Source organism: Cajanus cajan, chromosome 7, assembly GCF_000230855.2.
Source record: "Cajanus cajan strain Asha chromosome 7, NIPB_CcT2T_4, whole genome shotgun sequence".
NCBI lineage: Eukaryota > Viridiplantae > Streptophyta > Magnoliopsida > Fabales > Fabaceae > Cajanus > Cajanus cajan.
The window spans coordinates 5,109,514-5,253,692 of NC_138523.1; the positions used below are offsets into that span (position 1 = coordinate 5,109,514).

The 144,179-nt window shown below is 36.2% G+C and overlaps 5 protein-coding genes, 1 long non-coding RNA gene and 2 other non-coding genes across 8 annotated transcripts; 4 read left to right on the forward strand and 4 right to left on the reverse strand.

Moving 5' to 3' along the window:
- The first annotated feature begins 7,874 nt into the window (after nt 1-7,874).
- On the forward strand, nt 7,875-31,242 carry FU (kinase family with ARM repeat domain-containing protein). The gene is made up of 22 exons (XM_083060453.1): nt 7,875-8,197; nt 8,279-8,353; nt 9,023-9,115; nt 9,298-9,372; nt 9,498-9,590; nt 9,958-10,021; nt 10,137-10,221; nt 10,938-11,010; nt 11,105-11,173; nt 11,271-11,351; nt 11,469-11,550; nt 11,648-11,797; nt 14,945-15,083; nt 16,275-16,446; nt 17,486-17,584; nt 17,770-18,294; nt 18,665-19,822; nt 20,165-20,404; nt 28,483-28,626; nt 29,032-29,112; nt 29,773-29,961; nt 30,762-31,242. Exons 1-22 carry the CDS (start codon nt 8,108-8,110, stop codon nt 31,005-31,007), a joined length of 4,023 nt encoding a protein of 1,340 aa, XP_082916579.1. The 5' UTR covers nt 7,875-8,107; the 3' UTR covers nt 31,008-31,242.
- An 11,771-nt stretch (nt 31,243-43,013) lies between these two features.
- LOC145949706 (putative transcription factor At5g61620) lies at nt 43,014-47,098 on the reverse strand. The gene is made up of 5 exons (XM_083060495.1): nt 46,667-47,098; nt 45,704-45,906; nt 45,563-45,610; nt 45,397-45,478; nt 43,014-43,310 (listed from the first exon to the last, which is right to left on the reverse strand). Exons 1-3 carry the CDS (start codon nt 46,911-46,913, stop codon nt 45,569-45,571), a joined length of 492 nt encoding a protein of 163 aa, XP_082916621.1. The 5' UTR covers nt 46,914-47,098; the 3' UTR covers nt 43,014-43,310; nt 45,397-45,478; nt 45,563-45,568.
- A 5,534-nt stretch (nt 47,099-52,632) lies between these two features.
- Nucleotides 52,633-59,000, forward strand: LOC145950134 (uncharacterized). The gene is made up of 4 exons (XR_014428226.1): nt 52,633-53,441; nt 53,533-53,592; nt 57,239-57,316; nt 58,891-59,000. It is a non-coding gene; the product is annotated as an uncharacterized LOC145950134 (long non-coding RNA).
- On the reverse strand, nt 58,413-62,427 carry KUOX1 (KAR-UP oxidoreductase 1). Its single transcript, XM_020377271.3, has 3 exons — nt 62,171-62,427; nt 61,342-61,589; nt 58,413-59,360 (listed from the first exon to the last, which is right to left on the reverse strand). Exons 1-3 carry the CDS (start codon nt 62,408-62,410, stop codon nt 58,781-58,783), a joined length of 1,068 nt encoding a protein of 355 aa, XP_020232860.1. The 5' UTR covers nt 62,411-62,427; the 3' UTR covers nt 58,413-58,780.
- A 4,299-nt stretch (nt 62,428-66,726) lies between these two features.
- Nucleotides 66,727-69,335, forward strand: LOC109813153 (uncharacterized). Its single transcript, XM_020377287.2, has 4 exons — nt 66,727-67,084; nt 67,255-67,316; nt 67,583-68,168; nt 68,805-69,335. Exons 3-4 carry the CDS (start codon nt 67,592-67,594, stop codon nt 69,206-69,208), a joined length of 981 nt encoding a protein of 326 aa, XP_020232876.1. The 5' UTR covers nt 66,727-67,084; nt 67,255-67,316; nt 67,583-67,591; the 3' UTR covers nt 69,209-69,335.
- A 19,894-nt stretch (nt 69,336-89,229) lies between these two features.
- LOC114916838 (small nucleolar RNA R71) lies at nt 89,230-89,335 on the reverse strand. Its single transcript, XR_003805447.2, has one exon. It is a non-coding gene; the product is annotated as a small nucleolar RNA R71 (small nucleolar RNA).
- A 48,281-nt stretch (nt 89,336-137,616) lies between these two features.
- On the reverse strand, nt 137,617-139,107 carry LOC145949773 (uncharacterized). The gene is made up of 2 exons (XM_083060651.1): nt 138,396-139,107; nt 137,617-137,639 (listed from the first exon to the last, which is right to left on the reverse strand). Exons 1-2 carry the CDS (start codon nt 139,105-139,107, stop codon nt 137,617-137,619), a joined length of 735 nt encoding a protein of 244 aa, XP_082916777.1.
- A 1,144-nt stretch (nt 139,108-140,251) lies between these two features.
- LOC114916658 (small nucleolar RNA R71) lies at nt 140,252-140,357 on the forward strand. The gene has a single exon (XR_003805235.2). It is a non-coding gene; the product is annotated as a small nucleolar RNA R71 (small nucleolar RNA).
- Nucleotides 140,358-144,179: the final 3,822 nt, after the last annotated feature.

Consider the following 144,179-nt stretch of genomic DNA (forward strand, 5'->3'; position numbering starts at 1 on the left):
ATTTGAGTGGAAATAGGAAATCAATTCAGTACTTTAATTATATGTAAGAGATATTTATGATAATATTTAAAAATAAAAATAAATTTTAAATTATTCACCCTAATTTTATTTTCATTCCTTAATTTAACTATATGAAATATGAATAGTTAAATATATAATAAAATCAAAAATTTCATATTTCTTTATTGTTAATATTTTAGTTTGTGTAACGCATAGATTAAATATTTATTATATATATATATATATAATTTTTAATAAAATATATATATAAATAATATTATGTTTTGATATATAAATTATATTTAAAATTTTTATAATAAATATTTTCGGTATATAAATTTTATTTTAGATTTATGATAAATAATTTATAATTAATTTTTTATTAATAATTTATTTTAAAAATATTTAATTTAATTTATAAATAATTATAATAAATAAAGATTAAATTAAATTAGAAGTTAAAATAATGATTAAAAACTGTCTCTTATAAAGACACTATCACATAATATAATTATCCGTATTTAATATATACGTGTTGATATAGTAACAGGAACTGCTATACTAGTACAACTGTGAAAGCGATTGTCTCATTAACTTTTTAGTTTTACTAAATATAATGTATAAGTATAATTACAAATTATTTAATAATTTTATATATAGCAAAAATTATTTACAATTTAAATATTGCTTCATAAATTTATATAATTTTATTCTTTTCAATTTTTTAATTAAATATTTTAAATAATTTTTATTATTGTTATTGTTAGTTATACTTCGTGCATTATTTTAACAATAGTAAAAAAAATACCTCTTAATTATTCATTTCAAAATATTTTTTAACTTTTTTATGTAATTCTTTTTTATCAAATATCTCTTTTATTATATCATCTTTTATTTTTATCAATAAATTTCAATATTTTTTAATTATGAATAGTTAAAGTTAATTTTATGTTATAATTTAAATTGTTCATCATAAAATTAAAATTTATTTACTTAATTAAATATATCTATTTATTATGAATTAGTAATAGTACAAGTTGATTTAGAAAAGTTATAGTATAAGTTGTATATTAATTAATTAATTTATTATTTAAATTTTAATTATATATATAAAAAAAAATTAAGATATAAATTGTGCAACTCCATGCACACGCGTGAGCATATGTGCTAGTGCCTTTAGTGGTGAATGAAACATAAGTTGCACAATTTCTCATAGGAAGATTTTGGGAAGCATGGTCGGACATGCTAGAACTAGAAATATGGTTATGCATATTTTTTCCTTGAAACCAGGCATGTGTTATATTTATATATTTATTTATATAATTATATTATATTTTATTATTATTATTATTATGATTAATATTAATTAATAAATTATATTTATATGTTAATATCAATTATACTACACATTATTATTAATTTATGGGTAATGTATATTGGATTTCTGATGAATGGTCTACGATGGATTGAATTGTTTAGTAGTCTATTGAGAGATCTCTCGTCTCTACTAGTAAGGATATAAAATTGATATCTCATTAGTCAATTCTTACGAAAAATATTTTTGTCATACTGTGTACAATAACATAATCCATTTTTTTTCTCTATTCAAACATGAAAACTCAAAATTTTCCATGTAATTGAACAAATTGTTTAAGGGATTCTTATTATGCATGTATTTCGAATCTGTTGTCAAATTTTGGTGTGATTTTGTTGAGTATTTTGTGAGAATTATACTATTTTCTTCATGAGTTTGAACATTTAAACCCCAAATTTTTTATCTATAAATTCTCATAACTGAGTTAATCATTCTCGCAATTACTTTGGGGTTATCGACCACCGCGGAGAGGCGGTCCCCCAATCACAAAATCATTCTCTAATTGTTGGAAAAGATTTAATCACTCTAGAGGAAGTGAAATCAAGTCCACACTTGAGGACCTACGACACAAAACTTATGCAAATACTGAGGAACCAAATGGCATAGGACTTGTTACTAATCTTTCAAAGAATAGCAAGAAGAAGAAAGACAAGGGCAAGAAAAAGTCAAAAGGTAATCACATAAACCCGAAAGATATATGCAATTACTGTAAAGAACCCGATCACCAACAATCAGATAATGAGCTTGTACTTTTGATTGTTGACAATCACCAACAATCAGCTGGCCAATGGGTACTTGATTCAGGCTGCTCTTATCATATGTGCCTTAATAGGAGCTGATTTCTCACATATGAAGAGAGATTAGGAGGAAGAGTTTTCATGGGAAATGTTATGCCTTGCAAAATAGTTGGTATAGGTACAGTCCAACTCAGGATGCATGATGGAGTGATCAAAACTCTTACAAAAGTAAGACATATACCAGATCTGAAAAAGAATCTTATCTCTGTTGGAGTTCTAGATTCTAAAGGCTTTAAGTGCAATGTTAAAAATGGGGTAATGGAGATCAAGAGGGGGTTTATAGTTGTGATGGGAGGTTTTAAGAAGGGAAATCTCTATATGCTTCAAGGATCAACTAGTTCTATATCAGAATCTGTTTCTGTTACTGAAAAGAACATACCTGATCTCACCTACCTATGGCACATGAGACTTGGTCGGTCACATGAGTGAAAGGGGAATGATGATTTTAAGCAAGCAACAATTGCTTGGAAATCATACTGTCAAAGAACTCAGATTCTGTGAGCATTGTGTTTTTGGTAAACAACACAGAATCAAGTTTCCAAAAGCTCAACATTCAACCAAATCTACTTTGGATTACATTCACTCAGACTGCTGGGGACCTTCTCAAGTACCTTCGCTTGGAGGAGGCAGGTACTTTCTCTCAATCATAGACGACTAGTCAAGGATGACTTGGATATTCATTATGAAGCACAAAAATCAAGCTTTTAAATGCTTTAAGGAATGGAAGATTTTGATGGAGAAACAAAAAAGTAAAAGCGTCAAAAGATTGAGGACTGCTAATGGTCTAGAATTATGCTCAAAAGAATTCAATGACTTCTACAAGGCTGAAGGTATTGAATACACTATGAGAAACACTCCACAACAAAATAGAGTTGCTGATAGAGAATGAACAGAACTTTGTTGGAGAGAGCTAGATGTCTTCTATCAAATGCTGAATTGAGTAGAAGTTTTTGGGTTGAAGCAGTAAGCACAACTTGTTATTTGATAAACAGATCACCATCCACTGTTATAGATTGTAAAACACCTATTGAGGTATGGTCAAATAAACCTGCAAACTATTCCATACTTAGAGTTTTTGGTTGCAATGCATACTATCATGTTAATGAGGGTAAGTTAGAGCCTATATCTAAAAAGGTTCTGTTCATGGGATATGGTGATGGAGTTAAAGGATATAGAATCTGGTCACCTTCTAAAAGAAAGGTTATTCTAAGTAGAGATGTTATATTTGATGAATCTCACATGTTTCACCCGAGTTTGGAGTTTACTGTTTCAGGTAAAAATCGAAAGTTCTCAAACAGGTGGAGGATGGTAACGCTTCAGGAACCACACAAGATAGGGACAAATCAAAAGATCTTAATGAAGAGTCACAACAGCAACAATCTGAAGTTGATGATAGTGATCCCTCAAGTCCTCAAGGATCAAGCCTTCAAACTCAATCTGATACAAAAGCCTATCAAAAGCCTAAAAGAATATCTAAGCCTCCTGCCAGGTATGGTTTTGAAGACATGCTGACGTATGCACTGCATGTAGCAGAAGAAGTTGATACATCTGAACCAACCACATATAAGGAAGCCATGGATCATACTGAAGCAAATAAATGGATCCTTGTTATGAGGGAAGAAATGTAATCACTTCAAAAAAAACCAAACCTGGAAGTTAGTAAAATTTTCAAAAGGAAGACATGTAGTAGGATGCAAATGGATCTTCAAAAGGAAACATGGAATCCTTGGAGTTGAACCCTTAAGATACAAAGCACATTTAGTCGTAAAGGGGTTTAGTCAGAAGGAAGGTGTGGATTTTAATGAAATCTTTTCACCTGTTATGAGGCACACTTCTATAAGGGTTCTTCTAGCCCTTGTAGCCTGTCAAGACTGAGAACTTGAGTAATTGGATGTAAAGACAACCTTCTTACATGGAAGACTAAAAGAGGATATCTTAATGAAGCAACTGGAAGACTTTGTGAAATTAGGAAAAGAAGACTATGTGTGTCAACTACAAAAGTCACTTTATGGACTGAAACAATCACCTAGGCAATGGTACAAGAGATTTGACACTTTCATGATCAATACAGGGTTCAACAAAAGTCCCTATGACCGTTGTTTTTACCACAATAAGGTGGAGGGTGGCTCTATGATTTATCTTCTACTATATGTAGATGATATACTCATAGTTGCCAAGAACAAATCTGAAATTCAAAATCTGAAGGCACTTTTGAGTGGAGAATTTGACATGAAGAATTTAGGTGCTGCCAAGAGGATCTTAGGAATGGAAATCTACAGAGACAAATCTCAGAAGAAACTTTTTCTCTGTTAGAAAGATTATATTCAAAAGATTCTGCATAAGGTTCGGTATGCATAATGCAAAGCCATTGAGTAGACCGGTGTCGGTTAGAAAAATTGAAGAATGTTGCTCAGTCTATATGCCAAACTGAACAGAACAACGCTTTACAGGTTCCCTATGCAAGTGTTGTTGGAAGCCTAATGTATACTATGGTATGTACTAGGCCTGATCTTGCAAATGCAGTTAGTGTTGTAAGTAGATACTTGAATCAACCACAGAAGGAGCACTGACAAGCAGTTAAAAGAATATTCAAATATCTGAGAGGAACATCTGATATAGGCCTAATCTATGGAGCAAACACAAATTATTACCTAACTGGATACTCTGATGCAGATTATGCAGCTGATTTAGATGGAAGAAAGTCTATCACTGGATATGCTTTCACACTTGGAAGCTGTCTAGTAAGCTGAAAAGCATCTCTTCAATCTTCAGTTGCGCTATCTACAACTGAAGCTGAATACATGGCCTTAACTGAAGCTGCAAAACAAGGGATATGGCTAAAAGGTTTGATATCTGATTTAGGTGTTAAACAGGAGCATGCATTGATTTTTTGTTATAGCTTAAGTGTTATCTGTCTTACTAAAGATCAAGTACATCATGAAAGGACCAAGAACATAGATGTAAGGTACCACTTCATCAAATCAGAGAGAAGAATCAAGGTTTAGAAAATTGACACTCTTCATAACCCAGATGACATGTTCACAAAAACTATCCCTAAGAGCAAGTTCTTTCACTGCCTAGACTTGCTCAATGTTGATTGTTGGAAATAGCTCTCTAAGATAGGTGGCAACAGAAATTTTCTTGGTAATAAAATTTGATGTTTTCTCTACTAAGGAGGTTCAAATGCAAGCTGGAGGATTGTTAGTTATGCTTTTGAACCTACCCTAGCTGTAACCATGTTTGGCCCGTTGCGTACTCTTTGGATTATATATATATATATATATATATATATATATATATATATATATATATATATATATATATAATCCTTATAATGTAAAACAGAGATTACACACACAATTCTTAATACTGAATGAAGCAAGAGAGGATTAGTTGCCATCCGTGGAAGTAGCCCATTGGTTTTGGGTGAACCACGTAAAATGCTTCGTGTGTTTTTCTTTTCTTCCTTTTCACTGTTTTTCTTTACTCAGTTTCTACTTTTCTTTGCCTTAGCTGTGTTTTATTTTGATCAACAGATTCATCATATTCACAACAATATTAATATATACTAAGTCATATTTATCAAATTATTAGCTTATCTATAAATATACTAAAAATATTATTGATATTAATTTATCAATAATATTAAAATACTAATAATATATAAATTTTATTTATTTAGTAATAATAAATATATATCATTTGATATATTAACAAAATTTATAATATATGTTAACTTAAATAAGTAAACAATTGTATAATTTTGAAAAATAATATATATATATATATATATATATATATATAAATTCTAAAATTACTAAATTTTTAATGGAAAAGACTAAAATCGTACAATTATAATAGTTGCGGGACTAAAATTATTCAATTAAAAATTAAGGGACTAAAATCACACAATTATAATCTTTTAAGGACTAAAATTACTCAACTAAAACCTTGAGGATCAAAATTGCACAATTACAATACTTGAGGAATCAAAAACACAATTAAGCCTTTAATTATTTATTATTTATGTTATATGTTTTCTTTCATGTTAATATTAACTAAAAATAATAACAAAATGATATTTTTTTTATTCATAAATTGTAGGAAAGCTAAAGTGAAATCATTATTCATCTTCCTATTAAGAAAATTTTATAATTACAAACTACTTTGTTATATATAAAATAAATACACATTTTTTTAAACTTTAATCCATGCTTACAATTATAATTATGTAAAATGTAAAATTTTTAATATTGTTTAACCATTATTATTATAAATGCAAAGATAAACTAGATTGTATATATGATTAAGAAAATAATAGAAACATAAATAACAAAAATAACATATATTTATAATTTTATAATATTGCAATACAATTAATATGTACTTCATCAATATATAATTATAAAAATAATTATATAAACAACATAAAACTATTTATGGCAATAAATATTAATTAATAAATTAATTTAATAAATGAATTATTTTTTATTTTGAGATAAAATATATATAGATTTAAATATGTTTTTAGTTTCTCAAATTTAAAATACATTTATTTTTAGTCCTGCAAATTTAAAATAATTATTTTTAGTTCATGTAATTTTTAAAAATATTGTTTTAATCATTATATTCAAATTTTGTTAAAAAAATTATCAAATGTTATTGCATAAAATCTACCTATTAATATCCCTATTAGTGAAAATATCACATTAAATATATTTTTAGTTTCTTAAATTTAAGATAAATTTATTTTTGAAACATCAATATGTAGATATTATGCAATAATATTTGATAATTTTCTTAACAAAATTTGAATATAAGAATTAAAAAGATATTTTAAAATTACAAGGATTAAAAACAACAATTTTAAATTTGAAGACCAAAAATAAATTAATCATAAATTTGAGAGATTAAAAACATATTTAAGTCAAACATATAATAACACAAAAAACTCACTAATCAATAACTATTAATAAAGAGAATATATTTTTAAATAACCATTTTTATTTTTTTATTTTTTGAATTTTTTGTCTATTCAATTATGTAATAACTAAAAACTATATATATATATATATATATATATATATATATATATATATATATATATATATATATATATATATATATATATATATATATATATATATATATAAAGGAGGGTTCAAACGACACCGGTGTAACTTTTACTAAGTGTTACACCGCTCAATAATTTTATATTAAATGTGAATTTTGAAAATCCAACCGTTAGATTGAAAATTCATACTTAGATCATATATGTCATATTTTAGTATATTTTGAAATGTATATATTACGTCAATTTTGTTTTATGAGAATGAAGTATCAAATCATCTTAGATTAATATAAAATTTGACATATATGATCTAAGAGATATGAACTTTCAATCTAACGGTTGGATTTTCAAAATTCACATTTAATATAAAATTATTAAGCGGTGTAACACTTAGTAAAAGTTATACCGGTGTCGTTTGAACCCTCCTCATATATATATATATATATATATAAATAAATGTAATCGTCCTTATAATTAAAAGAGGCATGAACTGTCTTCGTCCTTATATTGATTGATGATTAGAAATTTTGAACCCTAAAATTAAAAGAAAAGGTTTATAAAATTACAATTATTTAAAAAATAAACTTCCTTTACTTTTAAAAGATTAATGTTCTTACCGAGAGGAGCGGGAAAAGAAATTCGAATTTCTCAGCTCTACTCTCTCTCTCCTTCTCCATTCAGTAACATTTTCAAATCAATCTTCCTCTCTCTCTCTCCCCCGTTCAGCAACATTTTCAAATTAGTATTCCTCTCTCTCTCTCTCTCTTTCCTTCTCTGTTCTGTTCAGTGACATTTTCAAATCAATCTTCGTCACGCTTTATCTCTCTCCCTCTCTCTCTGTGTGCTGCACACTTCGATTCGACAATGGGCGTTGAGAACTACCACGTGATCGAACTCGTCGGCGAGGGTTCCTTCGGGAAAGTGTACAAGGGAAGGCGCAAGCACACGGGACAGGTTCGGTACACTTCGGATTAGGGTTTTCTCTGACTCCATCTTTTGCGATTATTATCTCACTTCTGATTTTCAATCCTTTAGACCGTTGCAATGAAGTTCATAATGAAGCATGGGAAAACTGAGAAGGATATTCACAATTTAAGACAGGAAATAGAGGTAATTCATTCATTCATTTATTTTACTGTTTTTACGACCCGTGTTCACTCATTGTTATGAATTTCTAGTTAGAAAATATGAGTAGCGGTGGTCACTGGTATGATGTAGCTTGTTATTGGTGGCCTGAATTTATATTTTTGTCGCTAATGTCAAAAGTATGAGTTTGGAACATGCATGTTGCCTGAGAGGTATGATAACCAGGAGTATGGAGTTAAGAAGCTTCTTGTTAATTGCTATTGTTATTATTTTTCAATTTCAATTAGTATGTTTGAAATTATCATCATCATTATTATTATTAGTAGTAGTAATACATATTAGGTTATGTTTAGTTCGTAGATTATGCTCTGGCGTTGATAATGCCAAATATGTTTCCATGGTTAATTTGTGATTTTCCTCTTCTATACTGTTCAACATACCTTGGTTAAGTCATAGGACTCGATGTAACATTGAAACCATAAATCATTAGAAAAGTCTTTTTCTTTTACAAATAAATGATTTGATTGATGTAGAGCCCATTGGTTTAATTGATCTATGTACAATGTACGTGATTTAACCGTAGGACAAGGTGTTTTTATCATTTATGTTACTAATTATAGTAATTAGTAATTAGTATTAGTAATTATAAATGCTTCTTCTGACTGGTGACTTTGATATTCATACATTTTGCAGATCTTAAGAAAGTTGAAGCACGGAAATATTATTCAAATGCTTGATTCCTTTGAAAGCCCGCAAGAATTTTGTGTTGTTACAGAATTTGCCCAAGTAATCATCTGTATTTTCAGTTGACTGTTTGACTGATACTGGGTCTGCAGTACTCTTCAAAATCTGAAAGTTACCATACCCATTAATTGGTGATCTAAGTATACTCAGCTAGCTAATAGTGGAACAGGGCATTTTTAATTATTAGAGATGCTTCCACGCTGATTATACCTTTTATTTTGTAGGGTGAACTATTTGAGATTCTTGAGGATGATAAGTGCCTTCCAGAAGAGCAAGTTCAAGCAATTGCAAAGCAATTGGTATTTCCTCCTAAACAATCTTTTCTCCGTCTTAAATAACTTTTAGATGAAGAGATATAAATATAAATATTATATTTATATATTTTTATGTTGGCAGAAATTCATTTTTAGTTTGGATTATGCAGGTAAAAGCCTTACATTATTTGCATTCCAATCGGATCATTCATCGTGATATGAAGCCCCAAAATATTCTAATTGGTGCCGGATCTGTTGTTAAGGTGGATTTAACTTCTGGTTTGTTCACTCTGTGAAACATGCACTTAAACAGTTGGAGTTATTGCTAGTTGCAGTAGAATTTTGTGACTATGAGTCTATGAGTTGTTATGGTTTACGTTATACACCTAGTTAAAGCTGTGTTTCATTCAATAATCCAATACAATTTTCCTACAAGACACCTCTCTCCAAGGAGTCACTTTGCATGTATGATCCATAAACTTTCTTAGGTGGCTATAAAGAAAAGCTTTTTGACCCCATAACAAGCTAATTCAAACACGCATGGCATCATTTTTTTTCCTACTCACTGATGATATGGCTCTCTTGTGTGACTTTTTATTTCTAATTCTTTTATTTGTCAATATTTGATAGCTTTGCGATTTTGGGTTTGCACGAGCAATGTCCACAAATACAGTTGTTTTGCGATCTATAAAAGGTTTGGCTTTATTGTTTTTTGAATCTTAACTGTAGCTATGTAGCTTGTGTAGCTGCTTGTACTCTGATGATTTGTTCTACAGTAGACACATATTTAGACATAGTATGTTTTACAGGCACTCCGTTATACATGGCTCCAGAGCTTGTACGGGAACAACCTTACAACCACACTGTAGATTTATGGTCTCTTGGTGTCATACTGTATGTTGAATCTCTCTCTTTCCTCAGTTATACATTGTAGTTGTAGTTGGTTATTGTTCATTTAAATCTGGCCTAATGCCTTGTCTTTATAATAGATTCCTTGGCAAGATTTAAAATGGCCATTTATATTCTGCAGAATATATTCATGGATGGTAAATAAAATTTCCATATTGATGATTTCATTGAGTGCCAAGTTAGGTTCTTTGTATGAGGATCCCCACATGAGCCTAAGTGTAAAAGGATAATTTGGGAGAAACGAAGCGAGGATTAAGATAATACCTGCCTTTTGTTTTTCACGGAGTTAAAAGCGAGAGATGGCTGCTATGAAACCAGAAACCAAGTTTTGGCAAAAGATTTTGGTTTCTGAGCAGCAATTTTATTTTTCTTTTTCAATTTGTGGATGAGGGAAATTTCTCATTTTTCTTTCTTCTCCTTGTATTGTCATATCCTTATTCCATTTTTTGGACAGAACTTCTGGTTTTATTCTAAATTTCTATGTAGCAGATACTTTCCCCAGCTGTGCAACCATTCCATCCTCTTATCTCCTGTGTATAGTGTGAATATGCCAGACCTGTTGCACTTACCAAGAGTGATCTGAATGATGACATTGTATTACTAATAGTTATGCCAGTGTGTGCTGTTGAACAGGCTTTTTGACCCTCATTTTTCTTGGCTAGTCACCTTAAGCTGAAGCCTGGTTTTCATGCTTATAACAGGTATGAATTATTTGTTGGCCAACCACCATTTTACACAAATTCTGTTTATGCTCTCATCAGACACATTGTTAAGGTACATTTCTCAAACAAATTACATTTGTTACGCAATCACTTATATAATGTACTAGTACTGAAGGGTGGGCCTGATCATTAGTTCAATAATCCAGGATCCTGTTAAATATCCAGATCGCATGAGTGCAAATTTCAAAAGCTTTTTAAAGGGTTTGCTTAACAAGGTAGCTCACTTGTGAATATTTCCCTTTTTTTATTGCTACATTTTACTTTAATCAACAATGAGATTTAAAATGCTTTGGTTTCTGAAATTATTTGCAGGCACCAGAAAGTCGATTAACATGGCCTGCTCTTCTTGAACACCCATTTGTTAAAGAAACCTCTGATGAACTTGAGGCCAGGGTAGCTATATTAAACTGTGTCAGACTGTTATTTGTTCTGCAATGTGCAAGTTGCTCATTTGATATATAACCTGGTTGATTTCTTAGCTAGTTTAATAAAATATGGATTGAACTTTAGGAATTGCGAGAGATAAATGGTTCACCTGTGCACAGTGATGCAGCACGGATGGTTGAAGGAAAAACCATTCAAACTCCAACAGGTTCAGCTACTTCTAGTACTGCAAGATGATAGTACCTATCTTATGAGCCTATATTTTTTTTTTCTTTCCCTTCATTATAATAATTTATTTGTCACAGGCAAAAACAATCACATGGCAGGTATGGAGGAGCATATTGCTTCACCGCTCAAGAATGAAGTTCAGTTGAATGGCCCTAACATAGACAGAGCCAATTCTAAAGTGCTTGATGAGTCTCCAGGATTTTCTAATCAAAATGTTGGAGAGTCAGGTAATTCTCTTAGCTTTATTCATTGCTCATTCACTTGCAAATATTTATTTTGTTGGGAGAAAAACAATCTTTTTTCCGCATTTCCAACTATTGCTATTCCTGTTATATGTTGTTATATTTGTTCCAAACGCATTCTGTTATGAAAAATTGGGTTATTGTATTTTTTTCATTTTAAATAACAGGTAAAATGTTTTGTAATTATAAGCGGCTCTTCATTCTACTGTTGAAATTCCTATTTTGATATGTTTATGATGTGTTTAACGTTTACCCTTTAAATTAAATAATTTGTTCACATGATTGATATAAATTTAAATTGGCATTATTGGTTTTTGGTTATGACTGTAATTATGGTTGTTTTATTTCTTGCCAAAGCTTGGTTGTCATCAAGTCCAACTTCTTGCAAACATCGGGGTGTTTGGAAGAGCATTTATGGAACTTATTGTACTTATGAAAATAATTGGCTCCTATATGCTATTTTTAGTTATTTTAATGAACTTCTTAGTGAATCTTATTAAAGTGAGTTATTTTTAGCTTATTTCAATACGTTTCATAGTAAAAATTAAGAAATGAGCTTTATGTGATGAGAATTTATAAAACAAGCTTAATTAAGCTATTTACCCAAATTCACCTATAGTCAACATGATTACGAGTGGCTCTGAATAAATTAAAAATATCAGCTAGCTGCTCTCAAATCTTCACGAAGTAGTAGATTGAGTCCTTGCTGTAACTTTTTTCTCCAATTATATGTATGACTATTAAGCTAAACTGCTGAACCAAAACTCTATCAAGTGCAAGCTAATTAGCCATTTACACAAGCCCAGTCCACTTATTAATCTACACGAGGCATATATACTTAATACTGCATGGGTATACTGTGAATTCAAATCGAAGATATAGCCTGGATAAATTTGTCATGACCCAAAATCAGACTTGTGACCGGTATTATTAGAAAGCCGCCTTGATTGCGGTCACCACTATGCTGCCTTAGTTGTAGTGCCTTTGGAGCTGTCTTAATTGCAGTCTCAAGAGTGGAGATTTAGTCCCATATCATTACAGATATGGCTAAATCAGAGCTTATAAAGCTTTGACAATCTTTACTTTATAAGTTGATTTTATAGGATTAAGTTAGACCATAAGATCAAATTCTAAGATGGTACCCTAATCTAGATCTATTGTTGGGCCGATTGCATTTGTCCTGTTCTACGCTAATAGCCTTGGGCATGGGGGAGTAGGAAGAAGCAATGTTCAAATTTCTATCCTACAATTTGCGGACGATGCTCTTTTCTTTGGGAACTCATCCTTGAAAAATATAATAGTATTGAAGAGTATTTTAAGATGTTTTGAGTTGACATTTGGGGTGAAGGTTAATTTTTTTAGAAGTAGTATTGGTGGGATTGCTTTTGGAGGATAGGACATTGCTTAATCTTGCTTTGGTGTTAAATTGCAAAGTCATGGATATTCCTTTCAAGTAGTACCTTGGTATTCCAGTGGGTGCCAACCCAAGGAGAGTGGAGATGTGGAAGCCTATGGCCATCAAAATCAAATGAAAACTCAATTCTTGGAATAATAAATTCTTGATGTTTGGAGGGAGAATTTGTCTCATTAAGTTGGTGCTGTCTTCGTTTCCCATTTACTATCTCTTTGTTTAGATCCCTAAGATTGATGCAAAACATTGATAGTTTGTTTAGATCATTTTTATGACGTGGTTTAGGGGAAAATAAAAAAACCCGCTTGGATTTGTTGAAATGATGTGTGTAAACCAAAACATGAGGGTGGTTTGGGCATAAAAGATAAAGATCTCTTTAATGTGTCTCTGTTGGGGAAGTGGGGTTGGTGAGTGTTGATAGAACCCAATAGCCTTTGGGTTAAGGTCATAAAAGCAAAATATGACATAAAAATTGAGGTGGTGCATGAGTTAGGGTGGGGCAGAGGTTCTATATGGTGGAGGGACTTGGGTAGGGCGTGTAACTTGTCATGTCATGATGGTTGGTTTGATAAAAAATATGATGAGAATTCTAGGGGATGGGGAACATGTTCTCTTTTGGGAGGAGCCTCGGATGGGAGAAAAAGCTTTAAAACTGGAGTTCCTTAGGTTGTATGTTTTGTTGTATTCAAAACTTGCAACTATCCAAGAGATGGGTGAATGGTTTGACAATTGCTGGTGTTGGAGTGTCTTATGGAGAACAAATTTGTTTGTTTGGGAAAAGGAACTATCTGCTTTTTCTGATGCATCTTATAAAAGAAAAATCTCCAAGGGAGGGAGTTATTAATTTGTGGGCTTGGAAAAATATTTGTTACAAGGTTGTGTGGTGAAAGGCATATACAATGAATTACAAAATGCTACTCTTGTTGGGAAGCTAATGTAGACTGTGACCTACTTAAGTGCATGTAGTCTCTACCTATCCCGTCCAAAATGGTAGGATTTTGTTGGAGAATGATGCCTGATAGAATCCAAACCAAAGATAATTTGTTGAGAAGAAATATAGCATTATAGCTACCAGATCTAGCTTAGCTTGCCCACTGTGTGCAATGAGTTCGACTAGAATTTGGTGCACCTTCTACTTGCAAGGCATCTTATTCTATTTGGATGTATATATATCGATGGGAAGGTGTTTTGATAGTTTTACTATCGTGTCCCTCTACCCATTTTTGGCAACATTGTGTTATGAGGAAAGGCAAAGTTATGATGCGTGCTTGGTAGGCAATATGGGTAGCTATAGTGTGGTCCATTTGGAAGCATAGGAATGAAGTTATTTTCAAAAATAAAACCCGTGACATGACCTTTGTTGGATAATATCAAATTTGGCTCTTGGAGTTGGCTTAAAGCTAAGGAAAAGGAGTTTATATTAGTCCTTGTACTAGTAAAAAGAACGCTGGAGATATCTTTATAAGATTGGCTTAGATAATTCCAAATAAATATCAAACCTATAGCCTCCTGGAATTCTTACCACATTTTTGCAGACATTAATGAGGAATGAATACGTGCATTATTTTTGTATGCATCTATTTAGGGGTTTCAATGACTTGTTATTAGTTATGAACTTGGATTATGATTTTGTTCAGTTAGCTTTCTGAAATGTATCCATTTTTATTCTTTATATACATGAGCACTTTTAATATGGGATTGACGTTAATACTTCTTGATAGGCTGTCAAAGATTGGACAGACTTGAAAATAACTCTCGCACAGTCAAAGGTGCAAAAATAATTGGTCAAGATAATGAAGTGTTGGGACATGTTCTGCTACCGCTGAAAAAATGGTCAAAAGGATCACAAAACATTTGCAGGTAAATATGAATTTTGAACTTTCCATTATTTAAAAAGTGTCACTTGAAAAATATTACTTAAAACTTCTATTTTGCATATTGAATCTTCATCAATCTCATTAAATATTGATTTTGTGTTGATATCTGGAGTGTATAAAATTTAACCTTTTTTTATTTTTTATTTTTTATTTTTTGAGATTCTGCAAAACATTCTTTCAACTTGGAATGTTGAAATGTGTTGGATTTGTTATCCTTCTAGAACTTGATTTTCTTGGATTTCTGCTGAATGTATAATGTTTTCTTCTTAGTCTTAACTTCTAAATATAATCTCAAATCTGCAATTTGCGAAAACCATGTGTTGTTTGTTTCACTTCCTTGTTGGCAATCATTGTATAAACTGCTTCATGTTGTGTTTTTCTTAAAACTATTTACTTGAAATGGCCTCTTAGTTTATATATGTGTTGGGTAATTATGAAACATTTTTTTATTCTGAGACCACTAGTATGTAATAAGCTTGGCTCCTATCTTGTGCTGGCAGCACCTTGTTGTGTCTTATGACTCTTATCCGTCTTCCTAGGGTCTCTCTTGTGTTCTTTCCTTAGGTATTTTCTGCAGGTATCCTTACCTTATTTAGCACGATGAGTTTTGAAACGTTTTATGTATTTTACTTTTTCTATATTTGATAGTTGTATTCGCTGTGGTAGTTTGTGGCGAAGGATATTATATGCTCCACTTTGCAGTGTCTTTCTCTCTGGGGGAAATGTTATTTAATTTTCTTCAAACTAGAATAAACTAGTAAATGATGCAGAAGTGCTAATATTAGTATGATTCACTTGCGGAGTACTACTACATCACATAAACATTTTTAAGTTTGAGTTGTTTCTGACGAAATCATTGTCCTTTTATTTTCCGACTTGTAATGCCAAATCAAGAGTCTAATGTTTTATGCTGTTTTCTCATGTAATTTTCCCCAAAAAAGATACGAGTTACCTTTAGTGTTGTTTTTTCTATTTTTTCTTTTTCTCTACATAAAAATAAAAATAAAAATAATCAATTGGATTAACGAGTGAGCATTTAAATAATTATTTAAAATTTAAAACTTTTAGTATTTCATTACAAATTAAATTAAAAGGTTATTGTTTTTGAAGATCCTAGTAAATAATTTTTTAATTAATTATCTATGAAGTATAATTGCCTGATATCAATGTACAGTGATCAAGATGTTCCGAATTCAAGCCAGTCATTGAGGATTCTCTCAAACCTAGTGGCAGCTGGTGCCTTCAGTTCTAGTGGACGAATTGATGAATTAATAAGAGAACTCCTTGTGTTTACTGGATCTATTATAGCCATGAAATCCTCTGAAGTTGTTGACATGATAGCAAAGGTAATTGCTTAAGGCATTTAATGTATTTGTTTATTTCTTTCAGAATTATATGCTGCTGTATTTTTTCCCTCTATGACTGGTTAAACATGCTTGGCTTTTAGTTTTATGTTTGAATATCTAATAGTCTGCAAGGATATCTTAGAAGATTTTTGGAATATAAAATATTATGGAATCAATTTGCTTAATAGTAATCTAATTTAGTAAGCAATCATAATAATTGTTGAAGAAGCAATCTTAAGAGTCATTTCTAATTTCTTATATTTCTTGACTTGTTAGTTGTTTCCTTATTTAGTTAGAGCTAGCAGTCTTATTTATTGTATTAGTGGGCTTGGACTTATATAGAAATACAAATCCGATTAATCAGTAGTTATTAGTATAAATTTGGTGTTATTGCTTTGTACTTTATACACATTGTATCTATTCAATCGCATATTATTCATAACGCTATTATTCCCTTATACTCCTTCCTTACTTGAGCCCCTTAATTTATCATGGCAAGACAGTGGGTTTGTTCACCTTTAGAGGGTTTGTTCTTTTAGCTAGTTGAGTTCTCAAAGTATGAACTCTGTGAATTACCTCCCAAAAATCAACCTTGAGAGTCCACATTATTTTTAGGATTGTTTTCTTTTGTATATTTAGGGAAAATTGGGGTAGTACGTATTTGGAAAAAATGGTAGAACCTTGCATTAGGTGATTAAGGCATGTAGGAATAAGACTCGTAGAAGTCAGTGTTGGAAATCCACCTTAATTGTGGTTATCCCTAGCCTGCTTTAATTTCATCATATTAGAGTTGGTTTATATATGTGTAGGAAGGGGCTACCTACGTAGAGGGGCTGACTGGAAAGGCCGCGTGAAGCTTCTGATAATGCTCATTTATTTTTGACATGCATAAATATTAAATAATACATCCATTAAACTTGATGGTCTTTGATTAAATCACTGTTTGTTTATTTTTTGGGTGGTTGATTTTTGAAAATAACTGGTAGTCTTTTTCTCCCAAGAGTGGCTAGTGAAACTTGAGATGTTTTATTTTGTGCAGAGTTTCTCCATCATGAAAATTTTGCTAGATAGTGGTGGAAGTTGCACTTCAAGCTCTTATCTGAGTCACTGGGTTGAATTTGTTGAGATCTATTCTCAGGTGACACTCTTTCTATCATGTAAATTTTCATCTTGTAATGCTATTAAATAATGAGTCTTTTATCCATTTCTTCACATATACCTATCACATGCTAGGTACTAGTTTGTATAACTTAGATGGAAAAGCTCTTAATAATTGTGTATTTCTTACATATTTTTAGTACTCAGTATTGTATGTATTTGCAGGTTGTAACTTCAAATAATGATGCATCTGGAAGAATTCTGTATGAATCTAGTGCCTGCATTACAGTCATGTTGTCTAGAGTTGCTCAGGTGCTTAGACCACCTCCTCAAAGCCAAGAGACTCTGAATGAAACAACTAACAAAATTTTAGACCATGCAAAAACATCAGGTTTAGTGGACCATTTATGTCTGTGTTTAGCCATTTCAGGATCAAGTCTTATTTCTGGTTCTTCCAATATGCTACGGGCTGCTTCTGAAGCATGCAGAGCTGTCTGGTCTTTGATTAATGCACTGGATATTCTTTTTATGAAAAAAAGTGCCATTTTGTTTCCCATTAATGCTTTGCGGAGTCATTCTTTGCATAGGATGGAAATTGTGGATCATGAGCAAGGTCCCTTGGATAAAGCAGATTCAACAAAAATTGTTGACGCACTGACAAGAGCATTCCTGAGTTCTAAAGCTGTTCAGGTTGCTGTTTACTATTGTTTTCACCAACGAATTGAGTCAGCAATGAATTGTGGTCTTCAGGTAATTGTGGCTTTCCCCTTGCCTTGGTTTGTATATTCCTTATTTGGCAACAAGTTTTATGCCTGTTTTGTATTGGATAGATAAAGTAGATGTTGAAAAGCTACCTTAATTACGATCATCGCTAGCCTGCCTTAGTTTCACTATCTTTGGGGGGTACCTAATAGAGCTTAAGAAAGCTTGGGCATTCATCCTTTAAAGCTGATTATGTAGGGATGAGTAACACCCTAAGCCCATGTTCTAAGCGTAGATAATTCAATATTTTTGGCTGTTTCCTTAATAAGTTATAGTACGTAATTGTTATTGGACAAAGGTTGTAATTGTAGTTATGACAGAATTAAATGTGATTTAAAGTTATATTCTGTTTTTTCAGATTTTGTCAAGGTGCTGCCAACATAATGGAAATGTTCCAGCTCGTCTTTGTGGTCTTCCCAGTTCCCTTCCTGTGACTACTGTTGTTAGCGGTGGTGGTGATGGAACTATTGTTTCAGAAATTTTCACTGTTTTATCATTATGCAGTTCCTCTGTTAACAAAGACGCACAGAGTGTAGAACCAAATATTGTCAAGTGCAAATTTACAAATCCTTCTGCTCTGATTCGTCATTCATGTCTCGTTCTTGCAATAATTGCACAGTGTTTGAAGTCAACTGGGAGAAATTCAGCAATTTTTATGCTCACTACCTCAGCAAATAAGCAGCGTGCTCGACTTAAAATGCTGGCTGATCTTATTTCTTCTGATGATAAAATAAAATCTTCTATCCAACCTCAAAGTGCATCAGCAATGTTGGCTTTGGCATCTATTCTAGCACTAGAATCTGGGGCTTTGGTTGAGTCTCCAATATCTGAAATTGCTGTGCCTTTAATTCCTCGAACTTCTACACTAAGTGACCATCTTAAATTTTCATCGGGCAATGAAAATGAATTGGACCCTTGCAACATCACTGGGAAGCTCTCATACTGGCAAGGGATAAGGGATGGGTGTGTTGGTCTTTTAGATTCCAGACTCAAGTGGGGTGGACCTTTAGCTGTTCAGCAGTTGTGTGCAAGCGGTATTCCTCTACTTCTTATGGGCTTATTAGGCAATGATGTATTTAGTGCTTCTCATGGAAATGACCATCTAAGTGATAGAGTTGGATTGTCTCCTACTGGTGTTGTATGGGCAGTTTCATCATTACGTCATTGTCTTTCTGGTGGTGCTTTGACTTGTCTTCAAATTTTGATTAGGAATGAACATATTAAGGTCATTTCCAACTTGATATGTGATGTTCATATCAAGTTAGTGAAATGCTGGAATGGACCAGGTGGAGGAAGGGCAGGAGTCAGAGATCTAATAAATGCAGTCATAGATCTCTTAGCATTTCCTTTTGTTGCTCTGCAAAATGCACCTGGCTTACCATCAGCCACTGCTTCTGTCAGCAGTGGATTTATTCTTAATATTGGCTCCCCTGGTCAGAGAGTATGCATAGAAGATAAGGATATAGTTAAAGCAATTGAAGGAAACATGGGAAAATATATTAAGATCCTTGTAGAGGTAAAATCTTCTTTCGATTCCTCATTTTGGTATTTTTTATTGGATATTTGGAAGCTTCAAACAAATATCGTTGTATCATGTGATAATGTGATATCATTACATCATGTGATAATAAGATGTCACTGCATGTCAATTCATTTTCTTTATTGAGAAGTGGATGATGACAATGCTTGGCTTCTGCGCAGAGCTGCAGACAATTCTTTTGTTGGTTTTATTTTAGTAACTGTTTTAGTATTGCCTACTATTTATATTTTGTTTTTCACTTGATTACCTGTTGAATTGCTATCTTATTAACTTCAATGCTTAAAATGTTATCCTTATTAATTGGTTTGAAGTTTTCAGGTGGGTGTGCCTGCTATTATCCTTCGATGCCTAGATCATATGGAGTTGAATGATTTAGGCAGGCCTGTTGCTTTTCTGGCTAAAATGGTTGGTCATTGCCACCGACCTTTAGCATTCCAACTTGTTAGTAAAGGTCTTTTGGATCCAAATAGGATGAGAACCTTGTTTGACTGTTCTAGCCCAAAAGAGGTCACACTGGATGCTCTTATGATAATTTCTGATCTTGCTCGCATGGACGTGGTTAGTTTTCATTCTTCATCAAATGATTTTATGTGAATGCAAATATTAAAGTTGGTCAGTAATGCTTTTATTATTTCTATTCAGTTTACAATTGGTGGTGGATATACATAAAATAAGTGATAGATAGGTCTGCATGGCATGCACAATCATATTTACATTACATGTATATTTATTTGTTAATTAAAGAGAATTCTTAATTTGTTTATTTGATTTTGCACATATGGTGTCTTTTTAATCTACGAAGGATATATTTTGTTTTTATGAATTCATTGAAGTTTTAGACTTTAATTGAGCTTAATGGCTTTGTTTGATCCTTATAGCCGGAACAAACTTGTGTGATAAGGCTTTGTTATCATATATTTCTTTCAGCAATGTCAAAATGTCACTTTTATTTTAGTTGGTTGCATTTTATTTGAACGAATATTTACTTATGGTTTCTGGTCACCAATGCATAGGACAGTCAAACTCATAGAGGATCATGCAAAAACTGTGTGTTCTCTTGGACGACTTAATGGCAAGCTGTCAAGCTGATTTTCAGCCCACTAAATTAACTAAACTGCCATATGATTATGAGAATAATAATTAAAAATAAATGTACAACTACCTATAATTTGCCTTTTCCATTAATTTCGTAGACTCCCCTTACCCTTGACACCTCAAGTTGATGTTGGTAATCTACAAGCATCAATTTTGTTGATGCATCAAAGTTTTAGGGGGCGTTTGGTACGCCTTATCAAACACGCCCCCCTTAGTGAAAATGTTAGCTATTTGAACATATGTTGAGACATGTGGTAAATTGATGATTTTGCAATCATCTGCTTCTCAGATAGAGTGACAATCAATTTAAATGTGTTTTGTCTATTCATGGTAAACTGAATTTGCTGGAATTTGGATAGCACTGATGTTGTCAGCATGCAGCAGAGTGGGCTGTGCTTAAGTGAAGTTAAGGTTAAGCTTAGTAAGAAGACCACAACCATATTATTTCAGAACAAACAACAAATACTGCTTGATATTCACAACCATATTCAATGGATGACTTTCAAACTGAATCTTGTTTATTATATTTCGATAAAGTAGGAGCATTCAATAAAGGGAGACTCTGGGACATAAAGGACATTGTCAATGGAGAGAGAAGGAGAAAGATGGACAGTACCAACACCATGAGATGTGGCGCGAGAACCATTAGCCATAGTGATAGAGGGTAAATAAGCAGAGGTAGAAAGAGATGAGAAAAGAGACCGATTACCAGAAATATGATCGGTAGCACCAGAATCTAGGACCCAAGGGCCAAGAGAGGTGGAGTGAATAAGACCAACAAACGAAGGGCCTGTGTGCGCAACAGAAGCAGTGGAATTGGAAGCTTGACGTTCTTCATACCATTTAAGGAAGTCATTGAAGAGAGCTAGGGGCCCGAAGCCAGAACTATCAGAGGGGGTAGCACCAAATGCAGTAGAGACAGGAGAGGCAGTGTGGGCAACAACAGTAGTAGGGCGAGGGGGACGACCATGTAAGACATAGCAACGGTCAATTGTGTGGCCCAGTTTGTGACAGTGATTACACTTGGGACGACCTTTGCCCGGTTTGCAAGAATGCTGACGATCATCACGTTGAGAAACCAAAGCAGAGGAGTCGCCAGTGAGAGCTGAATAAGGTATGTCAGGAGAAAACTTGCAAGGCACACACAACAGAGTGGACCAAGCCGAGTTCAAGGTAGGTACGGTCGGAGATCCCAAAATCTGATCACGAATGGAAGAGTACTCATCAGGAAGCCCATACAATGCCATCAACATAAAGAATGTTTGGCGTTGCTCTAGTTCCTTGGCAGGAGTGTTAGCAGGAGGCAAAAGTTCATTGAAGTCATGTAGGAGGCCATGAACTTTGCCCAAATACTCAGCCATGGAGCCATCAAGGCGTCGTGGGGAGATGATATTCTGGAGATTTTGACACACACCATAGAGACGTTGAGTATCATTGGTGTATAACACTCGGGCTTGTTCCCATACATCAACACATGTCTCATGGGCACGAAAAATTTGCTTTAGGGAGGGATGAATGGTTGACTTAAGGACACTACAATTTTGAGCGTCAATTTTCAACCAACGAGGATGATCCTTCTCATCAACGGAAGCAGCTGTCTGGGTAAGATGAGCAACATAATCCTGTCCCTTAAGGCAAAGCTTGATATTCGAAGCCCAAGTATCATAATTGGTGCCATCTAACTTGTTAATGGAAAGAGCGACATTGACATAATTAGTGAAAATAGCAGAGTCAGGCTGATCAGCGAAAGAGGAAGCCATAGATGCTGTAACAGGAGAGAGAAACAATAACAGGAGAGAGAAAAACGGCCCGAGAAGGAAGAGATCCGTGACAAAAGATGGCCGATCACAAAACAAATAATAGATCGGGGTAGAGGAGATCTGGGCGTGTCCGGCGCCGGTGATCGTCGCCGGAAAAGTCGCCGGACGCGCCGCCACGGGCGGCGGCGGACAGAGAGGAGAGAGAAACTGCGCCCAGCACGGAATCGGCGCGTGGGGGCGCGTGCGGCCTCCGTTTTCCGCGCGACTGGTGGCGTTGGGTTCGTCGGAGGAAGGCGAGTTGGGTGGGGGGGTCGCCGGCCGGAAAGGTGGCGGCGGCGGACGGCGGCGGCAGCGAAGAAGAAACCCTAAAAAAATAGGAAAAAAATTGCCGGAAAGAGACACGACAGGGTGGGTAACCGGAAAACGGAATGAGACACGTTTTCCGGGCACCGATGAACAGTGGGTCCATCGAGAGGTCAAGGATTAGGCTCTAGATACCATGTTGAGAGTAATGGTAAATGGAGAGAACATATTCCTTGTGTATTGCAAAGCAAAAGATGTGTTTAAATACAAAGTAGTGGGCCTAGGCCCATAAGATAAAAACTATAAGATGAAAACTATAAGATAAAATTATATCTAACAAATAGAAACATATGTTAGGAGAAAATCCCAGGTTAGTGGGTTCTTTGTCTAGGGGTCCCACACTCAGGTTATAAATAAAGCCTTGTTGCCCCTTTTATTTAAATCCCAAAATTTCTTTTTTCCTTTGCATTTCTCTTTTTCCTACTACTTATAGAGATGTTCTGTTAGTGGTAGTATTCGCCTATTTTCTAGAGAGAGTGTCTATATTCTATTCTAAAGTTTAGAAAGAAGTGTTGTAATTTCTTTTACTCAATGGAGTTTCTCTTTTTTGTCTCTTATTTTAGTTGCAAGTTATTATATTTCGATAAAGTAGGAGCATTCAATAGGAACATATGTTAGGAGAAAGTCCTAGGTCAGTGGGTTCTTTGTCAAGGGGTCCCACACTTAGGCTATAAATAAAGCCTTGTTGGCCCTTTTATTTAAATCCCAAAATTTCTTTTTTACTTTGCATTTCTCTTTTGCCTACTACTTTGGGAGATATTCTCCTAGTGGTAGTATTCGCCTATTTTCTAGAGAGTGTCTATATTCTATTCTAAAGTTTAGAAATAAGTGTTGTAATTTCTTTTGCTTAGTGGAGTTTCTCTTTTTGTCCATTGTCTCTTTTTCTCTTTTTTGTCTCTTATTTAAGTTGCAAGTTATTATTTTGTTACTCTGATGCCTAATAGTGGTATCAAAATTAATAGATTATTGATATTATTTCGATGTGATGCACATTGGCAGTGTCGGGGAAAATTCTTAGTATGCTCTTGGTTGCAACATAGTTTTATTTAATGCATCAAAGAAGAGTTATTCTTGTTACATGGTATATAGTGTGGTAGTGTGAAGGTGTACATTTAGGAAATTTCTGGCAAGGTAAGACTTGGTATTTAAGTGTGTCAATTAATGACTCATCACCTCTCTTTCTCGTGAACTTACCTGGTTTACTAATTCATGGTCTACTGTCATTGTTTTGGTAGTTGGTACTATTCATGATGGAAGTTGAATAAGTTGGTTTAGTTGAAAAGATACTTGTGTAAAACCATGACAAAAATATGATATTGAGAAGTTCTAAGAGAGTAATTTCTCCACGTGGAAATTGAAGCTAAGGGAAATTTTGAGGAAAGATAGTTGTCTTGATGCAATTGAAGGAAAATCCATAGATATCACTAATGAAAGGTAGAACAAAATGGATGACAATGTTGTCAATTTGCACTTAACAATGATGGATTTGGTATACTCTAATCAACTTGTACGAGGTCAAGTCACTTCACACCAAAACATTTTTAAAGGGGAACTCTACACTTTTTGAGTGAGTTCACGTTGTTGATAGATCACACCAACAATTTGAATATGCTATTTGGTTAGCCTTCAACCTTAGATTTCAACATAGCAAAATATGAATGTGTAGAGCTTCTACATTAGTGTTTATCAGCTTCGTATTATAAGTCATCATCAACATAACAAATAACAATGCTGTGGGCATCTATCCTTTGATGAAGTTGCTGCAACAATTCTTGTAGAAGAATCTATGCGAAAGATTAAGGAAGATAGGTTGAAAAGTTCAATGCAAGCAAAGTCTTTAATGATGATCAGAAGTAGATCAACAAAATGTGACCTCAATGGAAGTCAAAATCATGGTAGATCAAAATCTTGAACGAGGAAGAATCTCAAATGCTACAATTGTGGCATGAGAGGGCATATGAAGAAATATTTTTGGCACAAGAAGAGTGGAGGAAAGAACTCTAAAGCATCAACCTCTCTAGGTTGCATTGCAAGTACCTCAAATGATGGAGATGTCCTATATAGTGAAGCAACATTTGGTAACAATTTCATGATGGTTGGATATTGAATTTAGGTGCAACATGACACATGACTCCAAATCGAGATTGGTTTTGCACTTATAAGTAACCTGGCATATGACTTATAGTCAGTTTTGTCAAATTAAAAATTTGTAGTGATATTGTTTGGACAGTTCAACGGGTGTGACATGTGAAGGGCTACAAGAAAAATTTATTGTCCTTTGAAGTATTGGATGACCTCTGGTGCAAGATTCATATTGAAGGTGAAAGCTTGAAGATATTTAAAGGCAATCTGTAGTGATGAAAGTAGAGAAGATCACACTAAATCTATACATGCTTTTGGGAGATACGTTGTAAGAAGCAGATGTATCGGTTGCAAAAGCAAGTCAAGAAGCTATGATGATGTAGAATAGTAGACTTGGGCATATGTTCTAGTGAGGCTTTAAAATCCTTGTGGAATGTAATTTCTTGTCGGGGCTTGAATGGGTAAATTTACCATTTTGTTAGCACTGTGTGATAAACAAACAAAATAGATTGAAGTTTGCCAACGTAACAACAAAGGTAAAAACATACTTCATTCATTCTGATGTTTGACAATCATCATAAGTATCCATTGGACGAGCAAAATACTTTGTATCATTCATTAATGATTGATTACTCTAGGAGATTATTGGTGTACCCGATCAAGAAGTTAGGTGTGTTTCCAATATTAAATGGATCAAGTCACAAGTAGAACTTGAAACTAGGAAAATAATTAAGTGCATGAGAATAGACAATGGAGGAGAATATGCAAATGGTAACTTTATGGCATTTTGCAAACGCAAGGCTGTTTCAATGCATTATATAATTTCGCATACACCACAAAAAAATGGTGCGGTTGAGTGGATGAACAAAAATCTCATATGTAGAACAAAAGTTATGCTAAGACCAATGGGAGTGATTAAATCATTCTGGGAAGAAGCAGTTAAAACTACTTGTTACATGGGATAAATCGACCACTGTCAATAACAATTGGTTTGATGACACCAATGTAGATGTGGAAAGGTAAACCATTCTTCCTTACAAGTGTTTGGATGTCTTGTGTAAGTGATGTACAACTCCTAAGAAAGAAGAAAGATGGATCCAAAATCTAGGAAATGTACATTCTTGGGTTATGATATGTTAAGGGATATCATTTGTGAGATCACACTGCCTGTAGGGAGGGTGTTTTATTAGCAGGATAATTGATCTGCAAAGTGAGCAAAAAGATGATAGTGCACTAACAAAGACAATGTTATAGTGGATATTAAAGAAGTCTATGGAAGAACAAGAACCAAGGGAAATGAGGTCAATGATGGAGAAGCTGAACAAATGCGACGTAAGATATGGATACCATCTTAGTAGTTAGATTATGTCGTGGCGGGCCACGATGTGTACTCTCTTCTAATTGAAGAACGAAAATCCACCAACCTTTCAAGAGGCTTTGAGGAGTTCAAATGATTCTCTATAGATGATAACAATCAAAGAAAAAATGGAGGTGTTACATTGAAACAAGACTTTGGAACTTGTTGAACTTCCAACAGGTTGGAAAGCCATTAGGAGTAAATGTGTCTATAAGATCAAACAATATGACAATGATAAAATGGAATTGTATTATGCAGATTGGTGGTCAGTGGATTTGCTCAAAAAGAAGGTATTGACTTCAACGAGATATACACTTTAGTTGTCTGATTGACCAGAATTAGAGTTGTTTTGACTATGTGTGCTACATTTGATTTACATCTTGAGCAACTTGATGTAAAGATTGTTTTTCTCCATGGTGAACTTGAAGAGGAAATATATATGCTCCAATCAAAAGGCTTTTAAGTTGGTTTGCAGGTTGACCAAATCTTTGTATAGTCTAAAGCAGGTGTTGACATGTTTGTACAAGAGATTTGATTCTTTTATTATTATCCTTGGTTACAACTAACTGAGTTCAGAGCATTGCATGTATTACAATAGGTTTGTTGACAATGATTTCATCATTTTGCTATTATATGTAGATGACATGGTGGTGGGCCCTAACAAAGATCAAATCTAAGAATTGAAAATACAATTGGTTAGGGAGTTTGATCTGAAGGATTGGGACCAACAAACAAACTTTAGGGATGCAAGTTCATCAAGACAGAAAAGATAGAAAGATTTGGCTATCTCATAAGAATTATTTATCAAAAGTTTAGTGGTGATGCAACATGCAAGATAGTAAGCCAATTTATACCCCACTTTCTGTCAATTGTAAATTATCCTCAAGCATGAGTTCAAACAATGAAGTAGAGAGGATGAACATGTCTATCATATGCATCAGTGGTGGGAAGCCTTATGTATGCCATGATTTGTATAAGGGTAGACATTGCACAAACAATTGGAGCAATTATTAGACTTCTTCCACTTAGTGGAGTTTCTGTTTTTGTCCATTGTCTCTTTCGTTCCTCTTTTTGGTCTCTTAGTTAAGCTGCAAGTTATTATTTTTTGTTTGTTTGATACCTTACTCCATCTACCATCCAATAAAAGATATCCTTGTGTCTGAACAACCAGTCTAATCAATGTCGCTATATGCTTCGAGAATGAGATGAATCAACAGGAAGAAATAAACCACACTTTTAGATGCCAAGGAGATATTTAACGATTTGCTGCACTGCTGAAAAGTGTTAAGTGTCATGGAGATTGCATGAACTTACTAACATTATCTACAACAAAAGAAATATATGGAGAGTGATAGTTACATAGATGAGGCTACTAACTAGCTTTTGTTATGCAGAAATGCTTCTTGTTTAGGACTCCTTTGGAGGAAAAGTGACAAATCATACTGACTTTGATTGAATGAAAAACCAAGTAGTGTGGCGCAAAACATTTCAAACTATACTCTCGGGGATTTTCAGTTTACAAACAGTATTAGGGGATGGGGTGGGTATACCATTAGGAAGTTTAACGTAAACTTCTTCCTTGAGGTTACCATGGAGACCCAAATCTGACAAAGGTTACGATGGAGAACCAAGTCTGACAAAGGTTATATAGACAGGCTATAGGCTCTGATAGTGTTAGACTCAGAGAAGATAGGCCAAAACTGTGTGTTCTCCTGGAGAATTTTCATCTAAATACCACTTAATTACAAGCCCTGAAGCTGACTTTCAGAGCACTAAATTAGCTAAATTGTCATACATACATTTACCCTACTGAATATTATCCTAATTATAGAATAACAATCACATAATTTTCTTTTGCCGTTGATTCTGTTGACCAGCTTGAGTTATGTTTTTATTCTGGACACAATTCCTGTGTTTTTACATTTCAGATATTCCTTAATGATGGTTCAAAAAATCAGTACTATTTGTTTTCTGTTCAGGGATTCTATGAGTATATCGAAGGTGCTTCCATTTTAGAGTTCTTGAAAGATTTTCTTTCACACGAGGATCCCAATATACGTGCCAAAGCTTGCAGTGCTCTTGGAAACATGTGTCGTCATAGCGCCTATTTTTATAGTTCACTTGTAAGTATCATAAATAATGGCATTGGTCCTGGACTGGAGTACTTTATAAACATAACGTAAGATAAAGGGAAGAAACAATGATATTTCGCTTGATGAAAGCTACTTCCTGAACATGTTTTCACGATTTTCCACTACCTCAGGCTTTTTCTCCTCCTGTTTGTATTTGATGGTTTCCTGTTAAGCAATTATGCCTTTCTCAAGTCGTATATATATACAATTTTCTAAAATAGATTTATACTGCAGCCGTTTTTGGTAAGGGGAAAATAAGTGTTGCTATTTGGATGACAGAGCACACATTACATTAAAATATTTCACTGACAATAAAAATGTGAAAACACAAATGTGATGCTCTGTTTTCTGCTGTTCTCATAATCTGAATTCTTATTTTTCGATTGGGGTTTTCAGGCAAGACATCAAATTGTTGGTATCCTTATTGAAAGATGTTCTGATCCAGACAAACGGACTCGGAAATTTGCTTGTTTTGCTGTAAGTTTTATGCATCCCGCTATGAAAGCCAAAAATTGATGATTAAAGTGTAATTCATCTTTATTTGTTAATGGGCTGATTTTACTTACTCCCTCTATTATAAGAAGAAATAATTAATTTTACACATATTAAAAATAGTTGATTATTAATATTAAATTTTATTATTTTTATAAGATTTTTATTAAATTATTTTTGTTATTAATGTCAAAAAGAAATAATACAACTGAAAGATCATGTATTAAAGGAGGAATATTTTAGAGAAAATATCATTAAATGATGTAAAAATAGTTAAATTTACTTATATTTAAGAATAAAAAATAATTTTTTTTTTTCTAGAGAATAAAGAGATTACTTATTATGGTTTTAAAAGATTGTAGCGATATATGATTTCCTAAAGATATAAATGTAATTGTGTGAACAGAAAATATAAAATGCACTCTACTAGTTGTTGAATTCTTGCTACAAATTAATTTTCTTTAACGTTTCACCTGGCAAGTATTTAACTGTTTTAGTTGTCATTTCACAGAGACGTGTCTAGTTTAAATTCATCCTTCCTGTCTTTGGAATTGATGCCATCATGCTTATGCTTTTTCTTACCGTACATTTTCTGCATTTTCTTATTTTTTTCTTCTCCCTTTGCTGTATCGTCCCTGAAATCAGATTGGAAATGCGGCCTACCACAATGATTTATTGTATGAAGAACTGAGGAGATCGATTCCTCAATTGGCAAATTTGTTACAAATGGCAGAGGACGATAAGACTAAGGCAAATGCAGCTGGTGCACTTAGCAATCTGGTTCGCAACTCTGACAAGCTTTGTGAAGACATTGTGTCTAAAGGAGCGGTTCAGGTTAGTGCATACGGCATTTTTAAAATATTGTTAAAGTTTGTCAAACTTACACCGTCGTATCTATTTTGGCCACTAACTGAAGAGTTTAAATTGATCGCATAAAATTCGTTTATATTTTTAAAATGTACTTTGAATGTGTTAATAAATTGTGTAAAACTTAAATGGTTTTTTAATTAAAAATACTTGCAATTAATAGAAATTTATAAATTAATTCAAATGATAAAAATATACGTATAATAATTTCCTTATTTCTATACTTTTGAGTTCCATTACGTACCTTTTGGGAAGATAACAGTTACCACGATTAATATATTAATTATATTTTCGTTCACCAAAAAATTAAAAGAAAGGATACATCCTTATATGAATCATGCAGTAGCAATACCTGAACAAAAATATTTAAGAAGCAGAATATAAGTGGTTGGACATAATAACCGATATCGATTAGTCCATGTAACCAGAGTTTGTAGTTAGTTGATTATATAACTATGAGCTATGATGCTAATTCTTGTATCTCCAAACATTTAAACCATCTTGTCATTATTTTAAAGATAAAGAAAATAATCCAATCATGTTTCTTTTCAATGATTCGGGGGGATTTGCTGATTTTATTTTGTTTCCATTGAGGATGACAGATTATAACGAATTAGTTTTATTTGTTAGCATTGAAGTTTTGTTGTGTTTACAACAGCCGATCATTATAAATTTTTATGGTACTTGGGATTATACTTCAATTGCTAACTATGATTGTAACTAATTTTAATTCTATGTATACCTTGGATGGTCTTTCTCCCTTGCAGTCTCTGCTGAAACTAGTTTCCGATTGTGCGGTAGCAGCATTAAATCCAAGCAGAAACGATTCAGCAGGTGAATCTGCTTTAAAGATAGCACTCTTTTCTCTGACAAAGATGTGTGCACGTCCACTCTGCAAACAGTTCGTCCGTTCATCACCTTTGTTCCCTGTGATTGGAAGGCTTCAGCAGTCTCCAGAATCATCCATTAGCAAATATGTCTCTGCGATCATTACCAAAGTAGCCGAGCCTTGACATTTGAAGTCTACTCGACAGTTGTGCCACTGTTTTTTGCCTGACTTCCACTGAAGTCATTATTCTCTTTCAACAATGCTTCTTGAATTGTAAGGACGTTGTAACTGCAAATAAGTGATTCTGTCTAATCATCTTGCCATGTAGGCCTAGCAAAACAAAAAGTCATCTTAAATATGTGAGATGAAACGTTTATATGTAAAATATGCCCATGTTAATATATTGTAGTTTATTCTAATTGCTTGGCAAGTCTCTTCTCTGTAGGACTGCAACATCAACTCGATTCTCATCTCATCATAGTTTTGATTTGGGGAGCATAGGCAAGGTACTGCTAACTTTGATCAATATATAGTAATACATGCCAAGTCAGCAACCAAAATGCATCATTTAGTAATAAGTCACCAGGTTTGTGTCAATGTTATTGTGTTACGTTAATTGATAGCTTAACAAATTGTAGTATGCATCGTAATTCGTAAATTCTTCTCAGCATGTTTAATTTATAAAGTTATCTTCAATGATTTTCATGTTTCAATGCGACAACTTATTATGTATATCCATGAGTGCACTTAGTGCGTGTTTAATCACGAATCAAAGATTTGATCTCGTCTGGATGAAGCTACTAGTTGTAGCTTGTGTCAATTAACATTTTAAATTGTAAGGTGAGCAAATCATTGGTAAGAGAAAATTGAATATGTAATTACATGATGCATTTAAACGTATTTGTACCCTGGAGTAAGGAAAAACCACTTTTAGGGAAATCCATTTAATTGCCCATGCATCTTCTTCTGGTTCGAAAAGATCTCACATAAGATTTAACAATTGTCATGCATTCAAATAAACCTATACTTCTATCGTGCTATAATTAGTGTTGTATTAGAAAGAAAAATAATTATCAAAATAACTGTCATAAATTTTTTTAATGTAGTATTAATTACTTATTTTCTATCTATAACCTACTAAAATTATCCAAAAAGTGTTTGTGTTGTATTATTATCAAAACAAAGGAGTATAACTTTGTAGAAAGCAGGTGTTATTGCATGGAAAATGTCATTGGCAAACGAGTCAACCAGCTAGCATAGACTAATAAAGATAGTTAATCAACTTTTAATTTTCTATCGACAAAATGTTCTCCTGTTTTGTTTAACAATTTAACAATTTCGTTTAAATTTTCATTTCTTCAAAACAGATAGTAGTTTTGCCTTTGACGATTGTAAAATTAGCTAACAAATTTATGTGTGTATTTGGTTTATCGTTTGAAATCCATTCAACGGATTTTTACACATTCCAATGCACCAAACAGAGAAGTAACTCTTTTGTCCCATTTGATTAAAAGTAAGTTACATTGAACATAACTTTTTCCCAAACACACCCGCTACAAAAGAGATTTGAGTTACATTTCAATGCATCATGTAATTACATAGAAAACTCAAATCTCTTTTAGAATGTAATCTCTTTTGGAACCATTATTGTTTGTCCATGCTTGAATTTGATCATTTTGCACTTTAAAACATGCATTTCAATTTAACCAATGTTTTTAAAGTTAATTGGATAATTGAATTGAAGGTCAAAATTTACTATTTATTCGCTGATAAGATTATGTGAGATTGATGGCTGACGGCTAATTTAGCCGTTTCACAATGGCTGATGGCTATAATGGCCGATGCAAAGGGAAATAGGCCATGTCCAAATTGGTTACATTAGCCTGTGGAAAGAATAAGTGGGATGCAAATATTGGAGGCGTAACAAATCAAAATGGGTGCCACGACTCTAAGGGATGTATTTCAAGTCACAAACCAAAATCAATATTATCATTTATTTCATCCATGTACAACTCTATTTACATTTTCCTTTACCTTTTTTCTTTATTTCATTTATCCCTTTCAGCTGTTTACAACATTCCTTTAATAGCATTTCCTCAAGAGCAGTGTGGTGTATGAACCTTAACATCATAATTGTTAGGAAGTTCTTTGAAGTGGATTAAGAACTTAATCCAGAGACAATATCTCATTCTCGAGTCAATTGCTTATTTGGAAATTAACTGTTTGGTGTTAGTTGGCGCAATGACTAACAAATTTCCACACAAATACAAACATATCAAACTCCTTTGTTGTTAGATCATCCATGGCGTGTGAAGTTGAGATTTGGACAAACATATCCCAACATGGATCAAACTCCTGCAAGGAAAACTACCAACACTTGAGTCTTTACATCCTCGGTGTTTGTGACTAGTGCTGCAATCACCCTTGTTGCTGCTTTTGTTCCTACTACCCCAACGAATGTGTTACCTTCCCCTCCCAACTTTTTTATAAAATTTTAAAAATTTATATATAATATAATATTTTATTAGATTGATTATTCTTATTCTTTATTTTTTTTAAAGATAATAACTTTTAAGTACAACTTTTTTCTTTTGTACACTATTTTTTTTTTTTGATAAAGATGTGTTTATATGAATATATGTGATTTTAAGTTGTTTAATGTTGTTCTATATTGTCTGTTGCGTTTTTGGTTGTTTAGTGGAATTGTTGGTGACTACTCTTACCTCTTCTTCTATGGTGACATCTAGTGTATGTTTGGATTGTCTAGTGGATGTGTATGGGCTTAGATACAAGATCAACTTGATATGCTTGTCATTGTTTGGGTTGGATGTGATGTTAAGGGTGAATTGGTTGTTTACCAATCACATTTTGATAAATTATGTTAAGAAAGAGTTTGTGTTTCCTGATGTTGAGAGCAATACGATGACATTAGCTAAGCAAGTGGATGGTCTTTTGAAGGAGGGAGCCTAATGCTTTATTGTTGTCTCTTCTTTGGGAGTTGAGAGTGATCAGTTGTTAGAAGTAATTGAGGTGGTCAAGGACTTTCCTAACGTGTTTCTATATGAAGTTGCAGGGTTGCCTTCTAAAAGAGATTTGTATTTCTATTTTCTCAATTCCAGGTGCAAGATCAATGTTAATAGCTCCCCTATAGGATGTCTCCAATTGATTTGTCAAAATTAGAGAACCAGGTTGAGGATTTGTTGGAGAAACAAATGGTCAAACTTAATGTCTATGTGGGAGCACCAATGTTGTTGGTAAAGAAGAAGGTAGTTGTTCACGATTGTGTTTGGATTACTACTAATTGATCAAGTTGACTATCAAAAATAAATATCCACTACCTAAGATAGAGGACTTGATAGATCAACTTAGGGAGCTTAAATGTTTTCCAGCATAGATCAAAGGTCAGATTATCATCATATAAGAGTAATGGATGATGACATACTGAATACGACTTTCAGGACTCTTTTATGCATTTGACAAGTATACCAATTGTTATAAGTAATAAATTGGATACAAGTCCATGTTATTGAATCCTTAGAGACTTGAGTTATAATTGTTGAATAAAATTTTGGTACTAAAAGGATAATTTAATAAAAATTTAAATATGTTTGACAAGCATTATCAATTCTAACAAAAATAAAACAAAGTAGTAAATTATGAAGAGTTAAGACTTATGATGAGAACAATTAAAGATTGATTCACCAACTATTCCCATGCAAATCCTTTTAATTTTCCATTCAATGTTGAAATTATACGGTTAATTCGACATTCCACAATTATATTTAAACCCTAATTCCTTATGTGAGAAATTAATTTTTTTTAAGAAAAATCTCAATTCCTTAATAATTTTTGTTAAACAATCATGCATTAAGATCAAATATCGAAAGTCAATTGATAATGTTTATCCCAATTCCTTGATAAAAAATGTTATCAATGTTTTTATCTAGGTTATAATTTTAAAAAGGGTTTTCCAACCTCAATTAAAAATTATAAAATCATCATAATTTGACTAGGCCACAACAAACATTAAGTATAAGAATAAAATGATTAAAAAAATAAAAACTTTTATTGAATGAATAACACATAAAGTTATATAGTTCTAGTAGTTACTTCAATCTCCAACAGTAAAGACTTAGCCATTCATGACTAAAGATTACACAACAAAAGAGAGACCTTTGAGAGATCTGTGATTACAAGAATCTCTTAACAAGAACTCTTTAATCCCTCAAGAATTATGCTAAGAAAGGTATTGATGGATTGAATGGAATATAGAGATCTCCTACAGACCCTATTTTTATAATAATTTTTGATGGACTTTTAGGTTAGGTTTTCTCGTTCAAAGTGTTTATGTGTCTCACTCCAAGCAAGCTTCTATGTGCTTATAGGGATGCTCTCTAAATTCACTTGTTTAGAGTGCACTTATGGTAACTATGAGCAAATTTTGCTCGGTTAGAATGCTCCTGTGGTGGCTTTAAGGAAATTTCACTTGCTTAAAGCAACCAAGTAGATCGTTTAAGGGAGCTAGTATAATCCTCCAAGTTTTCTCTTTGAGACTTGTAACTTCCAAAATATTTTCTCTCTGTGTTATATCTCAACAAAGAAAAATAATAAAAATACATAATATTTAAACAATCAAATCCGAAAATGAACTTAACTCTTGACTTAGTGCTTTGTGGTTAAAAGCAAGATTTAGAAGCATAGGATACATTAATAATTACTTAAATTAAATAAAAAATTGTATCCATATTTGAAAATTATTAGACTCGATATGGTTACTATAAGTACATGGTGGTTCTCATTTGATGGAAAATCTTGAAGAAATGATGGATGATTCCTTCAAAAACTTGCTCCAAGTCCCTTGGTCCTTCTTTGAGTGAATTTGAACGTGAAAATGGAGTAGAAATAGCGGTGAAGATGCAACAAACTTTGGAGTTTGGGAGCACCTAAGCCAAGGGAGCAAAGGATTGCTCACAAAAGTGCTAATTCTTAGAAGTGTTCTAGGAACTCTAGAATTTCCTAAGCTATTTTGGAATTTTAAGAGGAGAGAATTTGGCTGAAGCAAATGCTCTGAATTTCAATCTCAAAAGTGAATGCAAGTGAGTGAGGATAATTCTATTTATAGGCAAGATTAGAGTGAAATTGGTGCCACCTTCTATGTAGCCTTAAATTGGCGCTAAGAATTTGAAATTCAAATTCTTTGGCAGCCAATTTTCGTCCCACGTGAAGCACCATTTCATTTGAGTAGCATTTAGGGTTAATTTAGATGTATTTGGGGATGATCATGTGCTACCAACCTTAGGTTAGCACATGTACACCCAATGCGTCTCAAATTACTCCTAAATGTAACTTAAATTTGCTAATTTTGCCTAATTAATTTTTTACTCTCAAATCCTACTCTAATGACCTAAATACAATGACCAAACTATCCCAAATACTAAGAAATAATAAAAAAAGAAAAATGAGCTCAATATTGGGTACCAAAATACCCAAGGCCCATTAAGCTCGAAAATAGACCTAATAAACCTATGACTTAAAAATCCTAATTTATGTGGTCCAAAATAAAAGACCAAAATATATGAAACCTATACTAATAGAATATATACAATTAGAGGAAAAATGGAGATCTTAGGGTGTGGCCCATGTGAGGAGCAACTTGGGCCCACCAAGCCCGTCGGGCCTACCAGGCTCTGAACTAGCCCATTCCTTTTGGGTCCTTCAATGTGTCACCTCTTTTCCTCCTTGACTTGATTCCATCATTGGTGTGACTAATGTTGCAACTATTTTCATGAATTACATGAATAGGATTTTAAGACCCCTTTTAGATAAGTTTATGGTTATGTTCATAAACGACTTACTCATCTATTTAGGATCCTTGGAGGAGGGTAAAAAACATCTTAGGTCGGTGTTAAAATTTATGATAGATAAGTAGTTGTATGCAAAACTATCTAAGTGATAGTTTTGACCAAGTGAGTCGGTGTTTCTATGCCATGTAATTTCATCTGAGGTAATTGTAATGGATCCAACAAAAGTTGAAATGGTGTTACAATGGGAGCATCTTGAGAGAACAATAAAGATCATGAGTTTTGTGGGTTTGGTAGGGTTCTATAGGAGATCCATAGAAGTTTTCTCCAATATAGTGATGCTTTTGACCGAACTTAATAGCAAAAATAACTGTTTGTATTTATTGATGCTTGTGAGTCATGATTCCAAGAGTTGTAGAAAAGGTTGACTACATTTCTAGTGTTGGTCATACCTAATCCTTGTGAGCCTTTTTGAGATTTTTATTGATGGCTCTCATCAATGGTTGGGTTATGTGTTAATAGAAAGCAAAAAGTTAGTAGCTTATGATTCAAGGTAGTTGAAAACTCGTGATAAACTATCCTACCCATGACTTGGAGTTAGAAGTAATGGTGTTTTCTCTAAAGACATGGAGACCTTATCTTATGGAGCAAAGTTTGATGTGTTCAGTTGTCACAAGAGTATGAAATACTTGTTTGTTTAGAAAGAACTCAATATGTGATAATGTCGATGAATAAAATTTCTTAAGGACTATGACTTCTAATTAATGTATCATCTAAGAAAGGGTAAGTGCAAATGCTCTAAGCAAGAAGGTTATCCATATGTCATTTTTGATGATTAAGGAGTTGTAGTTGGTGGAGAAGTTTAGAGATTTGAACTTATATGTTAAGATGTCTCCATGTCACATTAGTTGTGGTATGAGTACTATGACTAATGAATGGGTTAATTGAACTCCTAAAGTAGGGGTAACATTTTGGGAAAGAAGGAACCGATTTTATAAAAATTGAACTGGTTACTGAATCGGTCTAGACAATTATTTTGTAATAACTCTTAGATTTGATGTCTTAGCAGCTCAATTTTGTGACATTTCACAAGGTGACACTTTACACAACCCCTCATTGGTCAAAACCCTTCATAGGATAGAACCTTTGTTGGATATCCCTTTCTAAGATGCTCGTCTACCTTTAGGATCACACTATTGATTCAAATTGGCAGATAACATGTTTTTTTTTATGATTATCTGTCAATTTAAATTAATGAAACGAAGTATCTAATAATTTTCAAATTTTTTTAAAATTTTCCAGATTTGATTTGTGTATTAAGAATTTTAAATTTAATGGTTGGATTGTTAAGACAAGCATAAATATTATTTTGAAGGGTTCTATCCTAAATAATAATAACAACAACAACAACAACAACAACAACAACAATAATAATAATAATAATAATAATAATAATAATAATAAATAAATAAATAAATAAATAATAATAATAATGATAATAATAATAAACGATTCACACATAGACATCTTAGAGATTCAAATAGAAACTTGGAAGGCTTAGGGATCACCCCATTATAAATACCCTTTATATGTGCACATGAATCTGACTATCTCATTCTCCCTTATCTTGAGTGACGATTTTGTAGTACTACGTGCTCCCTTAGCATTAACCACTACTTCACACTCTCTGATGGTCTCCTTTTGGTTTTCCTCTGTAAATGTTCTTAGGGTTATAGAAGGATGCGTAACGAAAATGTAACCTTTGTTTTTATTTTTAAAAGCCTTTAGGTTGGTCCAGAGTCCAATCCAAACTCTTCTTCCTTTCCTCACCTTTTTCTTATTTTATTTAATTAATAAAATATTATTTATATTCTAAACTTAATTAATTAATTAAGCGCATAATATGATTTTTATTAATTCTTTTTATATTTTATTCCAAAACATTTAGGATTTTATAGGGTTGATGGTGTAATGGTCAAACTGAAAAATCATTTATTAAACCGGTAAAATTGGTCTATATATATTAAATTTTTTTAAAAATAACGTAGTTAACATAATTAAAGATAAACAAATAAAAGTTGTATTTGTATAAAATATTTGTAACATGACATATAAGAACTCTTTAGCCTAGTGATAATTGGGTTTTATGTTAGAAGGGGCAGGATTCGAATCCTTATGTAAAAAAAATGTTTCTTTTCATTTATTTTATGATTTGTAACATAATTATATATGTATAATATAATTGTAAGTCATAACATGTTATGATTGTCTTAACTTAGTGGTTCATGTTCTTTATCTTAAAGTAGGAGGACAAGGTTTGAGTCCCCCTTGTAACAAAGTCCATGAATTAGTTTTTTAATTATTAAAATGACGCCCATTAGTAAATTGGATCGGATCACCAATTTTTGACGAAAATTGGTTGGTTTGATTCGAATCAATTACATGTGCAGTATGATAATCAGATTATTTAAGTTTACCCATTGGTTTCTAATCAATTTGATCCAACCATTTGGTTCAATCTGGTTTTCAAAACTATGGGTGGAACCATTCTAAGCTAATTGTTAACCAACACTTGTGGGGCATGCTACTTATTGAGAACCTTAGGATTCACAAGGTTTCTAGTTTGTAATAATGTTAATTTATACTTATAATTATTGGTCGCATTAACAATATCAACTTTCCTTTAGTTTTTAACTAATGATTTTTTTTGTAATTAATTAGAACATGGTTACCATTATACCACCAATCCTTACTTTTTGGCTAACATTTGATCAGAAAAAGGATTTGGAGCAAGCCAAGCATAATATGACTCATGGAAGTGAAGAAGGAAGAATTAATGAAGGCTATTTTGAAGGTTACACAATGCTAGACACCATCATACTTATGCCTAGCGCCATCTAGATAGAGAGCTCAAAGTTACCTGCACTAGGCGTTACTCTACTTGTACCCGACCCAGTCTTAACAAAGAGCATCTGTCTAGCTTGCACGAAACATACCCCTCTCTTTAAGGGTTTGGGATCACTTCTCATCTAGGGAAAGTTTGTGGGGTCTTCAAAGTGTTGCTATGGTTTCCTTTACCACATTAAAGCTTCTCCCTATCTCTTCATCTTCCATGAATTATTTTATTTTCTTTTTTTACTTTTTGTAATAAGGGGCTAATTTCATCTTTGGGTTAGATATAACCAACTAAACTTTCATATAATTTGTATTGATTATATGTGTGTGTGTATCTTTCCATTTTAATGTTAACATTTTGTTTGTGGAGAAAAAGGAGACACTAGAAGGGAGAGGGTTGAATAATACCAATCAAAAACTCACATTTTTCAAAAATAATGGAGGATTAAAATTATGAAGAAGTGCAAACAAAGATATAAGAAATTGAACACAAAGTATTTCTATACTGGTTCGTCTTAACCACTGAGATTAGGTCTAGTTCTTGATCCAACCAGATTAAGTTCCACTATCTTATGCAAAGATATAAGTATTCTTTTACCAAGCCATTTTTGGATCAACCTAAGAGTTCTTTGTCTTGCCTCTACAAGTAACTACCCAAGTATTCTTTCATCATAAAGCCTCTTCAGACTTTAACACCAAGTATTCTTTTACAAACAAGCCTCTCCAGGCTCAACAATCAAATATTCTTTTCTAGAAAAGCCTCTCAAAGGTCAAAACAATAATACAAAGTTAAATTTGGGTAAGCTAACATGTTGCTTCATCTTACTATCAATATGTGATGCAACCAATTAAGTACATAACTTTTATAAAAAGAATGAATATATTTTTACAATGATTGATCTATCTATATGTTTCTCTCTATATTTTCTTTCTGAATTTTAAATTCTCTTTTATGTGGCCTCAATGAAGATGATCATTATAAATCCTTGAGCATCTTTCATACACTTGGTTTGTTTGTCTTCTTCTTTGTTCCTTATGGAGAGAAGTGTCCGTTGATGCATTAAATGGTTTCACCAAATAGTCACTTCTTATATGATCAAGGAAGCTATTTATCACATTTTAGGTAACAAATGAGTGGAGCCATGCACATGTCAATTCAAAACAATTTTTTATGATGATTTCTGTGATTCATGTGATTTGCTTGACTTTTTTTTGGATGAAAAACATGTCTTCCTTTTCTTTTGTTAGTGTAGGTACCAAGGAAGTTATTTTGCTTCGATATGTTAAGGAATAATATACATAAAGATTAATTTGGTTATCAGACATCATAAATGATATTAATACAAGTTAAATGTCTTGTCTTTTGTCAAGATAATGAATCGCCTTAGTGCATTCGTCTCATAGAAAACATTCATTTTATGACTTAAAAATATTTTCTTCATAAAAATCGTCTATGTTTATTATCATTAAAACATTATGACTAAGGGATGTAAGACCGTCTTATGACTTGACATTGTTTCTAATCTTAGTGTTTGTTGTGGATTGATCAACAACCATAACTTGATATTTGATTCATTAGGTGTTGAAAAATATCTTTTGTAATATTGAACTAGAACAAAATGCCAAATGGACCTTGTATCTAAGAATAGAATTTGACCCATTAATTTTCTTAAACCTTTTTTTATTAATGCAAGTTTATTTATCAAGTATTCAAGGGATTGATGCTTAATAAGTGAACATAGGCTCTTTCTTCTAAAGAATTAGGGCTTGAGTAAACTAGTGGGTTGACATTAACACTAATTGTGAAAATAAAGAGAGTATTTAAATGCATAAGAGTGAGGTTTGGTGAATTCTAATCTCAATATTAACATACCATTTCTTTTCTTATCTAAACCGCCTTCTACATGTTTGTAAAAATACCGAAAAGAACTATACCTTTCTTTTACATGAATTTTATTTCTTTTATCAATCAATATCATTTAATGAAATATTCTTTAGTCTAAATTGGTTATTGAAAGTATTTATTTTCATGTATTGCACAAATCTTTTGGGATACAAATAAATTATTGGCCACTAGAACTAACTCTAACAAGTTGATCCTACAATAAATTATGTGGAGAAATGTGAGGGATGTAGAAATGATTCGTCCCTTTTGCCTCTTAGGAGATGTACCTTAGGCCTTCGGATAGAATGAAACATGCAATATGTGTGGCCATGCAAGAATGAGCCAATATTAGATATTGGGCATATCATGTTTGAACTTCTACTTGGGTAACGAGAAACGTATGATTGAACTTAATAAAAATGACACTCTTATGTCTTTTGTTCAATCAAAGACATATGAACAGAGGGACATGTCTCCCTATTGTGATTATGGTTGTGAAAGGTTAAATTGGATCACCGATTTATTCTCATTAATTGGGTGCCAGTGATGAATTGCTAGATGCCAATCTTTATCTATAATATTTAATATATTAATATTTAAATATTACTGCCAATTAAGTAAGAACCTATTGGATCATACACATAAAATAAATATTTAGATAAAGTCACTAAATTAAATATAATTTAATTAATTGATAATATATTTAATTAAATATATTTTAATTAAATAGACAAGATATTAGACTTACATTGTACAAATCCAACAAATAGGCAAATTGGATTTACAATAGTCTACTAATATTGTCTATGCATCTATGTAAGCGAGAAACAAAAAAACTTTTTAAAGTGTTGGTAAAAAGGAGTCATAAGAAAGAGTTGTCAAAAAAATAAAATAGTTATAGAATGACAAATTTGTAAAAGAAGTGTTGTAAAAAGGAGTTATAAGAAAGAGTTATCAAAAAATAAAATAGTTATAGAATGGGAAATTTTAAAAAGAAGATTTAAACTAATAACGAATTACTTACACTATTTTATTGGAACATGTAACCACTCATGCTAGGTGAGTGATGTTTGAATTGTAGTGTGAAATGTAATCACGGAAAAGAAATTGACGAAGGTTTCATATTTATAATTTTCTCAGTCTAACAATCAAAATCTAGGACTTTTGACATATATGTGTATAATAACTCTCTAAATATTACATGATGTTGGACATGTGTGTTTGAGATAGATACAGGTATAAGGAAGTGAAATAACTTCTTCTCATAACAGATGGTAAATGCCCCACATTTTGTCACCTTTTTTTCTTCAAAAAGTATGTCAATATTTCGAAATAACTATTAAATTGGTCGAGAAAGTATAACTACCCTTTTGAGGTACCTACCAAATTTTTTAAACAAAAATTCTCATTTCTAATACCATGTCCAATATTTATTCTAAATATTTTGTACATTTTTCAAACCATCCCATTTTTTATAGACCATAAATTCTCGAGATTACATATTTTACCTTATTTACTTTACATGAGACAAATCTTGTTACACATTTTTTTTAGACAAATCCAACTTATTAATACTTGGAAAAAAATAATTAATCAGCATACTGGGCATATGACAAAATGAACCAACCAAAAGGTTTAAACTTTCAATGAAAGTTATTGGATGGAGGGTGCTGGTCTAAATCAACACAAAGATGACACCTGAAATTAAAAGTTTTAGAAAAAAGGTGATCCTAGCTTTGATTTTAGGGTACATTCACTAAGACGGTCTAATTCGAAGATCTAGAAAATCATTCTGTTTTAGATGAACTTAATCGTTAATTGTAAGCACATTGCCCAAGTTTGTGAGAATCACCGGCTTGCTTAGGGAACTTGAATGGGTGAAAGAAATATTGTCAGGAATTCTAATCTGCAAATATTGAAAAAGTTAGAAGCGAAAGTGAAATTAATTTTGACAAAAAAGGAGATAATTAAATTAATACTTACTCCGTTCATAATCATAAGTAATAAATTAATATTTTTAAATTTAAACAACAATTATTAATTTCTAAAATTATTTAAAATTAATTTTCTTTTAGTTACATCTTTCATTTATTATTAACTTTATTTTCTATTAGTGGAATCAAGACACTTTAAGTTTTTATATTTATTTAAAAGTGTCTAAGATTAAATTAATTATTGTTACATCTAATTTTTAATATTATTAAAAAAATTTAAAGATAAAACCGTTTAAAATTTGTATACACGAAAACTTGAAATCAAAGTATAAATACATTCACTTATAATTAATATTAAATATAACATCCAATTAAAATGAAGTATATATTTAGAATAAAATATTAATTTATTATAAAATTAATTAAAAGTAACTATGGCCACAGCTACTAACACATACCATACCGTTTGCTACAGATTCAACACCATTGATGAATATGGCTACAAATACCTAAACCATATAAATTGGTATTTTCCCTTCTCGTGTATAAGATACATGTGTTTAAACCTCAACACTCCAAATTGATGATTAGTTCTTAAAGTAAAATGTCATACTAAATAAAATTTAGAAATAAAAAAAACTAACATTTTTTGAGCTGTACATATTTTGTCAAGAAAAAAAGTAGATATATAAAAAGCATATAATAAATGTGAATGGTAGTATGGTGAAGAAAAAAAAGATACAAATTAAGAACTATTTACGAAGGTGATAAATAAAATTAATAAATATAAAAAATACTAGTTTTGAAAAGCTTTAAAACTTTAATGATATAGTTAAAAAGTATGTTAGATATTTCTAAATAAGAAAATCATAATCCACATATACTTAAAATGTTAATATTTAGATGAGGAAGATGTTAGGAAATTATATATATATATATATATATATATATATATATATATATATTGAAATGTATATATTACGTTAATTTTGTTTTATAAGAATGAAGTATAAAATCATCTTAGATTAATATAAAATTTTGTATATATGATAAGAGATATGAACTTTCAATCTAACAGTTGAATTTATAAAATTCATATTTAATATAAAATTATTAAGCGATATAATAGTTAGTAAAAGTTACACGGGTGTTATATATATATATATATATAAGCAATATATAGGATTTTGTTATATTAAAGTAAAATATGAATATCATAATTGAATGTATCAAGCTTTAGTAAAATTTAAATTTTGGCTTAAAGTTGACTAGTTAGTTTATATGAAGCGTGTATTTGATAAATTTTAAATGCAAATATATAAAAAAATGTGTTTAGTAAGTTAATTATTTTAACTTAGAAGTGTTTGTTAAACAAATTTATCTCACTAATTTATACTGATATCTTATAATTTAATTGAGGTGGTATCTGAATCTATCGTTTATAATTTTTCATTATTTTTTTTATATATTTTTCTTTAGTATACTTTATTAAAATTTCTCATATATCTTTTATAATACTATATTATTTATTTTAATTGTTACACTTATATAATGTAATATAAATTATTTGACCTTAAAACAAAAATAATATAAGAGTTCAATATCTTAAAAAAATATGAAAACAATTATTACCTAAAAATATATTATTTTTATAAAAATTATATAAATATTTTGTTTTATATTATTTTACATTTTTCATCTAATTAATTGAATAAAGAATCTACCAAACACTTTTAATTTAATAATATGGTTTAATAACGTTTAGCTAAAAATTAACTTTATTACTTTCAGCTAAATTTTTAACTATTTTTACCAAATAAACTAGTATATGAAAATATAAATGTTTAAGTTTGTGAACGTAGTTAAAATAATAATAAGAGATATTCATATTTTAGGATTACATACTTGTTAATAAATTATTTTGCATGGGTCAATTCAGATAAACAAATTATATTGCTATGTATTTTTCATTTTTGTTAAAATTTTCTAGAAAAAAAAAAAAGAAAAAAAAATATAGATAGATATGGAAGAAACAGTGATGACAGTAAAGGAGGGTACCTGTAGTATTTTTTAACTATTAGCTTTAATATAATGACTTGAAAGCTGTCATTATGCTCATGTATGTCTACTAATTAAAAATCTATCAAAATGAAAACAAATATATAAGTTGATGAGTCACATTGATATTAATTTTTAAAGAACTAAGTTATGTTGTAGAATTTACATCGAATCAATTAGAAACCCTGAAAACTTTTGAAGTTTCATCCTCTTCCTGCCATATCCAGCAACATGGTAATTAATTACGTATAAATATGAAGGAAAAGAAAAGTGATACATCAAATGAAAGGAATGAGTAAAAACTAACAAGTGGCATGTCAAATAGGCTTCTTCTGCGTTTCCTTGTCTCATATGCACTCATTCTCAGAAAATACTTTTGTGCGTGACTAGCAACTTGAGTTGGAGTCTTTGTTCTTACATACTTCTTTGAAATCTCTTTCCAGTTACCTTTCCCAAGATACTTTAAACCACTCAGAAAATCTTTGTGCTCTTCTTCAGTCCATGGTTTTCCTATAGGAATATGTAATTTGTAATCTTAACTTTCACTTGACTTACAATAATTAAAATAAAAGTGAATTCGTACTATAAAATTTCGAGCAATGTAATTTAGTTTATGTTGCTTACACTAAAGCCAGAAAAAATGAAGAAAAGAAAACCATTACAAAATATTAGTACGTGGCAGTGACCGATGGATAATTTTATATTATTTAAATTTTCTTTGTAACATATTTTTGTTGTCTAAGATTATGATCCACGTAATATTTTAAAATAGGTAATTAAGATTAATTTGTACTTGCAGAGTTCAAGTGTTAAACATTGTTTTAATATTGGCAAGAATCGGACTTAAGAATAATTGGTCAACTCTCATGTCCAAATAAATAAATATTTTGATTCTTAATCATTTTAAAAAAACACACAAACACAATGTATTCATTAAACATGACTTTTACCGATCAAAATATTGTTTTAACACCAAAGAAAATAAAATTTAAGAGCATTAGATTGACATGTATCTCATATAAATAAAGAATTTTGATATTCCTTATCATTTAAAAAACACACACAAACGCAATGCGATATTTAAAAGACTACTGTGCAGAATAATTTTCTACTGTACTCGCAAATTGAAACAAAATTCTTAGTGAACAACAACCGTTATATGTACATATTCTTAAGATAGACAATTATAAACAAATTGACCATAAATATAAAGAGTTTAGTATATACATGATGTTTATAGAATGAATGAATTGAATATACATAAACATACCCTTATTCCTCTTGTCATGGACGGCATGACGTCTCTTATTTTGAACAAGAACATCAGACAAAAAACCACCCTCAGAATTTTCTTTATTTCCATTAATCTGCTTCTCTCCATGACAATAACTGAGGTTTACTACACTTAAACATTTGCGGTCACGATCTCTTTTAGGGTTCTTTGCAAGAATGTTCACACCAAACAGCATCAAACATCCTTCATTGTTCTCATTCATAGTCCTTGTTTCCTTCACCATTTTTCTTTCTCTCTATCAAAACTTCTTCAGTTACACAAGCTCTAAGGTTTTTACTTTTGTGTCTATAAATAAACCCTTTCGGATTTTATTTTTTTATGCTTCCTTTTCTAATCTCACACGTTATTACCCTTTTTGCTAGTTTTGTGGGATGAAAAGGTCCATTTTAGAAAACACTACGCGTTTCAATTTCCTTATTAACAATCTTTATCTATCCTCCAGGGGAAAATATTTGGTCAAATGTCTTTTTTTGGCATCATATGTGATAATTTATTTGAGGGAGATTCTTTTTTTTATTGATGTAACTGACATGTTTATCTTTTTTGTAATTTGATTCTTTGTTTTGACTGCAGAGGATTTGTGGGATCTAATTTTACTTTCTATTACAGTACAGTCCAATCTATTATCTATATGCAATAAACTATATATTTGGGAGCGAAAAAAAAGGTGAGGGTTTGAATTTTTTTTGTAAGGATATGGTTCTAAACGTGTTAAGCTCTTAGAGGTTTAATTTTCAAATTAGAAAGATAAACATGTAAAACGGAGAGTGAATATGATAACATTTGTTTTGGCACTACGATAAACGTGAAACTGAAAGGGAATACCTTAACGTTATTTTAGGGTTCAAAATTTCTTTTACTATATGAAGGTGTGTTACTAATCGATTTAAGTTTTTTTTTAATTTATATTTTTGTTACACAATCGTTACTATTTTTTTTAGGTTAGCTTATTAATTAATTTTCTAAGTTCGGCCAAAAGAAAATTTTGTGTTAAGAGTTAAGAATTTATGAAGATAGCTTATACGTTTATAAATATAATTTTCTATAATAAAGATTTTAATTTTTTTATATTATTAAAATTATTAAAAAAAATATAGTTTTAACTAAAAAATACAAAATTATTTTTATTTATCTATTTAATTTTCTTAAAATTATAAAAAAATATATTATAAATTTAAAATTATAATTATTATTTAAGTTATTTCTTTAAAAATATTTGTATGATAACAATTTAATTTTAATATTATAATAAAAAATATACTTTAAATTTACATGTTAAAATAATTATAAATAACATAAAATAATATATTAAATAGTATGCATAAAGTGTTAAATTTAAATCTCGTTGATCATTGTAATTTTTGTCATTCATATTTATAGAAACAGTACATGTTTATCGCTTACAAAAGGTAAGTATCTTATGTTAAGAGTTCAACTTTTTAAATATATCTTTTTTAGTATTAATATCATTGATGAATAGAAAATATCTTATATTATATCAACTTTAATTTATTTACATGACTAATTAATGTAGACATTTTTTTTTTTTTACATAATGTAGTCCATTCTTCCAAGCAACATCACTTCGCTAAAATGGGCATTGAAATATTATCTTGAAAAATAATATCATATACAAAAGTAATATAAATAATTTACAATCTTCTATATATACTCTAGTAATTCAAATGACGAGGAATTAGCGTAACATTCAATTTTTCAAAAATTAATAAAAATAGAATTGTTTAATTGCTATTTAATATTTTATTGGCTCAATTAATTTAACAATTAGGATTATAATATAAATAAATAGTATTTTTTAAAAATAAAATAAATAAGTGGGGTTGAGGTGTGTTTAGTGTTATAGAATTACTTTTGGATCTAGAATCCAAAAGCGCATCCCAATAACCTAATCAAGTAAGAATAAGTGAGTGATTTAAAGAGAGAGCTTCATTTGTGTATTTTTAGTTCAGAAGCTCAGTGAGATCTTGTAGAGGGAATCTTAAAAGAGAAGCTTGAGAAGTCAAGTTTGGAGGTTTGAGATCACACTATTTACATCAAAGATCTGCGATTGAGGTAAAAGGGGAATGAGTTTGTCTCTACATGTGGCATGTACGAGAACTGTTGGTAATGAGATGATCTCTAAGCCTCTTTAGGTTATCTTATGTATGATTGAAGGGGTCATGAACACTTTGAAACTAGTACTAGTGACACTTATTGTGTGTGAATATTGTGCATCAAATTATTTGTTGATTGATTTGTGAGATTTACGTTCTTGTCGTGGTTGAATGAGTTAGGGTTATATATGCTTGATTTGCAGTTTTCTATGATTTTTTGCAATTATGTATAATTGGTGCTTGATTTTGCATTATTATACTGTTGGAGTGTTATTGAATGATTAAGAGTAGCATTTAAGGGAATAACAAAGTGATTTTGATGTAGTTTTCATGCCAATTAGGCGAGTCTCAAACACTTTCAAGTCATTGTTTTGATAGCATAATCGTGCTTGTTCATGAGCATGCTTGTGTTATTGGGTGAATCACAAGCATGCCTATGGTTGAGCATACATAAGAAATCACCAAAGGCACTCCGAATAAGAGATAGCCTAGGAATTCATAGACTAGATCACCATTCTCTAGGTGACCTTCTCAATCCACTTTTAACTAGGAAAAGATCTATCAAAGATCAAATCAGAGTACCATAGTGGTGCATGGTCACCACTCATACTTGTTAGAGGATCCTTGGAAAAACACTCTCAATGTCAAGGTAAAAGATTATAGAGATCTTTTACATAGATTTATTACCACCTCCAAACAAAAGTTTGCATGAAAGCATGGACTCCAAACAACTTCACCAATTAAAAACAATAATAATGCATATGTTCAACACCAACGTCATTGTGTGTAAGACCTTTACTTGGATTTCACTACTATCAAGCCTCTACCTCAACTTCCTTATATCATCATCATCATATCATCATCAACATGAATATGTCAAAGGTCTCAAATGTTGCAAGTAAGATTCTCTAACAAATTAACACATACATCTTATAATGTTCTCTTATCATAACTAATCTTATGCTTAAGCATCCCATATCACACATTATTATTATCTCACATATCATCATTCACTAACATCTCAAAAGTTGCACAAACCATTATCTAGTCAAACATAAACATTTCATATCACATCACACAACCATTTCATATCACATATAGGCACAAAGTCTAATAAACATAATTTTATATCTTCATCATAACCTACTCATCACTCATTAAGGAATATCCTCTCTCATAATTTCTCTTTCTTAACTATTGGTATTAATAATTCAAATTGTTCTAAAGATTAAACACTTAAAAGATAAAACAACTCACCATTACAACTCATAAACTATCTTTATTTATATTAAGCTTCTATGACATTGTGTGGTCTATATGTTATATCTAGAGTTGTACTCATGATATCATGTTGATTTCATTTTTATTGGAAAGCTAAGACAATTAACTATAACTTCTATGATGACTTCAAGGGTTTTTTTTATTGTCTATTATTTTTAAAAATTACAAAAATGTAGTGTTTAAGCCTAAGTATGGAAATTTAACCTTTGCTCACAATTATATCATATCTTGACTCATAGACCTCTTTTTTGGGTGATTCTTATGCCATTGAAAAGATAACATCCAAGGCTACAATGTTTATGAAAACCATGAAACTTAGTTCGGTCATTAAAGTCTCTTCGTAAGGCTTACAAGGTACATATATTGTTTTTCATGCACTGGATGTATGACTCATCTTATAACTCACATAACTCAATAATTTCTTAACCTTTTTATGTGATTCCTTTGTCTAAACTTTGGCTCCATATGTTTACTTTCCATTCCAACAAACAGAACCCTATTTGTTAAATCACACATAAAGAAATCACTTAAATACCGATGTATAATCATACAAACAACTCTAACCCTCAAAAGGAAACATGGCATAATTATAAATCATAAGAATTCCTGGTAATACACATTCATGCAATAATAATTCAATTAATGCCACATCAACTTTATTAAATGCAACCTATTATAAACCCTGGGGTCCTTAGAGGTCACCTTAATTACTACTCATATCTCTCAAATGTGTCCACAAGGTGAGATAATCTCACTCTTGTCGAAACTTGAAAAATTCTAATCTTGCCCACAGATGGTTTAGACCTCTATTTTAAAAATCTCATTGGTTAGGGAATGCCCGGAAACCAGACTAATTCCTAACCAATAGTTTTTGAAAAGGTTTGAAGGAGTCCCTACCGATATTTTACTCAAAACATCGGAAAAAGGAAAAGGTTTTTACAAATCAATTATGACCTTTATAGCCAGAATTGGGTTCGGGGGTTGTTTACATGTAGGGAGGTATTAGGCACCCTACAACGTCCTAAATCGATATCCTATGATAAAATTAACATGATAAAGAATAATAATTTGAATATCTTGTTCCCCTTTTGGTTATTTACATGTTACTTTTAAATTAGAATTGCATGTGAAGATGGGGTGTTTCCCCTAAACATTTAGAACAATATATCTACATGATTGCTATTTGTTTATAATGATTATTATTAGAATAAAGTAGTAAATAAAAAGGAAGGAATTTAATAAAAGTACTTCCAAAGTAAGCTTTATAAAATCCTTTTCAAATGGGGGGTCTAGGCATTTTTTGACAGTCTTTCATTCTACAATAATCCTCACAATACTCAAGAAATACAAAAGAGAAGAAGGAGAGAGTGTTTCTAAACTAATGCTGGAAAACAAGTCAAAAATTGTCATTTTTTTGGTTCAACTCTGACCCCTTTGCATTGTGCACGAGACACCTATTTATAGGCATAAGAACCAACTGGAACGACCATTTTGGTCATCTGAACAGGCCGTTCCGAGTTGGTTTATTATGAACAAAATTTGAATTCGGAACAACTCTTTTTAAAATCGAAACGGGTTGTTCCAAACTATTATTTTTTCATAACAACCTGGGTTAAAATGACCTTTCGAATTGGGAATGTCCTGTTTTGATTTAGGGTTTTCAGGCCATTTTGGTGGTTTGGAACGACCCGTTCCAGATTGGGAATGACTTGTTCCAAGCTCTTAATTTGGCCTTTTTGATCTTTTGGGCCTTCTGATGCTATTCTGGTCCAATTTGATGTTAGGTTGGGCCTTCAAGGACCTCTTGCCTTGTTTTAGTACTCCTTTGTCTTGTTTTAGAAGTCTTTTGTCTTGTTTTTGGTATCCCGGACGAAATTGGGTGTCTACAACTCTTCCTCATATGTTTCAAGGCTACTCCATGCTCTCCCTAAGGTTTCCCTCTAGGTTTTCTTTTACATGCACTCTTAGGGTTTTTAGAAAACTGACACGTAAGCTAGGATATTTGTCCTTATCTCTCTTTCTAATAAGTCTAGGTTAGACCCAAGATTCTAAACGCAAGGCTTTTCTCAAACCTACAACTTATTTCTATTTTATTTTATTTATGAAAAATACCATTTATTTGTATTATAAACTCAATTAAATAAATTAATTCAACTAATTTTATAATATTATTAAAATTATTTTATTCTATTTTTATTTTTGAAAAATAGGATGTTACAATAGACAATATCCTAGTGCACTCTAGGACTAGAGAGGAATATCTAATGGTTGTGTTGTAAACTCTCAAGGATAAACAACTTTATGCTAAGTTGTGTAAATGTTTGAAGTGGTTAGCTTCTTAGGCTATATCACAAGTGCTAAATATACATTGAACATCAAGGATTTCAAATTACTTACCTTGCAACTGATTTTAAATCACAAATGGTGGCATAATTGAAAATAATGCAAATACCTTTTATATTAGTTAAAAAAAAATTGATTTAGATGGCCATTTTTAAATCAGGTGTAGATGAACCTGTTTTTAAAAATGGCATTCTACTCGATTTTCTAAATCGGTTATTTACAATTGATTTAAAATATAGCTTATAAAACCGGTAATTTGAATAAGCGATTTTATAAGCATCGTTCTAAAATTGATTTAGAAGGGTTTTCTAAAATCCCAATGCTCTCAAGCTCTTATCTCTCTAGTGACACCTTCTCTTGTGACATTATTTCCCTTTGTCATTAATGTTATTCTCCACCATTCCCTATTTGTTGTGTGCGATCTCCATTGCACCTCTTTGTCCACCATCTCTAGTTCATTGATAGATTCGTTGCATTCGAGAGTTCAACCTCGTTTGCATCACTCCTTTTGTAACTGATTTTGCGAGCCAACTTTGGGCCTTTTTTTGAGAATTTAATAAAAGTTTATAAGATATTATCTCACTCTTTCATTTGTCTCATTCTTTGTTCCTCTAAGAACTTATGTAACATCCTAATTTTGATAACTATTTATGTATATAATTTCTACAAATTATTATATGTTTTACTGTGATAAATATATATTAAACATTATGTAAGTTACTATGAAATTTTACAAGTGAGCATATGGATCTTCATGATCTAAACCAATAAATTGTTTGAACTCACCAAACTAAGGAAAATTGGTTTCATCTCAATTGCTCTTGAAGTGTTGGGAGCTGATATACTGGAAAAATGTCTAAGACCCCACTGTTGAGCATAATCCCCCAATGTTCTCCTTTAAGGTCTTTGATTAGCTCCTCCACCAGCTCCACCATTAGCTTCATGAGTTGCTCCTTCATTTTCAACTATTTCAATTTCAACTTATGGTTGATTGGAAGAAAAAGATAAAGATGGTTGGTTAACAAATTCTTGGTGTTGTTTTTGCAACTGCCTCAACCTTCTTGTTCTACTAATGTTTCTCCTTATCATTCGTTCGATTTCCAGGTCAAATTGAAGATCGTGAATTGGAGTCTTTCCTCGCATACAAGAAGCCTGCATTGAAGGGTAAGTACAAAAACAAGACAATAGCTAACTACTATTCACAAAAATATTACTTACAAAAAATTCAACAAGAAATGGTAATTACTAAATATCTTCGCCAAATCCCCAGCAACAACACCAGAAACTTGGTCAAGGATTTTTCACACTTGGCAAGTAGACCAAACTTTGTGTAGTAATTTAAGATATTATCCTCAAGAATTTGGAGATATTTTTTAATTTTCTTCCTATATCAATTTTTATAACATTCATATATAAATGTATTGAGCAGATATGTAAATAATATATGTTGTAAATGAGTTGTATAATAAAATATTAATTCAAAAAGTGATTCTTGTGCAAGAGAGAGATTAAGGTTAAATGTACTTTTGGAACACTTATGCTTACCAATGAATCTTTTATATGAATTCAAGTTTTCATATACCTACATCCATATAGTTACTCAAATTGATTCTTCAACCTTAAATCTCTAAGGATTAAACCTCAAAACATGATGCCTTAATGATCAAGGTTAAATCCTTGAATTAAGCATAAGGATGTAAATGACTAAAAACTTCTAGTTTATTCCTAGCACAAGTCATTGTTAGGTGAAATGATCCAAACTAAGTTTAGAAAATATTTTCCAACAAGATTCAAAACTATAGATTAGAAGATGAGTGATCAAGTTGGCTTTAGCATTAAGATCAGAATCACAACACAAATATGATAACTAAATACACAAGCACACAAACACACACATATATATGATTCAATTACACTAATGTTTGTAGTTACATTCAAACCCAATCCAAGAGAAGTCAACCACACATGATGAGGGATCTAAATGATACAAAGATAAAGAATATAAAAAGAAAGAAGAAGAAAATGGAGAAGTAAAAGCCCTTGTTCCTAAAGGATGTTAACCTCCTTTCTTTCTCTTGGAATTTTTCTCTCAAACTCACGTTCCTTCCTTTTTGTTCTTTCTCTTGTTTCCTATTTATATGATCTTTAAAAGTAAGGAAAAGTTGGAATTTTTAACTCCATCGTTGCAGCCATGACTCATCGCTGCAGCGGTGAGGAATCCTTCACAGTGAAAAAAGCTCCCACAACTTGGGCATTGATTGAGCGCTACAGCCCCAAGAGATCCCCTATTTTTGGCTTCTTCTAAATTTTCACTATTATGGCCGCAAATCAGCGTTATAGCCATGGATCTTTGACTTTGTTACTTTTCCTACACAAAAGAGAGAAAAATTTAATTAAAAATTTACTACACATTATTTAACATGCTCCTTTGAATATTACTAAAATTAGAGGAGAATTGAAGTAAAATGTACACAATAACTTTAGAAGGTGTGCTAAATATACAATAGAATCACACATTCCATGCACTCATCAATGATCTTAAAGGGCTTTCCATTACACAATGAATGCTTTCTCAAGAAGCCTATATATATGAAAATACCTGAAGAAAAGAGAGAAAACCTAAGTGTGAATACTAAGCTATGATTTCACTATGCCAATTAGAGTCGTTAAAGTGGGTTCCAGCCTATGGACCAACCCGGTCCACCTTGAAAACGGGTGAAGCCAGGCTAAAAAAATGAAAAAATTTATGATGGGTCAAAAAATGTGACTCGGCTCAATTTCGATCTGGCCCACCCAGGTTGAGCCCGTGGTGGGCTAGACTTTCCACCTAACCCACTTACCACCCTATCAATCCAACCCACTAACAACCCACTTAACTATTTCTTATTATATATGTATTATTTTAACAAGATATCATTTTTTTATAGATAAAGATAAAATCAATGTTAAACAACATGAAATTGCTATAAATTTGTTTTCTCAAACCTCCAATGAAATTTAATATTGATGAATAACCACTCTCATGAAATGATTTTTATTTTTTTGTTTTGATTTTTTAAAGTTATACACTTTTTAATTTAAGTTTAATGTTGCATGCATGATACTTAATTTGATAATTTTTACTTTAAATTATAGATTATTTTATATTAAAATTTATTTTAAATTATATATATATATTTTTAAATTAGGTGGGTTGGTGGACCACCCCGTTTAGCCCACCAACTCGTGGTGGGTCGGGCCAGGCTGTAAAATTTTGGGTAATAAACTTGGTGGGCTCGGCCGGGTCAACCCACTTAAAAAATGGGTTGAGGTGGGTCGGGCCAAATGGGTCTGGTTGGCTCGTTTTGACAGCTCTGCCAATGTTCTATCCGTATACTTTCTCTAAGTCTTGTAACATTGATGCCCATCAAATGAAACAAAAGAAAAGCTCAAGTTAGAACATCTTTGCTTTAGCATCTTTTATACATATTGTCTTTATGAAAGTTATTTGTAAGCATCTTTTATACAAACCTTGTAAGCTTGAAGATGCTAGTAAAGAATATTGCAAGCAAGTAGTTTACATTTGTAAGCCATAAATGACATTTTAAGAATACTTGTAAAAGTTTCCAAATTATTGGCAACCTTTCAATTCTATGGTAATGGACATAGTTTTAGGTTGAGTGAATCAATGTAAAATATAAAGTGTTTTTCTCTCCCTTAACTTGCATTTTTTTTTGGACGAAAATGCTTTCAAACTAATACCTATACGTTTATGAAAAAGCTTGCAAAAAATATCACAAAACATTTGACCCCCTATTGTGTATTTCTTTCTTTTTTAAGGTTGAACTCAACCTAAGCTTGGTTCTCAAAGCTTGATGTAGACTCCCCCAAAATTTAAATGTAAATGTTGGATCTCTATCAACCTAATGCTAGATGACACATTGTACAATCTAACAATCTTACTAATATAAAGATCTTTCAATATCTCTAAAGAGAACCTAATCTGGATTAGGATAAAGTTAACATATTTAATCAATCTATCCTTATAAATCTGGATGGTATAAAAACCCTGTGATTCAAGATAACTCAATCACAAAACCCATACATATGTTGGCCAACTTGCACTCAAGTACACTTAAGGTTGCGACAAACTTGAAGGATTTGGTATTTTACCTTAGCTATCTAGCAAACTGAAAAGGAACACATAAACTAAGCTATCTAGGGATGACAAAACGAGTCCCAGCTCGAAGGTTTCCCCGTAGCCTGCCAACCCACCCCACCTAACCCATCAGCCCGTTGGGCCAAATGGGATCGGGGCGGGTTTGCACTCCAACTCGCCTAATTCTTTTATTTTTTTTTATTTTTAATTAATATTAAATTTAAATAAGTCACATTAAATTTATTATTATGTTGATAATATGTGATTTGTTGTACAATAAATATGTTGTACAATTGAACTATTTAATTATATGTAATTTGAAATTTTTGGTGTAGTTAATCTGTTAAAAGTTATTATTATTATAATTACACATCTATTTCATTATGTAGAAAATTTGAGATTTATTGTATATCAAATCAAACTAAATTTTTTGTAATTTGAGATTTATTTTATTATTTAAGTGTACTAATTTATGTGAGTCTTTTATATATTGAGAAAGAAATATATCGGAAGAAGTACCTAAAATAAATATAAAACTTTTTTTTCTTCATTTTTAATTTTTTTTGGCAGGTTAGGCCGCCAGCCCAACAATCCATCGTTAGATGGGGCGGGTCATAGCGTTTAGCCCATTTTCACTTGATGAATCAGTCTGACTTGACTTGTTTTTGGTAGGTTGACGATGGAGTGGGCCTTAATGGGCCAAACTGACACATCTTGTCATCCTTAAAGCTATCTCCATTTTCATCTTAGGTAACCAAAATATTTTCTCAAAGTTTCGATATATCTTGGTGATAGTAGGGTGAAAACTTAGCTTGCTTTTATGTCCCTCTTCTTAGATCATTTTGCTGAGCTCATGGTTATTAGGGGCACATGATTTGTCGGGAGAAATGGGATAATCACATATTCGTTGGGTGCAATAATCTTTTGGTAAGGGGAGGGGAGTGGGAATATAAAGGCTTGTTAAGAGCCATAGGGAGTTGTTAAAGATGGTGGAGAGTTGTGGGAGTGTGAGATACTAGGTAGGTATGGTTCCTCCACGGGCTTCGAGACAAGAATTTACATACTTTTATATTAGTTAAATTATAATTGTTGTTGAAACATGTTTTTGTTAACATTGACGATTTTTTTTTTTTTTTGAGTTTTGCAACCGATGTAGAATCTTCTCCCTGCAATATAGTATTTGGTTTGATTTTCAAATAATTTGGTTAAGTTCTTTTTTTGTAATTTTTTTTTTATTTTGGTTAAATTATATTGGTTGTCCTCTTATTTATTTGTTAATTTATAATTTTGATTTTTCTATTTTAAAATAAAGACATTTAGTTCCACTAATTTTAAAAATACAAAATTTTAGTCATACTATCAATTTGACATTTAAACTTTAACTTTGATCCATGACTTGTTTTCACTTAAATGGTTTATGTTTATAGTGACATAATTTTGGAAATAATTGTTTTTTTTAAAGGAGTATAAATGAGATTTAATAAAAATAAACAAATACCAATCATCGATTAAAATAAATACAAAGAAAGATAGATAATTTTTTTTTGCATGTTTTCCCTATAATTTTTTATCTTTAAATGACATATCATTATTAAATACTATGTTACTTAAGTTGAATGGTGATAGATCACATGTTAACATTAAAATTTAATATTCAATAAATTAACATCAAATTATGACATAGGCCAAAAATTTTGTAGTTTTAAAATTAAGAAAATTAAATGTTTCTATTTTAAAAAAAGAAGACCAAATTTCTATGTTGACATAAATAGAAAAACTAAAAATACAATTTATCTTTTTATTTTAAAAATGGTTTAATTTTTAACACCCTTACTCATTAAGACAATTAAAAGAAAGAAATCAAGTTGTATATAAAAGACATTGCCTAATATTAAAAAATATGACACATATATTCCTCTTTTATTAACTCATTTGTTTATTTTTCTAAAAGATCATGTTTCTGTTCATGATCACCAACATTAATTTATTAGAAAAAAGGAATTATATATTATTCACTTGAAAGAGTACAACATACCAAATACTTAGGTCTTTATTGATATGTAAGAAAACCAAACTAGCTAGAGAAGTTTATTATTGCATCAACCAAACCACTCTAAATGCTCAATCTTCTTTCCTCAGCCAATATGACTAATGCATGCACTATTTAAGAGAACCAAACACCATTACTATTTTTGTTTTTTATTTGAAGGACCACTAATTGTAGTTGACCTTGAGCATGTCAATGAAGTTCTTCCCCTCACCAATGTCATTGGATGCCAGAAAGTCAAGAAAATCTCTAACACTACTTTTCTTATACTTCTTAGGATGTTGATCATCCACAAGCTCTTTAGCTGTCTCCATTTTGTCATCCATCCCCAAACTGAACAAGCTGGTGATCGAGATCCTTGTCCTGTCCTTATTAAGGGTAGCCCTGTGCACAACACTCTTGTACAACCCATTGCTTAGTACCTCAAAATGGTCACCCACATGAACTTGAAGGGCACCAGGAATGTGTGGGACAACCTTCCATGTGCCATCCTCCAAATCCATTATCTCTAGCCCAGGGAGGCTTTGGTGCAAAATGGTTAGGCAACTATAGTCAGAATGTGGGGGTAGCCCTAGTGCAATCTCTGGTTCAGGGCAGGGTGGATAGCAATTCACTGCCATTACTTGCATGCCATCTTCAATCTTTTTGGTGAGATATGTGGGATCTAATTCAAGACTCTCAATCAATGCCATCATCACTTCTAAGCCCAATTTCTTCACTTCTTGACAATATATCCCCATCTTTTCCCTGAAAAGTTTTAAGGATTAAATTTAATTTTTCTGTTAGTGTAAACTTTTTATACATTATCATTCAAGACGTATTATCATATTGTTAAGAGTTTAAATTTAACACCACTACTACTTGGGGCATCAAATAAACCCTTCTTAAGAATATAATAATTCATGTTTGATTGATAATTTAAAAAAGTTTACACTCAGAGAAATCAAAACTTAAAGAATCAGTAAAGTGCATCAGTGTTTGCAAATTTGCCAAATTGAAGAGTGTGGAAAATATGGAATATTGACAAATGTTTTCATGAACTTCAAATATAATACTACTAGGATTAGTTATATCTAGGTTGCCATGTTCTAGGATTAGTTTAAGTTATTGATCAGGAAAGCTTTTCTAACCCCAAGAGTAAGGAAAACCATCTAAAGCTTTCCAATCTGTGGCGAAAAAGTCTTACATATATAATTTGTCTTCTGTTGACAAAATAATGTTACATAAATAGTAAAAAGTTTGACATTTTCCTGTTTAAATATTACTATTTTAACTTTACATATTTCCAATATCTTACGAGTCATATGTTAAAGCTTATCCACTGTGCACATATTACAAAACACCGACAGATGAATTAATGAAATTGAAAGGAAGAACTAACACAATAGAATTCATGATATATAATAATATTACAGCAGAAGTTTAGTGATATCACGGCTTTCGACAACTTTAGCCTATACAGCTACGTGGATAACGTAGCACCATGGTTGGTAATGAGTTCCACCTTTAAAATGTAATGGATAATAGAAAATTAATAATAAAATAAATAAAAACATGTATATATGATGAGGAAATTAAAAGTTGTATGTGTTACAAAAAAAAATATATATACTTTAAAAGTTGTTAAAGGAATAATGTGTTTAATAACAAATTTTTGCTTGAACCAAATATTTCAGTTGTATGACTTATCATACATGAATTAGGAAGAATAAAATATTTATTATACCAAAACAAGAAAGAAAGCACTTATTTATTTATTTTATTGAAAATAGAGACCCCTAACTTATAAACATTTAATTGAAAATAATAAGAAAATTTTGTTTAAACTATTTTAATATTTTTTAAAAATTTTATTTTATCTCTGTTTTACATATTTTACTTTCTTCTTAGTTCTTTACTTTGAGGAATAATGTGTACATCTGCTCATATTTAATTTAAACTATAGATAAATGAGCTGTATTTTAAGTGTAAGAGATATCTATATGGCTGTGATACAATTAATTAGGCCATCTCCGTGACCTATATTCAGTGCTGATCTTTGTTTTCCATGTAATTTCAATTTGTTATTAATTAGTATAGCTAAATTTCTTATATAGAATTATCAAATCAAAATTTCAACTTTTAAGATTTTCACAGCAAAGGTGCATGGTGGATGAATAGTGAAATGACGTACTGGTTTTGGCGCTAGCCGAAGATTGGAAAATTGGGTTGTTTCATTAATTTCCAAAGATCGTGGGAAGCTAACAGATATACATATATATCACTTACAAAGTTATTGGAGTGTTTGTTTTCATATGAATCTAACACATACTCTTTTGGGGGTGCATGTCATATATATATAGGTCAATGAATCTAGTTTTCCAAGTTTGGAAAATAAAAAAGTTATAAATAAGATGAACATTCCAGATGAAATCCATAGTATTGACTCAATAAATTAATCTTATTCTATCTCTTGATTTGCGGTTGAAAGTCTTTTTATTATGAACATTTTGTCATTAAAGTAATGCAAAATGCAAAAATTAAATAAAATAAAAAATATAATACGTACTGATTGTACTTAGTTGTTTAGGTGCCTCAATACAATGTTGTGATTGTACATGAGTTAGAGAATTTTTTATACTTTAATTTGCTTATCAATAGAATAGAAAGAAACACATATATGCATATTCCTTTAATTTTTCCCTGTGAATTATCTGGCACAATCAATTTGACATTGAGTAAATGAAACCTGTAGTCCTGTGGATTTTCTGGCCACATGTGAATCCAATCCTTTAAGGGGTGAGCATAGTGTTTGAGAAAAACCCTCCAAAATTTGACCTTGTCAATTCCATCTTTTAAGCTCGTTCCATACCTCACTGGCTTGTGCACATCATTTGACATCAATTTGACCTTCTCCTTTGTTGGCAAATCAAAAAATTTTGAAGCCACAAATAGAGCCTCATCAAGCACTGACTCACCCACTCCATGGTTCACCACCTAAAAGTTTCCCAATAAGTCAATTATATATAAATATTGTTCTACGTACGATAATGGCTATCATGTCTTTTCAAATGTAACTTTTTAAAAAGAATTTAGAAAACAATGGGAATGAAAATAATAAAAAAAATTGTAATCTGTCATTGTAGATATTTTATAAGGAGGAGTAAGGGGAATCACATGATTAATTATGAGTAATGATATTTATACACCTTAAATGGGGTTCTATCGGTTGAAGGAAGAGATTGATAGGCGGAAAAAAAGTAAAAGAAAAGAATGATAGACGTGACAAGAAAGGAAAATAAAAATAAGAATAAAATAAAGTGAAAAATGATAGAAAAGAAAATGTTAATGTGTATTTATAATTATTTATTGATAATATAGTTACGACAACAAGCGGCTTACACTTGGTTTGCATTAAAAAAAAATAATAATACGAAGTTTGTTATAACAATGTTACTAACATAACATATTTATAACACTTATTTTGTTATATTACATGTTTATAAACCCAGATCCAACATTAAAAACAAGAATTTCTTAGGTTATGAACCAAAAGTAGAAGAAAAAGAAGACCTTACTTGAAAGAAACCCAAGCGACGACAAGCATCTCTTATTTCTTGAACAACACGAGACCTTGTTGCTGAGCCATTCTTAAGTGCAGCAACGTCAATAACAGCAACATTAGCATATTCCTTGGGTGCCAAATTGGGCCTATGCAATGTCGAAATCACATATTGTTGAGGAACACAAGAGAGACCCTTCTCTTGAGCAGTGTCCAATGTGGAGAATGAACTTGAACTCCCACGCTCCATCTTCATGTTGCCAACACCAAAAGCTCAACGTTGCAAATTCGAGCTAGTCACAACAGAATTCAGCATTTTATAGCTAAAGTTTGATGCCATGATGACTTGGTGATTAAGTTAGTTCGTGCTTTGAATTGAGACCCTTACGATTGTTATAATGAAAGCTGGTATAATATGTTCAAGAATACAACGGGCGCACAACTTTTCATTTTGATTTGCAGTTAAGTATCTGAACTTGGTCTAGTTTCTTGAAGAAGATTATTAATGCAATTTTAAAGTTGATAGGATTCATGTTCAGCCATTTTTCTAATGTGTGGGATTCCCTTTTTATATTAGCGCGTTTATCCTACCATAAGGGACAAAATTGGTCTAATGAGTAAGAGACAAATATATCTCCTTAAAAAAAAAAAAAGTCCTATGTTAGTAAAGTAAACTAACTTACACTTATTTCCTTTTTAGAAGAAGTTAACAAGTCACATTTAAGTGTATTTTAAAGATACTAATATAATAAGTGGAGAAAAAATGGGAAGAAAAAATAAAAATAAGTTTTCACTTATATAAGTTAGTTTAAACTTATAAAAAAAATTATTTAATTTACTTTCTAATTTTTTTCTTCTTAGAAATATTGTTAGAAAAATTTACTTAAATAAACTCATATATACACACTATTCCGTGTTTGAAAATTAAAATAAACTCTACTTTATTTATTATAGTGATTATATATTTTACGTTCAAATTATAAGAATAATATTTAACAAATATAATTGTTAATTCGATTTTTGTTCTATATAAAAACCCTTTGAGCAAGTTGCTGTTACAATTAATATCACGAGATTATTCTCTAATACTGAAGCCATAAAGAAAATTAAAAAAAATTCTGCTCTATTTATTCAATTGAGTCAATACCATGTTTGAATTGTGGTGACTGTTGGTACCTCTAAAAATTTCGATTTTAAATCTAATTTTTACACTAAGTGTTAAGTGGTCGTAACCAATTTAATGTTGGTGTAATAGTGTTCTTAAATGTTTCTTCATGTGTAAGGTAACAATGTTGTATGACGTTAGAATCGTGACGCCATTACCGTTCTGATTCTTATCACAAATTTTATGGTTTCTCCCCTTCTAGAAATTGTTTAGTTTTGTAAAGGTTTCATGAATTCCTCACCTTCAGGATTTTTTCCTCGTAATAAAATATACTGACTTTCAACATTCTCAAATTTAAAACCTGACTTAACTATTTTAATTTTTAAAAAAAATGAATAAGTATTAACTTTGGTTTTTTAAAAAGTATTTTTATTTTTATTTTTATATAATTTATAAATTATAACTATAGATTTTAGCTCTTGCTATTATATAATTATTTTTAACTATTCATTTGTTAGCTAAAAAATTAAATGACTGTCTTAAATATTATACATAATTATTAGTGATATTATGTTAGTGTGTAATATATATAATTTTTTTTTATGATTTTTAAAACAAATATTATTTATTTATTTTAAAATTATTGCTAGGAATCTAAAATAGTGATTTTAGATTTTAGAGATATAAAAATCAAAAAAATTTATTATGAAGATTAAAATAAAATTTACTCATTTTAAATGGACAAAAAAGTAAATGCTTACAAATTCTAGAAGGATAAAAATAGGAAAAATCTTATAGAAACTAAAATCAAAACTTATAACACTCCAAATCATCTACTAACATATTCGTTTAATTAGTAATTATTTTGAATATTTATATGATTATTTTTAGTAAGTATTTTTGTTATATATATTATTTGGTTTTATAATTAAATAATTTACTATATTATAAGGGAAGAGTTTTATAACAAAAATTAATTGTCTTAATTGTTGGAGTTAAGAGAGAGTTATTTCTTATAAGAGGGGTTAAATGAATAATTCATTTTTACCTTATTACTTTTCTGCTTTAGTGTGTTTATGCTATAAAAAATATTTGTGGTAAAAGTTAAGGGAGATCATTTCGAAGATCCACGTCCATCAAATGCTTTTCGAGATAGGAGAGTGAGTAGTCTCACTCTAGACATGAGATGTATGTTAAGTAGTGAAATTAACTCTCAATTTTTTCTCTATTTCTTGTATTGCATGAAGGTTTTTTTTTTTTTTTTTTTTTTCCAATTAATTGTATTATGTCTTTTTGGTCTTCTCTAAGATTCTCCATTATCCTATTTAATGTTGTGTATTTGTTTATGCCTTAAGGTCACTACTATCTTTTCCTTTATTTTCGTTGTTGTTTTCTTTACGATCTGCCTAATTATTGTTTTATTTTTATTTTCTTTACGATCTGCCTAATTATTGTTTTATTTTTTATTTTTAAGTTCATGAATATGTTTCATGTAATAATTAAAAATTGATAATCAATGATTAATATACCAAGAAGTATTTATTATTATTATTATTATTTTCTTATAATAAAAAATTTGTGTAAGATGTACAAGTAATAAAAGTTAAACTAAAGAATAAAACAAGATAACCTTGTGTTGTGTCGTTGTTCCCTTTTGTCCCACTGATGGAGAATTCCAGTGTTGCATGACTAAAGCATTTTTCACGCGTTTTGTTTTGTTTTGTTATTTAGGAGTCTTTGAATTCGTTTGCCATGTGTCTCTTGGCAAAATAAGTTTGTAGGAGGTCTCCAATGTCATAAACTCTTGCCAATTATTTCATTCGTCTCATATTATTTGTTTTAAAAATAATACATAAGAAGTTTTTCTCAAGTTACTATAATAAAATGAGTTTTTAAAACAAATTAAAAATCCTTATTAAAAATGATAAAATATGGTTATGAATCCATTTAAGCGTTTAGGTGGGAAACTAATAATGAAATATTATTAAAAAAATAATCAATACTTTATTTTTAGGTATAAAAATATTGAGACAACCTATGACAGTTAAAAGGCATCGGTGAAATTAGTTGAAAATATTAAAAGTATTAATATAATTTATGTTTATGATGTAAAACTACTTTTCTGATTTCACCAAAAAAAATTCTGATAAAAGAATTGCTTATGACATTTAGGGAATATCCTAAGAATATTAATTCTGATTAACATTTATTAAAAAATAAAAATTGGATTGTAAAAAATAAAGGAAGGCTTATATTAGGAGAGGGTGAATTGCAATTTACAAATTTGGGTTGAGTTTTATCTCTTGACTATATGTATCTTTGGTGGATTCCTAAAATGACCTTAAATTATGTTGTTACAACGGGTCCAGTGGGTGGTAAAAATAAATTATAAAAAATGTCGCAAGCAATACTTTGTTTAGAAAAAATAAAATGAAGACCTTTGAAGGTGAACGAAATCATTTGTTCGGAAATCAATTATGTATAAAAGTTACAACCGTTTGTCATAAAATCGGTTGCTTTTAATTAAATATATATACAAAGTATTTATAATATTAAAAATATTTATCTCATCTTAAAATAAACTTTTTTTGAGTAATTCTTATATTCCATAATGTTACATCATACAATTTTATAATTCAATAACTTTGAAAGTTATATATATTTTTTTTCGTCTTTGAAGTATCTACCGTCAATAACAGTTGTATATACAAGGTAGGATTCGAACCCATGACCTTGCTTAAGCATGGATCAACTCCTATCGCTGAATCACACGCTTGGAGTTAACTTTCACGTTATATAACTCTATGATTATTCGTCAACTTTATTTTATTGTAACAATTTTTAGTATTTTTTTTCTCAATTTTTAATGAGTGGTCAAATCACCCATCTTAACTAACCTGATAAACTCAAATGGAATCATGATTTTCAGTTTAGATTGTAAAGAAATATTGAAAAATTTGGTCTAATCTAAATCGATTAATATTGTTGATCGAATTTAATTTAAATATTTTCTAAACTCGTACTAATATCATTATAAAGAAGAAAAAGAAAAAGAAAAAAAAAAAAAAACTCGTATTAATACAACCCACTTCTACTCGCCACAATTGTGCTTGCAATTTCAGACCCATTATTATTGTACAGAGGACGAAGATCAAGGTGATCTCCATTCTCATGTATATAAAGAGTTGGATTTTGGACAACACATTGAAGGGAGAAGGGTTATTGGTTACGAAAGCTCTAATGGAATATTTAACACATGTATGATGTATCGGAGGCAAATTCTATTCAAATTAAGTATAATTAATTACTATAGACAACAAAAACATCTATAAAAAATATTTAACAAATCTGCATATTAAAAATTTGGATTTAAAATTATTATCTTAATTAATTTAGATTAACAAGTTTTAAATAAACACAAAATTCAAATATCATTATCTTAATTTTAAAATCACACAAATTTACATCCTAGATTTAAATGAAAAGAATAATGTCCTAAAAAATTAATGTTATACAAAACTTAAAAAAAGTATTATCCATTTTCAAATTACAAATATTTAGACAAGTAATGAATTTGATGAAATATTTTTATATTTTAATAAGGTTTTTTTTTTTTTTTTTTTTTAAGTAGTTCAATCAATTCTTTGCTTCAAGAATTAAGAAATCCTTCACTTCAAGTTAATAACTTAAATTGAAATGTTTTAATGTTTTGTGAGATATATAACCAATTATATATAAGATTCCTGAACACTAGCCGAACCCGAACCCAATTAAGAGGACACTAGCAAGATAATTTGTTCTCAACTTTCTTTCTCCTCCCACTGAGTAAGTTGTATTCCCTCAAAATGCTGAATCTCTTTGTTAATTCGATTACCAGAAAAAGAAAAAGAGAGAAAATTCTTTCATGATTTTCTCCAGCTTCGTATTTCTCGTTTTCTTTCCCTTTTCGTTTTAAATTCTTTCCTAAAATCCAATTTCATTTTTTTTCTTGACAGTTTTCTTGAGTGCATGGTTTCTTTTTGTCCATCTTCTTTCATCGCAATAATCAGAGTCAAAGGTTAGTCTTTTCTTCTTCTTAATTATAAGTTTCTTAATTAATCACGTCGATAATCATGCTTAATTAAATTTGCTCAAAGCCCGAACGTACGTTGTACGCTGAAAAAACCAATAGTTTGTTGCCCAACAATAGTGAAAATGGCTATGACCCCATTATCCAATAGCATACAAATAATTAATTTCTCTAGTTGTACTTTTTCTTGGGTAGATAACTAATTTCTTTTCCAATTTTTTCTATGATTCTTGCGTTGTGTTCTTGTTTTACAGTTTATTATAATGGCATCTTCGAGCGTGATTAACTCAAAGGTGTGGAAGGGTATATGGCGCGCGGAGGCGTCCCCGAAATGCAAGAGCTTCGCGTGGCGCGCGTACATGGAGGAACTACCCGTGAAAACCTTCTTGTTGGAGAAAGGCGTGATCGAGGACAAGCTGTGTCCGTGTTGCGGCGAGGGCGAAGAGGACACCACGCACGCGCTGCTCGCGTGCGAGGAGGTCAAGCGCATCTGGTTCGTTGCGCTTGACCTCAAAGTGGAGTCGCTATCTGCCGCAACCAAGTGCTCGCTCTCGCAGTGGATAGAGGAGTGCGTGAGCACGTTGGACAAGAAGGAGATGGGCATGGTTTGCGCCATCATGTGGGCGATCTGGCACAGGCGCAATGCGTTGGTTTTCACTGAGAAGAAGCTTGACTATGCGCACGTTATTGCTAAGGCCAGGTCCATGTTTGTTCCCGTGGAGTGGCAACCACCGTCGCATCCCAACGTTAAGGCCAACTTTGCTGCTGCTGTAAGAGACAACGTTGGAACTGGCATGGGAGTCATTTTTAGAAACTCTCTCGGTTCAACTATCGCATCAGGTACGTTAATTAATTTCTTCCTTTTTCTTTTAATTTGAGAAGTAAAGTTCTTGATTAAATTGATCATCATTACTAAACTCTAATTATTAAATATATAGTGATACAAAGATCTAATATGCAATTGACTTTTTATCCATATATCATTTTGTTTATAAAAAACACGTATGGGTACCCATGCTAATAAGAAAAATTAGTACAAATTTATTATTTATTTATATTTTTATAACCATTTAGTGCAAAATATTTATTATTGTCAATGATTTTTTTTATTGAGAAGTTAGAATAACCACTTTTAATGAAGTCTTATTTTTTTTCTCTCAACTATTTATTTTATTTATTACAAGAGTCAAATACCTTCCTTAAAATTAAAGAAAATGATTCTAATTTTATTCAAACCATAGCTTGTTGATTATTGTTACTAAATGTGATTAAATGCAACTAAAAAATATAATTAATTAAGCTCTAGTCAACAATAAAGTCGGTAAATTCATACTATATATATAACACAACTATTTAAAAAAATTTATTGTTACAAATATTACTTGGGAGATAGGAGAAAGAGTAGTAAAATTTGTTGAATATTGTATCGAAACGATTATGTTTGAGTAAATAATTATTTAACTCACGATACTGCAGGTACAAGTTTACTAGCACAAGAGTGTTTTGAGTCCCAAATTGCTGAGACACTGTGCATGAGTTGGGCAATAGAGCAATCAGGGGAGTTGGGTCTTTCGGACGTTATCTTCGAAACCGATTGCCAACGGTTGTACAGAAAATGGAACCAAGAAAGCAGCAGCAGCAGTAGTGCCTATACGACCTACTTCGAGTCACTGGTAGAAGATTGCAAATTCATGATCGAAGGGACAGGATCGTCTCTGGCGTTGGTGCGTCCCTCAGCCAATAAAGTGGCACAGTGCTTAGCCACACTGGCTTTTGACTATGGCGAGAGAGGTTGGATCGAGGAGGTGCCGCAGGAGGCTTCTCTCTATTTACAAGCTGATGACAACGCAATTGCCGATATTGTTGCAGCTCATCAATGAAACTACTCAGCATTTTTCTTTCAAGCTCAATCGAACTCAACATGTATAGAGAATAAACACATATTTACTCGTCTTACAATTTACTATTTTGAGATTTTTTTTTCACGTGTACAATTTAGTTGGAGTTTGTCGCTATCCTTATATATATATATATATATATATATATATATATATATATATATATAATCTACGTCTTAAAATTAATAATAAGAATTAATTTACATTCAATAGATATAATTTTTATTGATTATATATTAGTTTAACTAAATAAGAATCCAACTTGAAAGTACTAAATTGACCCATATCTTTTTTACATGATTTTTAGTGTATTTTGTTATTTACTTTTTATAATAGTGTTGAAATTATTGTTGTTTCTACCAAAAATTTGTGAGTGCAATAGTTTGAATTTGAAGCTATTGTATAAAGGTATAGTTAGAGTTTTGGTTATCTTTACTATTATTTTTAATAAATACTCACTTTGATCTTTAGATTTAGAAGACATTGTCCTATTTGTCTAATAAATTAAGAAATTATAAAACTATTCTTTGAGCGTGCAATAGTTCAAGATTAAAAATAAATGTAACTAAAAATAATATTAATATATATTTAGGCACTAAAATAATAATAAGTAATTAAATTTAAAAACTTGTTACATATTTAGGGACAAATTTTATAATTAATAAGTTTTAATGGTTAATATTTCAACGTCTTCTAAATTTAAAGACTAAATTAGTGTTTACCAATTTTATTAAAACTAGACTAGTTAATGACTCGATTAGGGTATTACATTGGTAGGTTATTAATAAAATCAATAAATCACTAGTTGTTTAATGACCGACAGATTAAATATTGACATAATGATGCATTAACAACAAACAATATACAGTGAGGAAAAAAAACATTATCACAACTTTATCATGTATTAAAAACCTAAAAGTCATGCACATATACTATGTATATACTTGAGATCATTAAGCCCTAGAATATAAAAGTCTTTGTACATATACAAAAGAATAACTATACAATTGAGCATTTAAAAACATGGCTAAGCACACACATCTCAAGTATATACACAAGAGCCTCGTGTCAACAACACCACATCCAACAATATACAAGCATCTACACAAACACACAGAGACATATATAAGGGATAAATCAAATTACACCAGTATAACTTTTACAACTACCATTCATCAACTTTATATAAAAAATAAATTTTGTCGATCCAACCATTAAATTACAACTGTATATTATCTTGAATTTTTAAGTCAAATTTTGTTAAAATTGAACAACTATAAGAAGACAATCACATTGTTCGTATCTTAGTATATTTTAAAATGTATATATTACGTCAATTTTGATTTATATAAATGTGGTATCAAACAATTTTAGATAAGTATATAATTATATATATATGATCTAGGAGAAAGAAACTTCCAATATAATAATGTGTTTTGAAAAATAAATCATTCAATGAAAAGTTTTTAATCAATGTAATATTTGATAGAAGTCACACACATACACCACCACCACCACCACCACCACCACCACCACCACCACCACTATCATCATCATCATTATCATCATCATCATTCATCATTTATTTAATAAGGTCTCAAACCGGTCCTACTCACTAAAGGATTTAATAAGGTCTAATAAACTTAGGACATAGTTTCTTGGACTTTGTTGCCCTTCCCACCCCAATTGTGGGTGTCACCTTTAGGTTTAATCAATCCTAATGATTTCTTCCTAAGACATGTAGATGACTATGGCAGCAAGGAAGGCATCTACAGGCGCTCAGGCTATATCATGGTTGGATCTTTACTCACCCAGCTGGCCAGACATCATGGGGCCACTAAGGAGAGTGATGATAAGGGCCCAGCTCCAAAGCTCATATGGCATTGCATCTTTGCTTAACATGAAGATGATCCAGCACAAGGGGGATAGCTATGTCCTTAGGAGGGAGCTCACCATGGACATCTTCGACTTCGACTTTGATGTCGAGGAAAGGGAATCATCAGAGCAACAACATTAGCATCAGGAAGTGATGGAAGTACTTGGAGAGGATTGATATTCTTCCAAGCTTTCCATGCAAGGACCGAAATGCTCCATGAGGTTGAACTCCTTGAAGGTGGCAGAATCACCTTGGAGGATTCTCCAATGGTGGAGAAGCACCTAAGAGAGGTTCGGTTACCTCTTGAAGAAGTGAAGAAGCTTGAGAAACCAAGCTTCTAGGAGAAGGAACTTTGAGAGAGAACCTAGGAGAAGGTTCCTCACGAATTTGACTCTTGAAAATGAGAGAGAAATCTGATTTCTAATTCTTATAAATGCCCAAAAGTGATTACAAGAGAGGGTTTTACAAATATATAGGGGAGGTAGCTTCTAGGAGAAGCTAACCTTAACCATGGTTCACTAGGAACCATGGTAAGGTGTAGCTAACCATGCATGGTTTCTAAAACTTGTAGGAGAAGCTTTCACTTAAGAACCATGGTAAGGTCAGCCTAACTTACAATGGTTTAGAAACTTGGAGGAGAAGCTTCAAAAACTAGAAGGAAAACTAGTAATTTTCGGCCATGAACAAGAGAGAATGCTAGGCGGCCTTGACTCCAAATTGCTCCAAGATTTATTTCAAAAATATTTGATTTTGTTTAGTTAGGTTCATCATATGATGATGATACCTAGCTAAATCAAATCTATGAAAAATTAGGAGCAAAATGAGTCCAACATGCAAAATTTTGCCTAGGCCCAGTTCTGGCTCAATTACTAGTCACACCCTCAAGTATTGCTAAATGTCACCCCCTTTTCTCTACTGAAAAAATACAAAATGAATGTATCAACTAGGGAGATTAAATGGAGTTAAACTCTCTAAGTAGCCTACCTTAAAATCAATATACAAACACTAGAAAAAGCAAGTGAAGTGCCTCACAAATACAAAGGCAAAAATAACCTATACAAAAGAGCTACTATATGTACAAACATAAGAAAAAGGTCTTTAAGATCATCCCATTCCTCTTGGTTCTTTTAGTATATCACCTCTTGGATTCCTTGGCCTTGGCCATATTCTATCATCCCCTCCCTCTTGAAAAGGATTTGACTTTGAGGGTCCTCATGATTATTGGCCATACCTACAAATATATAATAAAATTCATCAGAGGTGATATTTTCAACAAATAAATGTGAAAGGAATATCCTAGAAGGAATCCTTTCATGGAACCTAATGAAATCTATGACACTAGACCTACTAATATAATGAATAGGATCCTCTCCTAAACATAGACTAGGTATATTTCTAAATCCTAAAAATGTGCTAATGCTAAAACTATAGCACACTAAAGACTTAATCCTAAAAACTAAAATATCATGCCTAAAGTACCCTATGTGGTAAGCTAGGCATTTCCTAGAAAATAATGAAAATACGACCAAGAAATTTCCTAATCAATTTTGGATTATATTATTTGTTGGATAGTTATGAAAAGAATTTGTCACAAGGAACTTTGAAGGTTCAGATGTTATATCCAACAAATAATATGTTCCATAAATTGGGTGCATTGTTGACACAACTAAGGTAGTAAGACTATCTACCTTGGGCACCACCAAGGAAGTAGCATGAGAAGTAGAACTAAATGAAGTCCACTTCTCCTTCACAAAATCTTGAAGTTGAGATTCTTTTTCATTAAAAATAATGGATTTGTGAATCTCTTCTTCAAGACTAGTGGCAGGATGAGGGTAAGAGTTAAGGTCTTTATGAATATAGAGAATAGTTTTCATAGGTTCTTTAGTGATAAAGCAATTCTCTTTAGACATAATTCCCTTAGAGGATATTTCTTCCTCTTTACTCTTCTCTACCTTTTCTCTTTTTCTTTTGTTTTTCATTTGTGCTTGATCCTCAGCCACTTGTTGAGGTGAGAGAGGATAAAGTACAAATTTCTTTTTCTTGTGAGTGAAGGTAATTTCATTAGTAAGACCATCATGTACAGTTTTCTTTTCAAATTGCCATGGTCTTCCTAACAAAATATGACAAGCTTCCATTGGTACTATATCACATAAAGCTTGGTCCTCATACATCCCAATGGAAAACTTGACCTTCACTTGTTGGTCAACTACTATGTCACCATCCTTATTAAGCCATTGCAAATGATAAGGTTGAGGATATGGCATAGTAATTAAACTCAACTTTTTAACCAACCTAGTGCTACAAGAGTTGCACCATGAACCACTATCAACAATGAGAGAACAAGCATTATTTAAAACATTACATCTTGTATGAAAGATGTTCTCTCTTTGTGATAGGATACCACTAGGTTGATTATGAAGGATTCTCCTAAGCATTAGGAGCTCTCCTTCATAAGGATAAATTGGCTCCACTTTGGATCTTTGAAGCTTTGTTTCAACTTCACTCTCACTAGAAGAGGAGGTAGTAGTCTCTTCTTGACTACTATAAGTGTCATGCCCCCTTAAGATCATGACTTTCTTTGTAGGGCATTGGGAAGCAATGTGGCTTCTCCCTAGACACTTGAAACATTTAATATCACTAGTCTTTGTGCTAGTGTGTGGAGTAATGAGATCTTTATCCTTATCTTTATTTTTCTCTTTCCTCTTAGCCAATTCTTTGGAGGGTTCTGAAATAATTTTCTTTTCAAAAGGTTTTTCCTCCTCCAAGTAGTCTTTCCTAAGAGATCTAGAGTGGGAGCTTTCTCTTTTAGAAGATTTTCTCAACATTTGTTGTTCTACCCTTACACAAAGTTGGACCAAGTCATTTAGGTCCCTGTAGGGTAGTAGCTCCACTTGGTCTCTAATATCTAAGTTAAGACCACTCATGAATCTGGCTACTGTAGTGACTTCCTCTTTTCTAATACATGCCCTCATCATGTATAGCTCCATTTGTTGCCTATATTGTTCAACAGTCATATCCTTTTGTCGGAGCCTTTGGAGCTTATTCATAAGCTCTCTGCCATAATAAGAGGGAATGTGTCTCCTCCTCAAAGCACTCCTAAGATCATTCCAATATTGGATAGGAGGATCATTGTGGAGACGCCTTTCCTTTCCAAAGAGGTCCACCAATACATTGCATGCCCTTGAAAGCTAAGGGTTGCAAGAGGGACTTTTCTTTCTTCACTTACCCTATGGCAAGCAAAGAGTTGTTCTACCTTCATCTCCCAATCAAGGTAGGCCTTCACATCATCCTTCCCAAAAAATTGAGGGAGATCCACCTTGGATTCCCTAGGTTTAATAGTTCTTTTTGGGGAAGGTTGATAATGGTTACCTACATTAAGACTTTCATTAGGAGATGTGTATTGTGAATATGAACTCCTACTCTTTTTTCTATATTTTCTCATATTTTCTTTCAATTTTTCTTCTTGTTTTAAAATTCTCAATTCTTCCTCAAGGTAAGCAAGTTGTCTTTCCCTTTCAATTTTATCTTTTTCTCTTTGGAAAAACTCTTGCTTTTTCCATAGTTTAAGTGATTTGAGCTCTTTTGTGATGTATGAAATACTTTTTGGAGAGCCATCACTTTCACTAGGGGAGGAATCTTGAGACATTTTAAGACAAAAAGATTTTTCCACACAAAAATAGTTTTTATGAAAATAAGATTTTTGAAGTGCTTTAGACTTGGCACTTGGAGATCTAAGAGTACAAATTGAACTTTGGAGGGAGGTGAGCTACTAAAGAGCCACTTAATAACCAAGCCTCTTCAAGTAAAAATCTCTAAACCCCCTTGTATGTTTGCCTTGCACAAATCAATTTTCACAAAGATCTTTTCAAAAGAAAAATAACAAGCAAATGCCTAAAGTGTACAATTATACTATGCTTGAAAACATAAATGACAAGAAAACATAAATTGCTTGAAAACTTAAATTGCTTAAAACATAAATGGCTTGAAAACTTAAAGACAAGAAAACATAAACTAGGCGTTGAAAGCAATTAACCTTATGTGAGAGCTTGAAAGACACCAAAGACCTTCAAGGACCCTCTCACAAGTACTAAACGAAATTACTATAAGCACACTTAAGGAGAGATGGAGATACACCAAAGGCACTCCAAGACACTCCTTAATAAAGGCCTTGTACAAAAATTGGAAATTAAAAGATTACAAGAAAAAATGAAATGCAAATTTTTTTCAAATGAAATGCAAATTTACACTCTAAATGAAATGTAAATTCACAATCAAATGAAATTAGTGGCTGCAATAAGAGTTTTAGAAACAAAATTCAGCCACTAATTTAGTGACAATTTTAGTGACGGATTTGGTATTGAAAATTTTTGAAGACAAATTTCCGTCACTAAATTTGTTACTAAATCCTTCACAAAATTTTCACATACAATTTTGGATCCTTCTTGTTCCAAGTCAGCCACCAAGATTGTAGCCTCACAATGTGTTTCACTCCTCTTTTAGAAGTAACCTTAATGATGGTTACTCCTAGGTGTTTGAATTTTGTATTGAATTTCCAAGAGTCCCAACCAATGAGAAACAAGCTCCAAAGTCACCACCAAAGTCCTTCAATTTGGCTAACCTTGAGCTTGGCCTTCAACACCTTCCAAGAGGCACTCAACACACCTTAAGATGCTGGAATACTAGTTCAAAAACTGAAAAGGAACAATTTAAAATGGCTACACCAAATGGTATAGTAAAATGTGACAAACTAGAAGGAGTTCCACAAAAATGACAAACAAAAATTAAGGCAAATTTATAAAGCTAGCACACAAAGGATAACCTATGAAAGGCACTAGAATGTATTACAAAATCAAATCTAAGATTAGAAACAAAAACAAGACACAAATGATGTGGCTGGTCAAAGAATTTATATGCAAAAAATAGTACCAAAACCGAGAGCTACACACAACAAATTTTCACTCCTTTTTGCCTTTTTCTTTTCCTATTTTCCTTCTTTTTCTTTTGCAAAATATTTTTTCACTTATTTTTATTTTGATGTTCAGGAGTTTCAATGCCTTTTAAACACTTATAAGTCTCGGATTTAATGTAAAAATACTGCAGCAAAAATTTCACACAAAACAAGAGGTGTTCACATGCATTTTGTAACTAGTGCTTCACTATTTTGTATTGTTTTTAGGTAAAATTTTTAAGCACTCATTCTTTTGTTTTTCTCATGCATTTAGGACACTCACACCTCTGTTTTGCCTCTGTTTTAAGGTTCAAAAAATTTCAATAAGTTTCAGCCACATAACAAGACACAAAGAACCTAATAGGAGAAGTGTTTAACAATTTTTTTGACAAAACTTTTTAACAAGACATAATAGAAACCTAACTCTAAGAAATTTGCATGAACTAATAGCAAATTAGGAACTCAATCATGTAAAGCAAAAGCACATATAGTAAGGTACAGATTTAATAAGCAAGGACACAAAAGTTTTGGACATAACAACACAAAACAAAAATTAGGTCAAACAAGCTAGTCTAGGAATTTTCAACATACAAAGGAACATGACTTTCTAGGACAAAACAAGTGATTCAAAAAAAAAAATCTATGCAATATGAATGTTGTCCAATCACGGACACATGTTATAGAATGGAGAGACTCAAATAAACATCAAAAACGCACAAGAACAAGATAACCTAGGCGCACAACAACAATTGATTCAAGAAGAATTAGAAACAAGCAAACATGAATCAATTAACTCATACTTGACATATAGGATCCATCAAACAATGTATTAGAACTAGATCCATACAGCAAAGACAAGTTTAAGACATAGAAAAGGAAGATACAACACGGATTCAAGTAGAAAAAGTTAGAAACAAAAACCTCAAGAGCACTAGGCTCTAGATACCAAAAACTGATGGAAGCAGTTGGAAAGGATTGATATTCTTCTAAGCTTTCCATGCAAGGACCGAAATGCTCCATGAGGTTGAACTCCTTGAAGGTGGCAGAATCACCTTGGAGGATTCTCCAATGGTGGAGAAGCACCTAAGAGAGGTTCGGTTACCTCTTGAAGAAGTGAAGAAGCTTGAGAAACCAAGCTTCTAGGAGAAGGAACTTTGAGAGAGAACCTAGGAGAAGGTTTGATGGAAGAACTTTTGAGGGGGCCGGATTGATGTAGCTTCCTTCAAGTCTCTCCCTAGATCTTTGGCTCCTAGAATCCTTCCAATGCTTGTGTAAGGCTCCAATGGAGGGAGGAACCTCACGGCCACCTTAAGATGGTGGAGAAGCCTCTCAAGAATGCGCCACTCTTGGTGAAGGGATAAGCATTCTTCAACCCGCCACACTTGTCTTTGGAAAAAGTGATAAGAGATTGGTTTTGCACAAAGAGGTTTAGGACCTTTGGGAGGAGAGAAATCTGATCTCTAATCTAAATACTCAATTCTCATTAATGCCAAAAGTGTCATACAAGTGAAAATTTGAGGCTATATAGGCGTGGCCACCTAGGGGTTAAGCTAGACTAGATCATGGTTCACTAGGAACCATGGTTGGGTCCGTCCAACTTAGGGAGCAAGAAAAGGCTAGACCATGGTTCACTAAGAACCATGGTTGAGCCTTCCTAAACCACCCTTGTGTAGGAGAGAAAAGAGGTCCAAGCATTTGGCCAAGTGTGCACCAATGTGAACACAAGGTGTGAACACAAAGGTGTGGACGGTTTTGATTGGTTTCATTTAACTCCACCCGGTTTGAAAATGGTTCATTTGGTTTAGTTAGGTTCATTCAATGTGAATGGAACCTAGCTAAATCAAATCTATGAAAAATTAGGAGTTAAATGAGTCCAATATGTAAAACCTTTATCCTAAGACCACATTTGGCTAAAATGCTAGGAGCACACTTTAGTCTACTAATGCCACTCCTATGCCTACTTCTAAAAAGAAAAAGGTGCCTCCAAAATACAAAGGCAAAACAATCCTATACAAAGTCTACTATATACAATATATACAATGGGACTACTCAAGATACTACTAAGGAGAAAAGTACACAGTGCTCATGGTGAGCAAGGGTCTAAGAAGCACCTCCTCCTTAGATGTCTCTTCTAGCTTTCTTACCATGGACCTTGTCAAAGGTCCAATGGCCTTCATGTATTCCTCTTCCTTGGATGGTCCTCCATCATACCCTCCTTCTTGGGAAGGATCTGTCCTCAGATCTACCTCTTCATCATCCATGTTAGCATTCCCTGAAAAAGGCATAAGATCACAAACATTAAATGTACTACTAACACCATAATCAGAAGGTAAATCTATTTTGTAGGCATTTTCATTTATTCTTTGGAGTACTTTGAATGGACCATCTCCTCTCGGACTTAGTTTAGACTTCCTTTGAGTAGGAAATCTTTCCTTTCGCAAATGAAGCCAAACTAAGTCTCCTTCCTCAAAAATAATTTGTTTTCTCCCTTTGTTGTTGTATTCCATATATTTTTGAGTTTGTTTTTCTATGTGGTCTTTAACCTTCTCATGGAGTTTTCTTATAAAATCAGCCTTAGAAACTCCTTCTTTGTGAACATAAGAAGAAGTACTAGGCAAAGGAAGTATATCCAAAGGTGTGAGAGGGTTAAAGCCATAAACAACCTCAAAAGGAGAAAGATTGGTAGTCTTGTGGACTACCCTATTATATGCAAACTCTATATGAGGAAGATGTTCATCCCAAGACTTCTTGTTGTTCTTTAAAATGACCCTCAATAGAGTAGATAAGGATCTATTTACTACTTCAGTTTGCCCATCGGTTTGTGGGTGACAAGTACTAGAAAATAGAAGTTGAGTTCCTAGTTTTTCCCAAAGTGTTTTCCAAAAGTGACTAAGGAACTTAACATCCCTATCCGAGACTATTGTTTTAGGGATTCCATGTAATCTCACAACTTCTTTAAAGAATAGTCTTGAGATATGGCTAGCATCATCTACCTTGTGGCATGGAATAAAGTGAGCCATCTTTGAAAATCGGTCCACTACCACAAAGATAGAATCATGACCCCTTTGGGTTCTTGGGAGACCAAGTACAAAATCCATGCTAATGTCTTCCCAAGGGGTGCTAGCTATAGGTAGAGGTGTATAGAGTCCATGAGGCATAACTCTTGATTTAGCTTGTAAACAAGCTATGCATTTTGAGCAATACCTTTGGACATCTATTCTCATGTGTGGCCAATAAAATTTTTCTTTTACAAAACTTAGAGTTTTATCAACTCCAAAATGGCCCATGAGACCTCCTTCATGACTTTCCTTTACTAAGAGCTTTCGAATGGATCCTTTGGGTATGCAAATCTTTCCCATTTTATACAAGTACCCATCATTGATGTAGAATCCATCAAAGGCCCTTTTAAGACATTGCTTGTAAGTGGACTGAAAATCTAGATCATTTTCATACAATTCCCTAATGTTGTCAAATCCAAGAATTTGGGAACTCAAGGTAGTAAGTAATGTGTATCTTCTAGAAAGGGCATCGGCCACCACATTACTTTTTCCCTTCTTGTACTTGATCACATATGGAAATTGCTCTAAATATTCTACCCACTTAGCATGTCTCTTATTTAACTTACCTTGCCCTCTCAAATACTTTAGTGACTCATGATCGGTATGAATGATGAAGTCTTTAGTCACTAAATAATGCTCCCAAGTTTTGAGGGCTCTTATAAGAGCATAGAGCTCTTTATCATAGGTGGGGTAATTCAAGGTGGGACCTCTAAGTTTTTCACTAAAATAAGCAATGGGGTGGCCACCTTGAAGTAGGACCGCACCTATCCCTAAACCACTTGCATCACATTCTAGCTCAAAAGTTTGAGAAAAGTTTGGAAGAGCTAGAATAGGTGCATGTGTAAGTTGGTCTTTTAAGTTATGAAAAGCCTTCTCTTGCTTCTCCCCCCATACAAAAGGCACATCCTTCTTGACCAACTCATTAAGAGGAGATGCTATGGTGGAGAAGTCTTTAACAAACCTCCTATAGAAGCTTGCTAAACCATGGAAACTCCTAATGTCTCCCACATTCTTAGGGGTAGGCCACTCTTGGATGGCTCTAACCTTCTCGGGGTCCACCTTAACACCCTCCTTGCTAACTATAAACCCTAAGAAATTCACACTTTCTTGGTAAAATATGCATTTTTCTAAGTTAGCATAGAGATGGTTTTCCCTAAGAAGAAGCAAGACATTTCTAAGGTGTTCTAGGTGTTCTTTAAGGCTTTTACTATAGATTAGGATATCATCAAAATAAACAACTACAAACCTACCTATACAATCCCTTAAGATATGGTTCATTAACCTCATAAAGGTGCTAGGAGCATTGGTCAAACCAAAAGGCATGACTAACCATTCATATAATCCAAACTTGGTTTTAAAAGCGGTTTTCCATTCATCTCCTTCCTTGATCCTTATTTGATGATAACCACTCTTAAGATCAATTTTAGAAAATATGAGTGCTCCATGCAACTCATCTAGCATGTCATCTAACCTAGGGATTGGATGCCTATACTTAATGGTTATATTATTTATAGCTCGACAATCCGTGCACATTCTCCAAGTCCCATCTTTCTTTGGAACTAAAAGAACCGGCACAGCACAAGGGCTTAAGCTCTTTTGAACCCATCCCTTCTTCATCAAATCTTCAACTTGGGTCTCTATTTCTTTTGTTTCTTGGGGGTTGGTCCTATAGGCGGGCCTATTGGGTAGGCTTGCCCCGGGAACCAAATCAATTTGATGTTCTATTCCCCTTAAAGGAGGAAGCCCACTTGGAACTTCTTTGGGAAATAGGTCATCAAATTCCTTTAAAAGGTTTTGAACCCCCTTTGGTAGAGACTCAAATCCAAAATTTGTGGCAGCAAGTGTCTCTTTATCATAGAGAAGGAAAAGAGGTTGATCAACTAGGAGACATTGTTTAATGGAATGATTTATAGAAAATTGACTCCTAGGGACAACTACCTTGGAAGGGACACTTCCTTCCAACTCTATAACCTTCTCTTCCTCTTTTTCACAACTTAAGAGGTTTTTTTTTTTTTTTCTCTCTCTTTTTTTTCTTCCTCAATTTTCTTTTTCATGGCCACTTGATCTTCTAACACTTGGGAAGGTGTAAGAGGGATCAAGGTATGCTTTTTACCTAGATGGACTAGGCGGATCTTATTGGTGACACCATCATGGATGGCTTGTCTATCATGTTGCCACGGTCTACCAAGTAAAATATGACTTGCATCCATGGGAATGATATTACATAAAATTTCATCTTTGTACTTCCCAATGGAAAAGGGCACATTTACTTGATCTTTGACTTCTATAGGTCCATCCTCATTAAGCCACTGGAGTTTGTAAGATTTAGGATGGGCTATAGTAGTCAAGTTAAGCTTATCAACTAACCTTTGGCTTACAAAATTGTTACAAGAGCCACTATCAACAATGAGAGAACATGTTTTCTTGAAAATCTTGCATCTAGAATGAAAGAGATTCTCTCGTTGTGATTGGTCTTGTTCCTTAAGTTGGTTAGTCAACAATCTATGGGCAATTAATAGATCACCCTCACATGGTGCTTCCTCACTAGAACTATGGCTTTCGTCTTCTTCACTTGAGGAGGATGAAGAAGATGAAGTGCTCTCCTCACTTAGGATCTCATTGCCCCTAATGATCATGGTTTTTTTTGTAGGGCATTGGGAAGCTATGTGTCCCCTTCCTAAGCACTTAAAACATTTTATGGAGCTAGTCCTAGTATCATGGGAAGGTCTTTTCTTAGGTTTCTCTTTTAGTGACTTATCCTTTGAATAGGAGGGGGTACCCTCCTTCTTGAAGTCTTTCTTAGGGTAGGGGGTAGTTTCCTTCCTAAAACTAGGTTTTCTTTTTAATTGTTGTTCTACCCTCACACAAAGTTGAACTAGTTCATTTAGGTCTCTATAGGGCAATAGCTCAACTTTATCCCTAATCTCTAGGTTTAAGCCACTTTGAAACCTAGCTATGGTGGTTCTTTCTTCCTCCCTAATTCCCGCTCTCATCATAAGCAACTCCATTTGTTGCCTATATTCCTCAACACTCAAATTTCTTTGTTGGAGTCTTTGGAGCTTGTCCATTAACTCCCTCTCAAAGTATGGAGGAATGTGCCTTCTCCTCAAGGCACTCCTTAGCTCATTCCAATATTGGATTGGAGGCTCATGATGAATTTGTTTTTCTCTAACTAGGGAAGTCCACCAATACATGGCATACCCTTGAAAGCTAAGAGTAGCCATGGGAACCTTTCGGTCTTCACCTACATTGTGGCAAGTGAAGAGTTGTTCAACCTTCATCTCCCAATCTAAATAGTCATCCACACTATCCTTGCCATGGAAGGGAGGAAGGTCAAACCTAGGTTCTTTAGGAGTTGTTTCATGCTTAGGCCTATGGTGCCTAGGGGGTCTTTGGTAGTAACCATCATCATGATGACTACTATGCAACCCTTCACTTGTTAGTGAATGTGTGTGCGAGTGATAGCCTTTGGGCCTAGAAGGTCCATGACCCTCATGGCCGTGGGGTTTGCTAGTCTCACCCACAACAAGTTTATTTAACAACTCTCTAATTGTTTCATTGTTTTTTTCATTTTCTAGTTCTTTTTTTCTAATGTATTCCTTAAGTTCCCTAAGTTCTTCCTTAGTACTCTTATGGCTCTTAGGGGAGTGATGACCATGCACACTACTATTATGAGAATGATCACTCATTTTTGCAAGGTAAAAGGTTTTCACAAGTCTTTGAAAATTGCAAAGTGAGTGATAAAAGTTTTCACAAAAGCTTGTAGTTTTTTTTTTTTTTTTTTTTTTTTTGGTGTAGTACTAAGTACTTAGAGGTCTAAGTATACAAGTTGCACTATCAAGGGAGGTGAGCTACAAGGAGCCACTTAATAACCAAGCCTCTTCAAGTGGAAATTACTAAACCCCTTTGTACTTTTCTTACAAAACAAAGTTCCACACAAGACAAGTAAAGTAGTGTGTGTGTGTGCACGAAACCCCTAGTAGGCAATAGAAGCCTTCTAAACGAACCTAGGAGCTAAACAATTAAAATGAAAGCAAATAAAGCATATACTAGTCGCTTATCCTAACGTGAAAGTCCAAGTAGCACCTAAGGCTTTTTGGGACACTTTCACCAACCTAGAAATCCAGTTTATGAAAGCTAAAACTAAATCTAGCTGGTTCCTAGTGGAAGCCCAAGGTGGCTTCAAGCAAGTCTTGGCTGCAAAATGAGCAAACAAGTTAGCCTCCAAAAAGGTGTTTCACTCAGCAGTTTGTACCTCAATCCTCCTTCAAGGCTAAGCTCCTTTGAGGTCAACCAATATGCCTCAATTATACCTTCCTTCCAAGTGTAATAGATTGAACAAGGCTTATAGTTTCACCAAGTTTAGCAAGCAACACAAGAGAGGAAAGAAGCCAAAGAAGTAAAACTGAAAAGCACAATTTAGGATAGGCAAAACTCTCATGGGAATTGATGTGACAAACAAAGAGAGCCAAAGAAGACACAAAGCAACAAATAAGGCTAATTTCAAGGCTAGCACTCAAAAGAATTGCCTAAGAATGGCACTAGATTTGATTACAAAAACCAAAATAAAATTTTGTGCAATGCTATGATGATTTAAAAGTTCTTTTCAGCCACTGTAAAGAGAAGGAAACCGCATGAAAAATTCACACAAATTCACTAGGCCAAGTGCTACAAAATTGTCAAATTTTCAGCTTGAATTTTTCTAGTTTCTTTTCTTTTGCTTTCTTTTTCTTTTTCTTTGTTTTTTGAAATCTTTTTCTTTCTTTTCTTTCCTTTAAACACAGAATATTAAGCACTGGACAGAGGCCAATTACATCAAAAAGGTTTCCAAAACAAGTGGAGAAAAGGAGAGAAAGAAGAGAAGAAAATACAAGTGCACTTTTAGACCAAAATTTTCAGCACTTTTGTGACTAGTTTTTATTCAATTTTGTCACTTCTTTTAGCACACTTAATAGGCGTTTTCTATGCACTTCTTTCTCAATTTTTCTTTAATCAAAGCAAGCACAAGACACACCATAGAATTTCTGGTCATATATTGCTATGAAACTAATAGCAAAGAATTTCACAAAAATGACTCTAGAACATGTTAGGTCTAATAACATGCATAGGAATTAATTGGTGAGCACTCTAAGAATGATTTAATCATGCAACCAGCAATGACACATTCAAGAACAGGCTTTCATTGAACAAGATTGAAAAAGAAAAATGGGACAACACGGATGCAATGACAAAAAAAAGAACTACACATGACAACTAAGACAAAACTAGTAGATTACAAAAAGAAAAAGCATGCATTCTTGTTTCTTTCTTGAACTTTCTTTTAAGACCGAATACCATAGGAATTCAAAAGAAGATAAAAACAATCCTAATTCATATAGAAAGACAAACAAAGAGTACCTACAGCACATACCAAGATTGATTCACAAGAATTATCAAAAATGAACCAAGAAAAGCAAGACAATGTGAGTGAATTCTATAGATTTATAAATGTGACTCAAGAATCACTCCAAGAACATACCAAGACTCAAAAAGGAAAAAGAAGACAAGGAGAACAGCAACAAGACTCTACCAAGATGATTCAAGACATGCAAAAGAAAAGAAAGAAAGCAAGGGAATCGGATTACTTGGAGTCCTAGCTCATGATACCAAATGATGGAAGAACTTTTGAGGGGGCCGGATTGATGTAGCTTCCTTCAAGTCTCTCCCTAGATCTTTGGCTCCTAGAATCCTTCCAATGCTTGTGTAAGGCTCCAATGGAGGGAGGAACCTCACGGCCACCTTAAGATGGTGGAGAAGCCTCTCAAGAATGCGCCACTCTTGGTGAAGGGATAAGCATTCTTCAACCCGCCACACTTGTCTTTGGAAAAAGTGATAAGAGATTGGTTTTGCACAAAGAGGTTTAGGACCTTTGGGAGGAGAGAAATCTGATCTCTAATCTGAATACTCAATTCTCATTAATGCCAAAAGTGTCATACAAGTGAAAATTTGAGGCTATATAGGCGTGGCCACCTAGGGGTTAAGCTAGACTAGATCATGGTTCACTAGGAACCATGGTTGGGTCCGTCCAACTTAGGGAGCAAGAAAAGGCTAGACCATGGTTCACTAAGAACCATGGTTGAGCCTTCCTAAACCACCCTTGTGTAGGAGAGAAAAGAGGTCCAAGCATTTGGCCAAGTGTGCACCAATGTGAACACAAGGTGTGAACACAAAGGTGTGGACGGTTTTGATTGGTTTCATTTAACTCCACCCGGTTTGAAAATGGTTCATTTGGTTTAGTTAGGTTCATTCAATGTGAATGGAACCTAGCTAAATCAAATCTATGAAAAATTAGGAGTTAAATGAGTCCAATATGTAAAACCTTTATCCTAAGACCACATTTGGCTAAAATGCTAGGAGCACACTTTAGTCTACTAATGCCACTCCTATGCCTACTTCTAAAAAGAAAAAGGTGCCTCCAAAATACAAAGGCAAAACAATCCTATACAAAGTCTACTATATACAATATATACAATGGGACTACTCAAGATACTACTAAGGAGAAAAGTACACAATGCTCATGGTGAGCAAGGGTCTAAGAAGCACCTCCTCCTTAGATGTCTCTTCTAGCTTTCTTACCATGGACCTTGTCAAAGGTCCAATGGCCTTCATGTATTCCTCTTCCTTGGATGGTCCTCCATCAAGGTTCCTCACGAATTTGACTTTTGAACATTTTGAGAAATGAAATTTGATTTTCTCTCTCACTCAATAGTCCCTAAACCGTAGAGAACCTTCACTCTAGGTTTCTAGCAAAGTTCTTCAACTTTGCTTTGGTTCCTCAAGCTTCCTTCACAAGCTTTAGGAAGTGGCCGAACCTTCTTCTAAGACTTCTCCTCCATTGAAGCTTCTTCAAAGGAGATTTCAGAGATCTAAAGGTGTCAACCTCAAGAAGTATCACGGTCCAAGCATGGAAGTTTTGAATGAACTTCATTCTCCTTCAACTAGTTCCATCAGAAAGATGTGGGGAACCTCCAACGCTGCATAAAGTAGATGCATGTGGCTAGTGAGGTCTATTTCAACCAATTTGGTCTACGCCTAGATCTCTTAAGTGAGTAGGTGGACCGTCGCTTTAACACCATGGAACTTTGATTTGATGTAGCAGATCGCCACCACACCAAGATCAAACAACATCAAGAGTGCATGTTTGAGTGGATGCAACATCATTTTCCAGACCGCCCCCCCGGCCGATCACTAGGCTTTATTTTTCTTTCTTGTAGCTTTCCTTTGTTCTGATTGAACTTTCCACATCATGTATGCAAATTTTTGAAAAGCTAGTTTTTTTATTCAATATTTCTCTTTCATTTAGCAAGTAAAACCCAAAAATAAATCAGTTAAGAAAAAGGCAAAAAATATACAACAAAAGGCTAAGCTTCATCATGTAGAAAAAGTCGAAGCTTAGAAAATAAAATTCATTTCCCCATCGGAGAAACAATAATCAACAATGAACCTTAGAGTTGTACTAGGCTAAACCGTTGACCAGGCTATCGGATAGCAAAGAAGCAAAACTAGGGGCATAGATTGCCCTCATTCCATAGGAAAGCAAAGTTAGATCAACCAAGAAGGCTACTGGATAGTCAAGTCCACCTCCCAGCAAGTCTGGCTAAAACATAGCCTTCTCTCAATGGCACAACACCAGAAAAGTCTTCTAGAGGAATAAGCAAGCCAAAGGGAAGCTCAAGGTACTTTCAACATGATAATCCCCAGTCGGCTAATCACCTAGCAAGAAGACAACACAACATGCACTTGGGGCAATTAGATCCCCCTAAAACATGTCCCTGATGACACTTGCGACACCCTTGATAAGTGCTCAAATTGCATATTTTTATGCTTAATTTGGCACTTATTTTGGAAGAGATATAAGTAATTTTGGTTATGTTTGCCCTCCAAATAGATGAACTAGGATTAATCTAAGGAGTTAGAAGAGTGTAGTTGCTTTGGTTGAAAATATTCCTTTTTTGTGTAGGTTTTGATAAAACTGGAAATCCAAGGCTATAGCCCCAAAACCAGAGCTGCAGCCATGAAGCATAAACCAAAAAGAAGTGTTCCAGAGAGTTAAGGCTATAGCTCCAGAATCAGAGCTGCAGCCGTGAAGCCTGGACCAATTCCAGAGAGTTAGAGCTTCAGCCCCATTTCAGAGCTGCAACCTTGGAGCTTTTGTGCGTATAGAAACCAATTCCAGAGAGTTGGAGCTGCAGCCCCCATTCCAGAGCTGCAGCCTTGAACCTTTTGTGCGTATATAAACCAATACCAGAGAGTTGGAGCTGCAGCCCCCATTCCAGAGCTGCAGCCTTGAAGCTTTGTGCGTATGGAAGCACCTCTAGAGCTGCAGCCTTTGGTTAAAAATCCCAACTTTTCCTTGGACAGAACATATTTGGGGCCCAAAATTAAGGAGAAACAGTGGGGCACAAAATTAGGAAAGAAACAAGAAGCACATGAGCACTAAATTAAAAAGAAAGACAAAGGGCCTGAAATTAAGGAGAAACAAACAAGAAAAAAAGGGGAATCATTAGTGGAAAACCACTAATTGAAACACTAATGCAAAAACAGCTGTATATACATTGATTGGAGACTACAACTAGATGACACTGAACTTGTGGTAGCAGCTGGGTCACGTAGGGAGAGCTCCCAAAACCTCTATTTTTCACTTCCAACTCTGTACTCTCTTATGGAATTTGCTGGAGAAATTGTAATGGCCATGGGTAGCTAAATTCATTGAGGATTGGTTGGATGTAACTACTAACTCTTCTTTTTCTTAAATATATGTATTTTAATCTCATTATTTGTGTATGATTCTTTACTTAATGCTTATATCGGCTTGATCACCCGTTGTATGATTTTTGGTTTTTGAATCCAGTTGGAAAACGTTTTTGAAAACCTGAACTAAATCTTGCACCTAATCAATTCTTGTTCTAGGGATAGACTTGATTTGGTTAGTCACATGTTTCAAGTTCTTGTTCTTGATGCGAAGTGTTGAACTCAAAACATAGAGGAATCATGTTTTGAGCTTAATGACTTTAGGATTCAACCTTGAGGAATCTTGTTGAATTACTTAATGAACTTGGAAATAATGGAATTAGAATAGCATTTATTTTAAGAAGATCTACGAGTTAGCAAGTGCTTCCAAACCAATCCTTGTTTCTTAACCATTGTTTTTTTTACTACGTTTGTTTTACTGTGTTGTTTTATCTATTTTCACTCATCTGCAATTTGAACATCATTTTCTTATAAATCATTAGAGAAAGAATTACTAAACACTCAAATCCCTAAGGACGATCTTTAAATACTATTTCGAAACTTGGTTCACTTGCCAAGTGGTAGGTTGCGAAAAAAACCTCATCAAGTTTCTGGCGCCGTTGCCGGGGATTTGGTGCTAATTAGTAATTCTTAATCTTGTGATTTTGTAATTGTGTAGATAATCTATTTTGTGAATAACTATAATATAGAGATATTTGTCTTGTTGTGTTTTGTGGACTCACCTTCCCGTGCAGATTTCTTAAAAATTGTATGAGAGGAAAAACTCCAGCTGAAGAATTGCATTTTGACCCTGAAATCGAAAGAACAGCAAGGAGAAATAATAGCAGAACACGAAGGCTGAGACAGTTAGAAAGAATCCTAGAACAACAACAGGATTTTCCAAGTTCTTCTACTTCATCAAATCAACCAATGGCTGAAGACGGAACATGAAATAATATTGGTGGAAATGGACCAACCAGGCCTCCCAGAAGGACCCTAGGTGATTATGCACAACAACAGGGTCCTAGACATTTCTCTAGTATCGCAGCTCCAAACACTTCTAGAGCTATGGAGATGAAGCCTGCCTTCCTTACCTTGGTTAGCTCACAACAATTTGTTGGCCTTGATCATGAAGACCTATACTCACACCTATCAAATTTCTATGAGTTATGTGGAACTATGGGAATTCCTAAGGCTGATGAGGAAGCTGTATATTTGAGGTTGTTTCCATTCTCTTTGACAGGAAAAGCTAAAGTTTGGTTACAATCTCACCCAAATCAAAGTTTGACAAGCTGGGGTGATGTGGAAAACAAGTTTGTGAACAGATTTTATCCTTCATCCAAGTATATTAAGGCTAAGTCAGAAATTACTACTTTCAGGCAAGGTGTAGATGAACCATTTTGTGAAGCCTGGGAGAGATTTAAGTCATTGCTCATAAAATGTCCTAACCATGGGTTTGAAGATATAGCTCAACTTAATTTCCTTGTCAATGGAATCAAGCCTGAGGTGAAGATGTTATTGGATGCAGCAGCTGGTGGCACCATGATGACTGTGAGTCCAGAAAAGGCTACTCAAATTATAGAGTCTCTAGCATCTTCTGATCACCAAGCAGAGCATGGAAGACATCAATCCCATAAAAGAGGAGTTCTTGATCTTAACACTAATGATGCAATCCTTGCTCAGAATAAACTACTGTCTCAACAAATTGAAGCATTGACTAAACAGATGGCCAAGATTCCACAACAGCTTCATGCTATTGCTTCTTCTTCAACTCAACAAAATCCTTCCTTAAAATGTGATTTTTGTGGAGGAGATCATCCCAATGGTCACTGTTCAGAAATTCCAAATGAAGAAGAGGTCAACTATGTGGGGAACCAACAACAAGGAGGTAATTTTAATTCTCGTAATTATAACACTAACAATTATATGCAGGGAAATCAAGGTTGGAGAAACAACAACAACAACCAAGGATATGGATGGAGGAATGAATCTGGAACATCCAATAGGCCACCACCACAACAATAACAGCAACAACAACCTGTGTATCCCTCTATTCATGAAAGAACTAGTAAATTGGAGGAGACTCTGAACCAGTTCATGCAAGTGTCTATGAACAACCAGAAAAACACTGAAGCTTCCATCAAGAATTTAGAAGTGCAGGTGGGTCAGCTAGCTAAACAATTAGCTGACATGTCTGGAGGCCCATTTTTAGCCAATACCATGACTAACCCCAAGGACCATTGTAAAGCTATAACAACAAGAAGTGGGAAGGTAGTTGGTGTAGATGTTGGAGTGAGTAAGAATAATGAGGGTGCTGAGAATGAGGGAGAAGATAATGAATTGAAGGAGGTTGAGGTAGAAAGTGAGAAGAATGAGGGAGAAAAAAATAAGAGTGAGAGTGTAAATAGTGAGAAAATAAAAGATAAAAATGAAGTTGAGAAGGAGAAGAATAAAAAGAAGGGCAAGGAAGTTAGTTCTACTGTTCCTATTAAAGACTTACCTTACCCTCATGCCCCATCTAAAAAAGAGAAGGAAAGACAATTTGCAAGGTTTCTGGACATCATCAAGAAGCTACAGATTAATATCCCTTTCACTGAAGCCATGGAACAAATGCCTACATATGCTAGATTCATGAAGGAATTATTAACTAAGAAAAGAAGAATTCTTGAAGAAGAGACTGTGGAGCTTGAGGCAGGTTGCAGTGCTATTATCCAAAAGTCTCTACCTCAAAAGTCCAGAGACCCAGGCAGTTTCACTCTCCCTGTATCAATTGGTAATCTATTAGTGGGTAAGACACTCTTCGATCTTGGAGCCAGTATTAACTTGATACCTTTATCCATGTTGAAGAAGATAGGAGAAGTGGAAGTGAGACCTACAAGAATGACCTTACAATTGGCAGACAGATCTATTAAGCTTCCATATGGCATAGTGGAAGATATGATAGTAAAGGTTGACAAGTTCATGTTTCCAGTTGATTTTGTAGTCATGGACATGGAAGAAGATTCGGAAGTTCAACTAATTCTGGGCAGACCCTTCATGAAGATAGCTAGAGTTATCATAGACATGGATGATGGAAAGCAGAAGGTGAGAGTTCAAGATGAAGAGGTGAATTTCAATGTTTTTGAAGCAATGAAGTTTCCCAAAGGCAATAAGGATTGTTTCAGAATTGATGTGTTAGATGATGTGTATTTGGAAACTCAAAGCAATTTCAAGAATTCATCACCATTGGAGAAAGCTTTGTCTATGTTTGATGAGGAGTTGGATAAAGTTATAGACAAGGAAGTCCAGGATGTGATTGATGCATTGAACAAAGGTTAAAGCTTATCAACCAATGTTCAGCCAAAGGAAGAATTGAAGAACGAGGCAAAAGATCAAATAGTAAAGTTGGATTTGAAACCATTGCCACCACAGTTAAAGTATGTCTTCTTAGAAGAAAATGGTGGGAAGCCAATCATAATCAGCAGCCAGCTTTCAAAAGAGCAAGAAGATAGTTTGATTCAAGTGATAAAGGCCAATGAAGGTGCTATTGGTTGGACCTTATCTGATTTGAAAGGGATTAGTCCTTCCTATTGTATGCACAAGATTCATAAGGAGCAGGATTATAAGCCAGTAGCCCAACCTCAAAGACGTTTGAATCCAACTATGAAAGAAGTGGTGAGAAAGGAAGTTACCAAGTTGCTTGAGGCTGGTATGATTTATCCAATTTCTGACAGTGCTTGGGTTAGTCCTGTGCAAGTTGTACCTAAGAAAGGAGGTATGACTGTAGTTTATAATGAGAAGAATGAATTGATTCCCACTTGTACTGTGACTGGGTGGAGGATGTGCATAGACTACAGGAAGTTGAATCAAGCCACAAGAAAAGATCACTACCCATTGCCTTTCATGGATCAAATGCTTGAAAGGTTAGCAGCGCAAGCGTATTATTGTTTTCTGGATGGTTACTCAGGTTACAATCAGATTGTTGTGGATCCAGAAGACCAAGAGAAGACAACTTTTACTTACCCTTTTGGTGTATTCGCATACCGGAAGATGTCATTTGGGTTGTGTAATGCACCAGCTACCTTTCAGCGTTGTATGTTTGCAATCTTCTCTGATTTGGTGGAGCAATGTATAGAAATTTTCATGGATGATTTCTCTGTGTTCGGTTCATCTTTTGGAATTTGTCTTAATAATCTCAACACTGTACTCAAACGGTGTGTAGAGACTAATTTGGTGCTGAACTGGGAGAAATGTCACTTCATGGTCAGAGAGGGCATTGTTCTTGGTCACAAAGTCTCTCAGAAGGGTATAGAGGTAGATCCAGCGAAGGTCGATATCATCTCAAAGTTGCCACCACCAATCAATGTGAAGGGGATTAGAAGTTTCTTGGGGCATGCAGGATTCTACAGAAGATTTATCAAAGATTTCTCCAAGATAGCTAAGCCTCTTAGTAACGTTCTTATTAAAAATAACAAGTTTGATTTTGATCATGATTGTTTACATGCTTTTAAATTGTTAAAAAGCAAGCTTGTTTCAGCTCCTATAATCACTGCTCCAGATTGGAAACTTGATTTTGAACTAATGTGTGATGCAAGTAATTATGCTGTAGGAGCTGTTTTGGGCCAAAGGAGGGACAAAATTTTTCATGTTATTCACTATGCAAGTAAGGTGCTGAATGAAGATCAAATTAACTATGCAACAACTGAAAAAGAGTTACTTGCCATAGTGTATGCACTAGAAAAATTTCGTTCTTACCTTGTGGGTTCAAAGATCACTGTTTATACTGACCATGCTGCTATCAAGCATTTATTGACAAAGGCAGATTCAAAGCCAAGACTAATTCGGTGGATTCTTTTGCTACAAGATTTTGATTTAGAAATCAAGGACAAGAAGGGATATGAGAACCATGTTACTGATCACCTATCTAGACTTGTTAATGAGGAAGTGACCAGTCAAGAAGAAGAAATCTTAGGAGAGTTTCCAGATGAGAAGTTGTTTGCAGTAAGTGAAAGACCCTGGTTTGCTGATATGGCAAATTACAAAGCAGCAGGGGTTATTCCAGAAGAATACAACTGGCAACAAAAGAAGAAGTTCTTCAGAGATTCTCACTACTATGTTTGGGATGATCCATATTTGTTCAAGATAGGTACTGATGGTTTGCTAAGAAGGTGTGTATTTGGAGTTGAGATTAAAGATATTCTCTGGCATTTTCATAACTCGCCCTATGGTGGACATTACAATAGTGAAAGAACAACAGCAAAGGTTCTCCAATCTGGATTTTATTGGCCAACCTTGTTCAGAGATGCATATGAACATTGCAAAAGTTGTGATAAGTGTCAAAGAACAGGGACAATTTCCAAGAGACATGAGTTACCCCTGCAAAACATCTTAGAAGTGGAAATCTTTGATTGTTGGGGAATTGATTTCATTGGGCCTTTGCCATCATCTTTTGGGAATGAGTATATCCTTGTGGCAGTGGATTACGTTTCAAAATGGGTGGAGGCTAGTGCTGTGCAAAAAGCTGATGCCAGAACTGTCATAAAATTTTTGAAGAAAAATATTTTTTGCAGGTTTGGATCACCAAGGGTACTCATTAGTGATGGTGGATCTCACTTTTGTAATGCTCAATTGCAAAAAGTTCTGGAACACTACAAGGTCAGGCACAAGGTCGCCACACCGTATCATCCTCAAACCAATGGGCAGGCGGAGGTATCCAATAGAGAATTGAAGAGGATTCTGGAGAAGACTGTGGCCAGCTCTGGGAAGGATTGGGCCTTAAAGCTAGATGACACACTATGGGCCTATAGGACTGCATTCAAGTCTCCTATTGGGTTCTCACCATTTCAACTTGTCTATGGTAAAGCTTGTCATCTGCCAGTGGAATTGGAACACAAAGCATTTTGGGCTTTGAAGGCCTTAAATTATGATTTGAAGGCAGCAGGAGAGAAAAGAAAGCTTCAATTGCATGAATTGGAAGAAATAAGGTTGCAAGCCTATGAGTCTTCTAAGTCCTACAAACACAAAGCCAAGATATACCATGACAAGAAGATTCTGAATAGGAACTTCCAACCTGGCCAGCAGGTATTGCTGTTCAATTCCAGGTTGAAACTCTTCCATGGGAAGCTCAAATCTAAGTGGTCAGGTCCTTTCTCAATTAAGTCTATCAAATCCTATGGAGCCATTGAACTTGAAGATCCTGTTTCTGGAAGGACTTGGTTAGTTAATGGTCAGAGGCTCAAACATTATTTGGGCGTGTAGACCCCTAAAATTGTCCGGGTCGGAAATAAGACTCGAAGACACTCAAAGATCAAAGGAAAGTCACCCAGAAGGACTCCTAGAAGACCATAGGATGACTATCTGTAGGTTTAGAGGTCTTAGAGTAGCAAAAAATAATAAAGTGGGAGGAGTGGAGCTCAATACGGCCTGCTTGGAGCTCAGTACGGCCCGTATTGAAGTTTTGAACTTCAATACGGCCGTACGGAAACCAATACGGCCGTATTGAAGTTTTAGAACCTCAATACGGCCGTATTGAATTCAATACGGCCGTATTGAAGTTCAAAACTTCAATACGGGCCGTATTGACTCCAGGGACCGTACTGCGCCTCACCCCTATAAATAAGACGTCATTTGGACGTCATTGGACACTTTTACACACTTCCTTGACTCTCTTCTTGAGTATTCTGGGGTTTTTGAGCAGTGTTCTGCCCTAGGAAACTCTCTGAGAGCCAAAACCGATTAAATTCTTGAGTTCTAAGCAATTAGCTTGAGTCTCGGATTTAATCGAAGGGAAATCTTTTGATTTCCATAGTAAAAATTTTATTTTAGGAAGGAGCGAGCGAGCTTGTAGAGAGAGGGAGCGCCAAAAAGCCTCCTAGACTTCATTGATATATAAAAAGCACGCTTCAAGAGGTTTCTTTTCTAAAAATCCCTTCTTTTACTGCTTTCTGATTGTTGCATATTTAAATTCTTCATCATGTAGATATTTAATTTATAATCGCTTATAATAAATAGGGGTAATTTAGTAATTTTGCGCTGTTATTTATAAAATAATCCGTCATAGGGAACCCTACGGGGGCGTTGTGGGGTGCTAACACCTTCCCCGCACGTAACCGACTCCCTTACCCAACTCTGGTTGTAATGGCCAAGGTTGATTTATAAAATCAATTGCCTTAAATCTTTTTCCAATGTTTTGAGTAAAACATTGGTGGCGACTCCAAGAACCCTACCTTTTGCGAAAACCACTAATCCGTGGAGGGTCCCGCTTGGGATTAACATGGATTGGTGAATCATTTAATAAAATTGGTAGTACGACAAGGTCTCAGTTTGAGAATAAGTCGTTCTATCAATCCACCACTTTTTTAAAAAATTCAAAACGAGTCCAACCATCGTCGCGATTGCCAAGGTCCGTTTCGGCCGGTGGCGACAGATGGCGACTCCGCTGGGGAAGCCTCGAGAGTCAGTCCCATTTAGTGATGGATTATTTTTAAAATAATAGTTTAAAATTACTTCATTACCCCTTGCTTGTATGATAACATGTTTTACCTATTTGGCTTTAATAACTGTTGTATGTTTAATTTACGCAATTGTTTGAAATATAAATTGCACACAAACCATTGCACACAACAGTTCCCTCTATACCCGGGGGCATGAGTGACAAGCCATAGGGAGTGGATGTTATTACGGCCGGTTGTCGAATGGGTCTATAGGTGCCCGTAGACCGTTGTCGGAAAGCATCACTCAAGGTGATAACCATGAACTCGAGTCCGACAGTGCGTTGGAGCTTTCCATCGGCTTACGATGAGAGGAATGGGTCCCTATAATGGGGGCACCTTGGGGGCCTCAGACCGGTGAGAACAGTTAGAACCACCTTGAATATGCACTTTTCTGCAGGATACCCCTACCTCGTGATTCGCTCGTGACTGATCGTGGATGAGTGATTTGTTTGTGCATTGATTATGTGAAATTGTTTGAGCATACATTTGCATTCTTTAAACATACAACATTGCTATTCTTTTTAAATAAGAATAAATAGAAATAAGAACCTTCCATTACATGGTGTTAACATCTACCTTCATCACATTCATATAGGTAGTTTCCCTTTTCACCCAAAAATACCAAAAAAAAAACAAAATATTCAAAAAAGAATATATTATTTATCCAAACCAAGCAATATCATGCATCATCTTAGGAACATCCCGAAAACATGATAATGCTTAGTTGAATAAATACTATGCATGCATATTCACCGCCATCATCTCATATCATGCATTTTATTGTAGATTATGGAGGGATCTAGGGGAATGCAAGGGCAATTGAAGAAAGTGGACTTCCTATTGTACCGTGCCGAGAGGTTGGATCACCTCTGTTCCTTGATGCCACGAGAGGCTCGTTTGGAGTTCAAGAAATCTTATGGACGAGTTCTCGATTTGATGAAGATTTGTGTGGATCCAGCTTTTCTGAGAGCCTTGGTCCATTTTTGGAGTCTCGATCTGTATTGTTTCGAGTTCCCCCAGTTTGACTTAGTTCCTACTCTCGAGGAGTACGAACTCATGCTTCGATGGCCCAAATCAGCAGGGGTCTATATTTTCCATGGAAATCATGTGGCCGTAGAGAGGGTCGCAACTCAAGTCAAACTGCCATCACGATTATCTGTTTTAGTGGGGAACGACAGTATCAAGGGTTGGAAGCTTGCTATGATTGAAGACCACCTTTCTTCCTTGGCTGGTGAGGGAGATTGGTTAGCTTTCAACAAGACTCTAGCGTTAGCCGTGTTTGGGACGATCCTATTCCCCTTTCACGCTAACACAGTAGACCATGCTGCTATGGACGCTTTCTTCGCTTGGGACGTACACATGAAGAGTCCCGTGCCTGCCATTCTTGCCGACACCTTGCTTTCTGTCAACCTATCTCAACAGAAGCAAGGGAAGATTATCCGGTGCTGCACCTCCTTGTTGTATGTGTGGGGGATCACACACTTCTATGCCTCTAGTCATATGGGGACCTTGCCCGATCCTTTGAGAAGTTTTTCGAAGATCCCCGTACGCCGCCGACATGCTTCCGAATGGAAGGAAGAGATGGAACAGTGGAGTATTGAGCACTTCACGTGGGTTTGCCCTTGGTTCCGTCCGAGCAATGTATTGACAAGATGCGGCAATTATCCAAGCATACCATTGATGGGCCTCAGAGGTTGCATAGCCTACTCACCTAGATTGGTTATGAGGCAACTTATGAGGACTCAAATTGTTCCTACCAAAGAGGAGCTTGGAGGATTGTGTTTCTCTTTCGATTCCGAGCATCAGAGGGATATGCACGCTGTCATTAGAGCGTGGGAGAAACCAATCTATGAGGGAGATCGAGAGCTTGGAAAGCCTCGGGTATCCGCCTCCACCGACTACGAGATATGGAGGAGCGAGAGGGGGGTGTCTCAACCATCCACCTCTTGCGCAACCACAACTACAAGGAGGTCAATGCAAGAACAAGTCGACGCCTTGACCAAGAAGCTGGAAATCATGGGAGCTCAGATGAGAGTTCTTGAAGAGAAAAATGAAGAATCCAGTTTCGTCATCGACGGTCTACAAAGGCAATGCAAGAAGAAAGACCACGAGATAGAGCGGCTCAAGGATGAGTGTGCTAACCTCAATGAGGAGGCTACTCGGGCATCCAAAATGCCAAAGGTTGAATCGAGTAGTCAACTCCAAGAAGTCAACGCAAAGATAGCACGCCTTGAAGCCGAGCATGCAAGGCAGGCACAGTTGATCAAGGACATGCAAGACGACCTGCTCTTGACTCGATCCGATGCACAACAATGGCGGGAAGTTGCTCAACAACAAACCGCAAGCCTTTCCGATTTCCGCAAAAGAGAAAGGGAAGGACTAGCACAAATGGCTAGACTCCGAGAGGAGAAGGATCGAGCCGAAGACGAGCTTAATGAGCTGCAGGCCATGATCAACTATCACATTCAAAAGGCGAAGGATGCTCAGAAGATCAGTGATGATATGAGCCAAGCCGTCCATATGCAAGTTGAAGCAATGGCACGCCATGTGGAGGAAGCCGAAGACGAATGGAGAAGAAAAATGAACCCGCCTGTGGGTTTTTATCGGCTTTTCTCATATTGTAAAAAATTGCTTCAAAGCATTGTATGATAAGTTGTACACTTTCTATGATCAATAAAATCGAGTTTTTGATTTATGAAATCTTTCAATTGCCTCTGCATTTCATAGTCATTCATTTGCATACATCCCTCCAAGTAATTTAATAATAAACATTAATAAAAAGAAAGAATTAATCGATGCGTATGTTCAGAATGGATCGCACGCCATTGGTTATTAAATGCAAGCCAACAGCCGCGCCAAGCGAGCATACGTCAACTCCGTTGTTGGTAATCAAGACAAACAAAGGGGAAGGTCCGACGCCGTTAAGGATCATCGCTCCAAGGCCTTTTCCCTACGAATCAAATAAGGCTGTGCCATGGATATACGACATCCATTCTTCTGCCGACAGCGATATCTCCAATATCGCTGGTCTTGGGGGCATGACTAGGAGTGGCAGGATCTACACTCCCGAAGATCTTCATGACAAAGCTCCCAAGAATCAAGAATAAAGAAGAAAAGAAAACCGAGGAAAAAGAATCCGAGGAGGAGACAGACGAGCTGTTAAAGTTTATCCGACAGAGCGAGTACTCCATCGTGGATCAACTTCATAAGACACCAGCGAAGATCACTCTGTTGTCGTTGATCCTAAGTTCCGAACCGCATCGGCAAGCTCTGTTGAAAGTCTTGAACGAGGCATATGTGTCGCATACCATCTCCTAAGACAAGTTTGAGGGGATTGTTAGTCACATCACGGCTAATGATCACCTCACTTTCACCGATGAAGAGATCCCCGCCGAGGGACCGAATCACAACAAGCCCTTGCACATCTCTGTAAAGTGCAAGGAGTATCACATCGCAAAAGTCTTGGTAGATAATGGATCTTCCTTGAATGTGATGCCCAAAAGAACTCTTGATCAAGTGGCAATTAAGGGAGTCCAAATGCGCCCGAGCAACATGATCGTTCGAGCCTTCGACGGTTCTAAAAGAGAAGTGGTGGGAGAGATCAATCTTCCAATCCAAATTGGACCCACTATCTTTAATGTCGAATTCCAAGTGATGGACATTACTCCTGCATACAGCTGTCTCCTCGGTCGACCTTGGATTCATGATGCGAAAGCTGTTCCTTCTACGCTCCACCAGAAAGTCAAGTTCATAGTGGGTGACAAACTGGTGACTGTACAAGCTGAAGATGACATACTCATCAGCAAGCCATCCGCCATACCTTATGTGGATGCAGCAGAGGAAGCTTTAGAAACCGCCTTCCAAGCATTGGAGATTGCCAATGTTGAAACGTTTCCCCGAGAAATGAAGAAGGTAGCTCATATGCTCACCAAAAACGGATACTTGCCCGGACAAGGACTTGGCAAGGAATCCCAAGGAATTCCCGAGCTACCCATCATCAAGGATAACCCGGGGAAACAAGGGTTAGGATATGACCCTAATAAAGATCAAAGAACGAAGAGGAACAAAGATCCTTCTCAACGTTCTTTAAGCCAGATCTTTAGGAAGGCTGGATCACAATCGTCAAGGCCGGTCGTCGTCATCAAGTGTTCTTCTCCTTCCGATAGGGATATGTAGACCTGATGACTATTAGAGATCACTCCTCGGGGACAGCCCGACCCCCGAGCCTCGATAGGGCACATGTTTCCATCATGATTATAATAAAATCATTCTTTATTCATTTCTTATTGCTTCTTTTCTTGCTTACAATAAACTTCTAGGCCACATTATTTAACCCTGTTTGAATAAGCATAAATGAAGTTAAAATTGACTTAATAATAATGAATCCGCATCATTTTTATGTGGAAGTGTGCGACAACTTAGAGCACCTTTCCTTGGCTTCGACAAGTGCCATCATGGATAAAAAATAATAATAAAAAGAAGAAATCTTCAAAACAAAAAGCTCGGCAGGAAACCCAAAAGAGGGACTGCACAAAAATAAGAGCAAAGAACCCGCTAGGAATCCCACAAAAGGGTGACCTAGGCAAAAATCAGGGTTGCAAAATAAACGAAAACAAAAAGTCCGCTAAGACGCCGCCAAGGGTGTTTTAGGCAAAAATAAGGACAAACCAAAAGAAATCCATGATGGTACCATAATTCAAAAAAAGAAAAAAGTTCAAGGAAAGCTATCTAAGTTGTCAAATCACAACGTCAATAACAAAAGATTTGATTAACTTCATGAATGCTTAAGCAAACAAGCCTAAACACATAAGCCTGCCTTGGCCAGCCATTCTTACAAAAACCATTTTTCAAAATAAATAAATCCCCTCTAAAACACAAACTTTCGAAAAATATATATACCTGTCCTTTCTTTTCTCTCTTGTCCCAAACGATTTTAGGATAATCTAGTGGAAACATGGAGATATAGTGGTCAATAGGAGGGTTGACATATCTTCTAAAGGAAGGGAAGGATCATCTGGCTGATGACACCAAATCTCAATATAACATGCATCATTCCTCGGTTATAAAAGTCGGCAGAGCACAGTCCGTCTTAAGGAATGGCAAAATCCAAACAAAAAAAGCATCGGTTAATTCTTTTGAAAGATAAATCAAATAGAATTAGGTGCATCATACATCACATACATGCATACAGATGATAGGTGTAATGGAAGATCACTTATTCTCTGTTTATTTAAAAAAAAAAAAAAATCATTCAATACGGGCCGTACTCGTTCAATACGGGCGTATTGAAGCTAGGGTTAAGGCAACCCTTTAGCTTCAATACGGGCGTATTGAACTCAATACGCCCGTATTAGCTCCAACGGACACACCAATACGGGCGTATTGAGTTCAATACGGCCCGTATTGGTCCCCAGATTTGCTTAATAATGGCCATATCAGTACGGGCCGTATTGGATTTAATACGGGCCATACTGACGTAAATACTTCTATAAATAGCCCATTTCTCCCTCATTTCTGCACAGCATTCTTCATTCCTCTGTGTGTATTCTCTGTGAGTGAGCACAAAGCCTTCTCAAGTCCAAAGACATGGCCGAATTTTCAAGGAAAAGGCAAAGGGTCCCCGCCCAAAGAGAAATGACTGCGAAACATCAAGAGAGGCTGGAACTCTTCGAGACTTTTGTCTTCAAGCCGTCGCGGGTACTAGACTTGAAGATCCTCCAAGCGATGGAGTGGGATGTCGACGTCCTAGGCTTTATCAACGCCATAGGATGGGGGTTCCTCCTTAACCCTCACGCCAAGATCTTCCCGACAGCAACAAAGGAGTTCTTGGCTACTGTCGGCGTCACTGAGTCGACAAACAGTTTCGGGGAGACAGTCTACTCAGTAGACTTTTGGATGAACGGCGGGTACCGTTCTCTGTCATTGGACGAGTTTAATGTCCAAGCCGGCTTCTTCTCACGACAAGATCAGCTGGAGTATAGGGATGCCGTTTGCGAGTGTCCAGATGGTCTGACCCCGAATGAGATGTGGAAGGAGGTCACGGGGCAGTCCGACTACCACGCTGGAGTGAAGGGCACTCGGCTCCCTGCTGCACTCCGCATCTGCCACAAGCTGATCACTGGCTCCATTCACGCAAGGCAGAAGAGCCCAGAGTCGGTGACACAGAGGGACCTGCTGGCTCTATATTGTATGGCCACTGGACAAAAGGCCAACCCCGGATTCTTCTTCCTTGAGCACATCAAGAACCTGGGGGTGAGAGAGGGAGGCGAAGCCTGGCGAGGTTACATCTTGGTCTCCACGCTTATCTCGACACTCGCCGAGGCTTGGGGGTGTCCCGACGGCACAGATGCGGAGGATCTGGCGCCCAAGTCCATTGGTGCTCCCACCTTAATCAACATGAAGATGATTGCCAAGGTGGGAAGGCAATATGTGCGGGCCACCGATGAGTTCAGTGAGCTCTTTGCAGACATCGAGTTCCCGGGAGACGAGGATCCACAGCCAGAGGCCGGCACCTCCCAGCACGACAGGGCCTACTTCGATGCCCGCTTCGATGCCCTACAGAAGAGCATCGACAGTCGATTCGAGGCCACTCAGCATAGCATCAGTGCCTTGCAGCAGAGCTTTGATGCTCGTTTTGATGCTCATCAGCAGGGTATCGAGGCCCTCAGACAGGGATTTGACAGCCTGTCCGTCTGGATGCATCGCCGCTTCCCGGACCCGCCACAGGACCCGCCGGCAGAGGAGTGAAGACCGGCTACTTTTTTCTTGCTTTTCTTGCATTTGTTTGATTGGGCTTTTGCCCCACCTTTAATCATTTTTGTACAAATTCATTTCTAGTAATGAAATTTGTTATTTTGAATTCAAAATTCTTTGGCACTTTTAATTTCTGTACAGTAAAAGCCAAAATCAATAAAAAAGGAAAAATACAGAAAAAGCCAAGATCAATAAAAAAGGAAAAATACAGAAAAACCAAGATCATACAGAAAAAGCCAAAAAGACAAAAGGCAAAAATTTAGAAAATCTCCAATTGTACAGAATAAATTTGAGCCTGGAGAGGCTTGCCGAAATAATACTCTCTCAGAATAATTGAGCCTGGAGAGGCTTGCCGAAATAATACTCTCTCAGAATAATTGAGCCTGGAGAGGCTTGCCGAAATAATACTCACTCAGAATAACCGAGCCTGGAGAGGCTTGCCGAAATAATACTCCCCAGAGAAATTTCAAGCTTGCACTCATGGGCCAAATTCCCCAGTGAAAGCTATCAGAATACGATCAGCAAGATTCCCCAAAGGAAGCTCGATCATCCCAACAGAATATCTGAGTCAAAAAGGACTTATACTTCCTCAGTGGAGGGAAGCTTTCCAACTCAAGCGATGAGTGAAGCTAAGCCTGAAGAGGCTTTCTAAATAATACTCTGGGATATATGAACTTTAAATCCCCACTCGCCTACTCGGAGGCACCCCTACGAAAAGCAAAAATCCAAAAGACCAATAATTATTCCCCAAGTGGAATCCGGCTTTCAGCCAAACATTGAACATCAAGATGATATGCCTAACAGAAGAGGCCAATCAGGATCAACAACCAGAATCCCCAGTGGATAACGAGCCTACACAGAGGCAACAAAATCAGAAAATCAAAAAGAGTCACCCGAATAAGGATAACCGGGATACTCCACCAACGTCGAAAGGACGTCAGCCAAACATAAGGCACCGCTCATCTCAGAAAGAGCATCTTCGTGTCTACACCCCAAGGAAACAGAAATTCCTCAATGGGCACCAACTACGCAATGCAAAGTTGGGACACAAGAACCTATGATTAACTGCACATCCCCTAGACGGATCCCTGCGTTATCCAGCCCTCAGCGGCACCAAAATCAAAATCAAACCGTCGAAGCAGCATCGTGGACTGTGGAGACAAAACCATCACAAATCCCTGGAGAGGGCAAACTCACGTTGCCAACGTCGTCAAGAACCCGGAGGCAGACCCTGGAGAAGGCAAACTCAATTGCCTAGGTTAACAGAAGAACCGAAGCAAAGCCTGGAGAGGCGGTACTCACAACTTCCGGCTCGGGCGTCGAGTGAAGTTGGGCCTGGAGAGGCGGTACTCACAGCTTCCGGCTTGGGCAGCTAGCGAAGCTAACCCTGGAGAGGGCAAACTCAATTGCCTAGGTTAACAGAAGAACCGAAGCAAAGCCTGGAGAGGCGGTACTCACAACTTCTGGCTCGGGCGTCGAGTGAAGTTGGGCCTGGAGAGGCGGGTACTCACAGCTTCCGGCTTGGGCGGCAAGCGAAGCTAACCCTGGAGAGGGCAAACTCAACTGCCTAGGTTAACAGAAGAACCGAAGCAGAGCCTGGAGAGGCGGTACTCACGCTACCAAAGTGTTCAGAAACACGGAGGAATGCAGCTTCCGGCTCGGGCGGCGAACGAAGCAAAACCTGGAGAGGCTACTCAGAAATTTTCCACCGGAAGACACTACAAGTCGGAAGGATGGCCTTATCTCCCGGACAATTGGGTCAACTCCTTTACTTGTCAATCGGTACACTAAAAGGCCGTTTGACTAAGTAAAGGGGGGGCAGCTGTAGACCCCTAAAATTGTCCGGGTCGGAAATAAGACTCGAAGACACTCAAAGATCAAAGGAAAGTCACCCAGAAGGACTCCTAGAAGACCATAGGATGACTATCTGTAGGTTTAGAGGTCTTAGAGTAGCAAAAAATAATAAAGTGGGAGGAGTGGAGCTCAATACGGCCTGTTTGGAGCTCAGTACGGCCCGTATTGAAGTTTTGAACTTCAATACGGCCGTACTGAAACCAATACGGCCGTATTGAAGTTTTAGAACCTCAATACGGCCGTATTGAATTCAATACGGCCGTATTGAAGTTCAAAACTTCAATACGGGCCGTATTGACTCCAGGGACCGTACTGCGCCTCACCCCTATAAATAAGACGTCATTTGGACGTCATTGGACACTTTTACACACTTCCTTGACTCTCTTCTTGAGTATTCTGGGGTTTTTGAGCAGTGTTCTGCCCTAGGAAACTCTCTAAGAGCCAAAACCGATTAAATTCTTGAGTTCTGAGTAATTAGCTTGAGTCTCAGATTTAATCGAAGGGAAATCTTTTGATTTCCATAGTAAAAATTTTATTTTAGGAAGGAGCGAGCGAGCTTGTAGAGAGAGGGAGCGCCAAAAAGCCTCCTAGACTTCATTGATATATAAAAAGCACGCTTCAAGAGGTTTCTTTTCTAAAAATCCCTTCTTTTACTGCTTTCTGATTGTTGCATATTTAAATTCTTCATCATGTAGATATTTAATTTATAATCGCTTATAATAAATAGGGGTAATTTAGTAATTTTGCACTGTTATTTATAAAATAATTCGTCATAGGGAACCCTACGGGGGCGTTGTGGGGTGCTAACACCTTCCCCGCACGTAACCGACTCCCTTACCCAACTCTGGTTGTAATGGCCAAGGTTGATTTATAAAATCAATTGCCTTAAATCTTTTTCCAATGTTTTGAGTAAAACATTGGTGGCGACTCCAAGAACCCTACCTTTTGCGAAAACCACTAATCCGTGGAGGGTCCCGCTTGGGATTAACATGGATTGGTGAATCATTTAATAAAATTGGTAGTACGACAAGGTCTCAGTTTGAGAATAAGTCGTTCTATCAATCCACCACTTTTTTAAAAAATTCAAAACGAGTCCAACCATCGTCGCGATTGCCAAGGTCCGTTTCGGCCGGTGGCGACAGGGCGGTGAAGTTGAGAGATTCACTGCCAGCACACATTTGAAGGAGCCATAAACAAACAGGATTGTCAAGCTAAAGACATTAAATTAGCATGTTCTTGTTTTAATTTGTGTTTATGTGTTGTGTGTTAAAATGTAGGATGTTAGTCTGTTGTTTTGGAGTGATGATGCATTATTTTGGGTGTTGGGTCTGTGATTATTTTGATAATGTGGAGTATGGAGTAAAATATCTTTGTCCATAGAGAGATTTGGTTCCACGATGATTGTGGTGGATTGTGGCTGAATTTATATTGTTGTTAATGATGGTTAAGTACATGTTAAACTTGATGTCTAGTATGGAGCACTAGTGAAATCCTTTGTGAAGTTTGCATAATTAGTTATAGATTTAGTTTTTGCATGTTTGCTTACTGCTTGTTGTGTTATTTTAGCTTTATGAGCAATTGGTATGATGTTATTAATGTATGTTTGAATATTTGGTATCAATATTTCATTGCATGTTTTATGTTATATAGTGTCATGTTAGTGTACTAGTTAATGGTGTGATTGTTTTGATAATTAGGAGTTCATTATAGTGGTAAAAAAATGTGGGTGGTGAAGGAATAAGTTTTAAAGAGATTGAGAGTCATAAAAAAGTGAAAAAGGAAGCAAAACTATGAAGTTTTACGTATCAGGGCTGCAGCCCTCATTCAAGGCTGCAGCGGATTTAACAGAAAAACTTGAAAATTTTTTGCTGATATGAGGGCTCAAGCCCCAATTCCAAGGCTCAAGCCTAAATTTTCTGTTTCACGTCCAGGGGTCCAGAGCTGCAGCCCTCATTCACGGCTGCAGCGACAACTCTCTGCCAAGCTCCACATGAGAGCAAAAAAAAAAAAAACGCAGCTGTAGCTCTGATTTCCAAGCCCAAGCTCAATATTTCTGCCACCATTGTAGCTGCAGTTCCAAAAATCGTGGCTGCAGCCCCGGGTTCAAATGCCCAATTTTTCCAAGTTATTTTAAGACCCATTTTCCACTTCCAAGCTACGAATACACTTCTCTTCACTCCTTTTTCATGTTTTCAATCTCTAAACCCTTCCCATTTTCTTCTACTCTCATTCTCATTCTCAATAGTTTCTTTGCTCATAGAAGATCCTTAGACATCTCTAAAGTAAACTTTTCTTCTCTTTTCATCTCTTTTCATCTCTTTCATCATAAAAACGTAAACTTTGCCATAGATTCTTCTCTTCTTCTTCACTCTTGCTTTTCTTCTTTCTCTTGGTTGTTGAATGCTGATTAATTTTGTGCTTCATGCTTGTTGTGTTGGTGAACGAATTTGGATGAGGCTTGATTCCAAGTGTTTTTGAAAATTTTCAAATTGAGAGTTGCATACAAGGTGTTCGATCAAATGTCTGTGTGAAATTTCATATCAATTTGAATGTCAATGAATACTTGTGTGATTCATATACTTGTACATGGTCAGTTTGAATCATTGAAGGGAATGAAACACTTTGTTTGTTTAAAAAACAAATGCATATTGAAATTGTTCGCAAGGTGTTTGTAGAAATGTTTGAATAACAACCATGTTGTGAAATTGCATTCCTTGTTATATTTTTCAGCACATTAATCATTGCTTTTTGAAATGAACATTACTCAAATGGTTAAATGTGCTTGAAGGTAGGAGTGGTTTGTATTGAAACTAATTAACTATACCTTGGTCTCATTGTTGCTTTATTTGGTCATGAACAAATTGTGCATATACTTATCATTTTAACATTGACCATTCTGGGAGTTCTTTTGTTGTTGAATTATTGTAGATGGTCCGCTCTAGAGGAGGTGGTTCTGTCGGTGGGTCTAGACCAACTCATGAAATCGCTGCAACTAAAACGCGAAAAGGGGTAGCTGCAACTTCTCAGTCTCAACCCTTCTCATCCTCATCTGAAGACGAGGAGGCAGCTCCCATCAAACACAATCACCACCCTATCAAGTTTAAGACTAAAGCTAAGCAACAACGATTCCTCGAGCTCCAAGAAAGACCAATCCTTGCAGAGAGACTGATGGTTGATACCACACCATGCATAGATTTTGATGATGAACTAAGGAGGAGAAAATGGGAAAAGATTGGCACACCAGAGCAAAAATACAATGAGATTCTTATTCGAGAATTTTATGCCAATGCTTTTCCAACAAAGCTGGATATCAAAGATCGAATTTCTTGGGTGCACAACAAGAGAGTGCCATATGATCCTGAGACTATAAATTCTTATCTAGGAACTCAGTCTCAAATATGTGAGGAAGATGATTATCACTTGATGCTCCGCACACCCTTAGATGAAGCCACTTCTACAGCTTTGCTCAATACTCTTTGCCTTCCGGGAAGTGAATTTCATTTGGGTACCAAGCAACAACCCAAACATATTAAAAGAGCTCATTTGAAATCATTAACTCGCATGTGGCAAGCTCTCTTGCAATATAACATTCTTCCTACCACCCACTCTTCCGACATCAGTCTCCCTCGAGCCAAGCTTGTGTATTGCATTATTCAACAAAAGAATGTCTACTTGGCTAGCTTAATCTCTAAGGAGATTCATGCCATTGCCCTATCTCAACCTTCTAAAAATGGCATGGCAAGACCATTGGCATTTCCGGGGCTCATCACAGGATTATGCAAGGCTTTTGGTGTGGTTATTCCTAAACCATTCACATTCATCAATAGACCCATCAATAAAGCCTATTATCAAAACCGGATAAACAATGCCAAAGAATTTGAGCCAATCCCAACTCAACCTCATATCTTACCACAACAAGAAACACAAGTTCCTCAACCAATACCAGAGGCTCCGTTTGATATGTCAGCCCTAAGGGCTCTTATACTTGAGCAAGATCGAAAGGCAGAAGCACGACACCAAGCACAACTAGAGCAAAGCCAATTACACCTCGCTCATCTTCGTCATTTGCATCTCTAACAGGCTGCCAATCATAGAGCTCACCTGGCACATCATTCCTATTGCTATAATTATACCCTACATCAATCTGAAACAGGAGGTAGTCTTTATCCTTGGCCTACTTTAGAAACGTTTGCTGACCAAATTTTATGGCCTGGGGACAGTCCTATTTCCTTAGGAGGGGGTGGAGTGCAGCAGCCAGGAGTCTATAGTTCACAGCCTGTTGATGAGCATGAGAAGGAAGAGGAAGTTGAGAGAGATGTTGAAGCAGAAGAGGAAGAAGAGGAAGGAGAAGAAGAGGAATATGAGTCAGAGGATTTCTGAGATAGACTGTGGAGAAAAGTTCATTTTAATTTTCTGCAATTTTAAACTTTAGTATTTAAATACTATGGTTTATTCTTAGGTACAACTTGCACAGGACTAACCCAAGCACTGTCAGAAATTGGATAAATCATACCAGCCTCAAGCAACTTGGTAACTTCCTTTCTCACCACTTCTTTCATAGTTGGATTCAAACGTCTTTGAGGTTGGGCTACTGGCTTATAATCCTGCTCCATATAAATCTTGTGCATACAATAAGGAAGGACTAATCCCTTTCAAATCAGATAGGGTCCAACCAATAGCACCTTCATTGGCCTTTATCACTTGAATCAAACTATCCTCTTGCTCTTTTGAAAGCTGGCTGCTGATTATGATTGGCTTCCCACCATTTTCTTCTAAGAAGACATACTTTAACTGTGGTGGCAATGGTTTCAAATCCAACTTTACTATTTGATCTTTTGCCTCGTTCTTCAATTCGTCCTTTGGCTTGTCGCCACCCGCCGAAACGGTCCTTGGCATTCGCGACGATGGTTGGACTCGTTTTAATATTTTAAAAGTGGTGGATTGCTAGAACGACTTATTCTCAAACTGAGACCTTGTCGAGCTACCAATTTTATTAAATGATTCACCAATCCATATTAATCCCAAGCGGGACCCTCCATGGATTAGTGGTTTTCGCAAAAATTAGGGTTCTTGGAGTCGCCACCAATGTTTTACTCAAAACATTGGAAAAAGATTTAAGGCAATTGATTTTTATAAATCAACCTTGGCCATTACAACCAGAGTTGGGTAAGGGAGTCGGTTACATGCGGGGAAGGTGTTAGCACCCCCACAACGCCCCATTAGGGTTCCCTATGACGGATTATTTTATAAATAACAGTGTAAAATTACTAAATTACCCCTATTTATTTATTTAAGCAATTATGAACTAAGTATTTACATTATGAAAAACTGTAAACGTGCTATGCAGCAATCAAAAAGCGATAAATAAAGCAATAAAAGAAAGGATTAGAAGAGAAACCTCCGAAGCAAGCTTTTATAAATTCAAACAGATGTTAGGAGGCTTTTTGGCGCTCCCTCCCTCTGTAGACCCCTAAAATTGTCCGGGTCAGAAATAAGACTCGAAGACTCTCAAAGATCGAAGGAAAGTCAGCCAGAAAGACTCCTAGAAGACCATAGGATGACTATCTATAGGTTTAGAGGTCTTAGAGTAGCTAAAAATAAGAAAGTGGGAGGAATGGAGCTCAGTACGGCCCCTTTTGAGCTCAGTACAGCCTGTATTGCATTTTTGTACTGCAATACAGCCGTACTGAAATCAATACGGCCGTATTGACGTTTTTGAACCTCAATACGGCCGTATTGAAATCAATACGGCCGTATTGCAGTTCAAAAATGGAATACGGCCCGTATTGACCCCAGAGGCCGTATTGCGCCTCATCCCTATATATAGGACGTCATTTGGACGTCATTCCACACTTTTCCACACTTCCTTGACTCTCTTCTTGAGTATTCTGGGGTTTTTGAGCAGTGTTCTGCCCTAGGAAACTCTCTGAGAGCCAAAACCGGCAAAATTCTTGAATTCTGAGCACTTTGCTTGAGGATTCGAATTAGTCGAAGGGAAATCTCTTTGATTTCCACAGTAAAAATTATTTTTTAGGAGAGTAGCGAGCAAGCTTGTAGAGGGAGGGAGCGCCAAAAAGCCTCCCAAGCGTCTGTTTGAATTTATAAAAGCTTGCTTCGGAGGTTTCTCTTCTAATCCTTTCTTTTATTGCTTTATTTATCGCTTTTTGATTGTTGCATTCATATTTAAAGTTTTTCACCATGTAAATACTTAGTTTATAATTGTTTAATAAATAAATAGGGGTAATTTAGTAATTTTGCGCTGTTATTTATAAAATAATCCGTCATAGGGAACCCTAATGGGGCGTTGTGGGGTGCTAATACCTTCCCCGCACGTAACCGACTCCCTTACCCAACTCTGGTTATAATGGCCAAGGTTGATTTATGAAAATCAATTGCGTTAAATCTTTTTCCAATGTTTTGAGTAAAACATTGGTGGCGACTCCAAGAACCCTACCCTTTTACGAAAACCACTAATCCGTGGAGGGTCCCGCTTGGGATTAACATGGATTGGTGAGTCATTTAATAAAGTTGTTAGCTCGACAAGGTCTCAGTTTGAGAATAAGTCGTTCTAGCAATCCACCATTTTCCAAAACATTAAAAAGAGTCCAACCATCGTCGCGAATGCCAAGGTCCGTTTCGGCCGGTGGCGACAGATGGCGACTCCGCTGGGGAAGCCTCGAGAGTCAGTCCCATTTAGTGATGAATTATTTTTTAAAATAATAGTTTAAAATTACTTCACTACCCCTTTGCTTGTATGATAACATGTTTTACCTATTTGGCTTTAATAACTGTTGTATGTTTAAATTTCCGCAATTGTTTGAAATATAAATTGCACACGAACCTTTGCACACAACAGTTCCCTCTATACCTGGGGGCATGAGTGGCAAACCATAGGGAGTGGATGTTAGTACGACCGGTTTTCGAATGGGTCTATAGGTGCCCGTAGACCGTTGTCGGAAAGCATCACTCAAGGTGATAACCATGAACTCAAGTCCGACAGTGCGTTAGAACTTTCCATCGGCTTACGACGAGAGGGATTGGATCCCTATAATGGGGGCACCTTGGGGGCCTCAGACCAGTGAGAACAGTTAGAACCACCTTGAATATGCACTTTTCTGCAGGATACCCCTACCTCGTGATTCGCTCGTGACTGTTCATGGATGAGTGAATTGTTTGTGTATAGGTTTATGTGACATTGTTTGTGCATCAATAATAAACCTCATGATAAGGTCTAAGAATAATCCCCATGCATGAAAAATGTCATGACGTGAGAGGAAAGACCATGTGTGAAAATATAATAAAAGAGAGGAGCATGTGCATCATTACCAATAAAACATCATGCATCCTCATAACCATTCATTTTAGGCTCACCAATACCCCTTGACATGAGTAAAAGAGACCCATAATTATTGAGATTCTCCGTTGAGGAGAGATCATAAGTCAAGGAGGGTGGTAAAACTCCGTTTTAAAAAGGCAGCGCCTTAAAAATGGAGGGTTATCAAGCTCATGTCAAGAGCGTATTCATCCCATAAATAAACTAATTAAACATTCAAGAGAAAGTGGCTGGTCATCTCTCTGTCCTCACACGCGCGCAGAAAATCAAGAAGATGGAAACGCTGGAGGAACAAAATAAGAAGCTTACAGCCGAGCTCTCACAGCTCAAGGAACAAATGACGCAAATGATGGAACTCATGCGTCACCACAACATACACGGGGCTCACCACAGTGACCATGAGTCCCATCATGAGGAAGAACCAGAGCAAAATCCTCCGCAAGCTGTACCCCTTGGGGCGAGGATTACAATTAAAGAGCCCGAGATTTCAAAAGATCAAGTCCACGCTCTCGAGGACCGGCTGAGGGCTATGGAGGGGCATGTTGGAGGAAGAGTGGAACAAGGGCTAAAAAGTGGGAAGTTAGCTAAGCCTTCCCAATCATTTAAAGCTAAGAAGACCTTTGGGAAGAAGAAGGAGAGAGGAGTCAGCGCCATAACCATTTCCTCATCTTCCTCTGCTTCGAAGTCGGGAAAGTCACAGTACAACCCTGTGAAGAAGTTTGATAAACTTCCGACCACATATAGCGACCTCCTGCCGAAGCTAGTGCAAGATCATCTTCTAGCTTACATTCCACTAAGGAAAATTGATACACCTTACCCCGATTGGTACAATCCGCAAGACAAATGTCTATACCATTCAGGGGCGCCGGGGCATTCAACGGAGAACTGTAGAGCTCTCAAATATAAGGTCCAAGACCTTATCGATGCCGGGTGGATCACTTTTGATTCGACAGCGCCCGACGTGAGAAAGAATCCTCGGCCAAAGCAGGAATAGAGAGAAGAGCAAGCCACAATAGGGCCCCTCCATATTTTTCTTTTTCTTTTAGGGACTCATGATCAGTACCCGAGATCATGAGAACCTTTTCATGTAAATAAGGGTCTTTGTACAAATTTTAATGCATATCAATAAAGAGGCATTTTTCACACATCATTCTCTCATTTGTTCTTTTCTCTCTTTCTCTCATTAATATTAATAAATCTAAACCATAAGAGAACCAATAAAACAATTATGTCTGTGATTGTTCGCTCCGATCGGGATCCGAAAGCTGAGGATGAATGAGTTGAGTTGGACAGTGATAAGGAGACCATCTCTCCGGATCTGCAAAGACTGCTAGATCAAGAAGCTCGCCTACTACAACAGTATCAAGAGAAATTGAAGACCGTAATTTGGGGCAAGGCCAAGAGATAAAAGAGGTCAACATTGAGACCCATATCAGTGATGAAATAAGGGCACATGTTTCCACTAAAATTATAATAAAATCGTTCTTTATTAATTCTTATTGCTTCTTTTCTCGCTTGCAATAAATTTCTAGACCACGTTATTTTTAACCCTGTTTGAATAAGCATGAATGAGGTTAAAATCTTCTTAATAACAATAAACCCGCATCATCTTTATGTGGAAGTGTGTTTGATAACTTGGAGCACCTTTCCTTTGCCTCGACAAGTGCCATCATGGATAAAAAAAAAAAAATCCTTAAATCCTAAAAGCAAAAGAACCCGCTAGGAATCCCATGAAAGGGTGACCTAGGCAAAAATTAGGGTTACAAAAATGAACAAAAAGAAATGTCCGCTGAGACGCCACCAAGGGGTGTTTTAGGCAAAAATAAGGACAAACAAAAAAGCAAAAGAAATCCATGATGGTACCATGAACAGAATTCAAAAAGAAAGGTTCAAGGGAAGTTATCTAAGTTGTCAAATCACGACGCCAATAATAAAGGCTTTCTTAACTTCATAAGTGTTTAATCAAACAAGCCTAAACACATGAGCCTACCTTGGCCATCCATTCTTACAAAAACCATTTTCAAAATAATAATAATCCTCTCTGAAACACAAACTTCTGAACAAAAATATCTTTCCTTTCTTTTCTCTTGTCCCAAACGATTTTAGAATAATCTAGTGGAAACATGGAGATATAAATCATCACTGATAATGGATCTAATTTGAATAACAAAGTGGTGGAAGAACAGTGCCAAGAATTCAAGATCCAACACCGCAACTCTTCCCCACATCGGCCAAAGATGAATGGGGCAGTCGAGGCAGCCAATAAAAACATCAAGAAAATAGTGCAAAAGATGGTTGTCTCATTTAAAGACTGGCATGAGATATTACCCTTCACTTTTCATGGTTATAGGACTTCTGTACGCACATCTACAGGAGCTACTCCATTCTCCCTCGTCTATGGGATGGAGGCAGTTCTACCCGTCGAAGTCGAAATACCTTCTCTAAGGGTAATCATGGAAGCAAAACTTTCCGAGGCAGAGTGGGTTCAAAGTCGATATGATCAATTGAACCTTATCGAAGAAAAATGACTGAACGCCATATGCCATGGTCAAGCCTATCAGAGAAAGGTCAAAAAGGCTTTTTGACAAGAAAGTCCACCCTCGAGTCTACCACGAGGGAGAGCTGGTAATGAAGAAGCTGTTACCAGCTCAAAAGGACAAAATCGGAAAGTGGGCCCCAAATTACGAAGGACCATACGTGGTAAAGCGAGCCTTCTCAGGAGGAGCATTGATCCTCACGGACATGGATAGAGAAGAACTTCGGTACCCAGTCAATGCTGACGTGGTAAAAAAGTATTATGCTTGAAGACGTTGCTTGCATAAGCCCGCTAGGATGAAAACCCGAAAAGGGCGTCCTAGGCAAAAGTTAGGGTAAAATAAAAGCCCGCCAGTACAAGGGTACTAGGCAAAACAAAGGCGAATCTATCCCCGCTAGGATACGTCCTAGGCAAAAATTAGGGGCAAAAGAATAAAACAAAAACAAAGCAAGCAACGATCACTTGAATCGAAAACCGAAAGGCGGTTCAAGAGATTATCTTCTAGAAGCAAGCGTCTTGCAGCGTCTATACTCCTGGCTCAGGCATATCGCCCGAAGCGATTAGGGGAACGTAAGGACAACAGTTACAGATATAATTGTTAAGCCTAAATGTATTTAGCCTACCTTGGCCAGCCATTCTTCAGAAATCCCTTTTGTATATCTTTCTGTAAAAACATTTGTGAATATCAATAAAAAATCTATTCATTTCTCTTCTCTCTTGACAATGTGATTATGCCTCTAAATTGGTATTTCTTAAAAATTGTATGGAATTCCTTTAAAAATCGGTCAATAAAGAAAATTGGAGGGGTTCCTATAAAATCTGTAAACTCCTGCGTAAAAGGCTCACAAAAATCATCCCTCACGTCGACGACAGAAATTCCTCCATGAAGAGGATAGGGAGAGCCATTCATTTTTCTAAAAACATCAAAATTAACCTTGCATTTGTGCATCACACATACATTAGTTGCACATTCAAAGACCTTATCATAAGGCGATCGCATAAAAATAGTAAAATGAAAAATTGCTTGTGTATGAAAGCAGTCAACAGAAAAAGCCAAAAAATGACAAAAAAGGCGAAAATTCAGAAAATCAACCTTATCATAACTAAGCCTGGAGAGGCTTGCCGAAATAATACTCTCATCATAACTGAGCCTGGAGAGGCTTGCCGAAATAATACTCCCTCATCATACAGAATAACTGAGCCTGGAGAGGCTTGCCGAAATAATACTCCCCAGAGACATCTCAGCTTACACTCTTGGGCCAAATTCCCCAGTGAAAGCTATCAAAGCAAGATCAGCAAGAATCCCCAAGGGAAGCTTGATCATCCAAATAGAATATCTGAGTCAAAAGACTTTGACTTCCTCAGTGGAAGATAGCTTTCCAACTCAAGCGATGAGTGAAGCTAAGCCTGAAGAGGCTTTCTAAATAAAACTCTGGGATACATAAGATCCTTCAAATCGCCATCTGCCTGTTCAGAGGCACCCCTTTCAAAAAAGAAAATTATAAAGATCAATAAATCATTCCCCAAGTGGAATTCAGCTTTCAGCCGATCATTGAACGTCAAGATGATCTGCCTAACAGAAGAGGCTAATCAAAATCAAACGACAAAATCCCCAGCGGATAACAGCCTACACAGAGGCAACAAAACCAGAAAATCAAAAAGAGTCACCTGAATAAGGATAACCGGGATACTCCACCAACGTCGAAAGGACGTCAGCCAATCATAAGGCACCGTTCATCTCAGAAAGAGCATCTTTGTGTTTACACCCCAAGGAATCAGAAATTCCCCAATGGGCACCAACTACGCAATGGAAAGTTGGGACACAAGAACCTATGAGTAACTGCACATCCCATAGACGGATCCCTGCGCTATCCAGCCCTCAGCGACATCAAAATCGAAAACAAACCGTCGAAGCAGCATTGTGGACTGTGGAGACAAAATCATCATTAATCCCTGGAGAGGGCAAACTCACATTGCCAACGTCGTCAAGAACACGGAGGCAGACCCTGGGGAGGGCAAACCGCAGACCCTGGAGAGGGCAAACTCAACTGCCTAGGTTTCCAGAAACACCGAAGCAGAGCCTGAAGAGGCGGTACTCAGCTACCCCGAGGTTGTCAAGAACACGGAGGTATGCAACTACCCCGAGGTTGTCAAGAACACGGAGGTATAGCCTGGAGAGGCGGGTACTCAGCTACCCCGAGGTTGTCAAGAACACGGAGGTATGCAACTACCCCGAGGTTGTCAAGAACACGGAGGTATAGCCTGGAGAGGCGGGTACTCAGCTACCCCGAGGTTGTCAAGAACACGGAGGTATGCAACTACCCCGAGGTTGTCAAGAACACGGAGGTATAGCCTGGAGAGGCGGGGTACTCAGCTACCCCGAGGTTGTCAAGAACACGGAGGTATGCAACTGCCAGTGTCATCAAGAACACGCTGGTATAGCTTGGAGAGGCGGGTACTTAGCTACCCCGAGGTTGTCAAGAACACGGAGGTATGCAACTGCCAGTGTCGTCAAGAACACGCTGGTATAGCCTGGAGAGGCGGGTACTCAGCTACCCCTGAGGTTGTCAAGAACACGGAGGTATGTAGCTTCCAGCTCGGGTGTCGAGTGAAGCTAAGCCTGGAGAGGCGGGGGTACTCATGCTAACGTTGTCAGAAACAACAGAAGCAAAGCCTGGAGAGGCGGGTACTCAACCTGGAGAGGCTACTCAGCAATTTTCCACTAGAAGACACTACAAGTCGGAAGGATGGCCTATTTCCTGGACAATTGGGTCAACTCCTTTACTTGTCAACCGGTACACTAAAAAGCCGTTTGACTAAGTAAAGGGGGGGCAGCTGTAGACCCCTAAAATTGTCTGGGTCGGAAATAAGACTCGAAGACTCTCAAAGATCGAAGGAAAGTCAGCCAGAAGGACTCCTAGAAGACCATAGGATGACTATCTATAGGTTTAGAGGTCTTAGAGTAGCTAAAAATAAGAAAGTGGGAGGAATGGAGCTCAGTATGGCCCCTTTTGAGCTCAGTACGGCCTGTATTGCATTTTTGTACTGCAATACAGCCGTACTGAAATCAATACGGCCGTATTGACGTTTTTGAACCTCAATACGGCCGTATTGAAATCAATACGGCCGTATTGAAGTTCAAAAATGCAATACGGCCCGTATTGACCCCAGAGGCCGTATTGCGCCTCATCCCTATATATAGGACGTCATTTGGACGTCATTCCACACTTTTCCACACTTCCTTGACTCTCTTCTTGAGTATTCTGGAGTTTTTGAGCATTGTTCTGCCCTAGGAAACTCTCTGAGAGCCGAAACCGGCAAAATTCTTGAATTCTGAGCACTTTGCTTGAGGATTCGAATTAGTCGAAGGGAAATCTCTTTGATTTCCACAGTAAAAATTATTTTTTAGGAGAGTAGCGAGCAAGCTTGTAGAGGGAGGGAGCGCCAAAAAGCCTCCCAAGCGTCTGTTTGAATTTATAAAAGCTTGCTTCGGAGGTTTCTCTTCTAATCCTTTCTTTTATTGCTTTATTTATCGCTTTTTGATTGTTGCATTCATATTTAAAGTTTTTCACCATGTAAATACTTAGTTTATAATTGTTTAATAAATAAATAGGGGTAATTTAGTAATTTTGCGCTGTTATTTATAAAATAATCCGTCATAGGGAACCCTAATGGGGCGTTGTGGGGTGCTAATACCTTCCCCGCACGTAACCGACTCCCTTACCCAACTCTGGTTATAATGGCCAAGGTTGATTTATGAAAATCAATTGCCTTAAATCTTTTTCCAATGTTTTGAGTAAAACATTGGTGGCGACTCCAAGAACCCTACCCTTTTACGAAAACCACTAATCCGTGGAGGGTCCCGCTTGGGATTAACATGGATTGGTGAGTCATTTAATAAAGTTGTTAGCTCGACAAGGTCTCAGTTTGAGAATAAGTCGTTCTAGAAATCCACCATTTTCCAAAACATTAAAAAGAGTCCAACCATCGTCGCGAATGCCAAGGTCCGTTTCGGCCGGTGGCGACACCCTCTACAAGCTTGCTCGCTACTCTCCTAAAAATAATTTTTACTGTGGAAATCAAAGAGATTTCCCTTCGACTAATTCGAATCCTCAAGCAAAGTGCTCAGAATTCAAGAATTTTGTCGGTTTAGGCTCCCAAAGAGTTTCTTAGGGCAGAACACTGCTCAAAAACCCCAGAATACTCAAGAAGAGAGTCAAAGAAGTGTGAAAAAGTCTGGAATGACGTCCAAATGACGTCCTATATATAGGGATGAGGCGCAGTACGGCCTCTGGAGTCAATACGGCCCGTATTGCATTTTTGAACTGCAATACGGCCGTATTGAGGTTCAAAAACATCAATACAGCCGTATTAGTTTCAGTACGGCCGTATTGCAGTTCAAAAATGCAATACGGGCCGTACTGAACTCCAAGGAGGCCGTATTGAGCTCCAATCCACCCACTTTTTTATTTTTAGCTACTCTAAGACCTCTAAACCTACAGATAGTCATCCCATGGTCTTCTAGGAGTCCTTCTGGCTGACTTTCCTTTGATCTTTGAGAGTTTTCGAGTCTTATTTCCGACCCGGACAATTTTAGGGGTCTACAGCTGCCCCCCCTTTACTTAGTCAAACGGCTTTTTAGTGTATCGGTTGACAAGTAAAGGAGTTGACCCAATTGTCCGGGGAAAAGGCCATCCTTCCGACTTGTAGTGTCTTCCGGTGGAAAATTGTTGAGTAGCCTCTCCAGGTTGAGTACCGCCTCTCCAGGCTTTGCTTCGCTCGCCGCCCGAGCTGGAAGCTGCATACCTCCGTGCTTTTGATCACTTCGGTAGCGTGAGTACCGCCTCTCCAGGCTTTGCTTCGCTCGCTGCCCGAGCTGGAAGCTGCATACCTCCGTGCTTTTGATCACTTCGGTAGCGTGAGTACCGCCTCTCCAGGCTTAACTTCGCTCACCGCCCGAGCTGGAAGTTACATACCTCCGTGTTTTTGAACACTTCGGTAGTGTGAGTACCACCTCTCCAGGCTTTGCTTTGCTTGCCTCCCGAGCTGGAAGCTGCATACCTCCGTGCTTTTGGTCACTTCGGTAGCGTGAGTACCGCCTCTCCAGGCTTTGCTTCGCTCGCCGCCCGAGCTGGAAGCTGCATACCTCCGTGCTTTTGATCACTTCGGTAGCGTGAGTACCGCCTCTCCAGGCTTAGCTTCACTCGTCGCCCGAGCTGGAAGCTACATACCTCCGTGTTTTTGAACACTTCGGTAGTGTGAGTACCGCCTCTCCAGGCTCTGCTTTGGTGTTTCTGACAACCTAGGCAGTTGAGTTTACCCTCTCCAGGGTCTGCAGTTTGCCCTCCCCAGGGTCTGCCTCCGTGTTCTTGACGACGTTGGCAATGTGAGTTTTCCCTCTCCAGGGATCTGTGATGGTTTTGTCTCCGCAGTCCACGATGCTGCTTCGACAGTTTGTGTTTAATTTTGGTGCCGCTGAGGGCTGGATAACGCAGGGATCCATCTAGGGGATGTGCAGTTACTCATAGGTTCTCGTGTCCCAACTTTCCATTGCGTAGTTGGTGCCCATTGGGGAATTTCTGATTCCTTGGGGTGTAGACACAAAGATGCTCTTTCTGAGATGAGCGGTGCCTTATGATTGACTGACGTCCTTTCGACGTTGGTGGAGTATCCCGGTTATCCTTGTTCGGGGGACTCTTTTTGGATTTTCTGATTTTGTTGCCTCTGTGTAGGCTGTTATCCGCTGGGGGATTTTGTTGTTGATTGTGATTAGCCTCTTCTGTTAGGCAGATCATCTTGACGCTTGATGTTTGGCTGAGAACCGGATTCCACTTGGGGAATGATTATTGATCTTTTGATTTTTTTGCTTTTTGTAGGGATGCCTCTTAGTAGGCGATTAGGGATTTGAAGTTCTTATGTATCCCAGAGTATTATTTAGAAAGCCTCTTCAGGCTTAGCTTCACTCATCGCTTGAGTTAGAAAACTTTTCTTCCACTGAGGAAGTCAAAGTCTTTTGACTTAGATATTCTGTTTGGATGATCGAGCCTCCTTTGGGGAATTTTGCTGACCGTATTCTGATAGCTTTCACTGGGGAATTTGGCCCGTGAGTGCAAGCTAAAATATCTCTGGGGAGTATTATTTCGGCAAGCCTCTCTAGGCTCAATTATGATGAGAGAGTATTATTTCGGCAAGCCTCTCCAGGCTCAGTTATGATGGGAGAGTATTATTTCGGCGAGCCTCTCCAGGCTCAATTATTCTGTACAATTTGTTGATTTTCCATATTTGCCTTTTTTGTCATTTTTTGGCTTTTTCTGTATTTTTCCTTTTTTGTTAATTTTTGGCTTTTTCTGTACATAAATTAAAAGTGCTAAAGATTTTGAATTCAAAGAGTGACAAATTTCATTAATAAAATGAATTTGTACAAAGATAATTAAAAGGTGGGGCAAAGCCCAATCAAGCAAATACAAAAAGCAAGAAAGAAGTAGTCGGTCTTCACTCCTCTGCCGGCGGGTCCTGTGGCGGGTCCGGGAAGCGGCGATGCAACCAGACTGACAGGCTGTCAAACTCCTGTCTGAGGGCATCGATACCGTGCTGAGCAGCATCAAATCGAGTGTTGAAACTCTGCTGCAAGGCGCCGATGCCGTGCTGAGCGGTATCGAATCGACTATCGATGCTCCGCTGTAAGGCGTCGAAGCGGGCATCGAAGTAGGCCCTGTCCTGCTGCGAGGTGCCGGCCTCTGGCTGCGGCTCCTCGTCACCTGGGAGCTCAATATCTGCAAAGAGCTCGCTGAAGTCATCGGTGGTCGCCCGCACGTACTGCCTCCCTACCTTGACAATCATCTTCATGTTGAGTAAGGTGGGAGCACCAATGGGCTTAGGCGCTAAATCCCCCTGATAAATCATAACTTGATATCTATCTTTTCCTTTAATTTAGCTATTTTACATTCCATTCATGGCTAATTATAGGATTTAGATAGATATGTGTGTTGTTGGGCCTAATTGGATAGTTGGGAATTATTATTCAAACTTTTCGCTGTTTTTGGGCTGATGAACATGTCTCGGTTTTCAGGCCATAACTTGGGCTGTGGTGATCCAAATGGAGCAAACTCGGTGGCCCTGGAAAGCTAAGACAAAGACCTAAATATTTGAAGAAGGAGCCGTTGGCAAATTCGTCCATCTAGAAGGTCCAATTCGGTGGTCAAAAATCGGTGCGGAAATGGCATCCAACTCATCCCACCAACAACACCAACTCATCCCACCAACTCTCCCATTTCGTTTTGTCTACTCTTTTCCCCATTATTTTACAATTTTTATGTGTTGTATGAAGGCCTTCACTTCTCCATTGCAAGATGTCCCAAACACCTTCAAATAAGTTACTCTTGGGTGTTCTTCTACCTCCCTTTCTTCTTCTTCTTCTCAATTTCTTCTTAGTCTTTCTTGTTATTTAATGTTATAATGTCTTTGAATTTTATGGATAGCTAAGTTTCTAATTCAGCTTGTGGTAATAAGTTCTAATGGATTTTGAGGTTTGAAGAAGATTTTATGCTCAACTCTTAATAATTGAATTTACCTTTATCTTTCTATCTTGTTTATGCTTATATAATTGAATTTGAATTGATCACTTAAATTCATTACATAAGATGTTCTCATCAACTCCTTGAACTAAGACCTATGTGATGCTTACTTACATTGGACTTAAGAAGGAATGGAAGACCAAGAATTATGTGACGCTTGTTTACATTAATTTTGAGAAAGACAAAGGAACATTCATGGACTTAATTGATTGACTCATTAATTGTTTGCCGATTCAAGGACTTAGAGTTTAACTAGGGATTAAATGTGAATGAATAATTCTAACCTTGTTAACTCGAATCATGTTTTCTTAAACATTTGAAGAATCTCCTAAATTAATTGACGCTTGATTGATTAACTTTGGGACAAGCAAGAATTGATTAATTAAATTCTCCAATGGATGGCTTGTTGGATTCTTGGACTTAGAGACCAAATAGGGATAAAATTTGGACGCTTGATCCTAACCTAATGGACTCAAATGATGTTCGCTTGAACTTTGGAAAGAATCTATTTAAGTTTTGTTGGTGCTTAACTAATTGAACTTAAATGCAAGAATTTAATTATTATTTGAGATTGAGATTTTGAACCAAGGATAAATCCAAAGAACGAAAATCCACAAGTTGAAGTTTTTGTCATCTAAGTTTATTATTTAACTTCTTGTTCTAAAAATTATATCAAACTCCAAACACCCCTCTTTTTCCAAAATTTTGTTAATATTGCTAATATAATAAAAAGAATTTCCTTTGATCCTCGAGAGACGACTTTGGGGCACTACTGTGCTACAAGTTTAAACTCATTTTATTTTGTGTTTGATAGAGGCCTCGACAACCTCTCCTCACCCCCGCATCTGTGCCGTCGGGACATCCCCAAGCCTCGGCGAGTGTCGAAAGGAGCGTGGAAACCAGAATGTATCCTCACCGGGCTTTGCTTCCCTCTCTTGCCCCCAGATTCTTTATGTGCTCAAGGAAGAAGAATCCGGGGTTGACCTTCTGTCCAGTGGCCATACAATATAGAGCCAGCAGGTCTGGCCGTGTCACCTACTCTGGGCTCTTCTGCCTTGCATGAATGGAGCCGGTGATCAACTTGTGGAAGATTAGGAGTGCGGCAGGGAGCCGAGTACCCTTCACTCCAGCGTGGTAGTCCGTCTGACCCGTAATCTCTCTCCACATCTCATTCGGGGTCAGACTGTCCGGACACTCGCAAACGGCATCCCTATACTCCAATTGAGCAGCTCGTGTGAAGAAGCCGGCTTGGACGTTGAACTCGTCCAATGACAAAGAACGGTACCCCCCGTTCATCCAAAAGTCTACCGAGTAGACCATCTCTCCGAAGCTGTTCGTCGACTCTGTGACGCCGACGGTAGCCAAGAACTCCTTTGTCGCTGTAGGGAAGATCTTGGCATGAGAGTTGAGGAGGAACCCCCATCCTATGGCATTGATATAGCCTAGGACCTCGGTTTCCCACTCCATCGCTTGGAGGATATTCAAGTCTAGCACCCTCGACGGCTTGAAGACAAACGTCTCGAAAAGCTCTAGTCTCTCTAGATGCTTCGCGGTCATTTCTCGTTGGGCGAGGACCCTTTGCCTTTTCCTTGATGATTCGGCCATTTCTTTGAAATTTAAAAGACCTTGAGCTCACTCACAGACAATATAGACAGAGGAATGAAGAATGCTGTGCAGAAATGAGGGGGGAAATGGGCTATTTATAGAAGAAATTACGTCAGTACGGCCCGTATTGAACTCAATACGGCCGTATTGACATGGCCGTTATTGTGCGAATTTGGGAACCAATACGGGCCGTATTGAACTCAATACGCCCGCATTGGTGTGACCGTTAAGGTCAATACGGGCGTATTGGGCTCAATACGCCCGTATTGAAGCTAAAGGGTTGCCTTAACCCTAGCTTTAATACGCCCATATTGAATGGAATACGGCCCGTACTGAAATTTTTTTTTTTTTTTAGATAAACAGAGAATAAGTGATCTTCCATTACACCTATCATCTGTATGCATGTATGATGTATGATGCACCTAATTCTATTTGATTTATCTTTCAAAAGAATTAACCGATGCGTTTTTGTTTGGATTCTGCCATTCCTCAAGACGAACTGTGCGCTACCGACTTCTATAACCGAGGAACGATGCGTATTATATCAAGATTTGGTGTTATTAACCAAGTGATCCTTCCCTTCCTTTAGAAGATATGTCAACCCTCCTATTGACCACTATATCTCCATGTTTCCACTAGATTATCCTAAAATCGTTTGGGACAAGAGAGAAAAGAAAGGAAAGGTATATTTTTCGAAAGTTTGTGTTTTAGAGGGGATTTATTTTTATTTTGAAAAATAGTTTTTGTAAGAATGGCTGGCCAAGGTAGGCTTTATGTGTTTAAGCTTGTTTGTTTAAGCATTTATGAAGTTAATCAAATCTTATTTATTGACGTTGTGTTTTGACAACTCAGATAGCTTTCCTTGAACTTTTGTTTTTCGGGTTTAGCTCAAGGTACCATCATGAATTTCTTTTGATTTGTCCTTATTTTTGCCTAAAACACCTCTTTGCGGCGTTTTAGCGGACTTTTGTTTTTGTTTTATTTTTGCAACCCTAATTTTTGCCTAGGTCACCCTTTTGTGGGATTCCTAGCGGGTTCTTTGCTCTTATTTTTGCGCAGTCCCTCTTTTGGGTTTCCTGCCGAGCTTTTTTTGTTTTTAAGATTTCTTTTTTTTTCATGATAGCACCTGTCAAGGCCAAGGAAAGGTGCTCTAAGTTGTCGCACACTTCCACATAAAAATGATGCGGGTTTATTATTATTAAGACGATTTTAACCTCATTTATGCTTATTCAAACAGGGTTAAATAATGCGGCCTAGAAGTTTATTATAAGCGAGAAAAGAAGCAATTAAGAAATGAATAAAGAATGATTTTATTATAATCATAATGGAAACATGTGCCCTATCGATGCTCGGGGGTAGGGCTGTCCCCGAGGAGTAATCTCTAATAGTCATCAGGCCTTGTAGACCCCCAAAATTGTCCGGGTCGGAAATAAGACTCGAAGACACTCAAAGATCAAAGGAAAGTCAGCCAGAAGGACTCCTAAAAGACTATAGGATGACTTTCCGTAGGTTTAGAGGTCTTAGAGTAGCAAAAATAATAAAGTGGGAGGAGTGGAGCTCAATACGGCCTGTTTGGAGCTCAGTACGGCCCGTATTGAAGTTTTGAACTTCAATACGGCCGTACTGAAACCAATACGGCCGTATTGAAGTTTTAGAACCTCAATACGGCCGTATTGAATTCAATACGGCCCGTATTGAAGTTCAAAACTTCAATACGGGCCGTATTGACTCCAGGGACCGTACTGCGCCTCACCCCTATAAATAAGACGTCATTTGGACGTCATTCCACACTTTTACACACTTCCTTGACTCTCTTCTTGAGTATTTTGGGGTTTTTGAGCAGTGTTCTGCCCTAGGAAACTCTTTGAGAGCCAAAACCGATTAAATTCTTGAGTTCTGAGCAATTAGCTTGAGTCTCGGATTTAATCGAAGGGAAATCTTTTGATTTCCATAGTAAAAATTTTATTTTAGGAAGGAGCGAGCGAGCTTGTAGAGAGAAGGAGCGCCAAAAAGCCTCCTAGACTTCATTGATATATAAAAAGCACGCTTCAAGAGGTTTCTTTTCTAAAAATCCCTTCTTTTATTGCTTTCTGATTGTTGCATATTTAAATTCTTCATCATGTAGATATTTGATTTATAATCGCTTATAATAAATAAGGGTAATTTAGTAATTTTACGCTGTTATTTAATAAAATAATCCGTCATAGGGAACCCTAATGGGGCGTTGTGGGGGTGCTAACACCTTCCCCGCACGTAACCGACTCCCTTACCCAACTCTGGTTGTAATGGCCAAGGTTGATTTATAAAATCAATTGCCTTAAATCTTTTTCCAATGTTTTGAGTAAAACATTGGTGGCGACTCCAAGAACCCTACCTTTTGTGAAAACCACTAATCCGTGGAGGGTCCCGCTTGGGATTAACATGGATTGGTGAATCATTTAATAAAATTGTTAGTTCGACAAGGTCTCAGTTTGAGAATAAGTCGTTCTAGTAAACCACCATTTTTCAAAATACAAAACGAGTCCAACCATCGTCGCGATTGCCAAGGCCCGTTTCGGCCGGTGGCGACAGATGGCGACTCCGCTGGGGAAGCCTCGAGAGTCAGTCCCATTTAGTGATGGATTATTTTTAAAATAATAGTTTAAAATTACTTTACTACCCCTTACTTGTATGATAACATGTTTTACCTATTTGGCTTTAATAACTGTTGTATGTTTAATTTTCCGCAATTGTTTGAAATACAAACTGTACACGAACCTTTGCACACAACAGTTCCCTCTATACCCGGGGGCATGAGTGGCAAGCCATAGGGAGTGGATGTTAGTACGGCCGGTTGTCGAATGGGTCTATAGGTGCCCGTAGACCGTTGTCGGAAAGCATCACTCAAGGTGATAACCATGAACTCGAGTCCGACAGTGCGTTGGAGCTTTCCATCGGCTTACGACGAGAGGAATTGGGTCCTTATAATGGGGGCACCTTGGGGGCCTCAGACCGGTGAGAACAGTTAGAACCACCTTGAATATGCACTTTTCTGCAGGATACCCCTACCTCGTGATTCGCTCGTGACTGTTCGTGGATGAGTGAATTGTTTGTGCATTGATTATGTGAAATTGTTTGAGCATACATTTGCATTCTTTAAACATACAACATTCCTTTTAAGAATAAATAGAAATAAGAATCTTCCATTACATGGTGTTAACATCTACCTTCATCACATTCATATAGGTAGTTTCCTTTTCACCCAAAAAATACAAAAAAACAAAATACCCAAAGAAAAATAAAGAAAAATTTACCCAAACCAAGCAATATCATGCATCATCTTAGGAACATCCCGAAAACATGATAATGCTTAGTTGAATAAACACAATGCATGCATATTCAACGCCATCATCTCATATCATGCATTCTTATCGAAGATCATGGAGGGATCTAGGTGCATTTCATAGTCATTCATCTCTCCTAGTAATTCATTAATAACATTAATAAAAAGAAAGGATTAATCGATGCGTATGTTCAAGAATGGATCGCACGCCATTTGTTATTAAATGTAAGCCAACAACCGCGCCAAGCGAACACACGTCAGCTCCGTTGTTGGTAATCAAGACAGACAAAGGGGAAGGTCCGACACCGTTAAGGATCATTGCTCCAAGGCCTTTTCCCTACAAATTAAATAAGGCTGTGCCATGGATATACGACATCCATTCTTCTGCCAACAGCGATATCTCCAACATCGCTGGACTTGGGGGCATGACTAGGAGTGGCAGGATCTACACTCCCGAGGATCTTCATAACAAAGCTCCCAAGAATAAAGAAAAAGAAAAAGATAAAACCGAGGAGAAAGAATCCGAGGAGGAGACAGACGAGCTGTTAAAGTTTATCCGACAGAGCGAGTACTCCATCGTGGATCAACTTCATAAGACACCAGCAAAGATCACTTTGTTGTCGTTGATCCTAAGCTCCGAACCGCATCGGCAAGCTTTGTTGAAAGTCTTGAACGAGGCATACGTGTCGCATACCATCTCCCAAGACAAATTTGAGGGGATCGTTAGTCACATCACGGCCAATGATCACCTCACTTTCACCGATGAAGAGATCCCCGCTGAGGGACCAAATCACAACAAGCCCTTGCACATTTCTGTAAAGTGCAAGGAATATCACATCGCAAAAGTCTTGGTGGATAACGGATCTTCCTTGAATGTGATGCCCAAAAGAACTCTTGATCAAGTGGCAATCAAGGGAGTCCAAATGCGCCCAAGCAACATGATCGTTCGAGCCTTCGACGGTTCTAAAAGAGAAGTGGTGGGAGAAATCAATCTTCCTATCCAAATTGGACCCACTATCTTTAATGTCGAATTCCAAGTGATGGACATTACTCCTACATACAGCTGTCTCCTCGGCCGACCTTGGATTCATGATGCAAGAGCTGTTCCTTCTACGCTCCACCAGAAAGTCAAGTTCATAGTGGGTGACAAGCTGGTGACCGTACAAGCTGAAGACGACATACTCATCAGCAAGCCATCCGCCATACCTTATGTGGATGCAGCGGAGGAAGCTTTAGAAACCGCCTTCCAAGCATTGGAAATCGCCAATGTCGAAACGTTTCCCCGAGAAATGAAGAAGGTAGCCTCCATGCTCACCAGGAATGGATACTTGCCCGGACAAGGACTTGGCAAGGATTCCCAAGGAATTCCCGAGCTACCCGTCATCAAAGATAATCCGGGGAAACAAGGGTTAGGATATGACCCTAATAAAGATCAAAGAACGAAGAGAAATAAAGATCCTTCTCGACGTTCTTTAAGCTAGATCTTTAGGAAGGCCGGTTCACAAGCGTCAAGGCCGGTCGTCGTCATCAAGTGTTCTTCTCTTTCCGATAGGGATGTGTAAACCTGATGACTATTAGAGATTACTCCTCGGGGACAGCCCGACCCCCGAGCCTCGATAGGGCACATGTTTCCATTATGATTATAATAAAATCATTCTTTATTCATTTCTTATTGCTTCTTCTCTTGCTTACAATAAATTTCTAAGCCGCATTATTTAACCCTGTTTGAATAAGCATAAATGAAGTTAAAATTGTCTTAACAATAATAAACCCGCATCATTTTTATGTGGAAGTGTGTGACAACTTAGAGCACCTTTCCTTGGCCTCGACAAGTGCCATCATGGATAAAAAGAAATCTTCAAAACAAAAGCTCGGCAGGAAACCCAAAAGAGGGACTGCGCAAAAATAAGAGCGAAGAGCCCGCTAGGAATCCCACAAAAGGGTGACCTAGGCAAAAATTAGGGTTGCAAAAAATAAACAAAAACAAGAGTCCGCTAAGACGCCACCAAAGGGTGTTTTAGGCAAAAATAAGGACAAGCAAAAGAAATCCATGATGGTACCATGAACATAATTCAAAAAGAAAAAGTTCAAGGAAAGCTATCTAAGTTGTCAAATCACGACGTCAATAACAAAGATTTGATTAACTTCATGGGTGCTTAAACAAACCAGCTTAAACACATAAGCCTACCTCGGCCAGCCATTCTTACAAAAACCATTTTTCAAAATAAAATTGAATCCCCTCTAAAACACAAACTTTCAAAAAATATATATACCTTTCCTTTCTTTTCTCTCTTGTCCTAAACGATTTTAGGATAATCTAATGGAAACATGGAGATATAGTGGTCAATAGGAGGGTTGACATATCTTCTAAAGGAAAGGAAGGATTATTTGGTTGATGACACCAAATCTCAATATAACATGCCTCATTCCTCGGCTATAGAAGTCGGCAGCGCACAGTCCGTCTTGAGGAATGGCAGAATCCAAACAGAAACGCATCGGTTAATTCTTTTGAAAGAAGAATCAAATAGAATTAGGTACATCATACATCACATACATGCATACAGATGATAGGTGTAATGGAAGATCACTTATTCTCTGTTTATTTAAAAAAAAAAAAAAAAAAATCAATCAAAATCAATACGGGCCGTATTCCATTCAATACGGGCGTATTGAAGCTAGGGTTAAGGCAACCCTTTAGCTTCAATACGGGCGTATTGAACCCAATACGCCCGTATTGAACGTAACGGCCACACCAATACGGGCGTATTGAGTTCAATACGGCCCGTATTGGTCCCCAAATTTTTACAATGACGGCCATGTCAGTACGGGCCGTATTAAATCCAATACGGGCCGTACTGACGTAAGACCTTCTATAAATAGCCCATTTCTCCCTCATTTCTGCACAGCATTCTTCCCTCCTCTGCATACCTTCTTTGTGAGTGAGTCCAAGGTCTTTCAAAGCTCAGAGAAATGGCCGAATCGTCTAGAAAGAGGCAAAGAGTCCCCGCCCAGCGAGAGATGACCGCAAAGCATCAAGAGAGGCTGGAACTCTTCGAGACTTTTGTCTTCAAGCCGTCGCGGGTACTAGACTTGAAGATCCTCCAAGCGATGGAGTGGGATGTCGACGTCCTAGGCTTTATCAACGCCATAGGATGGGGGTTCCTCCTTAACCCTCACGCCAAGATCTTCCCGACAGCAACAAAGGAGTTCTTGGCTACCGTCGGCGTCACTGAGTCGACAAACAGCTTCAAGGAGACAATCTATTCAGTAGACTTTTGGATGAACGGCGGGTACCGTTCGTTGTCATTGGACGAGTTCAATGTCCAAGCCGGCTTTTTCTCACGACAGGATCAGCTGGAGTACAGGGATGCCGTTTGCGAGTGCCCAGATGGTCTGACCCCGAATGAGATGTGGAAGGAGGTTACGGGTCAGTCAGACTACCACGCCGGAGTGAAGGGCACTCGGCTCCCTGCTGCACTCCGCATCTGCCATAAGCTGATCACTGGCTCTGTTCATGCAAGGCAGAAGAGCCCAGAGTCGGTAACACAGAGGGACTTGCTGGCTCTATACTGTATGGCCACTGGACAGAAGGCCAATCCCGGATTCTTCTTCCTTGAGCATATCAAGAATCTGGGAGTAAGAGAGGGAGGCGAAGCCCGGCGAGGCTACATCCTGGTCTCCACGCTTATTTCGACGCTCGCCGAGGCTTGGGGATGTCCCGACGGCACAGATGCTGAGGAATTGGCGCCTAAGCCCATTGGTGCCCCCACCTTAATCAACATGAAGATGATTGTCAAGGTGGGAAGGCAATACGTGCGGGCTACTGATGAGTTCAGCGAGCTCTTTGCTGATATTGAGCTCCCAGGAGATGAGGTTCCGCAGCATGAGGCCGGCACCTCCCAGCATGACAGGGCCTACTTCGATGCCCGCTTCGATGCCCTACAGCAGAGCATCGACAGTCGATTTGATGCCACTCAGCATAGCATCAGCGCCTTGCAGCAGAGTTTCGATGCTCGCTTTGATGCTCATCAGCAGGGTATCGAGGCCCTCAGACAGGGATTTGATAGCCTGTCCGTCTGGATGCACCGCCGCTTCCCGGACCCGCCACAGGACCCGCCGGTAGAGGAGTGAAGACCGGCTACTTTTTTTTTTCTTGCTTTTCGTGCATTTGTTTGATTGGGCTTTTGCCCCACCTTTAATCATTTTTGTACAAATTCATTTCTAGTAATGAAATTTGTTATTTTGAATTCAGAATTCTTTAGCACTTTTAATTTCTGTACAGTAAAAGCCAAAATCAATAAAAAAGGCAAAATACAGAAAAAGCCAAAATCAATAAAAAAGGCAAAATACAGAAAAAGCCAAAAAGACAAAAGGCAAAATTCAGAAATCAAACCCATTGTACAGAATAACTGAGCCTGGAGAGGCTTGCCGAAATAATACTCTCTCAGAATAACTGAGCCTGGAGAGGCTTGCCGAAATAATACTCTCTCAGAATAATTGAGCCTGGAGAGGCTTGCCGAAATAATACTCCCCAGAGAAATTTTAAGCTTCCACTCACGGGCCAAATTCCCCAGTGAAAGCTATCAAACTATGATCAGCAAAATTCCCCAAGGGAGGTCTGATCATCCAAACAGAATATCCAAGTCGAAAGGACTACAACTTCCTCAGTGGAAGATAGATTTCCAACTCAAGCGACGAGTGAAGCTAAGGTTGAAGAGGCTTTCTAAATAATACTCTGGGACATAAAAACTTCAAAGCCCCAGTCGCCTACCAAGAGGCATTTCTGCAAAAAGCAAAAAAATCACAAAAGACAAATAATCATTCCCCAAACGGAATCCGGCTCTCAGCCAAACATCAAGCGTCAAGATGATATGCCTAACAGAAGAGGCCAATCAGAATCAACAACCAGAATCCCCAGTGGATAACAGCCTACACAGAGGCAACAAAATCAGAAAATCAAAAAGAGTCACCCGAATAAGGATAACCGGGATACTCCACCAACGTCGAAAGGACGTCAGCCAATCATAAGGCACCGCTCACCTCAGAAAGAGCATCTTCGTGTCTACACCCCAAGGAAACAGAAATTCCTCAATGGGCACCAACAACGCAATGCAAAGTTGGGACACAAGAACCTATGAGTAACTGCACATCCCTTAGACGGATCCCTACGTTATCCAGCCCTCAGCGGCACCAAAATCAAAATCAAACCGTCGAAGCAGCATCGTGGACTGTGGAGACAAAACCATCACAAATCCCTGGAGAGGGAAAACTCATGTTGCCAACGTCGTCAAGAACACGGAGGCAGACCCTGGAGAGGGCAAACTCAATTGCCTAGGTTAACAGAAGAACCGAAGCAAAGCCTGGAGAGGCGGTACTCACAACTTCCGGCTCGGGCGTCGAGTGAAGTTGGGCCTGGAGAGGCGGTACTCACAGCTTCCGGCTTGGGCGGCAAGCAAAGCTAACCCTGGAGAGGGCAAACTCAATTGCCTAGGTTAACAGAAGAACCGAAGCAAAGCCTGGAGAGGCGGTACTCACAACTTCCGGCTCGGGCGTCGAGTGAAGTTGGGCCTGGAGAGGCGGTACTCACAGCTTCCGGCTTGGGCGGTAAGCGAAGCTAACCCTGGAGAGGGCAAACTCAACTGCCTAGGTTAACAGAAGAACCGAAGCAGAGCCTGGAGAGGCGGTACTCACAGCTTCCGGCTTGGGCGGCAAGCGAAGCTAACCCTGGAGAGGGCAAACTCAACTGCCTAGGTTAACAGAAGAACCGAAGCAGAGCCTGGAGAGGCGGTACTCACGCTACCAAAGTGTTCAGAAACACGGAGGTATGCAGCTTCCGACTCGGGCGGCGAGCGAAGCAAAACCTGGAGAGGCTACTCAGAAATTTTCCACCGGAAGACACTACAAGTCGGAAGGATGGCCTTATCCCCCGGACAATTGGGTCAACTCCTTTACTTGTCAACCGGTACACTAAAAGGCCGTTTGACTAAGTAAAGGGGGGGCAGCTGTAGACCCCCAAAATTGTTCGGGTCGGAAATAAGACTCGAAGACACTCAAAGATCAAAGGAAAGTCAGCCAGAAGGACTCCTAAAAGACTATAGGATGACTTTCCGTAGGTTTAGAGGTCTTAGAGTAGCAAAAATAATAAAGTGGGAGGAGTGGAGCTCAATACGACCTGTTTGGAGCTCAGTACGGCCCGTATTGAAGTTTTGAACTTCAATACGGCCGTACTGAAACCAATACGGCCGTATTGAAGTTTTAGAACCTCAATACGGCCGTATTGAATTCAATACGGCCGTATTGAAGTTCAAAACTTCAATACGGGCCGTATTGACTCCAGGGACCGTACTGCGCCTCACCCCTATAAATAAGACGTCATTTGGACGTCATTCCACACTTTTACACACTTCCTTGACTCTCTTCTTGAGTATTTTGGGGTTTTTGAGCAGTGTTCTGCCCTAGGAAACTCTTTGAGAGCCAAAACCGATTAAATTCTTGAGTTCTGAGCAATTAGCTTGAGTCTCGGATTTAATCGAAGGGAAATCTTTTGATTTCCATAGTAAAAATTTTATTTTAGGAAGGAGCGAGCGAGCTTGTAGAGAGAAGGAGCGCCAAAAAGCCTCCTAGACTTCATTGATATATAAAAAGCACGCTTCAAGAGGTTTCTTTTCTAAAAATCCCTTCTTTTATTGCTTTCTGATTGTTGCATATTTAAATTCTTCATCATGTAGATATTTGATTTATAATCGCTTATAATAAATAGGGGTAATTTAGTAATTTTACGCTGTTATTTAATAAAATAATCCGTCATAGGGAACCCTAATGGGGCGTTGTGGGGGTGCTAACACCTTCCCCGCACGTAACCGACTCCCTTACCCAACTCTGGTTGTAATGGCCAAGGTTGATTTATAAAATCAATTGCCTTAAATCTTTTTCCAATGTTTTGAGTAAAACATTGGTGGCGACTCCAAGAACCCTACCTTTTGTGAAAACCACTAATCCGTGGAGGGTCCCGCTTGGGATTAACATGGATTGGTGAATCATTTAATAAAATTGTTAGTTCGACAAGGTCTCAGTTTGAGAATAAGTCGTTCTAGCAATCCACCATTTTTCAAAATACAAAACGAGTCCAACCATCGTCGCGATTGCCAAGGCCCGTTTCGGCTGGTGGCGACAGGCCTATACATCTCTAACGGAAGGAGAAGAGCACTTGATGATGACGACCGGCCTTGACGCTTGTGAACCGGCCTTCCTAAAGATCTGGCTTAAAGAACGTCGAGAGGGATCTTTGTTCCTCTTCGTTCTTTGATCTTTATTAGGGTTATATCCTAACCCTTATTTCCCCAGATTATCTTTGATAATGGGTAGCTCGGGGATCCCTTGGGAATCCTTGCCAAGTCCTTGTCCGGGCAAGTATCCGTTCTTGGTAAGCATGTGAGCTATCTTCTTCATCTCTCGGGGAAATGTTTCGACATTGGCAATTTCCAATGCTTGGAAGGCGGTTTCTAAAGCTTCCTCCGCTGCATCCACATAAGGTATGGCGGATGGCTTGCTGATGAGTATATCATCTTCAGCTTGTACGGTCACCAGCTTGTCATCCACTATGAACTTGACTTTCTGGTGAAGCGTAGAAGGAACAGCTTTCGCATCATGAATCCAAGGTCGGCCGAGGAGACAGCTGTATGCGGGAGTAATGTCCATCACTTGAAATTCGACGTTGAAGATGGTAGGCCCAATTTGGATTGGAAGATTGACTTCTCCCACCACTTCTCTTTTAGAACCGTCGAAAGCTCGGACGATTATATTGCTCGGGCGCATTTGGACTCCCTTGATTGCCATTTGATCGATCGTTCTTTTTGGCATCACATTCAAGGAAGATCCATTATCTACCAAGACTTTAGCGATGTGATACTCCTTACACTTTACAGAGATGTGCAAGGGCTTGTTGTGATTTGGTCCCTCAGCGGGGATTTCTTCATCGGTGAAAGTGAGGTGATCATTAGCCGTGATGTGACTAACGATCCCCTAAAATTTGTCTTGGGAGATGGTATGCGATACATATGCCTCGTTCAAGACTTTCAACAGAGCTTGCCGATGCGGTTCGGAGCTTAGGATCAACGACAACAGAGTGATCTTTGCTGGCGTCTTATGAAGTTGATCCATGATGGAGTACTCGCTCTGTCGGATAAACTTTAACAGCTCGTCAGTCTCCTCCTTGGATTCTTTATTTTCCTCGGTTTTCTTCTTTTCTTTTCCTTTATTCTTGGGAGCTTTATCATAAAGATCTTCGGGAGTGTAGATCCTGCCACTCCTAGTCATGCCCCCAAGTCCAGCGATGTTGGAGATATCGCTGTTGGCAGAAGAATGGATTTCGTATATCCATGGCACAGCCTTTTTTGATTCATAGGGAAAAGGCCTTGGAGCAGTGATCCTTAACGGTGTCGGACCTTCCCCTTTATTCGTCTTGATTACCAACAACGGAGTTGATGTGCGTTCACTTGGCGCGGTTGTTGGCTTGCACTTAATAACAAATGGCGTGCGATCCATCTTTGACATACGCATCGATTAATCCTTTCTTTTTATTAATGTTATTAATGAATTACTAGGAAAGATGTATGACTATGAAATGCACCTAGATCCCTCCATGATCTTCGATAAGAATGCATGATATGAGATGATGGCGTTGAATATGCATGCATAATGTTTATTCAACTAAGCATTATCATGTTTTTGGGATGTTCCTAAGATGATGCATGATTTTGCTTGGTTTGGGTAAATAATATTTTTCTTTATTTTTCTTTGGGTATTTTGTTTTTTGTATTTTTTGGGTGAAAAGGGAAACTACCTATATGAATGTGATGAAGGTAGATGTTAACACCATGTAATGGAAGATTTTTATTCCTATTTATTCTTATTTTAAAAGGAAATGTTGTATGTTTAAATAATGCAATGTATGCTCAAACAATGTCACATAATCAATGCACAAACAATTCACTCATCCACGAACAGTCACGAGCGAATCACGAGGTAGGGGTATCCTGCAGAAAAGTGCATATTCAAGGTGGTTCTAACTGTTCTCACCGGTCCAAGGCCCCCAAGGTGCCCCCATTATAGGGACCCAATCCCTCTCTTCGTAAGCCGATGGAAAGTTGATGTATGGAAAACCGCAAGTGTACGGTTGTCGTCAAGTAATAAATATCGAATCACAGGGACTACGTGTTTGACCTAGAATTACTAGTATTTTAATTTGAATTTTAAAACAGATTGAATTTTTGTTTTGAGATGATAAGATCAGATTTGATGGTAAAAGAGATAGTAATGCAATTAAAGAATAAGATAAAACTTTAAGATAAGATAAGGAGATTTCCGGGAATCTAGGGTTCGCACAAAGAGTTCCAACAATATTGAATTATTATTTTCATTAATTAATTCTATTCCATCTTGAAGGTAGTCTTAACCTAATTTAATCCTTGCACCTTCTCAGGCTACGAGGACGTGTTTAATTAAAATTAATCTCTACTCTCGTGGTAATTACGTTCAATTAAACCCATTAAGATCTTTGTTAATCTATTGCTCCTCGAAAGCTTAAATCAACTCTCGTGATTTAACACTCAAGTCTGTTCCTTTAGGTTCCGATAATTAGGTTCTCCTCTCAGTTCATCCCTAATTATCTATGATTATGAAAATTACGATTAATTGTTTATCATAATTATAATCAAGTTCTCCTCTCAGTTCATCCTTAATTAATGTTATTATGAAAACAATAATATTAAAGTTCATATATAAAATATAAAAGAACAGATCAAGAATTGGAATAAAATTAAGAAACTGAATAATGCATTAATAAAGAGGTTCTCAGAGGCTAAGCCCTGATCCCAGAACAAGGGAAACTACTCACAGGAGTTCATAGTAGTTCTCCAAGAAAAGAAGAATAAAAGAAAAGCAAACCTTAGAGTCGATGGCACAGGCGCCCAACCTTCTCTAAGTGTCAAAAACTAAAAAACTGTCTCCGAAACAAAAAATCCCCGTTCTAGGCTAACCTCATCTAATTTATAACCTAAAAGGGTAAAAAGGTAAAACTACCAAGATAAAAATTACAAAGATAAAATAAAAATAAAACATAAAACTTAAAAAGCTGGGACGCGAAGTGAATCACGGCCGTGACTGAGAATCACGACCGTGATCTTCTCTGGAGCACATCTATGAAGGGTCAGTGGCGTTCACGGGTGTGATTGGGAGTCACGGCCGTGATTTTCTCTGGTGAATCACGGGCGTGATTTAGAATCACGGCCGTGATTTTCCCTGTAGCTCAGCATTTCCTCTTTAATTCTTAAATCTTGATCCTGCTCAGAGAAAACACAACACATACCAAGAAAAGCATAAAATAGGAAAATGATATAAAAATTTATTAAAAACATGAAAGATATGCATGATTATGCTATGAATTCTTGTGAATTAAAGTGCTAAAATACGAGTAAAATACACAACATCAAAAGCTCCAACGCACTGTCGGACTCGAGTTCATGGTTATCACCTTGAGTGATGCTTTCTGACAACGGTCTACGGGCACCTATAGACCCATTCGACAACCGGCCGTACTAACATCCACTCCCTATGGCTTGCCACTCATGCCCCCGGGTATAGAGGGAACTGTTGTGTGCAAAGGTTCGTGTGCAGTTTGTATTTCAAACAATTGCGGAAATTTAAACATACAACAGTTATTAAAGCCAAATAGATAAAGCATGTTATCATACAAGCAAGGGGTAATGAAGTAATTTTAAACTATTATTTTAAAAATAATCCATCACTAAATGGGATTGACTCTCGAGGCTTCCCCAGTGGAGTCGCCATCTGTCGCCACCCGCCGAAATGGTCCTTGGCATTCGCGACGATGGTTGTACTCGTTTTAATATTTTAAAAGTGGTGGATTGCTAGAACGACTTATTCTCAAACTGAGACCTTGTCGAGCTACCAATTTTATTAAATGATTCACCAATCCATATTAATCCCAAGCGGGACCCTCCATGGATTAGTGGTTTTCGCAAAAATTAGGGTTCTTGGAGTCGCCACCAATGTTTTACTCAAAACATTGGAAAAAGATTTAAGGCAATTGATTTTTATAAATCAACCTTGGCCATTACAACCAGAGTTGGGTAAGGGAGTCGGTTACGTGCGGGGAAGGTGTTAGCACCCCCACAACGCCCCATTAGGGTTCCCTATGACGGATTATTTTATAAATAACAGTGTAAAATTACTAAATTACCCCTATTTATTTATTTAAGCAATTATGAACTAAGTATTTACATTATGAAAAACTGCAAACGTGCTATGCAGCAATCAAAAAGCGATAAATAAAGCAATAAAAGAAAGGATTAGAAGAGAAACCTCCGAAGCAAGCTTTTATAAATTCAAACAGATGTTAGGAGGCTTTTTGGCGCTCCCTCCCTCTACAAGCTTGCTCGCTACTCTCCTAAAAATAATTTTTACTGTGGAAATCAAAGAGATTTCCCTTCGACTAATTCGAATCCTCAAGCAAAGTGCTCAGAATTCAAGAATTTTGTCGGTTTTGGCTCCCAAAGAGTTTCCTAGGGCAGAACACTGCTCAAAAACCCCAGAATACTCAAGAAGAGAGTCAAAGAAGTGTGAAAAAGTCTGGAATGACGTCCAAATGACGTCCTATATATAGGGATGAGGCGCAGTACGACCTCTGGAGTCAATACGGCCCGTATTGCATTTTTGAACTACAATACGGCCGTATTGAATTCAATACGGCCGTATTGAGGTTCAAAAACATCAATACGGCCGTATTGGTTTCAGTACGGCCGTATTGCAGTTCAAAAATGCAATACGGGCCGTACTGAACTCCAAGGAGGCCGTATTGAGCTCCAATCCTCCCACTTTTTTATTTTTAGCTACTCTAAGACCTCTAAACCTACAGATAGTCATCCCATGGTCTTCTAGGAGTCCTTTTGGCTGACTTTCCTTTGATCTTTGAGAGTCTTCGAGTCTTATTTCCGACCCGGACAATTTTAGGGGTCTACATGGCTGAACATTGGTTGATGAGCTTTCACCTTTGTTCAATGCATCAATCACATCCTGGACTTCCTTGTCTATAACTTTATCCAACTCCTCATCAAACATAGACAAAGATTTCTCCAATGGTGATGAATTCTTGAAATTGCTTTGAGTTTCCAAATACACATCATCTAACACATCAATTCTGAAACAATCCTTATTGCCTTTGGAAAACTTCATTGCTTCAAAAACATTGAAATTCACCTCTTCATCTTGAACTCTCACCTTCAGCTTTCCATCATCCATGTCTATGATAACTCTAGCTGTCTTCATGAAGGGTCTGCCCAGAATTAGTGGAACTTCCGAATCTTCTTCCATGTCCATGACTACAAAATCAACTGGAAACATGAACTTGTCAACCTTTACTATCATATCTTCCACTATGCCATATGGAAGCTTAATAGATCTGTCTGCCAATTGTAAGGTCATTCTTGTAGGTCTCACTTCCACTTCTCCTATCTTCTTCAACATGGATAAAGGTATCAAGTTAATACTGGCTCCAAGATCTAAGAGTGCCTTACCCACTGATAGATTACCAATTGATACAGGGAGAGTGAAACTGCCTGGGTCTCTGGACTTTTGAGGTAGAGACTTTTGGATAATAGCACTGCAACCTGCCTCAAGCTCCACAGTCTCTTCTTCAAGAATTCTTCTTTTCTTAGTTAATAATTCCATCATGAATCTAGCATATGTAGGCATTTGTTCCATGGCTTCAGTGAAAGGGATATTAATCTGTAGCTTCTTGATGATGTCCAGAAACCTTGCAAATTATCTTTCCTTCTCTTTTTTAGAAGGGGCATGAGGGTAAGGTAAGTCTTTAATAGGAACAGTAGAACTAACTTCCTTGCCCTTCTTTTTATTCTTCTCCTTCTTAACTTCATTTTTATCTTTTATTTTCTCACTATTTACACTCTCACTCTTATTTTTTTCTCCCTCATTCTTCTCACTTTCTACCTCAACCTCCTTCAATTCATTATCTTCTCCCTCATTCTCAGCACCCTCATTATTCTTACTCACTCCAACATCTACACCAACTACCTTCCCACTTCTTGTTGTTATAGCTTTACAATGCTCCTTGGGGTTAGTCATGGTATTGGCTGAAAATGGGCCTCCAGACATGTCAGCTAATTGTTTAGATAGCTGAACCACCTGCACTTCCAAATTCTTGATGGAAGCTTCAGTGTTTTTCTGGTTGTTCATAGACACTTGCATGAACTGGTTCAGAGTCTCCTCCAATTTACTAGTTCTTTCATGTATAGAGGGATACACAGGTTGTTGTTGCTGTTGTTGTTGTGGTGGTGGCCTATTGGATGTTCCAGATTCATTCCTCCATCCATATCCTTGGTTGTTGTTGTTGCTTCTCCAACCTTGATTTCCCTGCATATAATTGTTAGTGTTATAATTACGGGAATTAAAATTACCTCCTTGTTGTTGGTTCCCCACATAGTTGACCTCTTCTTCATTTGGAATTTCTGAACAGTGACCATTGGGATGATCTCCTCCACAAAAATCACATTTTAAGGAAGGATTTTGTTGAGTTGAAGAAGAAGCAATAGCATGAAGCTGTTGTGGAATCTTGGCCATCTGTTTAGTCAATGCTTCAATCTGTTGAGACAGCAGTTTATTCTGAGCAAGGATTGCATCATTAGTGTTAAGATCAAGAACTCCTCTTTTATGGGATTGATGCCTTCCATGCTCTGCTTGGTGATCAGAAGATGCTAGAGACTCTATAATTTGAGTAGCCTCTTCTAGACTCACAGTCATCATGGTGCCACCAGCTGCTGCATCCAATAACATCTTCACCTCAGGCTTGATTCCATTGACAAAGAAATTAAGTTGAGCTATATCTTCAAACCCATGGTTAGGACATTTTCTGAGCAATGACTTAAATCTCTCCCAGGCTTCACAAAATGGTTCATCTACACCTTGCCTGAAAGTAGTAATTTCTGACTTGGCCTTAATATACTTGGATGAAGGATAAAATCTGTTCACAAACTTGTTTTCCACATCACCCCAGCTTGTCAAACTTTGATTTGGGTGAGATTGTAACCAAACTTTAGCTTTTCCTGTCAAAGAGAATGGAAACAACCTCAAATATACAGCTTCCTCATCAGCCTTAGGAATTCCCATAGTTCCACATAACTCATAGAAATTTGATAGGTGTGAGTATGGGTCTTCATGATCAAGGCCAGCAAATTGTTGTGAGCTAACCAAGGTAAGGAAGGCAGGCTTCATCTCCATAGCTCTAGAAGTGTTTGGAGCTGCGATACTAGAGAAATGTCTAGGACCCTGTTGTTGTGCATAATCACTTAGGGTCCTTCTGGGAGGCCTGGTTGGTCCATTTCCACCATTATTATTTCCTGTTCCGTCTCCAGTTGATTTTGTAGTCATGGACATGGAAGAAGATTCGGAAGTTCCACTAATTCTGGGCAGACCCTTCATGAAGACAGCTAGAGTTATCATAGACATGGATGATGGAAAGCTGAAGGTGAGAGTTCAAGATGAAGAGGTGAATTTCAATGTTTTTGAAGCAATGAAGTTTCCCAAAGGTAATAAGGATTGTTTCAGAATTGATGTGTTAGATGATGTGTATTTGGAAACTCAAAGCAATTTCAAGAATTCATCACCATTGGAGAAATCTTTGTCTATGTTTGATGAGGAGTTGGATAAAGTTATAGACAAGGAAGTCCAGGATGTGATTGATGCATTGAATAAAGGTGAAAGCTCATCAACCAATGTTCAGCCAAAGGAAGAATTGAAGAACGAGGCAAAAGATCAAATAGTAAAGTTGGATTTGAAACCATTGCCACCACAGTTAAAGTATGTCTTCTTAGAAGAAAATGGTGGGAAGCCAATAATAATCAGCAGCCAGCTTTCAAAAGAGCAAGAGGATAGTTTGATTCAAGTGATAAAGGCCAATGAAGGTGCTATTGGTTGGACCCTATCTGATTTGAAAGAGATTAGTCCTTCCTATTGTATGCACAAGATTCATATGGAGCAGGATTATAAGCCAGTAGCCCAACCTCAAAGACGTTTGAATCCAACTATGAAAGAAGTGGTGAGAAAGGAAGTTACCAAGTTGCTTGAGGTTGGTATGATTTATCCAATTTCTGACAGTGCTTGGGTTAGTCCTGTGCAAGTTGTGCCTAAGAAAGGAGGTATGACTGTAGTTTATAATGAGAAGAATGAATTGATTCCCACTCGTACTGTGACTGGGTGGAGGATGTGCATAGACTACAGGAAGTTGAATCAAGCCACAAGAAAAGATCACTACCCATTGCCTTTCATGGATCAAATGCTTGAAAGGTTAGCAGGGCAAGCGTATTATTGTTTTCTGGATGGTTACTCAGGTTACAATCAGATTGTTGTGGATCCGGAAGACCAAGAGAAGACAGCTTTTACTTGCCCTTTTGGTGTATTCGCATACCGGAAGATGCCATTTGGGTTGTGTAATGCACCAGCTACCTTTCAGCATTGTATGTTTGCAATCTTCTCTGATTTGGTGGAGCAATGTATAGAAATTTTCGTGGATGATTTCTCTGTGTTCGGTTCATCTTTTGGAATTTGTCTTAATAATCTCAACACTGTACTCAAACGGTGTGTAGAGACTAATTTGGTGCTGAACTGGGAGAAATGTCACGTCATGGTCAGAGAGGGCATTGTTCTTGGTCACAAAGTCTCTCAGAAGGGTATAGAGGTAGATCCAGCGAAGGTCGATATCATCTCAAAGTTGCCACCACCAATCAATGTGAAGGGGATTAGAAGTTTCTTGGGGCATGCAGGATTCTACAGAAGATTTATCAAAGATTTCTCCAAGATAGCTAAGCCTCTTAGTAACCTTCTTATTAAAAATAACAAGTTTGATTTTGATCATGATTGTTTACATGCTTTTAAATTGTTAAAAAGCAAGCTTGTTTCAGCTCCTATAATCACTGCTCCAAATTGGAAACTTGATTTTGAACTAATGTGTGATGCAAGTGATTATGCTGTAGGAGCTGCTTCGGGCCAAAGGAGGGACAAAATTTTTCATGTTATTCACTATGCAAGTAAGGTACTGAATGAAAATCAAATTAACTATGCAACAACTGAAAAAGAGTTACTTGCCATAGTGTATGCACTAGAAAAATTTCGTTCTTACCTTGTGGGTTCAAAGATCACTGTTTATACTGACCATGCTGCTATCAAGTATTTATTGACAAAGGCAGATTCAAAGCCAAGACTGATTCGGTGGATTCTTTTGCTACAAGAGTTTGATTTAGAAATCAAGGACAAGAAGGGATGTGAGAACCATGTTGCTGATCACCTATCTAGACTTGTTAATGAGGAAGTGACCAGTCAAGAAGAAGAAATCTTAGGAGAGTTTCCAGATGAGAAGTTGTTTGCAGTAAGTGAAAGACCCTGGTTTGCTGATATGGCAAATCACAAAGCAGCAGGGGTTATTCCAGAAGAATACAACTGGCAACAAAAGAAGAAGTTCTTCAGAGATTCTCACTACTATGTTTGGGATGATCCTTATTTGTTCAAGATAGGTACTGATGGTTTGCTAAGAAGGTGTGTATTTGGGGCTGAGATTAAAGATATTCTCTGGCATTGTCATAACTCGCCCTATGGTGGACATTACAATGGTGAAAGAACAGCAGCAAAGATTCTCCAATCTGGATTTTATTGGCCAACCTTGTTTAGAGATGCATATGAACATTGCAAAAGATGTGTAAGTGTCAAAGAACAGGAACAGTTTCCAAGAGACATGAGTTACCCCTGCAAAACATCTTAGAAGTGGAAATCTTTGATTGTTGGGGAATTGATTTCATTGGGCCTTTGCCATCATCTTTTGGGAATGAGTATATCCTTGTGGCAGTGGTAAGGGTAATTTTTTCGCAACCTAAAGGCATCAAAATATTTGGCAGTTTATTCCGAGCAAGGATTGCATCATTAGTGTTAAGATCAAGAACTCCTCTTTTATGGGATTGATGCCTTCCATGCTCTGCTTGGTGATCAGAAGATGCTAGAGACTCTATAATTTGAGTTGCCATCATCTTTTGGAGCTTTGAGTATATCCTTGGGTTTAACAATAAAAATACACTTATATGTTTGAGGGTCACCATCATAGCATATGTGTTTGCATTGTTTGATTCTTGAATTTGTTGCTCTTGTAAGAAATGTTGGAAAAGATCAAGGCATTATGTTTTTCATATTGAAGATTTGTTGAACCTAGAACCAAACAGCTACCCTTCATTTGAGAAAAATCTTTGTTTGAAACCCATTTGAGCAATACCCTTTATTCAACCCTTAAGCCTATACCAACTGTAAATTCCTCACCCTAACCAAACCTTAGAGAGCATGATGAAAATGAATGTGGGTTAAGTTGGGGGGAGTGAAAATTGTCAAAGGTTGAAGAAAAAGAAAAGAAATACCATGTTGTGAAGTGTTAAAGTGAGAATTACCTCTTTAATGTTATCATTGTAATGTACAATTTCATTCAAAATAGCTTAAAAAAAAGAAAGAAAAGAAAAAAAAAGAGAAAAAGAAGAAGCTAGGTTATTGTACAAAAAGTCTCAAAAGAGGTGGTATTCTTACAATTGAGTCAATAAATTATGAGGGTAAATATGGGAAAAATGAAGGTAGAAATTGGGCTGAGATATATGGTTGGAGTTGAAAATTCAAGAGTGAACAAATTTTGAGTCTTGTTGCTTATGTTTATTGTGCTCTCTAGAGTTTGAACTTTGAACCTTGTTTACCAGAAAAATCATATTTCTTTGTTAACCAAGCCCCATTACAAC

Coding starts and splice junctions, on each gene's coding strand:
- LOC109813153 (XM_020377287.2), top strand. CDS start 67,592: ATGGCATCTTCGAGCGTGATTAACTCAAAGGTGTGGAAGGGTATATGG. Junction 68,169..68,804: donor CGGTTCAACTATCGCATCAG/GTACGTTAATTA, acceptor ACGATACTGCAG/GTACAAGTTTACTAGCACAA.
- KUOX1 (XM_020377271.3), bottom strand. CDS start 62,410: ATGAAGATGGAGCGTGGGAGTTCAAGTTCATTCTCCACATTGGACACT. Junction 61,590..62,170: donor GTCGCTTGGGTTTCTTTCAA/GTAAGGTCTTCT, acceptor GGAAACTTTTAG/GTGGTGAACCATGGAGTGGG. Junction 59,361..61,341: donor GAAAATCCACAGGACTACAG/GTTTCATTTACT, acceptor AAAACTTTTCAG/GGAAAAGATGGGGATATATT.
- LOC145949773 (XM_083060651.1), bottom strand. CDS start 139,107: ATGGAACAAATGCCTACATATGCTAGATTCATGATGGAATTATTAACT. Junction 137,640..138,395: donor GATTGATGCATTGAACAAAG/GTGAAAGCTCAT, acceptor GCACGTTTGCAG/TTTTTCATAATGTAAATACT.
- LOC145949706 (XM_083060495.1), bottom strand. CDS start 46,913: ATGGTGAAGGAAACAAGGACTATGAATGAGAACAATGAAGGATGTTTG. Junction 45,907..46,666: donor CCATGACAAGAGGAATAAGG/GTATGTTTATGT, acceptor ATATTCCTATAG/GAAAACCATGGACTGAAGAA. Junction 45,611..45,703: donor GCCTATTTGACATGCCACTT/GTTAGTTTTTAC, acceptor TGGATATGGCAG/GAAGAGGATGAAACTTCAAA.
- FU (XM_083060453.1), top strand. CDS start 8,108: ATGGGCGTTGAGAACTACCACGTGATCGAACTCGTCGGCGAGGGTTCC. Junction 9,373..9,497: donor AAGCAATTGCAAAGCAATTG/GTATTTCCTCCT, acceptor TGGATTATGCAG/GTAAAAGCCTTACATTATTT. Junction 11,011..11,104: donor TCATCAGACACATTGTTAAG/GTACATTTCTCA, acceptor TCAATAATCCAG/GATCCTGTTAAATATCCAGA.